A 106,416-nucleotide genomic window follows, 5' to 3' on the forward strand; every position below is an offset into this window, starting at 1 on the left:
GATTATATCGGAAGCAGGATTATCAAGGTACAAACCAGCTATTATTTCCATCGAACAAAATGTCAAGTTGACTACTATTGATTATGATGCTGGCATATCTTCCCCAAATAATGATCCATTATTGGAAGATCCGTCAAGCTATCGGAGACTTGTTACAAAACTGATTTATCTCACCATGACTAGGCTAGGCATTTGTTATGCGATACAGACTCTTAGTTAGTTCATGCACAGTCCAAAACAGTCTCATATGAACGCAGTCTTGAAGATTGTGAAATATGTCTAGGCCTAGAGATACTTCTTTCTCGAAAGTGCAACATGGAAATGACAGCTTATTGTGATGCATGACTTGTCTTATGAGAAGGAGATCTATCTTTGGTTTCCATATCAAATTTGGGGAATCATTACTCTCATGGAAGACAAAGAAGTAGTCTACTGTGTCTTTATCATCAGCTGGGGTCGGATACTGATCTATGGCCAAGACTGTTTGTGAAATAGTGTGGTTACGAGGCTTACTTCTAGATCTTGGGACAGAAGTTAAGGGACCAACATTACTCTTTTGTGACAATGATTCAGCATTCAAACTTGCAGCAAATCCCATAATATATGAGAGGACGAAACATATAGAGATTGATTGCCATTTTACTTGAGAAAAGATCCAAGAAGGAGTCATTGAGACGAGAGGGATTAGAATCATGGAGCAACCTACGGATATGTTTACTAAACCTCTTTGTCAAAGACAACATGCATATCTCTTAAAAAAGCTAGGCGTCTTGGACATATACAAGCCATCAGCTTGAGGGGGAGCGTTGGAAAATATGCTTGAGATTCAGAAGATTTATACTGATTGTAATTGATATATTTAATCAAGATTGTGATCAATCTAGGATTAGATTTTGATACACCAAGATTAGAGAGTATTTTCTTTCTTTTTTATTGATTCTTCTTTGTACAATATATTTTCTCTTATACACAAAATATACAATGAATGAAAAGCGTATAGTTCTTCTTCCCAAAATCCTTCCCTACATTTCTTTCTACCTAGAATCGTGACAAAGGCAATAAACATGGCGGTGGCCGTGGCTACGGTGGCTGCAGCCATAATGAGCACAGTGTTAATTTGTTTGTTTCATTTTTGTAATTGTTAGTTTTTTTATAATAACATTTTTCAAATCTGTCTTGGGAGGGAAAAAAAACAGTTGTTTAGTTCTGGAAAGTGCTTTCACATTTTTAAATTTAGAAATTTACTTTTTAAATTTTATATATGAATATTTTCTTCGGTTGACTAGTCAATATCGGCCAACTAAACACGTGAAAGTCTGAAAAATTAATTTCTGAAAAAAAAATTATTAAAACAAACACACTTTAGGACGCTGTCTCGTTAACAAAAAAAAGTACGCTTTCTTGTCATTTAAAAACATTAAAAAAAAAGTTTGGGGACATAATTGCAAAAAAAGTCATCTTAAGTATCAAAAAAGAAAGACGAGTCCGGGGCCTCGAAATTTACTACGCAAACTCGAATGGAGTCTGCAATACGAGATCGGACGGGCCCAAGAGCAAACCCACGAAGAAATCCATCAAGTTGGGCTCCATCTCCACATTCGGCCCACTAGAATGAGGCCCACAACCAAAGTCCAACTCCAAGCCTGAGGACCACCGCGACCGAACACGTGGCGGGCTCCCGCTCCATCCACGCAAGTAGTTTCGAAGCCACAAGTTCAACTGTAACTAACGGCTTCGTTTTCCCTCCATTTCCTTCTCTCTCTCCTGGCCTGACAAAGGCTCCATTTTTATCTCGCTTCGATTCGGTGCTTCTCTCTCATGGCGGCTAGGGCGTCGAATTCCGTTCAGCCGGGGAGGTTTAGGGTTTTGAAGGAAGGGACGAGGCGCCCCGGCGGCGAGGTCGGAGGAGGGCCCGTGGTTTACTGGATGTTCAGAGACCAGCGGTGGAGGGACAACTGGGCGCTGATCCACGCCGTTGACCAGGCGAACCGCGCGGACGCGCCCCTCGCGGTGGCCTTCAACCTGTTCGACCGGTTCCTGGGCGCGAATGCGAGGCAGCTGGGGTTCATGCTCCGAGGCCTGCAGCAGCTGCACCGGGAGATCGAGGGGAGTCTCGGGATTCCCTTCTTCTTGTTTGAGGTGAGTGCCGGCGTTTTCGGTGGAACTGGCGTCCTTTTGAGTTTGTGGTTTAATGAGGAATTGTGGGATTGGTCGTTCCCACTTGAGGGATGGATTTCGACTGTGTGGTCATTGTGTTGCGTCTTTGTGAAGTAGTTAATGTGATGCTGGCAAGGTGCTTTTTCGACGAATCACATGATACTTTTGCTGGTGGTTCGGCGGAGAGTTTGACGGATTGGTCGCGAATGGAATTGGTTGAATAGCATTGTGATTCAACTAAAGTAATGGTGAGTCGGTGGTCTTAAATATAATGCAGGAGTTCCACTCGCATTGTAGTTTGGCATTTTAGTTTCATGACTGGCTGGATTTCACAGTTGTGTTATGCTGATATTGATAATGCAAGTCGTGATTATTATGATGTGCGAAAATTGTGGTTGTGTTTTTGTCCCTTGGAGCTACTCTATTTAACTTGCATTAGGTGCTCTACAGTTTTGTGCCTAGGTATTTTATGGGTCATTTATGTGCTAGTAAGCCTGTTGCTGATAAATCTGATGCACTCTGATTTATGGTCATATGGATTGATTATCTAGGGGGAAGCTGATGAGACTATACCAAAGTTTCTTAAAGAATGTGGGGCTTCACTTTTGGTTACAGATTTTTCACCCTTAAGGACAATTCGCCAGTGTAAGGAGAAAATCTGCGAGAGAGTTGATGATTCAGTGACTGTACATGAAGTTGATGCTCACAATATTGTACCTGCTTGGGTAGCATCACAGAAGTTGGAATACAGTGCTAAAACTATTAGGGGAAAGATCAATAAAATGCTTCCAGAGTATTTGATTGATTTCCCTACCCTGCAACCGTCAAGTAGAAGATGGGATACCACCCATCAATCGATTGATTGGGACAATCTTATTGCAGATGTCCTGAGGTTAATTTTATGCTTCCTTTCATGGTTAAATATGAACTTCTATTGCTTGTTCTATCCTAATGACAAATCTTCCTTTAAATAATAGGAAAGGAGCAGAAGTTCCGGAACTCAGTTGGTGTAAGCCCGGGGAAACTGCTGCACTGGAAGTACTGATGGGAAATGAAAATGGGTTTCTGACTAAAAGATTGAGAAATTATTCTGCAGACCGGAACAATCCATTGAAACCCAAGGGGCTTTCTGGACTTTCTCCTTATTTGCATTTTGGCCAGATATCTGCCCAGCGATGTGCTTTAGAAGCGCATAAAGTACGGAAAAGTTATCCTCAGGTACTTCGAACCAGATAGCTGAGTCAGCAGATCGAGTTCTAACTTCTGTAAAATGTAGATGTATGACTTCTGCTGATAGGAATTGCACAATCTTCCACCTTTTCGTTAAAAGTTCCTGCAGTTCTGCAACTGGTGCCATTATGTGTTTATCTTTGTCTGGCTCATCCTCTAATGACACACGGTTTGATATTTCTTCTTTAAATTGCAACCGTGAAGGCAGTAGATGCATTCTTGGAGGAGTTGATTGTGAGGAGGGAACTTGCTGACAACTTCTGCTTCTATCAGCCTCATTATGATTCATTAAAGGGGGCATGGGAGTGGGCAAGGAAGACATTGATGGATCATGCCTCTGACAAGCGAGAACATATCTACACGTGAGTGGCAAGCACTTGTTTCTGTTGTTATCTGCATGTTTTCTGACCTCAGATTCCTGACTGAGTTTAGGTAAAATTATTGTTTGTTTTGTAGAAGGGAACAGTTGGATAAAGCTCTAACAGCTGATCCAGTAAGTTGATATTTTGAGTTTTGAGTAGCACATTGTATTTTGCGTGTTTTTCACTTCTCCGTTGGCAACCTTAGTCTCAGGCTCTCATGACATCTTGAATATGGTCTTCTGCAGCTTTGGAATGCCTCTCAGCTTGAGATGGTATACCATGGGAAAATGCATGGCTTCATGAGGCAAGTATTCACCTCCTCCCCTCCCCTGACGCTCTAATCACATGCATGATAAACTGAACATAGTCTAATTGTGGGGAAACAGAAAAATGCATCATGGATCTTGAATGAAGTACTTCTTGTTTAGTTGCGTTGTATTCAATACCTTGACTAATCTTGTCAGATAGGTTACTTATTTGCTTGTGTGGTTCTCTATGGTGAACTTTCACTATTATCAGAATGTACTGGGCCAAAAAGATTCTTGAGTGGACAAAAGGACCTGAAGAAGCGCTTGAAACAGCTCTATATTTGAATGACAAGGTAAACTAGTGAACTAACAAAACATGATTCAAAGGCATTTCATTTTCTAAATGGCGATTGTATGCTTGTTCTGTCTGTTATACCCACATTTCCTAACTGAATAAACTCTGAGTTGCAGTATGAAATAGATGGACGGGATCCCAATGGCTATGTGGGATGTATGTGGTCAATATGTGGTGTTCATGACCAGGTAAGCAATTATCATGGATTTATTTCGTGTTTAATTTGGTTATTGTTCCTGTTGGAGGAGATGATTTGACCTCTGATGCTGGAGCCAGCCTTTGATTAGTATTTAGCGTGTGGAGTGCTTTTGCTTGGCTAATATATAAGGTTGAGAATGTGGCTTATGCTGAATACACGATCATGGAGATGGCTCATGCCTCAGACGAGATTTTTTCCCACATAATTCCCAGTTCATTTTTGGGGTTTGGTTGGATGGCAGGGTTGGCGAGAGAGACCAATATTTGGGAAAATACGATACATGAACTATGCGGGGTGCAAGAGGAAATTCGATGTTGATGGATACATTGCTTATGTCAAGAAGCTGGTTGGCGAGGTGAAGAAAAGAAAAGCAGAAACCGATTTAGATAAGGAAGCCAAGCGACTCTGCTGCTAACATCAGTTATCTGTGGTTCTCATTCGATTTAGTAGTTCAGTAGTTCATCACAGGTTGTTTCTTAGGATGCTCTGATTGGAGAAAAAGAGACCAGAAGAACGTTTCGTTTTATGTTTGAGAACTTAGAGAGTAAATAGTGCAGAAGATGTAGCGGTCTGGATCTAATACAGGGAATAGAAATTAAGGCAGGACAATTCTAGATCATTCTTCAGCATTTTTGTACTACTAGCACTGGTTAGTAACCACCTTTATCTGGGTAGAATGTTGACCATATCATTTTTAGATTGAGAGGGAGTTGTGCGGCTGGTCTTATGATCAGATCTTCTCTTACCTGATCTGACATTTTCGAGCAAAACATAATGGTTCCATAAAGTTTAATCAAACACTACAGCTTACACTCGAATTCTCGACAACCATCAATGCCACGAGCGAATGAAAGAATCATGACCAAAATGAATAAAGTATTTGTGAGGTCGCAACCAGCATCCTTCCCGATGAATGTCCACCCAAGCTTTGAGGTCCTCTGTGCAAGAGTGCATGTTGAGTTTCAGAAATTTCTTCCTAGATGGATCACCAGACATTCAGATTAAGAAAACGAAAATATGTGCAAATTGTACCCAAGACAACCGTTTGATGTTTGTTTTTTCCTCCTCAACCATCCGTCAGCGTCATACCCACTACCATTTCAGGAGACATATTTCAGCATAAACGAACTCGACATGTCCGACATGAAGAGAGCCCATCTTGCAATCAAATTACAAACTGCATTGATCCGTCTGTCAAGTTCTCATCCTCTTGGTTGCTATATTATACACATGAATCAGCTGGTTGGCTCCAGGTATAGGAAGGACAAAAAAACAAAACAAAAAAAGAGAACATGACACACAACCCTAAATCAAGAATCATTGTCGCGAGATCCTCATCAGGAATATTAGGTTTGAACAGGCGCTCCACTGTACCATGAGGCATTCTTGCAACAAAACATGTTAAAAAAATATGCTTGGGAGTCAACTGCATGTGTAAGCAGATGCTTATCCAGCTTGTAGACCCTCCATTTATATCTGGAGATCATCCAATGAAAGCTCATGTGCTGTCAACAGCTTCAGCTTCTGCAGATCGAATGAAACATGTAAGAGCATAAGCATTTTAAGGACTCTCTAGCGGCCATAACTGACAAAGAAATTGATCCCAATCCGTGCAAGTATATATGTTACCGTGATAAACTGCGGAGGATCATCAAGACTGGATGAGCCTAAGACCACTTCCCTCCTTAGCTTAGTTGTAAGCTTATGGCACACCCTAAGCTGAGAGAGGAAAAATTTCAAGAGCGGTGAACAAAGCAAGGGGAAGAGCACAAGTGGAGAAATTAGTAAATTCTTTTACCTCTGATCTGGTAGCTCCACCTACAATGAACACAAAAATACGGTTGCCTAGTTTCTTGAAGTCACTAGATGCATGTTTTAGAACTGAATCACTGCAGGAAGGGATAAAATCATCACTGGTTGATTGAACTCAATGTTTGCACGTATATAAATAACTCTCTAGCAGTAAGCCCATGAAATCACAGGTCTTCAGGGAATGAGGAGGACAATGATTGCATATGCTTCAAAAGAAATCTCCAACAAACAACTACACTAATCAAGGTGAAGAGAAACATGGAAAATCTCGTAATATGAATTATGTGACCTGACAGGAGTCAGAAAACTAGACAAAGAAGCATATCTGACTGAGAAAAGGAACCAAAAGACAGGACATGAGACTTCTACCAGTCAATTATGGAGAAAAGCGAAAGTCAAAATCACCTTGAATACCCATCATCAGAATTGCGAGGTCGGGCCCATGTCGGTGTCCTTCTTGATCTCATCGAATGAGCAGCTGAAGCTGGATTAGATGATACGACCTGCGATGTCCCGTGAAAGCTAGGACTAGGATCGTTCATACATGGATAATCCTCCTTTGGTAGTTCCCCTTTGCAAAGCTTTTCAATAAGCTCCTGAAGTAAAAAAGACCAAACATTTCAAGGTAATTAACTACTGCGCCTGATTACCTTGACTACAACTACCAGTAGAGGCAGTTTCAAGCTTGCCCAAGTTTTCAACCCAGAAAAATAATAGAATAGAAAAGACAAGCTCGCCAGAAAGAGAAAAACCCCGTTTACAATCTGGAAAGCTTATGCATAATCCTTAGTACTTGGTCTTATAATGAATTCCCATCTCTGCAAATTAACTTTTCATAGAAAACTGATAGTTTAGTCATAAATGTCCCATTAGTAGACCCAATCATCACAGTTAAAGCAGTAAACCAAGCTCCATGGCCTAAGCACCAGGTAACAAAGACTCCTCTCCTTCTTACCATAGAGCAAACGATGTATCAGCCTCATGTTGCGTTAATGAGATGGTTCTCATGGAACAAATCTCCTCCCCCCCACCCTCCCCCTCCCTCTCCCTCATGTTGTGTTAATGACATATTTGTCATAGATCACATCTCTCCCTCCCTCCCTCCCCTCTCCCTTTCCCTCTTCCTCTCTCCACAGATGTGTGAGCATCCAAATAAGATCATGAGAAAGCTTGTGTCCATATTCAAAAAGAAGCACGTGAGCACAACTGCCACATATTTAAGATACATTTCAAACTTATGATTCACATGACTAACAAGAAAGTGGTAATTTTGTTCGGAAATCTGTACTTATTCTTCCTGGAAAATAATTAAAATATCCCCCCACTTCCAGTTTAAGAAATTACAATCAAGTCTTTTGTGATTCCTCTCCTCATGCAACTGAATGAAAACAGTTAGTTGAAGGAAACCGTGGACTCAATTTGCGGCTTTCATGCAACAATTTCCCTTAAGTCTTTTTCATGTCCAGCAGTGACACTCAATCCAATCTTTCGTGCTCTATATTCTGAGATATACAAGCATCCTCCTGAATACACACAACATCTTTCCTTCAAATTGCTGGGAAGTAAACAAGAGGCAAATCTGACAACAAAGAATCTTTAACTGCTAAGATTTGCTTCTTATTCCCTTTTCTTTGGTGTCAATATCTGTTCGATAGAATGGTAGCACCCACATGTACTATCGAAGGTGATAAATCAAATCGTGACTTATCCTAATCCCTTTGGAGTTGCACTAAAAAATAAGGTGAGTACATCCTTTTGGCAATGGCAATTTTAAGTCAGATTTTAGAGGTGACATGAAATGGATTTGTCTCATTCAAACTTAACCAAAGTTCACCACTAAGTGTGGTTAATGCCTTTCCCAAAAACTCCATCTAATGTATTTCATTCATGGTCAAAGAGAATTATTACCTCCATCATGGGATAAAAGCGCGACAACTGCCATGTTTCTTCTTCACTGGTTCGTTCTTTTCTGGCTCCACGTTTTTTCTATTTAAATAGAGGTAGTCAGGAAGAGGCATTTGCAGAAAAAATCGCTATTAATAAGGAGATCATATCATACGACACATACCTTATGCATATCAAACTTAAGAGTAAAGGAACTCATACTGCTTTTCTTGGTTTCTGTTGCTCCCCCCAGCAATCTCATGTTATTTACCGCATTCATATCATCCATGGGTAATTTTGCAAGCTGATGGAGGGAAGAAAAAATGAGTTATATAATTTCTGTATTAACTGATTTAAGATGGCTAATCAACTGGGATAGTAGGGGTGTGAATGTATATAGGTATATAACACTCATATCTTCTATCAGTTGATGGACCTACAGAGAGAAATGATAAAATTGCAAAAAAAGTTTATAAAATTGGGAAAAGAATTTAAGAACTACCTTCATCAAATTATGACCCTTCTCACCCTCAAATTTCTCTGGATAGATAGCTGCAAGAATCATTAATAACCGTAACTTATTTTCACGAGTTGCATCCTGCAGGAAAGTATGTTTTGGTTACATATCATCCTGATTACAATTATGTGGCATGCTTCAGGAGGGCATCAAGCAGATTATGCAACATATGCATTACCTCCTTTGTAGTTAAAAACTTAATTACTTCTTTCATTCCAGCATCTCCAAAAACAAGGTCCTGCTCCAGCTGCCCCAGTTCTCGAAGTCCTGTCTCTCTAATAATCCTGTTGATTTTCCCTGCAATCTGTATAGGCATAATTTACTTGTATATATCATCAGATTAAAAAGTTTCATATAAATGATAAATCTATATAAATCACACATCAAACAAAGGGGGATGAGAATCTTTCAGGAAAAATTAAATGTATGGATCTAAAAGTACTGTAATATCTGCATTAGCGATCTGCAAGATAATATGAGAATAGACGGAAGTTCAATCAGTTCAATATTCTTCCGAACAATTAAAAAATGCAGAGCATGAATTAGGAATTTTTTAGCAACACCAACATATCAAACTTAGACATCATCACCAATTTGTATCAGCCATGACAAGCAGACAAGCAAGAGATACAAAAGGTGCCAGGACCTGAGAATGAGGCAAAGCAGACACAGGAGATAAATAGCATATCCCATTACCAACAAAGCTCCAAATTCAAATTGGAAGTGGCAACTAAAAGCTGTACATTTTAGTCTAAGGTCCAGACTGCAGATACGACGAACATCAACAAAATCCATACAGATCGAATGAAGTCCCTTGAGTGATACCTAAGGACCAAATATTTCTTTCCCTCTTACTCAAGATAATCACTATACCAAAAACACAGGAGAATATCAGACCTCTTCGCCAAGCTGTGCAGCTAAAAGAATTCCTAGTTCATCAATATCTCACGAGCAGAAAATTTTCTAGAATAACAGTTTTTTTACTTGTACAGAAACTAACCTCTACATGGAGAGAGAGTTTGTCTATTTGCTCACTATATTGTGGCAGCGCTTGAACCATTTTCTGCAAGTCCCGAGTGGAAAGTTCACTGCCGTCTCTATAACAACCAATAGTCAACATGTCAAGAGATGCATTAGTTTAACTCAAGTTAAGTAGAACTCGCTGTTAACTTTGAAAACAGGATATGGCACCAGAAAAAACCAGAAGTCATTATTTACTCCCTATAAGGTGGGGAGACAAAGCCAAAAAACTGAATTTGACCAGTGGAGAATTCTAAAAAATAAGTACCTAGGGAACCTCCCACAGAGGATAGAAAAAGACAGTAGCAAGAAAAGAAAACAAAAAGGATGAGACAGCAATGAGTGGGTCAACAATCAGCATGATGATCAGAGGTTTATTGCAACATCCACATCTCAGCTTGTAAAGGACTGATATGTTTCATGAGAACAGTTTCCTGCTTAAAATCACTTTAACAGTCAAGAAAATATGGGAACCCTAAACAATCTCAGCAAAGTGCAGTGTATTGGAGGAAAATGACTAGGCATCAACAATAACATTAAATGTGTCCCAGGCTCTCAGCAAACACCTCATGCATTCTATGCAGAAAGAATGGTAAAAATAAAGAAGACAAGAAGAATTAAATGGAAAAGATGTATGGTAAAATAGCATAAAAACTCTGCTCTCTCAAACTTAGCTCCAATTGAGTGCACGTTGACTGCTCGACACATGACTAGTGAAAATCTAGGTGCAATTTGATTAATGCAACGGAAGATGACCCAACTTCCCATTAAAAGGAGAATTTACTATTTCACCAAGTTTTTTGACAGACCGTTCAACTAAGGACACGGGAGACACTGGCCCTATATGAACAGATCTAAGCATAACAAACCAACACATCGACCAAAAATTTTTGGCAGTATGTCAACAATTTCTCTGTAGCTTCAGTATCTTATAGAACAAGGTTTTCTAAAAAAAACATATTTATTCATGAAACGTCATAAAAGCCAAAGAAAAAAGTCCAACCAACCTTTGTTGAATTTGTGCAGCCTTGTTTTTGGATACAAAGTTGGTCATCTTCTCATGTAACCGTTCACTAGCCTGACAAAACAGTCAATGACTAAAGAGAATCGATAAAGTTCTGAATGAAGCAAAACATTGGATGGTTGAACTTACATCTGCTATATGTGCATGGCGAAGCTCTAGCCAAACAGGATCATGATCCTCCAATATAACTTCTTTTTTCTCAGGTGCACCACCTGTTTTGCTTGGTACCTCGTGCACATATTTATTTCCCTCCATATTCAACAAATCATGGCACATAGCATCGTATGTCCATTCATGTATAATAGGAGCAATCTAGAGCACAAAAAAGGCAATAATATCCTCATCATGACTAGTACAAATGAGGAAAATAATCAAGAAAGCAAATATAACCACACTTGAAAATATATTATGAGACCTGGTCTATGGATCTGTCAAGAATGAGCAACTCGCATGTTTCTGTCTGAGGAAAATTTGGAATGCTTTGCTTGTATTTTGCTAGGCAATTCCAGATCCCAGCAGCAAGTTTCGTTGGAATGAGATCACGGAAGGTTGTCATGGTGCTTGCATCAAGTGACTTGGCAGCACGGTAGTGTACAAAAGGAAATTCCTGAAAGCTTAAGGGCACATACTTTTAAAATATGAAATACAGCATAACTAAAATTTGGAAAAGTACATGTCTATACCCTCAATGAAGCAAAAACTGTAGCGATGCGATTAGCCATGACATTCAGACACACATCACCTCGGCGAGTATTCTCATCATCCCCAAAAAGGTCCTCCAAAGCCCGTTCATTGTCGGTAACGAAACACTGCAAAGGAAATGGTATTGAGGAATTTTCCGACATTAAGACTCACCTTTATCAACGTGCCACATTATGCAAGTCAAAGGCCGTTCAAAGCAAATTCTGCAGTACATAATGTCCAACACACTGCCCAGATATAACATGTGAAACAGAGCTTCTACACCATGAAAGCCATAAAAGATAACTCATCTGGATTATAATTGTACTGACACATTATACAGCTATAGCTCAATATAATGCATTGCGTGGATTGTACTGACTAAGAAATCAATTTGTAGAGTACGAAGATCATCGCGTGGAAACTTAATTGCTGTTTTGTGCTAAACCCAGTGCGTGCGCAAATGACAAGGCTAGTCAGATTGATCGGATACCTGGCTGTCTATTGCAAAATACTCCAAATTCATCTGCAGATCCCATAAGAATGAATTAGCAATTGAAACTCGTTTTCATTTTCCAGAAAATTAACATGTCTATAGCAGATAATCTTTTAACCAATGGAATATGACCTCTCTCAGGGCGCCTATGCGTGGTAGGACAGTTGAATCCCGCTTGACTTGAGCGACTAATTCTCTTGATATCGCAGAGCTGAAGAAAACAAACGCCCTTGACACAAAGTGGGGGAAAAAAATCAGTAACAAGAAGAAAAAACGCAGAATTTTCATGGAACAACAGCAAACAGAAAGAAATAAAGAGATGTATACTAACGTACTTCTTGTATAAAGGTGATCTTCCAGACATATCGGAAAGAAACATTATAACACTGTAAAATAAGAGATAGAGGGTAAGAAAGATTAAGGAAAACCCATCCCCACATCCATAAATTAATCAAACAGAGTGATTGGAGAACTGTAATGATGACAAGATATCTAAACAGATGTCAAGCATGCCATGAATAAAGAAACATGCATCAAACCAGAAATGCAATACTTTTCTTTAGTTGGCTGGATAAAGTATATAGCATCCATGGAAGGTAATGGCTGCCTTCGCCTGTATATGTCTTCAACCACTGGCCACAGAAAAAGGAAGTTCATCATTTCCCCAAAAACAAAGAAAAAGAACTAATTCCCACACCGATGCAGCAATAGAGTGAAAACCATAATTGCTTGAGAATATACTTCTGGACAGCTATACGGTCAGTTATTCTGATTAGCTTGCACTCAAAAGTGGCTGAGCAAACAGCAGCACCAAGCATAAACAGCAAGCAGCAGATTAAGCATTTGGTCAGGACGCCGTACATCAAAGGTGAAAATAAATTCGTAATCACTTCCGAGGGAGAAATGAAAGAAAATCAAATATATGCGGGTGCTAAATCCTACAGGAGGAAGTTATGGTCTCCAAATTTAATTACTAAAGTTAGGGAAGTGAACCAGCTATACACAAAGCCATTGCATGTGGAAAAAAAAAGTGTTGAGCTTACAATACGTGGCATGCTTATCTAGAATCAGCATACCGTACAAGGGTTTCCGTTGATTGCACGTGACTGACAATAAATGCACGTGTCTAGAAAACGTGAACATTTAATTATTTGGTTATACCACATTAACTGAAATAATGTATCCACATAATATATTTCTCATTTGTCAGCACCATCACATTCTCTTATTAGTTCAGCTGAAGACTTGCTGGTTCATATAATAGCATGACTGGAAAAAAAAAATACAATAATCCATTCATATGTCAATATATGTGATTGTGATATAATAAATTTTATAGCTGAATTGATCGATTCAAGTTAAAGGACATCTATTTCAGTTAAAGAATGTTTTCATGATTGCTCTAGAAGAGATGCAAGGGGACTGCTTCAGGTGAGGACATGCTATGGAGGTAATTCACAAGGGGTTATATTAATTCTCTCTCTCTCTCTCTCTCTCTCTTTCTGCTTCAATTTCTTTTGATTTCTCTACTCCTGTCTAGATTCATCTAATAGGCAAGTAGGGTTACTTTTCAAATTTTACTGGGGCAGCTAGATATCACATTACATGGAAGTGGAACCCATCTGATATGATACAAGGTGTTATAACCGCATTTCTCCACCATGGCCATGCAATTCAAGGTGCTACAACAGGAAAAACATTTTTTTGAAAGATTATATTATAAAGCTGAAAAGAGATGGAGTGCGAGTACAGGTAATCTATAATATAAAGAATTAGAGAAAAAAAAAAAAACATGCATCGGGTAGGATGCAAAAAAAAAAAACATGTATTATCAAACACAAAATACTGGACTCTTGCATTAAGCTAAGACCATGCATTGAATAAAATTAACAACAATAAAAGTCAAGCTAAATTAAACTTTCAAAACCAAATAGATTATCCAATTAATTCTTACATGAGACTCCTTCCTCAGTGATGTCAGCCATCTTACAAGAGCAAGACATTATCTTAACCGTAAGTTTGTCCATGATGAGTACCTACATGCAGAAAATTTGAACTACTTTAAAAGCTTAGAAACAACACTTTACAAATATACTCGCCCCAAAAAGGTCCATAAAAGTAACAAGACATTCACCTTAACAAAATATCAATATACAATATCTCACAAATTAATTTCAGCAAGGTTCAAGACATAAATGAAATGAAGCTTTGCTTATACCTCAACTATATTTCATACTACTTCACTGTTTTTCAAACGCAAACATCAGAAACTATACAACAGCTTGAAAAAGTATTGGCAAGATAGAATCTGTATAAAAAACCAAGGTGCAAACAAAAGGATACGGTGAAATTACTTGGCAAGAACACATGAAGATGACTGTTTAGGACTATTGTAAACTAAACTGGATAATGCGACTATATATTATCAATGGTTGTACTACGACTTCTTGTTGAGATGGTGGACATGAGAAAGTATGAAGGTATAAACAGCGTCATCCCCATATTACAGTCCACCAACAATAAGGAAGTAGCAAAGGCCTTGAAGAAAGAGGTGCAGCTTGGTAGGGAGCTGCTTGAAAAATTGTCTACCATAGTACACATATTGGATGACAATGACCAGATCACAAACCAAATGGAATGTATTAAGGACTTAAATAGATAAAATCTATGGATAATTCTTTACTTTCATGTGACAGGCAAAAAACAGGGCCAATTAACATAAGTCCAGGACATGTTGACAGACAAAAGAATTCATCATTTGATAGATAAGAGGAGGTCAAAAAATGCATGTACCTTCCACTTCGATTTAGAGTCGCCAGTTTTAGTTGACCGTAGCATTTCATACAACAACCCTGATACATGTCCAGTTAAGATAACAAAAGAAAATTTAGAGGTCAATCATCTGCAAATGAAAGCATGGTATGTCCAGCTCAGGTTTTTTATGACATTAACCATTGTATGGCAAAGAAGAAAGGCTGAACTAAGTTTAAGACTTGTCAAAAATGATAACCATAGAACTAGGCAACATCAAAACTTAATAAATAAATTCAAGTGAAAATCCCTTGACCTGAACCAGAAATAATGAAATTTCACAATGAAATCACAGCAGCCAATTTCTAATCTATAGACCCAATGCAACAGATATAGTCCATTGCATAAATGCATGTTCCTTCTGGCACGCACCAAGGAAAACTGAAAAAAAAAAACGAAAAACTGATGATGATGATTAAATCTTCAACTAAGAGGGATACTGCAGCTTATATCTAAGGAACTGCTACACCTCCGGAACCCACAATCTGAACCTTCCATCTTGGATGGCCAAAATAGGCAATCTGATCAACCAACCATGCACTCATGCAATTTAATAATATCTCCATTGACCTAATGGTACTAACATATACTTAGACAATTAGCATACATTTATGTCTAAACTAGGCTTTCCCAAACATAGAAAACAACTTGGCTGGTAATGGGCTTCTTTTGTTTGATAAACTAGAGTCCACATGTAAATATAAAGAGCTGCTACATTCCCATATCACATAGCGAATGGCATCAAAATAATACTTCCAAGGTAACTGAGACCCAAACTAGGGAATCGACTAATCCTAACCCATTCATCATGCTTTCTAACCAATTGGCCTACCACATTCCGATTCCCATGCCATGACCTGTATCTAAACTTGGTCTAGATAACTCCGTTTACGTGCTGTTCCTATTTATCCCCGGACAGGCAAAAGAAGTTCAGTTCACAATCAATGGGCGCAACAATCTCATCCTCAGGAATACGACAGATAACAGATCAACATGATCAACCGACAGAAGCCACCACTCATGTGATGCTTTGGTTCTATCCAATTGCACGCACAAGCCCCAGTCGAGCAGAAACACGATGCACAAATCAGGCTCTAAAAGACTAGCAGCAACTCGAGCACAACTCAATACTGCAGGAACCGATTAACGATCGAAGTGAAAACTCCGTTCGACGAAATGGCCGCACTTTCAGCCCACAAAAAAGCAAGTAGTAACAAGAGGTCCCGTTCAACAAATACGCCCGCATTTCACTTCGCGAAAAGGAAGTACGCGATTCCGCTCGACATCAACAAGGCCCCTCCGCTCACTACACTCCCAATCCCACGGCTACATCCCTACCAGAAATAGCAAGACGCCAACCGCTCAAATCACCAGCCCCCAACCCAACGCCTCAGCAAACACAAACTCAGCCGCGGCACGAAGCACCGCACGCGCGGAGGGGGACGATTAGCTCCGCCGACTCGCGAGCGAGGCGAGAGGAGAGAGAATCGAGAACACTCACGATCGCGCGTGATTTGCCGGATGGTCTTGTGATCGCCGCCGTAGGAGGAGGAGTCGGAATCGGAGTACGACATGGCCGGCGACGGAGCCGGACGAGCAGGGAGACCTCCCGCGCGCGTGTTCTCTCCTCAGCCGCGCGCTCGCCTCGGCGATTCGATCGATCGAGAGAAGCCCCGGAATCGAGCGCAGATCGTGCAGCAGTGATCGAAGTCGACGAAGGTGCGAACACCGTAGAGAGGGAGAGAGAGAGAGAGAGAGAGAGGGAGGTTGATTTCCTGTTTACTTTTATGAGAAGGAAAGGAAGGGGGGATTGGAATTTTCTGAATAAAGAGTATTCTATTTGCAAACGGAATCATTTTTCTTTTTTTTCTTTTTTTTTTGCTGAAGACGGAATCATTTTCTCTTTTTGGACGGTAAAAACGAAATGGAATCGTTTTATTGATAAATAACTTTCTGTCTAAAGAAAACTGGAAAAATGGACACGCGAGGATAGGAATATTTATGTGGATAACCTTGTAAAAAAAGTTATTATGATAAAAAAAAAAAAAGAAGCTTAACCGTTGACTATTTTGTAGAACGATAGTTCGTTTTGGCAAAAACTAAATGAAACTGGTAATTCGAATTCAAAAATTAAAAAAAGCAAGGATTGTGGGATAACACTCGTTTAAATCTTTAAGAATACTAAGAATCCGTTAGCGAAAAATATAAAAAGTGATCTTCGGGGATGACGTGTTGACCGAGCCCCAGCGTCGAACAGGGGCAAAAGCGGCATTTCACGGGAGTCGTCCTCGGGCCAGTGACGAGGTGACGAAATTGACGGGACCGCACACGATTCGGGGCGTGATGCCTTGTTTACGATTATACCCCTCCCGTTATTTTTCTATTTTCCAGAGATTTCGACACGGGAAAAATAGTACCTTTTTTTTTTAAAAAAAATTGGCGACAGTTTGATGTTGGGTATAACAGTCGACGGCTAAGGAAGTTGGGAAACGCAGTCGAACGGTCCGCTCTTCGATGTTTCCATAAAATATAAACTAGACGAGACAACAATTGACCACGGAATCCACACGCCTTTGAAGTTTAAAAGCGAACCCACCAGAAAGGACCGAGTCCTCGTTGGGACGAAAACCAGGACTCGTTCCAGGAGGCATTTCGAGACTTTCCAAGAAAAAATGGCACTTTCTTCCTAGAATTTTCCGCCACAAGCTCGATTACACGGATTCATGTATGTTCCCCTGAGATGAGCAGATACAATTCCATGCTTGAGTTCGATTTTACTCAATTCGACCCGACTCGACCGTTGAATGCCATGATTAAGCACCGGCCCATGACTGGATTAGCAGCCACTCTAGCGCAATTCGAGTTGATGAATAAAATTAGGAGGAGGATGGAGCTAAGGAGACCTTTTGGATTGGATCAGAGATCCTGATTAGAGAACCCGAGTCCACAAAGCATGGGACAGGAACCCTCGGACAGCCCAACGAAAGCACGTGACCGCAGGCCTAAGAAGAGGGAGAAAATCTTGACAATGCGGGATGGATAGACAGCATTTTGGATTATGTCGTCAGAGCACATCGGATAAAGTAGCTTTGAAGCACTGACCAAAAAAAAAAAAAAAGTAGCTTTGAAGCAACAAGAGCGACGAGAATTTCAAGCTCAGTCACTAGATAATCCTCTTGAGGACATCGCGGTAGCTGAGAAGCGTTTGCGCAAGCAGGTAAGCCTTCTCGAATCTGCTGAGGAGGCTTTTCCTAGGCAGGTGTCCAGAGTTACTTGACTTAAATTGGGGGACAACAATTACCAGCTTCTTCCACCAGATGGTCAAGAATTTTAGGGGATGCATGATAAACCAAAATTTATGTTTAAGAATCGATTTATCTATTCTAAATTTATTTCGGAATAGAAATCCGTTTGATAAAATTATTTTATTTTTTATTTCTAAAATAGATTTTTGTTCAAAAATAGATTTGAAATAGAAATCAGAAGTAATTTTTCTTTTACTTTTTTTATTTCCGGAACAAAAATGAAAAATAAAAATTCTTCTTATCGTTCATCCTTACTATGAACAAGTCATCCATCCATCATTGTTGACCATCGTCCATAGTTTGCCGCTGTCGCCGTCGTTCGCCGAATGTTGGTCGACCGCCACTCGTCATCGTCGGCCCCACCGCCACTGGTTCTTGGCTATAGGTCGCCGACCGCCACCGCTACCACCACCGGTCGCCGCATTCGAAATGGAGAAATCATTATCAAATGTGTATTTTTATTTAAAAACTCATCTAGAAATAGAGATAGAAAAATCTATTTATGTTCCAGAAATCAATTGCTGGCTAGAATGGTTATCATTCACGCCTTTACAAACCCGAGATAATAAGATTTTGAAGGAACATGAAGACGCCGTATTTCTATAAAACCCTGCTTGGTGTTCCTGACGACTGTTGCGTAGGAGTGTCTGTCAATGTGCTGCAAGAACTCATCAACTGTTGGATTTCTAACGACATGAAGTCGTTGCTTGGAGACCCGATTACTAAAGCTGATTTTGAAGATGTGCCCTCCTTGGGTAATTAGTGAGGACGAGAGTCCCGGCGAGATGGGTACACCTCCCAGTTTTGCCCAAAAAGCTCTGTTTGCAGTCGGGAATGGTATAGTTGCTGCCGTACAGAGTTTCTTCAGGGACTGTAGGTTCCAAAGTTTCCTAATTCAGGTCGTGCTGGGAATAGTAGCTCTATGTCTTCAAAGATACACACAGCGGTGCTGTACAGATTGCATGGAGTTGCATATACGAGCTTGAACTCTACTCATCATAGTGTGATGCGTTGGAGATGAAGACTCCCATAGAATAGCTATTCTGTTTTTGACTGACAGAAGACAAAGATCATGGTCAAAATTTTTGTAAAGGGTCTGTACCAGGATTGATCACTCTGGTTTTCTTTTTCCGGGATACCATACTTGCCTACTTAGCCAAAAAAAAAAAAAAAAAAAAAAAAACTTATGCATCATGTCATAATCATGAATTTTCTTCTTCCTTTTTCCGTTGTCTTTTGTCATGCGAAATATTTGTTTCCACATTGATTGCTCATTCGCCTAAACAATTAACTCGTAAAAAAATCCAATACATTCTGATTTTAAGTTGGCAAATAATTGTGCTTATGTCAAGCTATTCAAAATGACCAAACTTATAATCTTGGGACCCAAATCAGTGCTCGATCCAACTTGGCAATTGTTGGGTGTTTTACAAGCAAGTGTAAATACCTTTCGAATGGACAAACTAGTCTGATTGACAAAAGATTGAAGGGTCATTTTTTTTTTTTTTTTTTATATTCTTGGATAGGAATGTAAAAAGCAAGAAATTTAACAGTACATATAGTGAGAAATATCATTCTCAATAATGCAAATTGTTTGAAAAAATGATATACATTGAAAGTAAAGATGAACACGTGTTCTTTGATTGATTGAGCGGTCCTTCACAAATATTACAACTTGGGTATTTATGCCTACAACCAGTTGTTACATATAAGGATGCTAAGAAATTAGACATGACTTACGTGGCTCCTAGTACTTAGTAGAAGTTAACTACGAATTGTTACAACATCCTCGACTCCACTACTCAACAAGTGCGTCTTAGGCTTCTCCCTATCAACCGACTCGGTATATTTCATTCGTAGACTCGTCACTTCGGCACTTCGTCCTTTTTTGGTTGACATCTCCGTAGATCAAAATATGGTCTTTTTGTAGACCAACTATACATCGACTAATCACTTCCAGCACTTTGTGATCCTTTGCTCCTGCTATCTTAGTAGGCTTTTGTCGATCAAGGCGTCAACCTAACATTTGAGCATTTTTTGGTGTTAACGTAGCCTCCTTTTTGAAGAATTGAATGGTTTCATGCCCATGTACAATCAATATCCTCAAGTTAGGTAGAGACATGCATCTAATAATGATATCTATTCATCTTACGTCTCTCGACGGGTACTCTTCATGTGTTCTCCCACAACCTCTTTAAAAGCCATCACATCACACTATAAGAAAACCTAATTCTTCAGACGGTGCTAGTGAACATAAGGTCCCACCTTTTCATCTTCTTTCTTCCTGAACCGGATTATCGACAACCTTTTGCTCGTAAACTCTTCTTCCCATGGCAACAATTACTAGGGCTTTGATCTTTACTATTAGCCATCTTGGGATATACATTGCTCGTTTTGATAATCAAGGGATTCGAATAGAAAGGCAAGTCTAATGTGAGGATGACATCAATCCGGTTATTCTTGGCCCTTACTTTATATAATTTTTCTTCCTCCATCTTTTGATCAATGTTGTCATCGTCATCATGAAGAAATTCTCCCTATGCATCGTGATGTATTGTCAAGCAAGTCCAGTAAAAAATAAATGGTCAGTTTATGACAGTTGAGAATAAAGAATGAAGATAAATTATATTTTTTCATTAACTAATGACTTTTCCAGTATTTTATGTGAAATTCTTCCAATTGTTTTCAAGGTTAAGACTTCACATGTTACTCATTTGGAAAAAAGCCCGAATTGACTTGACTCTAGAATTCTCTTCCTCTAACCTAAATTTAGAATTAGGTTTAATAGGTCCGCTTTGTTCCTTCCGACCTCCCTCACCAATTGCATTTTCCTTCATTTAGGGCCTCTATCTAGTACTCTCCTCGACGTCTTTGCCATTACTGGACGCTCTTCTTATGGCACTGAAGCTCACGTGATTGAGGTCGCTTTAATGATGATCGTATATAGAAAAGAGATAAAAGAAGAGGAGAGGGATACTAAATGATCAACGTGGTTCAAACAACTAAAAGAATGACCCCTCAAAAGTTTACCTCCATGTGGTAAATCCTCAATTCATCTCGTTATCTTTGGGGAGGATGCATCATCCTTTAATAGAGAGTAATATAATGGGTCACAGTCATTGATTTTTTAGCTATAGTTATCATACAAGATACAACCCTCTAGATCTCCTATTATATATGATTAGAACGATTTGACGTTCTTATTGTTCTAACTCTCTCCCTCCAAGCTAGAGCAAAGACATCGTCGGAGGTCAGCAGCTTGGATTCCATATTCTGGGAAACACCTTTAGAGAGAACCTTGGTGAATACTTTTGCTAGTTACACATCACTACAGGCATCGGGATTTTCAATTGTCTTGTATTGAACCTTCGCATGAACAAAGTGAAAATGACTTCTTAATATTTAGTTTGTTCATGGAAAAATGGATTTGAAGCAATATGGATTGTGGCTTGATTAGCACAAGATAACTTCATAAGACACATAAAGGATCAAAACTCCAATTCTTGTACAAGCAATTGAAACCAGGGTTGTTTAGGCCATGGCTCCATATTCGCCTTCTACACTAGACCTTGCTAAAATAGTATGTTTTTTACTTTTCGAAGTGACTAATTTGCCTGCCACAAAGGTGCGGAAGACTGTAGTTGCGTTTTTTGTCTGCAAGGCTCCCAGCCCAATCCGCATCTGTTTACCCTACAATATCATTATGGCCATGTTTCTTCATCAAAATACCCCCATCTGGACTAGACTTTGGGTACTGAAGTATGCGATTCACAACTGCCTTATGTCCTTTTTAGTAGGCGCATGCATGAATCGGCTTACATAACTAATGGCGTAAGCAATATCTGAACAAGTAATGTTTGCCCAAGCAACCTCTAAAATTGACCACTATTGGGCAATGGAATGACGTTGTCAACAAACTTACTATTATAATCCATGGGAGACTCTGCAGGAGCAGCTTCAAGTTTCCTAGTCTCTTGAAACAAGTCAAGAGTATTTTTACTTTGACAAATAAATAATCATTTACTAGAGTAAGCCACCTCTATATCAAGAAAAAAGCGCAGGTGTCCCAAATCCTAATGTCAAACTTTACATTCTAGCGCTACTTGAGATCGTCGATTTCATGAAGATTATTACCAATAATAACTATATCATCTACGTAGATAAGGACAACCACCGTTGCCTTGGCATTCCGCTTCGCAAACAAGGAGGAATCCAAATCAAACTTTTTTAAACCCACTTTTTCAAGAGTAAAGCTTTACTTTTCATACCAAGCACGTGGTGACTGTTTGAGTCTACAAATTTTTTGAAGGACCCCAAGAGAAATGTTCATACATGATTTCTTCTTCTAGTTCACCTTATAAGAACGTGTTAAAAGTGGCCAATTACAATTTACTGCTATGGACATCAGTATTCTTATTGTGCTCATTTTTGCTATGGAAGCAAACGTTTGTTGAGAAATTCAGAAAATTTATCTACTCTTCTAACAGTTAGGCCAAAATTGAGAAATTCTGGGAGGTAGTCTTGGTCTTCGTTGATCTTCTTCTTAAATTTTCAAATCAGGGAAAATTCTCTACCAGCTTTTCACCATCCCTAATGTACTCGACAATTTGGGTTGGCTTAGGAAATTCCTATGCGAGCCATATATTCAATGGAATTTCCTTTTGCTCAACAAACTAGCAGAGAGATGAAATTGATTTACTGTGTCATTCATCAGAAAATGACGAAGAAATAGGAAGCAATTTAAAGTAAGGGCCAAGAATAACATGATCAATGTCATTCTTGGATTCATCCACGAATTGAAGAGAAAGCTTACCCTTCCGTTTGAATCTCCCGATATTATCGAGACGAGCAATGTATAACTCGGAACGACTAAAATTAAAGATCGAAGCTCCAGTGATTTATTCCATGAAAAGAAGAGTTTGAAAGCAAAAGGTCGAAGATGACGTAGTTCACGAAGAAAGAAGATAAAAGAGGTGAGACTTTTGACTAAGTAGCACATTATGAAAATAAAGGTCTTCTAATAATGTGACGTGATGCTTTTAAAGAGGACGTGGGAGTAAACATGCAGAATAACCATTAAGAGAATACGTGAGATTAAAAAATGCAATCACTAAATGCATATCTCTTCCTATCTTGAGGATAACGATTGTGCATACGTTTAATATCAAAAACTGCCCAAGTGTTGGATCAACGGTTTGATCGACATAAGGCCTGCTAAGATAGCAGGAGCAAAGGATCACCAAGTGTTGGGAGCAATTAGCCGACGTACAATTGGTTGACAAAAAGACTTGATTTTGATCGACGGAGATGTTAACCAAAAAGGTCTAACTGCTAGAGCGAAGAGTCAATGAATGAAGTATACCAACTCAATCGATGGGAAGGAGCACAGGATGTAACTATCAAGTAGTAGAGTTGGAGAATCTCAGATGTCGTAACCATTTGTGAATAAGTGCTATGAAATAGTACTTGGGGTCATGTTTAATTTCTTAATAACCATTTAAGTATTTGTTGATTGAGGGTATATTATTAAAGTTGTAATCTTCATAAAGAATTGTTCAATCAATCAAATAACACATGTTGTTCATTTTTATCTTTAGTGTCACGCCCCGATCCTCAAGCCCATGCCCATCCTCTCTGGTTGATAAAAACTATACGACTTCCCAGGCCGAGTCGCCGACCCTTTTATTTTATTGTACATGCGGAAGCAAATAACAAATCCCCTGACAGTAACTATATCGGGATAGAAAAGTAGGACATCACATTCACAAACAAACCACACTTTTATAAACATATTGAGTTTTTTACATAAGTCTATAACCAAAAGACTAGTTCTCAAAAAGAGGTTACTCTATCTAGCCTACTCTTCAGGTCACCTCAGCTCAATTCCAGGTCCTCCCTCTATGGTCCTGAAAATTTTAAGCTCTCTACGGTCCTGAAAATTTTAAGCTCACGATGGGGTGAGATATAAATCTCAGCGAGTTCACGGTCTAAGCCCCGATTAGGAGGGAAATACACCCATAAGTGTCCTAACCACACAACCACTCAATTGGCACAGAGGACTTACCTCGTCTCAGTTTCCTTTCCTGCACGTCAGTATAGCTCATATCGCAATGCATATAATCAATGCACATAACAACTGGAACACCCCCATCAATTCAATTAATCATCAGGGCCCTGATTATAAGGCCAAACCGTTATGACACGTCCCATTCCATGTCACACAGTTTTAGTCTCATAATCGGGTGCATCAAACTCAACAATCATGCGTTTCAATTGTTAATTACACCTCTCAAAGGTACGACCAACTCTAAATTTGGCAGTCTTCTGGCATTGCTAGGCGTCATCTCACCTCCTTTGAGCAAGGCAACATCTCTCAATTAGACGGCTTCCCCAAAGGGGCGTAGGTCCATAATCTACTGCGACCCGAGTCCCAATGAATGGGTAACATCCGGCTTAACAGCCCAAGACGGTTTCTCTTAACCAACACACGACCAATCAATCTCGGCCCAGGACACTGTGCATTGCACTCAAATGTCTCAATTAAAATAGTGAACCTAGTCTATTTTTTTCGTATTAGAAATACACGATAAAATAGTCGTGTGTAGGTACACGGTCAATTCACACTAGAAAAATTGATATCCTCCAATTTAAAATCCCACTGGTTTATATAGTACATAAAACCATTTTTGGTGTTAAAACCTGACACCCGGGATTTTCTATGTGGGCCTTGGTTAGACCACTAAAGAGTGAGTCTCTAGATGATAAAGGGAATTTATCGTCTTGGAGGAAAAGATTGAGGGGTTGATAGTTGATTACCAATCTCATTTTTCCTCTGTTTTGCTCGGCACGCTTATTGACGTAAAAGGCTTCACAAGCCCATTGTATGAATTTCACAATTTTTGGAATTAAATATTTGAAATTCCAATCAACACTCAATTTACATAAATTAACACTCAATTGCAGAAATTGAACACACCATTACAATCAACACAAAATTCCGGTCACCGGCTATCCCGGTCTAATTTCCGGAAAATAATTGATAATTAAATAAATTATCGAAAATTAAATAAATTACAAAATAAATAAATTTAAAGCATTTAATTGAATTAACCTAAATTAACTAAACTAAATAATCTAACTAACATTAAATCTAACCATCCTATTTAATTTAATCTAAGTATACTAACTAAATAAACTAACTAATTCCTAACTAATCACCTATTTAAACTAATTACACTAACTAAATACTAACTATATACTTAATCTAACTAAGCCATCCTAAGCCTAATTAACATAATAAATCCACAAATTAGCTAACTAACACACCTCTAAGTGTCATTAGCCCACTAATAAAGGATTAGAACGCAACTCATCGGTTAAGCCCGAAAATCGGTTCACAGCGATAGCAGTGCAACGGTAGCCGAGACTTGAACTCACGGCGAGACCGAGGGACACTCGGATCGGCTGAAAACAGCCAACGAACTTGCTGTTCGGGCTGAGAAAACCGGCACAAAAGATGGTGGTTTCGATCTTGAACTTCGAAGGCTGAAGCGGGCTTAGAGAGGGTTGGCCAAGCAAAGAAATCGCGGCCAAAATAAGAAGCCGATGGTGGAGATGGACGGCTTGGACACGTGCTGTTGCAGGGGGAGTCAACCGAACGGTGTTTGTTGACTGAAAGTGGGCGAGCGTGAGTGGAGGGAAAGGATTTCAATGGAGGGTGATGGAGAGATGAAGATGGGGATGATGATGGGATGATGGGGATGATGCTGTGACAAACTAAAGGAAATGATGGGAGACAAACGTAGGTGGTGGAGCAGCTACAGGGGCAAGATGGAGCGGTGAGGCGATGCTTCGGCAGAAGTGTGCTCAACAAAATGGATGAAAGAGAGAGTCGATGGAGGCGCACGAAGGAGACCGAGGCAGCGGTCTTGGTGACGTGGAGGGAGCGGCTCCGTGGAAAATGAAAGAGAAGTTGCGTCCGTGGAGAGCAGCTGGCTTGAGTCAGCTAAGGAGATTGGAACAAGGGAATTGGTCAAAGATAAATGTCTAGGCATTAAAGCCTTGTCTCCCCTATTTCTTTCTAGCAAATATAATCCAAGAATTAACTAAATTGATGCAAAAAATCAGTCCTCAAATCATAGCTCCGAATTTCACTGATTTTAGAATTCAATTTCATCCTCAAATTCTCAATTTCGAAGTCCAATTTCGTCAAAGAAAAATCCCACACATTTCCACAAATTCCCATCACCCAATAGCTTTGCTTAGAAGTCGAAATTCCCTTCAAACGAGCCCATCCGAATTTCCGTTCAATTTCCAAATCGATTTTTCCATAAAAATCTCAAAATCTCCGAAAATTTTTCGGAAAGTGAGTTGACGTTCCTAAAATAAATCGTGACACGGCAGAACTTTCAATTTTTGAAATCGAGCTCAATTTCGCGGTTAATTTCAATTCGACGTTATTTTAGCGCGTTCCAATCTACTAGGTAGCTTTTAGGAATTTTTAATGCAATTGACTCGTGATCGATTATTTTCAAGCCACAATGTACATCTTCGACACATTAGTGACTCTCGATTGTCGTGAAAATCTTGAGGTTTCAAATATGAATACAAGGTACAAAAACGATAGAAAAATCGGTCTAGTGCTGTTCGACAGAAATTTTGTAATTAGGTGGAATCACCCATGCACTAATCACATATCTCTATCGAATCGACCTATCTTCGGTCTCTGATCCATCTTGACGGTGCCATAATGACCATTGCAGATTAGCACGGTCGAGTAGTCGATTCCTAGTCGAATTCTCATGTCTATTGTATTTAGATTCCTTAACGGCTTTACCTAATAGGTTAGTTAACTCGTGAGTAGCCAACTCAGAGAAAAAGGCTATAAACATGTTGATGAAAATCCCATTTCATCTCATCGAAATCAGACTCGAAAATCAGGATGTCACATTTAGGCTTCGTTTATTCTACAAAAAATGAATGATTATGAAAATATCTTCTTAAAAACAATCACTTTGAAATAATTGGTTAATGAGAATTTTTTTTTCGATGACAATTTATATATAAACATTTTTGTAGAAGATGGAAATATTCTTCTTCTTTCATTTTTTTTTTAAGCAACACAAGAATCATTTTTAGGAAAATGTGTTCCGAATTATTTATTTTTCATGAACCAAATAGAGCCTTAATGTATCTTACTTTCCCAGTACAATTTATATTGTTGATAACGACTGTTCTCAATATTAGTATTTTTAGGCTCTATTTGGTCGTCCGGATTTCTAATTAGGATGTGATTGAAAAGGATAGGATATAAATCAAAGGATTTCGTTATATTCTATCTATTATTTGGTGATTATAGTAATAAAATTAAATATATTCACATTATATTATATAATTGTTTGGCATAACGGTATATCGGTATAAATGAACAAAATATTTTATAAACGGAGATGATAAAAATTTCTCACAACACTCTTGGCTACTTAATTTTTATTTACTTATTTATTTTATTTTCCTCTCTTTTTTAATTAATTTCCTTTTTATTTATTTCTTTCCCATTTATCCTACTCTAATAAAATATTATTAAATAGTACACCGTACTAATATAACTTAAATACTAAAATACCTAAAATATGGAATTAATATAATTTATACATTGAATTTATATTATAAAATAGAATTAAATTGGAATATATAAATAAAAATAAGATTAAATTAAAATAACTAAATTGTTATTTTTTGTTATTTTGAATTTCTTATATCAAAATTCAAATATTATTTATATTGAAATATAATTTTAATTTTTTTTATTTAAGAAGTTTGTTATTTGAGAAAAATAGAAATCCTATCCACCTTGAACCAATCATGAGATAATTTTATTCGGTGTATATCCCCATATATTTAGTTTTATTTTATCTTAAGCATACACCAAACGCATGATAGAATCCTAACCGCCTTAAAGGTCTTACCATTTATGATACAGTTTAAGAATCAAGAAGAGACCCTTCCACTCTTTTTCGATTGGAATCGGTTGCTAATTCAAAAGGTATTTCATCCTTTCCGGCGAAACAATACCCCATTACGACCGGCTTGCTGACCACAATCCTTTCATCGCATTGATCATATGAAAGGATTATGATTGTTGTGGCCAACGCTTTCACCCGCACCACGGGCTCATCACCTTCACCTTCCGAACTCCGCCTAGCCACGGGGACCACCACCACCTCCGCCTGCACCTTACCTTGCCTTTTAACTGTATGCCACATTCGTCTTGCCGCATCTAGCTTTCGTCATCACCACCATCGTCTCCAGTAAGTACGCAATGCTCCCTAGTTTTTGCCTTCTCTTCAATGCCAGCGCCACCTACCCTAACCATCAAGAATCACTGCCCCTCCGATTTAGGTAATGAGGTGAGCCAGTCTCGTTCATCAGTAACATGACAAATATCAAACGGATCGACCCGTGAAGGGGAGCTTCACGAGCGACACCTACCGATAGGCCCACTGGAAAAACGCCCATGTCGATCGAACCAACACGCACCGCACATATCCAAAGATCGCGTGACCGGGTCCAACCTGGATCCGAACCTAAAAGATGACTACTGTGGTACAGAAGAAGATCCAGAAATCAATCGCAGAGGCGATGCCATCACTGATCCCCAAGTGACGCACCCGCTGATTATTCCTTTCCTATTTTCGCGTTGGCATGCGTTCACTGCAAGCGACCAATCCACGAGAGGACTTTACCTCCTCTTCTGAGCAAAACCCAGATCCCAGAATCCCCCAAGAAAAATAATACATAAACAGCGAGGGGAAAAAACAAGGATTAGAAAGGAAATGAATGATGACGAATAGACCAGACAAGGATCGAGAACAGTGCCTATAAACAAAAGGCCAAAATCTCGCTTTGACCCGAATGACACATCGTATTCATCTACTCTATGCCCCCCGCCCGCCCACCACCCCCACCCCCGCGCCCCCGCGGCCCCTAGTCCAACGGCCAAACCATTTGAACCCTTCGCCTCCAAAAATAAAAAAGAAAAAAATCGACCAATATTTAAGATTACATAACTTCCATGAAATGTCCCCTGCTATTATCATATTAAAAAGAGAGAATAAACTACAAAAAAAAAAAAAAAATTTGAAGGGTGAAAAAGAGGGGAATTGTCCCAAATCCGAAAATTCAGACATGATCTATCATTTAAGGGGAGGTTGCTGATACAGAGTCCTTGTCATCAATGACCATACCGTTTGGGCTACCGCTACTGTAGTACCGGCACAGTACCTTGCACTTGACCACGTGGCGGTAGACGTAGAACCCCGGCGTGACCATGATCCGGACCTCGGTCGGGACTAGCCTGTCCCGGGCCTTGTCCGCGCCCATGTCATCCATGTAAACCGGGTCGAACCTGGTCCCCGTGTCCACCCGGTAGATCGGGAGGCCCGGGTGGACCGAGTTCGCCAGCAGGTGGACCAGCCACACCCCCTTGGACGCCCCGAAGAAGGCCTGCAGCAGCGGTTCCGGCCACGCCCTCGTCCACCCCAACATCGCCACGATCTCGCTCATCTTCCTATCGCAAAATCTGCCCCCCAAAATAAATTTAAAAAGAAACATTATCTAAGAAAAACCGTACACATTGCGTATCAAATAACATGTTAATGAAATTATAATGTATCTATACCTGCTAAACTCTTCGCTGAAATGCCTCGTGCCTTTATTCAACACCTCGTCCCACGTCAACCTGCACAGCACGTTGAACGACGTGAGGTTGGCCTCGCACCGAGCCACCGGGTTCAGTATCGTGCTCGGCGCGCTCTTCTGGAACCCGACCGACTCGAAGTCCTCGAAGAAGGCCCTGTTCAGGAGCGCCTCGAGGTGGACCAGCAGGCTCCGGGGGCTCCTCGACGGCGGCGAGGCGGCCTTGACGTCGTGAGGCTGGAGGAGGAGAGAGACACGCTCGTGCACCTTGCCGCCTCCCGTGCCGCGGAGCTGCATGGCGAGCGACCGGCTCAGTAAACGGACTGAGGACCGAGCCTCCGACACCGCGACGAGGAAGGGTTCGACGACCTTGTCGTTAGAGGTGGGGATCGGATTGACAGGGCGGGTGCTTCGGGAGGCACGATAGGGGGAGTTGCTGCATTCGTCGAGGCCGGACTTCAGGCTGTGGCAATAGAGCTCGAGCTTGTTGAGCTTCTTCTCGAGCTCGGCCATGGAGTACTTGACCCTGGAGGCCTCCAGGATCGCCTCGTCCCGCTTCCTCGTGGTTTGTATCAGCTTGTGGGACAGCTCGGCGAGGGCGATCTTCCACTGCTCCTCCCTCACGGACGAGGCCGCCGACGACGCGGCGTCGATGGACCGCGGGCTCCTCTTGGTCAGCGTGGACAGGATGGACTTGAAGATGCCGTTGGGGCTCGGGATCGAGTGCCGTCCCAGGCCGTGGTGGTGCCCGCGGTGGTCGAGGGGGACGACGGAGATCCGCTCGCGCGCGTGCGGGCGGCAGTTGTTGCACGACACCGACATGTCGTCGCCGCCGGACGGCTCCTGCCGCTTCTTGCTCGGGGGCTTGCCGCTCCTGTGGGCATGGTGCAGCGGCGTCGGCTGGTGGTGGTGCTTCGGAGTGGCCGGCGTCGCCCGCGCGCGGGGGGTCGGTTCCTTGACACCGTTAGCGTCTTCCTCTTCTTCTTCTCGTTGGCATTCTTGGATCTGCAAAAATCAAGAGATTAAAACCATCCGTTCCTTTCGAAAACGAAGTAACGAGAAAAGGGTGGTGATTCCAGCTTACGGGAGTGAAGTGGGGGGATTGGAGAGGGAAACAGAGAGGAGGGGAAGGTGGGGATTTGGATGAGGAAGAAGGAGAGGATGATGGCTTTGAAGGAGGCATTGCTGTTCATCTGAGGATGAAGATCACGCTTTGGCGTTTCTTTCTCTGTTGGCTACGCTAGGGTGAGTTTTGTCCTGAGGAAACCCGCTCGATGTTTCGTCGTCTTGTAATCGTGCTTTTAATGACAGGATCGCAGGAGGGAGATGACTTTCTTTCTCTCTCTCTCTCTCTCTACTGTCCAGCGCTGGTTAAGATGGAAACCTCACGACGACGATAATGAGCATTTATATGATCATTGTAAACGAGATCGCGCGGGTTCTGGTTACGAATGTGAGTGCATATTTTGAGTTTGAGGCAACGACTCCACCATTTATGGCCATATAATGGGTCGAAGAATTTAAGGCCACCGTACATTTATGGCCATCGGCTCGGTCCAATTTTGACGAGAGAATGTAATTCCACCACGCAATTTATGGGATCTAAGTTTCACTCATCGTCGGAATTGTCAGGAACAACGCTATTCGCTTTGATACAGTATTCTCTTGCTCGTGGACCACGACTAAGACAACGACGACATGGCTGCAAAATGCTTGTGTATTTATGGCAGGTAAAAGGACCATCTAACGCTGCGAAAGGAGGCCCTTTGAAGTCCATATTTGCGGTATGAAAATGGGGTTTTCACAAGTGCAAAAAGATAGGAGGAAAGGGACCTTGAACGGGGGACTCGTTCGCATGCCTCACTACTCCAAACTCCAGCAAAAAGAAATGGCCAAGTGCTAAGCTTGCTAGGACTAGCTCCTATTTGGGTTTCATCGTTTCCTGGAAGCGTCTCATTTACTACACTATAAATGCGAGTCAGCATCGTGAATTCTACATCGGGAAATCATCGCGATCGCCAATCTCTCAACTCTCAATCGTGGGTTTTTAGGTTAATAGGTGGTGGGGCCGGAGGGCTCTTTGGCTTAATGGATGTCATCATTGTCTCAGGGGTGGGTGAAGTGGGAAAGCAACCTTTGTCGAGAGTAAGGGAAAGAGGCTTCCGGCAAGGGCTAGTGCAGAAGAGACTCCCGGTCAGCTGTCGTACATTTATGAGGGTGCTGGGAGGGGGGGGTTGTCGCATTAAAAGCCCCATATCGGCTCCACAACCACCCCCGTTTGCCCTCATTTATATGGCGAACGCGAGAGAGAGAGAGAGAGAGAGGGAGGGCATGTGAGATGAGTAAATGAGGGTAGGGGCGTTGCTCGGCCAACGTGGTCCCTGACGTTGTTGGCAGCAAAAGCGTACAAAAAGGGTAGAGGCAGAAGCAGTGTCGTCGTCTTTTGCGCATGTCGATGGCAGGATCGTGATCCCGAGTGCCCCTTTTTCCAGGTCTCGTCTCCCCCCGTCTCATTCCCGGGTACATCTCACGTCCCGCATGAGCATTCCAGACGAAGACAAACGCGGCGGATGTCGCGCGAAACTAGCCGATGCATGTCATTCATGATCGGGAATCATTCATTGGTGTTTTGTGAAGATGATGGCGGAGTTTATGGGAACGGACGAGGCCTGTTTTCCATGCGAAGAAAGTTAGGCCTCGACCAGAAAGTTAGTCTTCATTCAGTTAGATTGCCTGAAATGTAGAGGTGTAGGATGGAACCGTCTAAACCAGGAATCGCCCGAACTAGATTGGACTAGCCAATTTTGGGCGGTTCCCAAAGAGAACGATCCGGTTTTCCTGATTTCCACTTTTGGGATCAATGACCGATCGGCTCTGTTGGGCCCAAGATTTTAACCGAACAGATTAAACCGGTTAATATATATATATATAATGTATATTTTTAAATTTCTTAAAAAACAAATCCTAATTCCTCTCAATTTCTCCCATTTTTCATTATATTTTTTGCCAAAAATAGTAAATTTACCGATTCCATCGGACCGTTGGTCGATCTGACTCCCGATTCCACCTTGGAACCGAACCAGGAATTGGTCAGTCCTACTTACATAGGCGTATCCACACGCATGAGATGTCTGTTCTCATGGACATTGTGAGTATATGAAGTATGGTATATGTGCACTATATGATATACTATTAGACCCGATGATGGCCCTTGCGGCCCATGTGCGTGCCCAAGTATTCAAATGACACTTTTGAGCGGGTTTGGACGAAGTCATTTAGTTAAGGATAATGACACAAATGAAATCTAAATTTTGGAAAAAATTTGCAAATTTGGTCCTTAAATTGTCACCAAATATGCAATATGATTTATGCATTATTTTTTATTTATTTTATATGATCCCTAGATTTTTTTTGTACACATTCATTATTGTTCGTGAACTAAATGAAAATATTCAATATTTAGGTTAAGGACAACATTGAACATTTTAATATAATTATGTGATTAAATTGAATATGTACCCAAAGTTCGTAAATCATGTTGAATAAATTAGAAGTTCAAGGATCATATTACACATTAGGTTACAATTTAGGAACCACATTAAAATTCAGGGATTATATTATATATTGAGCTAAATTTCAGGGATTATTTATGCTATTTTCCCAATTAGTTATAATGCTTGTGCCGGGTCTCAATATTTATGCATGTATTTGTTGTTATAGGTGGGCCTGCACAACGAATTAGGCCCAACCTAAGGGCTCGGCCCTGTCTAGACCCTAGTCTCTCCTAATGTCATAGGTCCTTCAATGGTCTAGGTTGAGTCACCTTTATTTTTATTTTGAATTTTCGCTTTTGCCTCCGACATTCAAGATTTCAGCTTACTCAACATTAAATATATCGAACATTGAAAGATACACAAAACTTAATGCCTTTGCTTCCGGCATTCAAGATTTCACTTTAATCGACATTAAATATATCGAACATTTAAAGATGCACACAATCTTAATGCCTGGAACTTGGTTGGTTGACTCTTGACATCAAGAAAGAGAGAGAGAGAGAGTAGAGTTACCCTTACGAGAGTAGGTCGAATTGAAGCTCGAGGGGCTTTGATTAGCTCCTCTTTTCTTTATATTTTTCCTTTTTTATTTTTGTTTTTAAAGCTAATTTAAATCCATACCCTTATCGTTGTAAATTATTTTTTCAATCAAGTATCCGTACTATCTAATTACATGCAACTTGGCTAGTCAACCAAGTGAAATTGTAGCTTATAGCGAGTTACTTAGAGTACATTTGGCAACTTGTCAAATGTTATTAATTCTATTTTTTTGTTCCTATAAATAGATTTGGAACAAAAATTTATTTGGTAAATTTTTTATTTTTGAGAACAAATTTGTTCTTGAGAATAGATTTGGAATATAAAATTATGGCCATTCTTTTTGTTATGAGGATTATGACTACCGAAGGTGGTTGGTCTTTCCTTCTTCTACCGCTTCGCTTCATCTCTTGCGTCGAAGATGGTTCGGTACTTTTCATCATATAAGCTAAGCCGAATGCCACGTGTCGTCTTTTTGCATATTTTTTTATGGATGAAGACGGAATGGGTTGCTTGGCAAGTCAGCATGAAGCTTTGGCTCTCAATCATATATTTCTTCTCCCCGGGGAGTTGAGTTAGCATAGAGGGAAGGGGATACCATAAATCAACTATGCTACAGGCTATTCAGCTAACCTTTTCAAAAAATGTCTTAAATAAGAGAAGCAAGCCTCCACTAACCACAAGGATATAGGGACTCTATATTTCATCTTCGGTGCCATTGCTGGAGTGATGGGCACATGCTTCTTCCCCATCAATAATATGATATAAGTAGCTTTCCCTGGTGCTGACTTTGACAAGCTTTATGCCCCTGGACTTTTTCACGCGGGTGACAAGAAATGCTATTTCAACTCAATCTCTGTCAAGATCTGTTGTTGGTTAGTAAGTCATGGGTGAGTAAATAAATAGTAGAATATGACATCGAAGGAGTAACAAAAAGTTGTTTTTTTGTTCCCATGAATAATTATAAAATTACATCAAACCAATTTTTTTTTCTCTTTTCTCTTCTTCTTTTCTTCTTATTCTTCTTCTCTCTCTCTTCTTCTTCCATCGCCACCGCTGCCCCCACTACCACTGGTCACCAACGATCAGTTGGGCGAGGTCAAGCGAGCTCGCTAGAGGCTCACCTAGTCACCGATGAGTCTCGGCCTTACCATCTCCCCTAGCCATCGACAAGCCTTGCTTGGATGGGCGAGACTCGACCTCACCTAGCGAGGCCAAGCTTGCCCAACTGCTAGCAGGGCTTGACCTTGTTGAGCCATCATGAGGTCGGCCTCGCCTTGGTCAAACGACACTGAATTCATAGTGGCCCGATGAGGTTGAATCCCGCCAGTAGCTAAGCAAGCTCGACCTTGTTAGATCTAGGCGAGGCTCCTTGCCTAGTAAAGGCTTGGCCGAGTCTCACCCGGTTACTGCGAGGCCTTGTTGAGGGTCGGTGACACTCCGACAAGGTCATCGGCTCTCATTTGGCCAATCGCGTCATCTCAAGGCCAAAGTGACCGGCTAAAGTTTGAAAAAGAAGAGAAAGAAAAGAAAATGAGAAACGAAGAAAAAAGTAATAATATTATTTAAAAAATGATTTGGATTAAAAATTTTGAGGATGGTGCCAAACAATTTTATTTCGAGAATAGAAATTTTTACCAGTCACCAAATATCTTCAAATGCATAGAAATTATTTCCAGAAATAGATAAAAAAGAATAATTTTTTATCATGAATTATTTTCAAAAATAGAATAATTACCAAACACATCCTTAGTTTTTTTTTTTTTTCTCTTTAAGGCTAATTTAAATCCGTGCCCTTATTGTTCTAAAACAATTTTTATTAATTATACACGTGAAATCAATGGCAATGTTATTACCTGTTCTTGGTCAATGCTGTTGCCTTAATATGTTTTAGATAAAACTTGTTTTCCATAAGACAAGGCTTCATATGCAACTTATTTAATCTAGTTTATTTTTTATATATTATTTTCACTATTAATATTTTCTTTGGACACACTAGGGTATCCTAGACCCAGTAATTGAAAAATGAAAATCGAGATTTATACTTAATAGTTGAATAAAGGGGAGTTATGCTTTACTTATAACGGATTAAATTCACATTGTAAATAAAATTTCATAAAAAAAAAAAAAGAGGATGCCGTAGTAGGTGAATAATGAACAGATTTCATTGTTCTTTTCTAAAATTAATTCACGATGTTTTGTTAGTTATGGAAAGATGGGAAAGAAATAGAACCACACAAGCTTAATAGGCTGGAGGAGGGTCGCATGGGTAAAGTCCTCCAACATACTATTTGTCAAGCTTATATTACGTGACTAAAACAGTAAGTATATTGTCTTTTTAGATGAAAAGAGTTAATATAACTTTACTCAGATTAGATAATCGGCAATCGTGCATGGCAGATGCAATCTTCCGGCGTTATTTCATTGCATTATTTTTTAGTCATGTTCATCATTATTTTCTGTGATTTTGAAATGCATTTTCTATCTTAATGGGAAGTCTTTGAGCAGAACTCATCCCATAGCAAGGGAAAAAGTGTTAGACAAGTCCTAAATCTATTGCATTTTGTCAAAAAACATTTTAATAATATTAATATAATCATAAACTTTTTGACCTAATACCAATTTAGTCATTTCGATTAATTTTTGCCAAATATTATTAATGTGGATATTGGTCGGTCATATGGCATGACTGATGCTGATTTAGACAACTCTTAATAATGTTTTAATATTTCTTTTGAATTTTTTTATTCTCTTTTTTCTTTTTTTTCCTTCCTTTTTCTTCTTCCTCGAACCGATCGTTGGACCTTAGCAACTGGACAAAGATGAGGGATCTTGCCAGGCATGGACGACGCTCACCTAGCCTCTTGCAATCTCGCATAACCATTGGCGAGGTTGGAGCTCTTATTGGCCATGGGTGAGGCTTGACCTCATTGGATTCGATGAGATCAAGCCTCACTTAAACATTGGCGAGGCTCGAGCCATTATCGGCCCTCGCCTCTGTCTAGTTGCTAACTAGCAATTGGTTGGAAGAAGTAGGGGTAATCGAGTCCAGGGTGGGTAGGGTCTAGACTTGAGTCATGTACCCGGCCTGTTATAACCGGTTTCCCTTTTCTGGACTCTATACCTGGCCCTGTTTGTATTAGATGTTGTACCCGACCCACCCCATTTTTCCTATTTTGTTCCACAGTCTATCATGTTTTTACTTGAACCTATTTTGTAATCTTCTTATATTCTTTGAATTTTATATTAATACGTGAGAAAATAACGTAATAATCATTATTTGTATTGAAACATTAAGCATTTATAATAAATAAATATATGAACTTTTTGACTAAACGAAAAATTAAGAATTCACAGGGTTAATTATAATAAATAAAATCATAAGATAAATAATTAGCAACAAACATGGGTTTAATATCAGTTTATTCCCACAGCTACTACATAAAGTTACTCATTTATACAAGCATAACTTCTTCTACAAAAGAAAATTTATGTGAGCCAATTCATGTAATACACAAGAATTTGGTGGTGACGAATACCGTCCGTCCATCAAACGGTGCGAGAGGGAGCTGGTGAGGGAGGGAAGCGAGGAAGAGGAACGACAAAGGAGAAGTGCCGTGCGTGTTTGAGAGAGTCAAGAGGAAAAACTTCGTGTGATTGCAAGAGTAAAAATAGAAATTGAGGGAAAAAAAAAAGGGCTTTTGATCTCTACTTACAAAACCAGTTCCAAAATTAGTCCGGGAACCGGTTTCCGAGTGTAATCACTCGGAACCTATTCCCGAATTGGTTTAAATAGGTTCCGAATTTTGGGAACCGGTTCCTGGACCGGTTTCAACAGGAATTGATTCCCGACCCTATTTTTCTGGTGGACCGATCCGGTTCCCAGGTATACTCGGTCCGGTTACACACCCCTAGGAAGAAGAAGAAAGAGAAGAAAAAAGAGAAAATAAAAATAAATAAAAATATATTTTTTGAAAATATTATTCTTTGTTAGCAAATATCCAATCAAATTAGTTGAAATGATTGAATTGACACAAAGTCAAAAAATTTAAGATTAAATTAAAATTAAAAAAAGATTTAAGACTAAATTGATACTTGAAGCATTCATTTTACATGTTTTTCTATTCGCAATATGATAAATTTAAATTTAAGTTAAAAGTTTGTCTAAATTGATCTAGATGATCGAATCAATAGTGATCATGCTATGTTGGTTTATTATCCGACAAAAAATGTTTTGTCCCAAATAGCGAATAAGAATGTTTTTTTGCGGTTCAATTTTCGATGTTCCAAAATGTATGATCCTGTACCATTTTTTCCACATTTGGCTCTTCTTTTCGCTCTGACGAAGAACAAAATCTGATACAAAAGATGCAGCAGCAAAGGGGGAAAGATGAAGAAAAGAAGACTATCTTCGTATAACAATCTCCTCCCCCGAACGTTGATCCCAGTGCTTGATCCACCTTCTCCGACCCTTCCCACCGCCGGTGCTCGCCACGTGCGCGATGTCCAGGCCCTTCCCCACCGGCAGGAAGGCCGACCGCACCAGCCGCCGCGATCCTCCCTCCACCACGCTCCGCCATCGCGACGGGGTGGCGCCCGCTCCGGAGCTCGCCGCGTTCTTGCACACCAGGACCGCCCCGCGACTGCTCAACTTGGCCGTCCTCAGCACCTTGGAGTGATCGCTTCGCCGACAGTCGACGACCATGAAGTCGATCCCTTCGAGCTCCTCCATCACCGATTCCGGCTCCCCGATGATCACCTCCGGCGGTGCCGCGCTGGCAGCTTTGATCGCGTCGAGGTACTCCGACCGCGACGCCTCGTCGGGGACCACGCACACGTGCCGCCCGCCCGTGTGGTGGGAGGCTACTGCTAGGCCGACGCTTGTGGCGATGATGCCGCCCCTCGACCAGGTCTCGACGACGAGCCGCGCGTTCCAACCCGCAGCCATGGCGGCGACGAGCTCTGCAACTCCGGATTCTAGCGGAGCTTCGCACTGCAAATTTCAAAGGGAATCGTCAAGTTTTGGTCTAGAACTTCAGAGACTGACATTTTTCCAGCAAATTCCAGGGAGAAGATATTCCAGGGAAGAAAGGACGAGATCTTGAGCAAGGGTAAAAGCTTACGGATTTGATGGTGTCGATGTAAGCTTTGGACGCAGTTTCTGGAGACCAAACTAGCTTCATCGCCTCTCTCTCTCTCTCTCTAGCTCTGTGCTTGGCTTCTTTCGTTGTTCCTTGGAAAAAAAGTCTAAAGTCTGCCGTCTGAGAAGAAGAAGATGATGATGATGATGAAGCGATGAGGAGGGTTCGTTATTTATATTGAGGAAGAAAGCGAGGGTGGTTGACATGGATCCGCGCAAATCCAACGTGCGGGATTGGGATTGCAAGTGGTTTTTCTGGATCAGCTTTTATTAATATTTGAAGTTTCTGACTTTCTGTTCACCAACCTGGATCTTGATTTGAAGCAGCAGTATTCTTGTGTTTTTAATTTGTCAAGTGTCAAGGCTACAACAGCATATTCGGACACGTACACGTAAGTCGCCACGTGGCGTGCGAACCGACTTATAGATTTGGAGCCTGGCTCCTGTGTCGCTCGTGACATTCACCTGGTTTTTAACTCGATTTTGGCCATGAACCCGAGATCTGGTAAGGCTAAGGTCATATCTTAAGTTCCACACCTGTCAAAATGGTCATACGTCCCTTTTCTAATCAATACTCAATTGTTACATGAGTTAATTTATTTATATTCAGTAAATAAATCATAAATAAATTTAAAATAATATCACCAAAAGTAATATGAGCTGATTCACAACTTACTTAAATTCAATTAATTTTTATGACTTTCTTTTTGCTCTCTCACCCTCACTCGATTGTGTGGAATCCACTTTGCTTTGGGTATGTATCTTCTTAGAATATGATAAATACGGAAATGTTTTAGTAATATGACTCGGGTTGAGTCGACTCGAGTCGGGTTGTGTATGGTACATATTTGATCAAGTATAAGTTACTAATTGCATTTGATCAAAATTGACCAAATGAGTTGATTTGGGTCAATTCTATTGACCCATTTGACAAGTCTAGCTATAACTATGGTGTGTTGTGACTCATGCGTTTCATAACACGTGTTTTAAACCACAACACCCGAAAAATCCTATGGCGGGCAACTTCGAAATAAAAAAGAAAATCGCCCAAAGCAATTGTGGCCGCAAAATGCTTCTCAATCGCTTTATATAAGTTGCAGCTTTTCTCTTCGCGATACGGACCGATCGAATTGTTTCCCACTATACTAAACTCAGTGTAAAGGGAACCCCTAATTCAACTTGAACGCGTCAAAAAAGTGGAGTGATCCCACGCCTCGGCGTCAAAGTCCAAGGTCGGTGCAGTTAAATTCTGTGGGTTCGAGGGGCTTGGTTCTTCTCCTTCGAATAGAGAAAGTCAAATCATTTGCCAGTTCGATGGCGCCCAGCAGATGTCGATTCATCTCGAAGCAAGTGGGGATCAGATCGAACGAGCAGAAGCAGCCGCGTCCGCGTACAGAGAATACGTGATGGTCAACCGGGGCACGAAACCGGAGTTGCTGCCTTCCCTTCGAATCCTTCATCTGTTCTCAGTTCGCTCCAGCTTGGTTGACTTCGACGTCCATCTGACTCCGTCGCCGACGTGGCCGACGTGGCCGTCTTTGCCCGCCACCTCGAAAATCTGACATGTACGGAATAATTTTCTGAACACGCAAACGAAACAAGGCTGCGAAAATGTGTGAAGTAGCTGTCGTTCCCATCGCCTTTTTTCGCTTAGTGTAAGCCGCCCCTCCCGTCGGCCATAAAATATGAGCTGCAATAAGGTCCGAATTCATTGAATGTCCGAATTCCCTTATTTAAGGAGCTGGATTACATAAGCTTTGGCTACCGGGTAGTTTAGTTGCTATATAATAGTGGATAATGTACATTTAGGTCCGAGAGATTGGAGGGTTGAATTTGGAGTCGTGCGTAGAACACGTGAAAAAAAGCGAGAAAAAAAAAAGAAAAGAAAAGAGAAATGTGATGCTAATGCCTGTGATAGTGATCTTCAAATGCTCTAAAAAATATTGAATTATGTGGAGCAAATTTCAGATAAATAAATGACATCACGTGTTTGGATCTTAAGTATAAGAATTTCATGATTCGTACATATTCGAGATATCGGTCCAACTACGATATAAGCAGATGACTTGGGAAATTAGAGCTAATTGCTTTGATATGACATGTAGATAAAATTGAGAAAATTATAAAAAAAAAGTGTTAAATTTATTATATTTTTGTTAATTTAACCCCAAACCTTTTAATTGTGTTAATTGAACCCTCGATATTTTTATGTTATGCCACTTGGAATTGTTGACGTGATACGGTCGGAGTTGATGTTTTTTTTAAATATATGTATTTTTAATTTGCTCTCAATCGTTTTCCATAGGAGTTCAATACACGGGTTGTCGCTGTCTTTGGTGTGAGCCTATACCCTTCTGAAATTCCCGAGGAAATTGTCGTTTCGATGGTAAGTCCAAGAAGAGGTTCATGTTTGCTTGTCAATGCCTCGGCAATTATATGTATACCCGGTGAAAAATATTCTGGGTCCGTAATTTATGGTTAAAGGTGTTAATGTGGTCGATTCTTTTTCTAACCCTTGATTTTCCATTAGCGTTGAGATTTTGATTTGCAGTTTCTTGCCTGCTAGTTGATTAATACATTGAGCGCAATTTGCTGGTATGCTGATCTTCTATAATTTTTTTTTTTATCATATGATTCTATAATTAAATAGATTGTAGATTTTATCTTTGCAATGCAGATCATGTCAATATCACCAGAACTTCTTACCAAAATGAGCCTTTCCTCCATTTTTCCAGAACCAGGCTTTGATCTAGGTTACACCAACACGGATACGCGACACGCGACACGACACGACACGCTGACACACTATTTCTCAAAAGTAAAGAATTTCGATACGTTCCGACACGTTATATATTAAATAAATATTTAATAACTAAATAATAATAATAATAATAAGAGCCTAGAATTAATCTATACTAAAAACATTAATCATACATTTGTTAATATTATTCATTATTTTAATTTGACAAATTCAACTACATTTCATTGTAATAATCCATAAAACTTAGAGGAAAAAACAAGTAATCCACGTTTCATTATTAAATTTAAAATTTAACAATGAGAAAAAAATCAACATTCCATCATCAAATATAACAAAAAGTCATTCATCCACATTATCTACTTCTTCTTAAAAAAAAAAAAAAAAAAAAACTCTCCGGTTCATCAAGTGAAAAATTTGCAATTTCAAGCACCTAACATCTTTAAATGAGTATTAGAAAATTGTTTTAGCTTTTATTATTATTTTATATATATATTTATATTTAAACCCCACAAGTTTTGGAAATTTGTAAAAATAATCCTGTGCGTGTCGGATACGTGTTGGAGTGTCGGGCACGACACGAAAGGTCCCGGAGAGTGTCCGTGCAACCTAGGCTCTGATGATGGATGCGGAGATCTACCAAATGAGCCTTCTCGTGCCGTGACATCGAGCGTCATCAAGTGCAATTAGAGATTTGGATGGACCTGTTCAGTGTTCACGGGCCAGAGAAAAATCATTCCCCATTTTGGATGGACCTATTCACGGGATGGAAAATGATCGAACCGCAGAATCGGTCTGACGTGGGGGGGCTTGTTGCGTTGGGTCCCGGCCCGCCCGCATCCCGAACATCATGGTCGTAAATAACTTCGGCTGCTCACATCCTCCATCGATCACCTGATCCGTCTCCAGCCCGTTGACATTGAAAGAAGCCTGCACAGCCACTTACGCATTTCGTCGAACACCTGATCCACCATCATCGAACGAGCTCGTCTTGTCCTCGGTCCCGCCAGCCACCCCTTGCCCGCGTGACGCAGCGCCAGCCAGCAGCTACTTGTCGCGCTTCTAAGCCCCCCTCGTGCCACTAAGCATCATTCCCTGCCCTACCGCTCCTCCGTCGTCAAGCCAGAACTGCAAATCATCCGGTCGCTGATCTGTGGGAAAACAAGAACAATCAGATGCGCCGGTTGGAGCCTCCTTTCCGGTTCCCCAAGTCCATCGCGTCTAGTTACTTGACCCTCCGCCGGAACCACCATCAGCACGACCTCGAGAATGTCGGGTCGATGGCCTCCCGGCTCAAGACCCGGTCCGTGATCAGGTTCAGCGGACCGGACACGATCAAGTTCCTCCAGGGCCTATTGACCAACGACGTGCGGCGGTTCGGTGAAACCCCCGGCGAGGAGACTTCGCACCTGCCCACGCCCAACATGCCCCTGCACGCGGTCCCTCCGATGTATGCTGCTCTGTTGACTCCTCAGGGGCGGTTCTTGTATGACCTGTTTCTGTACAGACCCCCAAGGCCTGAAGAGAAGTTCGACAAGACCGGGGCCGGACCCGGGGCCGGTGACGGGGAGCTCGAGCTGCTTGCGGACGTCGATGCGCAGGTCTTGGACGAGGTTGTGCAAACATTCAAAAGGTGAGTCCGTTGACAGTTTAAAATTGTTGTTCTTTTCGGTGTAATGTCTGAATTCGTGTATGGTTAGTGAAGTGGGGGACGGAAATGGTCATGCGTGTTGCTACGCCCCTCCCTAGTTTTTCTCCTGGGTATAGTTTCCTGTCATTTCCCTTCGGTTTATCATCCAAACAAGGCATAATTTGGCTCTCTTAGCTGTTTTGTGTGGTTCTGGAATCTTGGGACGCTGATGAATTCCGATTGTTCGAACGTTTAAAGAGTAGTCTTTTGAAATGTCTGTGCAACTGCATTTGAAGTTTGTACTCGAGGAAGAACCTTGGATATGAATGCTATGCGGGTACCGTCTGTTCGAATGTTTAAAGATTAATCTTTTGAAATGTCTGTGCAACTGCATTTGAAGTTTGTACTCCAGGCAGAACCTTGGGTATGAATGCTATCTGGGTAAAAATTTCCAGACCTTCAATTGTCAGATATCCATGTCATGAGGCCTTCCTTTATGTCAATAGCAGTTTTTTATATAGGACATGTACTTAAATGTTGAATCATGCTAGTTCTGTGATTGCAAGAACTACTAAGAACTGCTATTTAATATCATAGAGTGTGCTCTCCAGTCTCACCACTACGTAATAGCTGACCTTCATCCCTCAGGATGAACTGATGGGCCATCCTTCTTTTGTTTTTGAACGTCTGGTGTCTTCACTGATCATTAGAAGGATCTGGTATTTTTGAGATTGCTACATTCTTCTCTATGTTGGTGCTGCAGACGAAGCTCCTATGCAGACAAGAAGTTAGGTGCTTTAACTTGATCTTAACTGTCAGATGTTGTCTATAATTGAGAGTAGGCAATTTATAATGTCTGAGGTGCACATTTCTTATAGAAATTCAGCAAATTGTCCTTTTTGATAAATCTTAATGGGAAGATCTTGGATTGGTATCATTCTTGCCTCATATGCTATCTCCAATTAATATGAAGTAGAGTTTTTGGGCAAAGTGCATGCTGTGAAGTGGCAGGTTTCTGCTGCTGTATATCAAGGTAGAATGATGAATTTTCGTTAACTAATATTTTTTAGCCTAATCTGGAAAGTGGAAACTCAATCACATAAAAAGTGATCTTTAGGATTGCCTTGATCCTCTCTTTGACCTCTATTTATTTCTTTCTATAGGCAGTTTTCCTATTGACTTTGCATTCGCATGTGTGAAAACTGATATGGTTTTTGGTTTGTTGTAGATGTGTTTCAATGGACATATTTACTTCACCAGGAACTTTGCCCCTCCCAATAAAATAAAATGATGACTTTCCCTTGGGACTCATCTGTACTGTTTCTCATGATCCTATTGGTGCAGATACCGATTGAGGGCAAAAGTAGATATTGAAAATGTGGCCCAAGATTTTTCTTCTTGGCAGCGTTATGGTGGTAACTTCTCTCGCAAGTCCTCAACAGAAGAGGAGCCAGATGCTGCTAGTGTTGGCTGGGGTGCTGGTGTTGACAAATCCGCTATGTCTGCTTCACAGGGAAATAAAAGCGGGTGGCAGTGGTTCAAAGATCCTAGATTAGACTCTCTGGGTTATAGAGGCATATTTCCGTCTTCTTCAGAACGTATATATTTCTTGTCCTTTCTCAATTTGGTTGCTTGCATGTCTTTGGTGTCATGGTGTTGAAAACTGAGCTAGCATCTTATATTTTCCTGCAAATACTCTTTTACTTAAGACTGTTAAGCTTCTTTCTTGTGTCTATTGCAGCTCCTTTGGTTGAAGAAGACAAAAAAACAGATGAAAAAAATTATCTTCTTTGGAGACTAGAGAAGGGCGTGGCAGAGGGCTCAACAGAGATTCCCAAAGGTTCATCTTGTTTCCAAATTTCTCATTTGAGATGCAACAGTTGTGTTGATATTTGTTACGTTTCATTAGATACATAGAACATTCTTGTCAGATGTTCTTTGCAAGTCCCTTTTCAGTAACTACTTGGACATTTTTTGAGGCGTTCAAAGTATCTGAAGAGATCTGTGTCTTCCTACATGATGATTCTCGTCATGGCACCTAGTTGTACTTGATGCTTTAGACTTAATTATGCAGCAGAAGCTGTTCTCTATGACTCTTTATGGCCCCCCTTCTCTCTCTCTCTCTCTCTCTCACACAGCTATGTAGTCTCTAATCATTAAACTATTACTAATGTAGGAGAGGCAATTCCACTGGAATACAATCTAGAAGGTCTTAATGCGATAAGTTTCGACAAGGGTTGCTATGTTGGGCAGGAATTGATTGCTCGAACCCATCACCGAGGTGTCATCCGCAAGCGTTTGCTGCCTCTGAAGTTCCTCGACAGTGAAGGAAAAGGTAAACCTTCAGCCTATGTTTTTGTTACTCGTCCTTTTCTTTTATACCAAGTATCCGATGGATCTCTGGTGCTCCATGTTGTTACAGAAGCAGAGCAGAAAGTCGCTCCTGGATCAGAAATCCTGGATGCTGCTTCCGGCAAGAGAATCGGAACAGTCACCACCGTGCTGGGATGTCGAGGTCTCGGTCTTCTAAGGTTGGAAGAAGCTCTCAAAAAGTCCAGCTCGCTCACCATACTCGGGCAAGAGGATCTCAAGGCTCAGGCAGTAAAACCAGATTGGTGGCCTCCAGAATGGTTTCAAGAGCAACGACAGCACAGTGCAGCTGCTTAACACCGTCGTGCTAACCACTCACGCTCTTCACCTCTTCGTTGGCAAAAACCGTCCCTTTCGAAGCTGTTTTTGTTAGATCGGGAAAAGATCTGTCTGACCAATGTGTATCAATAGTTGTCGAAATCGTGATTCAACCCACGGATTCCGAGTTAAGAATAACTGCAAGGGAAGTAGCAATTTTCAATCTTTTCAAGAGAAACATCGAAGCCAAAAGCCTATAAAAACTTCATGAAGCCAGCAAGATGTTTTGCGTCTTTAAGCCTTGCGCTTGATATTCTAATCGCAGAGCGAGCGACGTGGAATGATTGTGAATCTGGTGGGACGCTCGAGAACAGTGCGGCCAAGATGGTGCTCTGGGAATGGTGTCCGATCAATCATTCTGCAGCTGCTGTGTCGGGCCTTAGGAAAACGGACCGGACATTATTGGACTTCCTCTCCAATGATCAGGCAGTACTGGCGCCCCTCTAAACCGATCAAGAGGATTAGACGTCATGCTCCTTCGCGTCCGTTCAGGATTAAAACGATAACCCAAAAGCAAATTCCTTTTTCTCGAAAAACGACCGCATCTGATCATCTTGTCGGGATCACATATACACCTCATCTTGCACCACTTGTGTTTCTTTCTTTCAGGTCATGAGATCAAGAAAAGCTTCCGTAACGGTACTATGGCAGCGCACTGAAGAATCTCAAGCCAACCCAACTTCACAAGCAGGACACTTCTCTAAAAAAGGAAAAAAAAACCAATTGTTAGAATCATTAGAAACGTATATAAATTTAGGCTTATTTCCCTAAAAGAATCTCTAGTCTTTAGATTTAATTCTAATTCTACTGTGAACTTTAAATCATGAACTTTCGATCTTATCCCAAATATGCTCAAGTGTCAAAAAAATTCGACATAATCAAAGCAGATTTTAAATTAAGATGAAGATTGGTGAATTTCTTTCTTGTTTATAAATAAAGAATGTTTGGAATAGAGTTGAGATTCCACCTGAAGTTTCACTTTTCTTAAGGAAATTAGGGCCTAATAAATCATTAATTTTCGATCTTATCTCAAATCTGCTCACGGGTCAAAAAAGTTTGGCATAATCAAAGTAGATTTTAAATTAAGATGAAGGTCGGTGAATCTTTTTTGTTTATAAATAAAGAATGTTTGGGACAGAGTTGAGATTCCACCTGAACTTTCAGAAAAGGAAGTTAGGCCGATGAAAATTACATGTCAATTTGTTATTTGATTTCTCAAAGTTATAATTAACTTTTCGATATTCCTTCCTCCACCAAAAAAAGCAAAGACTATATATTATTATAGTTTCCCCCACAAAAAAAAAAAAAAAAAAAAAAAAACAGGGGCCCACCTCCTCCTCCTCCCCTTCAAAAATTAAAACAGCCTTCTCTCACGCCCCCTTCAAACCGGCGCTTCATTCATCTCATTTCCTCTCTCTCTCTACAACCTCCTTCCTTCCTCCGCCGCCCGACCCGAGAAGAGGGAGGACCCGGACCCGAAGCCGGAGCCCCGAGAGAAGGAAATGGGCAAGGACCTGACCGACGACCAAATCTCCTCCATGAAGGAGGCGTTCACCCTCTTCGACACCGACGGCGACGGCCGGATCGCGCCGTCGGAGCTGGGGATCCTCATGCGCTCCCTCGGCGGGAACCCGACCCAGGCCCAGCTCAAGTCCATCGTCGCCGGCGAGGGCCTCACCGCCCCCTTCGACTTCCCGCGCTTCCTCGACCTCATGTCCCGGCACCTCCGGGCGGAGCCCTTCGACCGCCAGCTCCGCGACGCCTTCAAGGTCCTCGACAAGGAGTCCACCGGCTACGTCTCCGTCGCCGATCTGCGCCACATCCTCACCAGCATCGGCGAGAAGCTCGAGCCCTCCGAGTTCGACGAGTGGATCCGGGAGGTCGAGGTGGGGCCCGACGGCAGGATCCGGTACGAGGATTTCATCGCCCGGATGGTCGCCAAGTGAGAAGCCTCCCGAAGAGAGGGGTAATTTCGAATTCGTCATGTTTGGGTGTCTTTCGTGAACTCTTCTTTTCTTTTCTTTTCTTCTTTTCTTTTTTTTTTTCCGTCTTTTGGGCGGTGGTTGTTCTCTTTGGGATTTGAAGATTCTGTTCGAGTTGCTCTGCAATGTTCAATGTGGTAGAGTTTGTTTGTCCTCTTTGTTGTTTACTCTCTTTTTTCATTCCTAATTTGGCTACTGTGTTGTTAATTTGTTCGATTAATGCATAGTGGCTTGTCGGGCCCGAGGCCTGTTTGTTTTACCGCGATTGAATGGGTGTTTGGATTGGATCGTGTTGCGAAGAGGAGGTGCGGGTAGGGAGATGGGTTTGTGAATGACGAATACAAGTTTCCCAGGAGCTAATTTGATGTTGGTTATGTTTTCGGGATCAATGGCGTTGTATTCTTTCCGGGTCGATGAGGTGTCTCGGCTTTGGTCTTGCCTTGGCAATTTTACTTGTGTTTGGTGTTCTAGTTTGCGCAGTGGCTTGGCTTTGGTTTGTAGAATGTGTATTAGTCTAGAGTTGACCATTTGTCATGGATACAATGCAAGCAGCTATATATATCTGAGAGAGCGGCGAAATGCAGCTTGCAGAGTAAAAGTCGTGTGGTCCTTTCAGCAATTCTTTGTGTTTGATGCAGATTAGGGGAACTGATTTGAGGTTCCGTATTGCAAACGTGCTTCTCGACTCCGTCCCTTCAGATGTTTTGCTTATGGTTTCAGCCTTGCTCTATCCAAAAGATGCTTCCTGTTTGTATATTTGAGCTTGGATTGAAAGATTCAAAAAACCCAAATTGGCAAATACCTCATACTTGGCATACTATTGTTTAACTTTTGTTATTGTACTTTCTCCTATGAGTTTAAGATGGTTTCCCAAACTAAGTAATTGCTCCTTCAAGGTGTGATTCTGAATTCTATTTTGAAGGCAGTAGCTTAGATATGGAGCTATACAGTCTACATTCAGGGGATGTTAGTGCCCTATCTCTGCTACTATTATCATAGAGATATGCTTTTAAATTGTTGCTGCTGTAGTGTGGGCGAGTGGCTGACTTTTTCTCCACACACACTATTACATTTCTAAATTCAGGGGCTACTTAGTCACCTTTCTACGATCCTTTTATTCGAGATCTATGTTTTTGAAGTGTTGTTGCTGTCGTGCGAGCAAGTGGCTGAAATTTTGAATCCATACACACTATTGCGGTACTGCAGTAGACATGTGAATTAGGCAATTTGATTGTAAGATTCAGGTTATATATAATCGAGCTGTGTGCAACGCAAGTTGTGACAACCATGAGCCAATTGGTAACCTTGAAGCCGAGAATAGTCCTGCTTCAACTGGAAAATAAGAAGAAACTGACTTGAGAGAAAAAAATTGCGTTGTCATGGGTTTGGTACTGCATGCCCTCGTTTACAATAAATGGTGCAATAAGCTTCAGTTGAAAGTTGCATCTCCTGGATTTTGATTACCACCTCGCTGTGCATTATCAATATCAGTGAAAGGGACTCAGGATAATGATTTCCTGCACTCACGTGTGGGAGCTAGCACTTGATTGTTGGCCTGTCAATTGTTCTTCCGAGAAATCTTAATAGTAGTCGTGAGCTTATGCCGCTTCACTTGTTTAATGGATTTGTAGGGTCAGGTGAAACTAGTAGCATGATCTTGTTTGTTGGTTAGGCGTTCATAACAAATACAACATCGCGTGAATGGTAATGAGTGGATAAGTTTGCCCACGAGGTGATTGAATGGTCAAAATCAGGACATGGCTATCAGCCATGTAATCGTTATGAAATTGAAATGGTTCAGGGTTCTATCCCTTTTCCTTTAGTCAGCCTAACACGATCTGCCCCTCCTGCTGAGAACACTTGCGGCTTTGTTGATTTTTTTCCCTTTTGGCGGTATCATAAATAACTTTCATTTTCATGCTGAAACCATCTCAAGGCCATATGCAGAGGATGTATTTAGTCATTGTAGATATGTTCTTATGGATGGGATGGGTTCTTCATAGGAGCACAGCATGTGTTGTTGCTTTGGTTAGAGCCTGCTATTTGGCAGCAGACATTCAGCTGGGCCATTTGAATCGTTTCAATAGCATCTTGAAAAGAGAATTGCCCATACAGTAAAATCGATTGGGCCTTTTCTTTTTCATTGAATGATTTTGATTCTTTTATCTACGGAATTTGACGAGTTAACCATTCATGTCTTGAACAGATACTGGGAAAACCGAAAAATGCTTTACTAATCTCATGTGCATATGACGCCGCAAAATGCTTTTGCCAGTGATATTTCGCGTCCGATTGCAGAGTCTACGAACTTTGGGACATGTTTCAACGCTTCCGTGATCTTTCAATTTCTGACAATGCCTCGACGTATTAATATACCGGCTGTTGATTCTGAAGAATTCAAGTTCAGACATCTGGACGGGATTTGGCTAGTACTTGCGCCAGCGCAGCTCTGCAGCCCCCCGGCCCTCTCATAAGCGCATGGATCTTATAGAAGAGAACGAAACATCCGTTTTTTCCCAAATTTTACCAACAAGAACCCCGTCTGTCCATATCATACAAATAAGAATGTTCGAAGCTTTCAAAATTTTACAGTCTTTACTTCCAAGACAAAAAAGACACGAAATGTACAATGACCAGAAAGAAACCCAACAAACAAAAAGAAGGAATTGTGTACTTCAACGGCTCTCAATGGGTGGGGATGCACGACTGACTCCACGAGAACGTATAGTCAAAAGCATCAGTTTGAATATCCATTGCTCAACAGCTCAAATTCAGCTTGACCGCATTCACAAACTTTTGTTGCTTTCCATGACTCCCCTTTTGATGAATCTCTATTCTGTACGCATCTTTGACACTGGTGCGCAGAAACTGCAACCCCGATTCTCCATGAAATCAACAAATGACGGCGCACCGAAAGCTTGTGGCTTGAAACAAAGTAAGAACTGAAAACACTGGGGGAAAAGAAGGTATCCCAAGCTCCTCCATCACACCTCAAGTGGGTCTGATTCAGCTTCCCAAATTTCCTCCGTAGCGTGCTTTTCTTCAAAACTGTGAGTTCCCGTAGTCTCCTGAGCTGGATGTTCGTCTGTATTTTGCTTTTCTTCAAAATCAGAAGTCTCTGTCACTTCTTCAGCTGGAGGTGATTGATTTTCGGAGGGAGGTGGAGTAGACTTTTCCCCATTGTCCTCGGAAACATTAACAGGATCTCCACGTTGATTACTGCTGTCGCCGGCACTGACAGCTGTCCCAGCCTTGACTCCTCGAACCAAGTCTGGCTGAGCTTCAACCCCAACTCGTCTGAGATGTAGCTGCCACGTGACAGTGAACTCAGTTACCAAAATCTTCATTCTTAACTACACAAGGGCCAATACAAAACCGTTACTTTGTTCAGTTTGACTACCTGAAGATGTAAGTTCACTTCATCTGGGCGAGAAAGGAATGGAAAGTCTCCTCCAGTTTTCAGGTGTGCTCTTCTTGCTTCGGGATACCTCTCACTTACTTGATCTTTGAGGTTTTGAGGAGTTGCACAATAGTCATTTGTCTTCATTGAGAAAGGATATGGCCACGAATGAGACAAATGCACAATCCGCAATATGTCTAAATTTCTTTGTAAATACAAGAGTATATTAATTTACGAATCTACAGCAAGAAGCACTACAAATTGTAAAAGGTCAAAAGCACTTCCGCACAGCATTAAGCGCCGCTTATTTGCATGTGGCTAACTTCTAAAATCAAATGGCCTTCCTGACAAAGTCCATTTTCGAGGTCATCAATATATGCCAAAACTTCACTGTGTTGTTTGTTTACCAACGAAAACCATTCAGAATCACTTTCACAGACTGCCTATGGGTTTCTAAAACTTTGTGATTGTTCCTGTATGGTTAAATAAGTTACGCGATACATCAGCTTCTGCACTGTTTATAGCTTAATTTTCTTTCTCATTCTTAAATTGCATTTTGCAGTGAATTCTAGTCATGTGGTCTTATTATGGATGAAAAAGAAACCCAAAACTAAATTACAATGAGATCTCAAGCAGAAGAGAAGAAGACAATTTTCATGCTTCCCCGCTTCCAATATGAGAGAGATTCTACAAGAATCAATAATATAACTTGGTGACTGCCATAACCAGAAAAAAACAAAACAAGGTCACTTACATCCATGATGGTGATAAATGAATCCGCTAGCAGAAGAGATCCAACTGAAGCATTATCAACCATCAAGGTTAACCTGGAGGCTAAGTCTTCCCTGGAGAGAGTCTCAACCTGTCAATTACCACATATTATTTGTGTTCAAATATCAACAAAACTAATCCACAGTGAGATGCCTGTTTTGGTTAACATTCAAGCATCAAGACAGACGGTCAGGTAGTTCATTCAAAGAATGGAACATCCATTAAATCAGGCAGAGCATGCCCATTATTTGCTTCCTCTAAAACTTGCTTGTCAGGGAAGAAGTAATTCGAATGAAAATGAGATAAGGATATACAAGCTGTTTAAATCCGCCATATTTGCAAAATAACATCCAACAAGATAGGGTAATGATGTCATGCAGACAACTAGAGAAAATAGACTTTGTGTACTATTATACCTGAGAGACGACAAAGTCAACGGAATCAGCAATGAATGGTTCATGAGGGCCATCACGGATCCCCGTTAATACATAGCGCTTAAGCAAAAAAGAAGGGGTCCAGCTAACCCTGCACAAGTCAATCCCAGAGTGTCAACCAGCTGAATGTCAGATATAATATTAAGTGCTTCCAGACTTAAAGTTAAGTCATAATCAGATAAGCAACACTGTTCCATGTAGATGAAAAAGCGTTTGTATGAGCTCCCAAGAAACTCCTTAATCAAAAGGTTTAAATGTAAGGAGAAAACCAAACATAGAGCTTCAAATGGGACATTCAATTTATCATCTGAAGGCAGGACATGCAATTGGTGCAGGACTGAACCATCGCAACTGAAATGAGGAAAAGTTCTACCAGGAATGCTATTTCACAGGATAAGCACTCCAGCTCATTGACTTGCGGATAATAGATATAGCCAAACTTATTAACACCCCGACAATAAATAATCTGAAATTTTTAGCAATTTTTCTGGTAAATTTCGGCATTTGCAGGATGAACATCTATAGCATTATCCGATTGAAAATGTGACCCGACAAATTCATATTAAATGGAATGTCCGTGTTTTCTTAAATGCATGTGTGTCCTTAGAAAGATCTCTACAGATAGAAATGACGGAGAGCCATGAGCAGAGAAAGAAATAAATGCTCAGGGCAATATCCACCAATCAAGAGAATCAAGATATCAAACATACATTGGAGCCCACGGCATTGCAGCAGAAAAGCTCTGCGTTTCCAAGAATGTATTGGATAAAATCAACGATCTGACCCGCCTGGGACGATGCTGAGCGAATAGTTGTGCTAGAAAGCCTCCCAGAGAGGTGCCATAAAGATGTATCTGTCAAAACCAAGCCAATGGGTTCACGGAACATCCTAAATATAATAAAGCTGTCAGTCAATAACCGACACAGAATGGATGAAGAAATACACGTTCAGATACACATTCAGCATTGCAGAGTGAATCAAGGGGTGTGGTTACTTTGCACTAGAAACTTCATCCATAAACACAATTAGCCAAGTTATCCCCACAAAGTTTCACAATAAATGTAAATCACATCCAAAAGAAGATATCTGAGAATGATGCCTATGAAGGACAAGACTTTAAGAAATCATCTAACAAAATGCCACAAAGTTAGCAATAAGCAGTCTTGAGTGTCACCAACAATGTAAACAAATGCCAAACAGTCAGATAAAGCAATTCCAATTCCAACAGAGTACTTACATGATGAACGTCGATAGCATCTAAGAACTTTTCAAATGCCTGAATCCATTCGTGATGGTTCCAAACACGTGGAATATCAACAGAAATCACCCGATAACCCTGAAAGTTTTTAAAATAGGTCAATTAAGGAAAACTCATGCTCTGTATCCTTGGAACAACATTAACAACACCAAAAGAGTTTGTTGTGCAGTGACCAGTGAGTTGTCAAAGTGTAAGATGAAAAAAATGAATAGCAGATAATAAAATATCCTCATCATTGCTCATGTTGCAGCCGCTGAAAAATCTCTATGATACTGAAGTAACTACCTTCATCGCCAAAGACATGATCTGCTTGTAATAGACATCTGCTGTTCCTGCTGTGCCAGGAAGACAAATAAGCGGTGGCACAACTTTTGCACCAAAATCGTAATATCTCCATTGCTTTACACCGATCTGGCAAAAGAAAAAGACATCAGTTACATAGCTATGAAACAAGATAATGCATGGAATTATGCTAGAGCAAGCTGAGAAGTTGGGGCTCAAGGGTGGCATCTAAACATGGGAACTTTAGCTTAGAGTACAAGGACAGCTAAGGTTCTTGTGAGGACTAAAATAGACAATGGATAAGCTGTACGAAAATTGATCAAAGAAGCAAATTAGTACTCTTGATGATTTGAATTCATGAATGTTACATGAAGCTACTTGAAGCATCAAGTTTCAACAAGTTGTCAAAAGAAAAAGAATTCCAGAACTTCGTATATAATCGACAAATAAAGGTTCTCCCATAGCATAAAGCTACTATATATGACCCACAACCCTGACATTAAAAGGAATTGACACTATTATATCAAAACTATCAAACATCCATTAATTTGTAAAATTGGAAATGTGTAAGATGTCAAATACTCTATGGAACTTTACTAGGGGCATGACATGCTACTGCATATCAAGGAAGCAAGCAATGCTGAAACCATTGTAAGTTATCAGACATCCAGCATTACCCACTTGATATCTTTCTTGAACTTGAACCCAGATACAATGTTATATAGTAAATATAACATTTACCCTCATTTTTTCATCTGACAACTATGATTTAGTACAAAGTCACAGGGAAAGAATAACTAAACTCTACATCATATCAATATTGCAGAGGTCACTGCCAAACACAAGAACGATTCACGACCATGGCTTTATAGTCCTGTTCCAAAGTTGGCCCCTGCTTTTTTGGAACCTTTGCAACAGAAATAGATTATCTAGATAAAATCACAGCATTAGATCAGAACCTGACATAATCAAACAGAACACAAAAAAGGGGGTTGATTTGAGCAACCAACTAGTCAACATCAAATGGTTGATCTGTGAACTTTCGGGCATAAAAATAACATAATGTAGAGACAGAACAATTCTTGCCAGAATTAACCATCTCACTGAAGTCATTACTACGTGAACACGCCCAGTTCTTGGACCTAATCTTTACCGCAAAGAAGAAACTTTAGAACTACACCGGACTAATCGAGCAAGAAGCAATAACAAGGAGAAGAATTTCACGTCACAAGCAGCAAACCAGACATAGCGAATCAAGAATTGACGAAACCGAAAGGAAAAAAAATGGAACCCAAATGCCAACACAAGCACGCAGGCGCGCGCGCACTAACAACACGAAACTAATCCCACAAAACCAACACAAACCAACATCGACAATTCCAAAATGAGAAATTCAAATTCGAAATCGAGAGAGAGAGAGACTCACGGGGATCTTGTGCAGAGGGACCTGAGACTTGAAGTGGACATAATCGCCGGGCGCCGAAGAGACGCCTTTCATGGCTCAACACCCCCGCGGCCGTCGTCGACGCAGACCCATCTATCGCGACATCGTGTCGAAAGCCGTCTCGTGACCGATTCCGCCGTTCAATCAATCATTGACGATGTCGGGATCGTTCCTGGCGTTCTGTCGGACCGGGCTCTGTTCGCAAAGACCTCTCTCCTTTTCTTCTTTTTCTCTTCTCCCAATTTTTTAATTCTACAACCCGAACGATGAGTGGGAATTGACGAGAGAGAGATCGAGAGAGAGAGAGAGATCGAGAGAGAGAGACAGACAGACAGCACGTGGGACGTGGGTGGAGACGGAGATGGAGGAGAAGGTGGGAACCAATGAACAGTCAATGGACGGAGCCCCTCTTCAACAGCCCGTCAGCGTTTCTCGTGTTTTCGGATATTCCATCTCTGTCCGAGCGACAGACCGTTTTATATTTTACATTAAAACTCGAATCACATCTCGTGTTGCGCTATGCCAGAGGACGAGAACGCCTGAATTTGCAAACCATCGCTGCCACCGTGTCCCGAGGAACCAGGCCCAACCAACTTCGCTTCCAAAGCCCAGAAGTTTCCCGGCAGGCCCTTCCAGTGTCAATTTCCCAAGGAGTTCCCCCGGGCAAAATAATAGAGCACTCATGTCCAAGGCATATGTCATGGATCGATCTCTAATCCGTGTGGCCTCAGCTCACAAAGATTGTATAGAGAGTGAAGCTTGAAATAATATTTCTCTTGTGAATGAGATCATACAACTTACGTGGAGAAGAACCCTATTTATACAAGTACATGGCTAATCTTAGCCGTCGATCTCCTCTTTGATTTAATGATGGAGTTCAAATCTTCGTAATCATTAAATAACTATAGGAACACTCAAGAAGCTTAGGGCTTTGGGGAGCTCAAGGATCACTTGCTCGGGGAAGCTGGAGGGCCACTTGCTCAAGGATGGGTTGATTGCTTGTTTATGGATGGGCCATGGCTCGACGCTTGGGAAACTTTTGGAATGCGTCCATCTATCGGGTTATGTCAATCTCCCCCACCTATTTGGGCAACACCCTTGTCACATCTTCGATATGGAAGGGTATTAATGTGTTTCCTAAATTGCAAGAGAGTGAAGCGAGCTGGAGAGCTCCCAGCTCGCTTCACTCTCTGGCATACCACTCCAGCAGATCAAGTACTCTTGCTTCAGTGCACAATATCGTTTTCATATAACTCGATCCGCCATGATGCACTTGATGTCTCGACCATATGAGGTTTTTGCCTTAGTGGTGCCCGTTGCAATTCCCTTCGATCCAAATCTTTTTCGTCTACATAGAAAGGCTTAAACATACTAATGTGGAAATACCGGATGTACCTTGAGTTTTGGCGGCAATTATAGCTTGTATGCGACATTCCTGACCCATTGCAACACTTGGAAGGGTCTATCGTGGCGACGGATTAGCCCCTTATGCATATCCTTGTATCGTAGTACAAAGCATAGCTTAGCCAACACTATGTCTCCGATTTGGAAATTTACATCTTGATGCTTCTTGTCAGCCCATTTTTTCATGCACTTCGAGACCTTGTGTACACAAGTTCGTGCCAAGTCCGCTCGTTCATGCCATTCCTTAACGAACTTATACGCGGGTGGTCTACTCCCCTAGTAGCCCGTGGCAACCATGTTCGGGCGAGTAATTGTTGCCTGTCACGATCTCGAATGGGCTCCAGTTCGCAAACTCGCCCCCTCGTAAGTTGTATAAGAATTGGGTCATGTCAATCAGTTTTGCCCAATTCAGTTATATTGTGTTCATGTAGTGTTGGTAAGTTGGTGGTGCATCTCTAGGAGTGCATTCACTCTCTTCGTCTGACCATCAGTTTGGAGATGCAAACTCGTGGAAAAATTGAGGTCCAACTCCAGCAATTTGAAGAGCTTGGTCCAAAACCGCCCTATGAAATGAGGATCGTGGTTGCTCATGATCATTCGTGGCACTCCCCAATACTTGATGACATTCTTGATGAATAGTTTGGCTGCCTCATCAGCTGGAAAATCCTTAGTTTTGGCCATGAACATTGCGTATTTGGACAATCGATCTACCACGATCATGCGAGTTTGATACCCTTTGGACTTTGGTAAGTTCACAATAAAGTCCATAGAGACACTCTCTCATGGATGTTCCAAAGCAAGAAGTGGCTCGAGGAGCCTTGGCAAAGGAAAATGTTCTAGTTTGTCTTGTTGGGATATAAGATAGGTCTTTACATACGCCTCAATGTCATTTCGCATGTGAGGCTAGTATCATTGATCTTCTATGAGCGCCATGGTGTGATTGATACCCGGATGACTCGCCCACTTCGAATCGTGGCACTCATGCAATACCTCATTCCTTAACTTCCCATGGAGTGGCACACAGAGTCATCGCCTCTTGATGTAAAAGAGATCATTCTCGCACCAAAATTGTCAGGTCTTTCCCTCTCGTGTGTACTCAAAGAGCACCTTGGTTGTTAGGTCTTGTTTTAGCCTCTCCTTGATATGGTTGATCCATGGGCAGTTGGGCTAGCTTATGGTACTTGCCAGCTTCATCTTTTGAGTGAGTGCATCGGCCGTGGAGTTAGCCTTCCTCGGCTTATACTCTAGGATATAATCAAACTCCACTAGAAAGTCTTGCCATCGATCTTGTTTTGGAATCAGCTTCTTTTGGGTCTAGAAATATCTCATGGCTACATTGTCCATCCTTACGACGAACCGCGAACCCAAGATAGTGCTTCTGTGTACAAAGGCAATGCATCACCGCGGTCATCTCCTTCTCTTGGACCGTGTGGTGTCTCTCAGTATCATTTAGCTTTTGAAACTTGAATGTCACCAGGTGTCCATCCTACATAAGAACACCGCCAATAACCTAATTGGAGGCATCATCTCTACTTCATAGGCTTTGGTGTGATCACGGAGCATAAGTATTGACTCCTCGGTCATAGCTTGTTTCAATTGATCAAACGCCTTTTGGTATCGATTCGTCCACTCCCACGGCTTCTCCTTCTTTAACATGTTCGTGAGTGGCATGGTGATGCTTGAATAGCTCCGAATAAAACGTCAATAGCATTTCATGAGGCCAAGAAACAACTTTAACTCCATCACTCTAGGTGGCGGTTCTCGTTCCATGTTGGCTTGGATCTTGGTCGCCTCTATCCATACTCATCCACCTCCGACGATGTGTCCTAATAATGGGATTTCCCTTTGTGCAAATGTGCACTTCTTCCACTTGACATACAAGTCATTCTCCCACAAGACTTGGAAGACTTGCCTCAAATGTTCAATGTGTTCTTTGAGCATCTAGCTAAATACAACAATGTCAAGGTAAACTACAATGAATCGGTTAAGGAACGGGTGGAGTGCCTTGTTTATAAGTGTACAGAATGTGACCGAAGCATTAGTCAAGCCGAATGGCATGACAAGGAACTCATACGATCCATACCACATCACGCATGTGGTCTTCGACTTGCGCTCTTTAGCAATCCAAACTTGGTAGTAGCTTGATTGCTTGGTGAACCATCATGCTCTACCAAGCTAGTCAAATAGATTTGCAATGAGTGGGATTGGGTATTTGTTATTGATTGTGAGCTTGTTCAACGCCCGTAATCTATGCACATCCTAAGAGATCCATTGTGCTTCTTTTGAAACAAGACTGGGGCATCGAACGGGGCCTTAGACAACCAAATGTACCCCGCATTGAGTAACTCTTTGAGTTGTTTTCTCAGCTCTTCCAATTCAAGAGGCATCATACGATAAGGTGCTATGACGAGTGATCGAGCATTTGGCACGAGCTCCATCCAATGATCCACCTCTCTTCATAGTGGAAGCTTCTTTGTCAACTCAGGAGGCATCATGTTCTTGAACGAGTCAAGGACTTGGACCACCTCCATTGGGATGTCACACCCTTCACCTATGTTGTCCTCAACCTTCAAGGCCGCCAAGGTCTCCTCACCCTTCTTTGTTCCCTTGGTTAGTTGCATAGTTGATAGCATCTTTCGATCACAACCCGCCTCAAGATGAATTGGGATCACACATTGACAATGTGTGTCCAAGAGGCATATGCAATTGGCAAATGGCATAACACCAGCATTTGTCCTATCAAGGAACCCAAGACCTATAATAAGATATAATCGTCAAGAGGAATTACATTGATAGTCTCCTTGCTAGTCCATGGGCTGATGTGAAGTTCTATGTCCCTAGCCATGCCACTAATTTGGACTTCCTTAGAGTTGACGGTCTTGAGCCACCCAACTACTTTCTTGACTCGAAAATTCAGCTTCTTCGTAGCCTCATTTGATTTGAAGAGATCAGATACCCTTGTATCTACGAGTGCACTCATTGTGGTACTATCTATCTTCACATCCATGAACATAAGTCCCTTAGGCTCCTTCGTCCTCTTGGGCTTGATAGAGCCAAGGATCCGCAACGAACCCAGTTGCAACTTCTCTTGTGACTTATCCTCCTTGCATATAGCTGCTAACTTAGCCCTTTTTGGACAATCCCCAGTCATAAGTGGCCATCACAAAAGAAGCACTTATAGGTGCGTATCACCTTCCTTTGTCCTCCGCCACTTAACTTCACTTGAGCTTTAGGAGGTGCCATTGGTGGCTTGCCTCTGTTTGAGCAATTGTACTTGTTTCGCTCTCCCCCATCATTAGCCTTGCCCCTAAGTCGGGAGTCAGGCTTATTTGTAGATGATGACTTGTACTCCATGAGGGCCTTGACCACGATCATAGTTGTTGTGAGGTCCTTTGCATTGCACCATTTGGAGCTCTTGCTTGATGCATGGCTTGAGGCCACTCATGAACTAATAATACGCCTGTGCATTGTTCATTGAAGGGATTTGGAATAACAAATCTAAAAACTGCTTCATGTACTCGCAAACTCCCCTTTTCACTTGAGGTGCTTGAGTTTGTCGCGAGCATCTTCCTCCATGTAAGTGAGACAATATTTCCACTGAAATTCTTCGACACACCCAATCCATGTCGTGATAGGTTCCCCACTTCTATTGTCCAACCTATGACGCCACCACAACATCGCATTATCAACCAAATACATCGCTGCAGTGTTTACCCAAGATGCATTGCTATTGATCCATGTTGCTTAAAAGTACCACTCCATGTACCACAAGAATTATCCACATCCTTGGCCACCTACGAGCCTTTGAACTCTCTGCACTTAGGTGTGTCCATCCATGGATTACTTGCACCATGACCACCCTATTCACGAATGCCATTTTGACTTTCGTGGACTTCCCCTTGAGCTTGGCTATTTTCACGTACATAGTCACCATCATGGCATCTGGGGCTTTGTCCCGTTGTTGGAGTTCTTGTGTCGAGGAGCCCAGCACCTCCCATCAGAGATCTCCTATGTTGATTTTGAGCTCTGGTACCTTGACCACGAGCTCTTCCCTTCCAACCTTAACTCTTTTGACGGTCTAGGTCAAATCCTTTTCCGTTCCTTGGACTTCCAAGACAAAGAGTTCTATGTTTGTCATTTGGTGTTCCCAATCTCTCGTCGGTTCTCTCGAACTCGAAACAATATGGTTCTTTTTGTTCCTAGCATCAATCTTTTAGATAGCCCTTCCACGATCCTTACCTTGAGAAAATGTGATGACGGAGCGTGTATCAACCATTGCACCTTGGAACAACTTACTTTGATACCACTTGTCACGGGTTGATTGATTTTGCGTTGCCTAACTCGTGCGGTATTAGGATTTCTCCCAAGTTAGCCTTACTCACACTAGACTCGTGCGGCATTAGGATTTCTCCCAAGTTAGCCTTACTCACACTAGACTCACAAGGATTGTATAAAAAGTGAAGCTCGAAATTATATTTTTCTTGTGAACGAGATCATACAACTTAGGGGGAGGAGGCCCCTATTTATACAATTACGGGACTAATCTTAGCCGTTGATCTCCTTGTTGATCTAATAGTGGAGTTTAGAATCTCCATAATCATTATATAGCTGTACAGAAACACTCAAGAAGTCTTAGGGCTTTGGGAAGCTCAAGGGTTGCTTGCTTTGGGAAGTTGGATGGTCACTTGCTCAAGGATGGCCGGTTGCTTGTTCATGGATGGGTCACAACCCGGCGCTTGGGAAACTTCTGGAACATGTCCATCCATCGGCCATGTCAATCAGGTCGTTTTCTAGATCCGTTCATAAGATGCTAAATTCTTCTTCATCAACTGACTAGACTTGATGAGCTGGTTCGAGCCCAAAAAGAGATCTTGTTTGCCGAGACATGTCCAATTTTAGATTTTGGGTTATCAGATTCACGATCAAATGTACATAAAGCAAATGACATATTTGATTCTTTTGGCCATGTTTACTTCTTGACTTAAATGCTAATTACATCAAAATGATTTGTTGGCAAAGACTAGGGATGTGAGAAAAGCAAAATGAAAAGACAATATGTTTTGTCTAGGAACATTTTAACATTGGCAACAGCACATAATGGAGACTGTTCTTAATCTCTCTACCTAGCAAGATCACTAGATTAGTGATGTGCAATAGTGGCAATTCCATTTTCATCTTGTAATTTTTCGATATATAGGACATGTTTCTAATCTGGAAATCATCTCTTTCTACAACCATGCGAAGCATCATTTGTTTAAGACAAAATTAAGATCATGGAAAGAGTGGGAAATTGTCACTTCATGTATGAGGTGTAGCTAATGCCTACTTTTAATGGCAAATGCAATGCATTCATGTTACAAGCTTGGAGGTATAAAGACCACCTGGAGAGACAGAATTACCGTAGACATAGTTTACTGCGAATACACAACTCTTTATCTTGTATTATGCATATAAAGAATAAAGATCTTGCAATACCTTTAGTAGAAAACATTACATTGATCAACGTTCAGTCATATAAGTTGAATTCTAATCACAAACTTATAATCATTTGTATCAAGGAAAATTTAATTACTATGGGAATATACGGTTCCAATTTGGCTAATTCCTTGTTGGATTAAGTATGTGATTACCATAAACCCAAGCTTATTTCTTTAAGATGAAGTGGTAATCTTGTGGCCTCTCGAACCATGTCAGTGCTGTCAAAAATGCTGATGGCGGTCTTTCCATCAAACATCAGTTCAGAACTGAAAGGAGTCAGTCTTCAACTTAAAATTTAGGGGTGTCGCGATCTCGCTAATGGTTTTCCTATGATGTAGCCAAGATCTCACCCTCAAGAAAATGTTGTATCTGTTTCTCAACCTTATCCATCTGTCACACTTGACTAAGTTGATAATGACAGTTTGCCAGAGTTCCTCAGCATTTGATGATAATTGAAAGAAAGCATGATAAACAAGGATGAAATTTGAACTCCATGAAAGAAATATTTCAAGCTTCGAAATCCCTGTGCATTATATTCACTTGAGAAAAGTGCAAGAAGGCCAGGTCTCTCACAGCCCCAGTTGAAATCTTAAGGCGTACGTCTCGTGGAGGACGGGCCGTTGAACCCCCTGTACCAATCCGATTTGAAGCGAAAGATAATGCGCAGAATTCGTATGCCATAAGCTTCCTTCAATCGTGATACAAGCACAAGCCTCAGGTTTCTGCAAATATAACTGTGCATGCGCATAAGATATGCTGTATCGATGCGCCTAAGAAGACAAACTCTTGCTACGAACAAAGGCACTTGTGTTGGGACATGTGATCGTCGTGAACTCGCACACAAGCTGAGCTCAGTCATTTTCTTGACGGGAACCCGAGAGTTTTGTGAGGTTAGGGCAAGATAGCCATCCAGGACAATTTACCTCCGAGTGGAGTACATGAGCAACACAGAGTCTTTCCACAAGGTAAATCAATGATCATGATAATATCAACAACAGTAAACATCCTGGGAAACAATAAATCAAACCCAAAAGCTAGACCCTTGAGTCGCTTTTAGTTTTCTAAAGATCTGCTGAAGATCTTGCACTAACTCAGGCACCAAAAATGAGGTCGGTTTTTGCTGCTGACTGCATCCATTATGCACCATGTAGCCAATTAAGCAATCTCTGTGAAATAGAAACCATGCAATCTACCTAAAAGGTGAAGCATGGACATCCCACTCAACGGCCCTTTCAGAAAAAAAGAAAAACCTGCAAGCCGAGGCCACAGTAATACCTCTTACAGGCACAGTACCGAACATCCTAGGATAACCAAGATACCAAAATCATTTAAGCACTGCCACCACATGTATTCTTCTGTCTAGTACTACTGCTGCAACCATTTTCACAGACAATTGGTGTCCCAATATATCTTTACTAGAATAAAAATTATGTAGCTGCAGTTAGATCTTGAAGTCAAAACTGCTGGTAAATGCACTAGCTTTGATGTTGTAAAAAGATATGCACTTATGAAACTTGGCAAGCTCTTTTCCCTGCTGAAAATCTTACCCTGATTTTGCTAAACCTTGCTTGCTTGCCCTCTGATCAATTGAAAGCCAAATGCTTTTGCCATTTTGTGTTCCCAGCTTAAATATATAGAGCGAGACTTCCTACAGTCCCACAATGAACTCTTCCTCGAATGATTGACAGCTGTTAGCTCACAAATAAATAGATCATGACTGCTCATCAAAAACTTTTTCAGTGCTCATTTATTATGATATTTTACCTGAAAATCACAGCAAAATGCATTGTTAACGGGATGCATTGGACAGTGGATTGATGTGCTACCTTAGGCACTTCAGCCTGTGTGCTGTGTCGTTTAATTTCACATGCATTTGCATCGTATATCTAGTAAGAAATGTGCTAGTAGCAACGACAGGAGATGAATGCACGCAGGACGAATCACATTCTCAGCATAGCATCAAAATTATCATTTCAAGAACCCATGGAGTAAATTCTGCAAAACAATGAAGGGCAGAGCATTGAACATCCATCCAAGGTCTAAGCACAATCTTCAAACTCAATGCTAAATCTCCAGAGAGAACCGTGTGACAGTGGAAAAAGATAACAAACTAAAGACAGTAGGTCTGGTTTGATTTTTTATCAGAAGAAAATGTGAACATAAATTCTGCTGTTAACTTGTTGCTCCTAAGCAACGATGACACAGAAGTCACAGGGTTGCAGCACAAGCACATCGAACAATCCCTGTTCTCAGATTCCACAGATTCCCAACACCCATGTTGAGCACGAAACCAACTACTTGTAAAATCAACGATATTGCTTCATAATACCACACAAACAATCCTCATGATGTAAATCCCCTCGACCGTGATTCACAAAGCAAAAAATTTACTCTCTTATTGGAATTTGGAGGGAATTGCTTGAGATTAATAAAAGGGGTCAAATCAAAACCAATCAATACAGATGTCCATGGACTGTAAAATTTCTTATCTGTTATTGTGTCCTGAAAAAAAGGAAGAAGGATGCCAATATCACTTATAACTTTTAACTGAAACAGCTCGAATCCTCCACAAAGAGTCATCACCATCTCAAAATGTCACCAAAGGTCTCATCTTTGGACAACGCTTTATTGATTGCAGTGCAAAACTCAAGGCGAAAGATCAATCAAAATGTCAATCTATTGGCCAACCTCATACAAATGAAAACCGTGCTAAAGTGCAAAACTGGGGAGATTTCACGAGGAATACTTCCTCAGATCCGAATGGTAATCAAGGTACCACTTCACAAACTTCTTCAGTCCAGTTTCCAAATCCGTGGTAGGCTTATAGCCGAGTTCCCTCTGAGCCAAACTAATATTCGCATGCGTAAACTTCACATCCCCATTTCTGGGCATCGGCAACAACTTTTTCTTGGCCTTCACCTTTAAAAGCTTCTCCAATATGCTCACGAGTTTTGTCACCGGCACTGGCGAAGTATTCCCCAAATTATAAACCCGGAACTGTGCGGAACCTTTCTTTGTCCCTCCACTCCCGGTACTCTTCTTTGCTGTGTCCAAAGCCGCCAAACAACCCTCAACAACATCATCAATGTAAGTAAAGTCCCTAGATACAGAACTATGCTGAGGCCCTTCAAAGATCTCAATCTGCTTCCTTTGCAGTATATGCTGAGTAAAAAAGTAATAAGCCATGTCCGGCCGACCCCATGGTCCATAGACCGTGAAGAACCGCAAACCAGTGATTGAGAGACCATAAATGTGATTATAAGTATGAGCAATTTCCTCACCCGCCTTCTTTGTCGCGGCATACAGACTCGCAGGCTGATCAGTCCTGTCTTTCTCGGAGAACGGCACCTTCGAGTTGAGGCCGTAGACCGAACTCGATGATGCCCACACAACCGCCGGCTGTGGATTCGCCGACTTGCACACTTCGAACAAATTCACAAACCCTGCAATATTACTATGCACATAAGATGCAGGATTCTTCATAGCATACCTCACGCCGGCCTGTGCAGCTAAATGCATTACATGAGTAAACGCAACCATATCAAAAAGCTTCTCCATAAGCTCTCTATCGTTGATATCTCCTTCAACTACAAAGACCCCGGCTCGACCAAGCAACGTCTGCCGTGCCCGCTTGAGCTCCACATCATAGTAATCATTGAAATTATCCAGCCCGACCACTCCATCGCCGCGGCGCTTGAGGTGAAGACACACGTGGGTCCCGACGAAGCCGGACGCGCCGGTGACCAGGACGACGTGGCCGGCGCGCGCCCGCGCCCGCGCCGACGACCTGACCCGCCTCTCCCAGTATGACCCGCCCCGAGAGTCGCCGAGGATCCGCCGGGGCGACGGCGGGGGCGGCGCCGACGGGGAGCAGGAGACGACGAGGAAGACAACGAGGCCCAGAAACAGGGCCGACCCGATGGTAAGCTTGAAGAGGGGGGCCTGGAACCGGAGGCGGTGAATGTAGGCCGAGAGCCGGTCGGGCTTCAGCTTCCCCGGCGTGGAGGGCGCGAGGTCGAAGTGGGAGATGGCCTTCGGCTGGGACATCGACGGAGCTCCGAACTCGAAAAAGACTGGATTTTTCCGGTCGGCGGCCGCAATTGAGCAGATGGGTTTTCGCCGGGGATCGTCAAACGTGCGATCCGATGTGGTCGTGCGAGGTCATTGTTGTGAACTCGACCAAGGAGTGATTTTGCAGGGGAAGGTGATCGTGGAGGGGGCAATGGAAGGTTGACGACGGGTAGGCCCACGAATTCTTCGGGAAATTTGAATTCTGGAAATGAAAGAGAAGGAAGGTTCCATTTGGAATTTTCTTTTTTTTTTTGGGGTACAGATTGGGGATTTTTTATAGTAAAAAAATTAATTAAAAAAAAAATATAAATTGTCTGTTTGAATTTTTTTTTTTTTTTTTATTTTTTATTATCAAAAAAATAATTTAAAGTAATTTTATCAGATATATACCTATTTGAAGTTATCCGTGATATTAATCCTAAATCTTATCATATTTTAGTGACTTTGTTAAGTTGAAAAACATCATGTTAATGGGAAAGTCACTTTTATAACATATGACAGTAAAATAAAAATGAAAAAATGAAAAAAAAATCCAAATCAAATCAAACATGAGTTTTGATTTTGATTTTGATTTTTTTATTCGATTTGATTTGATTTGGTTTGATGTCGCCGTTTACTTTAACGGTTTGATTTTCTAGAAAATTCGAATTGAGCCAAGCCTTTAACATCCATATTGGCACCTCTTCCAAGAGGGAGTTTTCGTTTGGCCTCTAATTATTTGGGTCGGGAATACTGAAAATTTCGAATTTGGCAGCATATGATTTTCTTATGGATATGGATGTTAATTCATCTTTCCGATTTTTTCTATTTCTCTTTCTCTAAATCGGAGTTGGGCGTTCGGCCAACCCTCGTGCCTCTCGACTCCATCTAGACGATCTTAAAAGGAACATTCGCCTCTGTTGATCCGGTGCATTTAGAATTTTCTCCTAGAGTAATGCCACAGGAAAGAGAAGCAAGCTCATTTGCTATTTAAGCTGGCATTTTATGCGCCAAGTAATTTCGATTTCATATTTTCTTTATGAAGTCAAATACGTCGTCAAAAGAAGTTTTGAAGACCGCATTGTTGGATAAGAAACATGCGTATTGACAAATAATTTATGTTGAATCTTTACATATCTCATTTATTCCATAATTGTGCATCGAAGCATGGTACACTGCAAATGCACATTGGGTTTCAAGTTCACTTCCTCGACAAAGAGATTGCATTTGCCATCGACTGTCAATTCATCCATACATCGTCTACACCAATTAGCTTTCAGAATATTAAAGTCATCTGACCCACAATGACGAATTTTCCTCGACAAAGAGATTGCACCTGCCATCGGCTGTCAATTCATCCATACATCGTTCACACCAATTAGCTTTCAGAATATTAAAGTCATCCAGCCCACAATGACGAATCTTCCTCTTGGATTATTCAAACTTAGGGTGTGATGGTGTTCCCATTTGAAAGGGACCAAAGGCGGTGTGATTTAAGTCGTTGATTACGATGGAATAGAGTGGAGACAACCGGTAGAATGCGAGAGGGTTTTCGGAGACTTTGTGACGGTTGAATGAAGCAACGTGGAGAGCGGTCCTGGAAGAGATTTAGGGAGGCGGCGATGACGATGCAATATAGGAATATGTGATCACGACTTGTACTGGTCAAGAATCTCATTTTGTGATGTAATCGTCGTTGTGGAAACACCATTCGCCGGACAACATGATGCTGGTAAGTTAAATGAAAAGGGAAAATAGGGAGTTATGATGATTGATGAATGAGGACATCGGGCCTAAGGTGAGCATGTTGGACTAACCGAACTAGATCGAACCGGCTGATTTTGGACAGTCCCCAAGTAGGGTTAATCGGTTCTTGATCCGGTCCGGTTTCAAGGTAGAATCGAAAATTGGACCGGAAGGATCAATTCCTAGTTTCTAGGACCAGGAACTGAACTGGTTAGTTTTGGAACTGGGAACTGGGAACCGGACTGACCGATTAGTCTAATCCAGTTTAGTAAAATTGGTAAGTTTGTTGTTGCAAACCCAACGTTCTCAACCCAAGAGAACAATCTCAAAAGGGTACCCGAAAATCGCTTCCTTGTCTCTGGAGCGAATCGGTGAAGAGTCACTCCCGAATCAAGAATTCAAGACAGACAAAGAAGCCTCCTTTTTGATTGCAGAACAAGGTAGGGCACATAGAGAGAGAGAGAGAGAGAGAGAGAGAGAGAGAGAGAGAGAGAGGATGGCCCCTTGCTCGGGCATAAGAAGACCCAGGAATATCCGAGGGGTTTCCTCTGTCTCTCTCTCTCTCCGTGCCTTACATCTTTTTCTTCAGCTTCGAAACGGGAGCTCCAAACCACATCAACAGTGCCTTCCATGCTTTGAACTTCAGAGCATCTTCGTTGTTGTCAAGGCGAGAGGTTCTGTCGAGCAAGAGTAGGGATTCAACGAGAGATGGAGGAAATTAAAAAGAATTAGGATTTATTTCTTAAGAAATTTAAAGATATTATATATAATCAATCAATCCGTTTCTGTTGATCCGATTTCCATCTCAAAACTGGAATTGGACCGTCTTCTTTAGGAACTGCCTAGAATCGGCTGGTCCAGGTGGTTCTGGTTTAGGCAGTTTTCATTGCACATTCCTATTCCTAGGGGTGCTAATGCAGTTCCATTTTCATGGAGTCAGATCGGCTATATTTTTAATTTTTTTTATTTTTTTAAAAAACAACAACAAATCCTAATCAATACCTCCTTTGATTCTCCTCTAGCAATCTCACGCTGCTCAGAGCTCCAGCCCTCAATCTCCATCTTTCCCTCTCGCCTCAGCTTGAAGTCGATTCAATCTCAGCTCGAAAGGAAGGACATCATGCGGATCCATGGATTCTTTCGACACCAAAAGCTCACCGAAGGCCTCTACTAAACACGGTACAAATGCTCGTGTTTTTAAGAGAAAAAAATCCGAGTTTCAGGGTCTTCATTTACCGTGATATCAGTCAAAACCTCACTCGCTCTCACTGGGATGAGCTCGTGTTATCTGGATCGCATGGTGGTTTGATGTGAATGCTCTGCGGTTTTTGGTGTGGGACTGAACAAGTTCCATTTTTGGTTTGTGCTTCTGCTCGCTCGACGCTCTTTCGCGTCCCTCCCGGCTCTCGCTCGACTCTCACACTGCCCTTTCCTGTAATTATCTAATCTTTCTTTAGATGTTATCCTTTTTACTGGTCATTCCTTCATTCGTCATCCCAGTCATCCATCACGAGATCTCTCTCCCTTCTCTAAGCTTGTCTCTATTTTTTGTTTCGTTCGGGCAGTCTGTTTTCTTTGTCCTTCTCTTGAGCTTTTCTTTTCAGCGCGATGAGGAGTGACCAATTCTACACCATGTCTAGGCTGCTAAAGTTTGGATGTGAAGATGTGTTAGGGAAATCCCTTATGATGTTTTGAAGATGACAAAATAAATCAAAGGCTACTAACATGTTTGATGGTTGAGTAATAGACCATGCAGATGTTAGAACATGTAGAGGATATTATCAAAGTCAGAAGACGACCAGAAGACTGAACGTAACATATGTCCAAAATATATTTTGAAGATTTTTAGACTCAAGACTCAAAGTCTGAAGACTACCAGACTCAAGACAGACTCAAGACTCAAAGTCTGAAGACTGCTAGACTTTAGTGTCAAAGTCTGTTCTACATCGTAAGTCTGCTCTCTCGACAAATTCCCATTGAACGTGAATACCGAATCGGAAGACGGATTCTATGCTGAAGCGAACTGGTCATGACCTTAAAGTCTACAGACCCAGATTGTAAAGTCTACGAGACCCAGTTGTAAAGTCTAGAGACTCGATTGTAAAGTCTAGAGACTCATATTGTAAAGTCTGAGACTCGAACTTTACATCCAAATTCAATGAATCGTAACTCAAGCCCAATCATACAACGGCTAGTGATCTGGTTTGGATTCCACATCAAGATTGATTTGATTGATTCAATCTATTTGATTGACGATTGGATCTTGAAGACAAGAACTTTCTATACGAAGAAGCTTTACTTATGGAAACCAAGATTTCGTTTGTATGGGCGATCGGAATCAATTTGGGATTTTACCTTTGTCACTCAACGGCTATCAAATCTTCTAGATACAAAGCTGTCCAATGGGTATATTGGAAGACGATTCTCCGGATACTGTCCAACGGTAGTTTGGAAGTGGAGGAGTATTTAAGGAGATCATGGACCGATGAGCAAGTAAGAGACGGAGCGTAGAATTTATAATTCCAAAGTCCGAGCGACTTTAGATCATATACTTGTCTCTTGAGAGCTTAAACGTTTGTAATCATGAGAGAAATACCAAAAGAGTGACTTAGTGAGATAGTGTGATCTACTACTAAGTGTTTGCACTCGAAGTTGTAATCTCTTGTTGATTGCATAGTGGAATCCAGCCAAGAAGGCTGTTATCGTGGGAGAGTGGACGTAAGCTTGGATTAAGCCGAACCACTATAAATCTCGTGTTCTTATTCTCTTCCCTAACTCCTTTATTTTGTTCATATTAGCACTCTCAAGATGCCAACTGACCAGCTCCCGATCCCAAAACTGCCCAGTTCGATCCCCAGTTCCAAAAATTAGGAACTGGTCCTCTTTGTCTGGTTCTCGACTTTGGGAAGGGGGGATCGGATTGAATTGGACCAGGAACCAATAATCCCTAATTGCTTAGAGTGAATAAATGCATGCCATATTAGTTGATGACATGACACATGAATCACCAAATATTTTTCTTCCTAATTCACGAGTGTCCGTTATTTCTAAACAGGCAGGCTTATTCAACTTAGGAATAAATGGCTTAAAGAAAATGTTAACGGGACCTTGGTGAATTGAATTTCCCATGGTGTTTGATGAAGTTGCGTGGCCCTTTCCGTTTGGATTATTCAACTAAGGATGTGATGGCATTCCCAGTCGAAACAGGCCGCAAGCGTTGTGATTGAATTCGTTGATTACGATGAAATACAGTAGAAACATCTGGCAGAATAAGAAAAAGTTTTCGGAGACTTGCGACGGTTGATGGAAGCAACGTGGAGAGTTCTGATCCTGGAAGAGACTTAGGGAGATGGTGGATAATTACCGAATCTAGGAAAATCTGTGATCACGACGGGTCCTGCTCCCGAATCTCATTTGTGATGTAATCGTCATTGAAACACCATTTGCATGACCACCACAATGCCGATGAGTTATATGAAAGGGGAGAACAGGGACTTACGATAATTGATGAGCGGGGACAATCGGCCAATGCCGTTTTTTCGTCGATGTTGTCTTTTTTCTCTTTGATATCACTCGAAATGCTAAAGATCGATACGGGAATACGACCCAATCGAGTTGACTCAATATAATGCTAAACCGAAGCTCAACTAGAATACATGCATGGGGCTCAAAACATGGCAGGAGTTTGATCGAGTATTAAAACTTATGATGAACTTGACTCGAATGGAAATTTAAAAAACTCGAGCTTGCCTCAATTATAATCAACTTATGAAAGAGCTCGAGCTCGTCTTAAAATCTCATATGAAATCCCATTATTTAAGTACATGTGGAAACATTATGTATTTTTTCAGAAATTTGTGTATATCTTTATAGTTTTTTTTTTTTAAATATAATAAAAATTTAATTAGGTTCACGAATCCATCAACAAGTATTGGCGATCTCAAACTAGACTTGAAGTCAAATCGGTTGACCTCAAGCAATCATTAAGTTTAGTCCGAGTTACTCGTGAATAGCTTGATTCACTTTCATCCCTTCTTCATGAGAAAATTTCAGGTGGTCTATGAGTGCGGCATCGCCAGCTGACATAGTGTGCATTAATATGAGTCGGTGCAATTAAAGATCGACCCATGTCTCGGTTAGGAATAAAAATAAAAATATGGATTTTCTCTCTTCATCACCATCACAGAAACCATCTCTTCGACCACATGAGAATCCATCGCCCAACTTGGCCATGTCCACTGTCTCTCCACCGCTCAAGACGAGGCAACTTTCGTCTTCGACACCCATCTCCCCACGATAATTGCTGCAGCGAATAGTTCCTCCACCTCGAATGGTCATGAATTCTCTCTACCTGGTGTTCCCTTCCATCGTCCTCTCGAGTTCCCTTCGGTGCGGCGGCGATACCCCCGCAGAGCCATGGCCACGACAAACCTTTAAGCCATGGCCTGGTCCAAATCTGGAGCCATGGCTGCGACAAATTTGGAGCATGACCACGTTTGAGTCAGATCTGTAGTCATTGGCCATGGATGAGCAAGGGCAACGGAGAACTTCCAGATTTGGAGTTCGTTCAGGTCGCCGACCTTGAAGGCGAGGTCCATGGCAACTCTGCCAATAGCGACGGTGGAGGGAAGTGTTGGTTACTCGGTCAGTGTGGGCTCATAATGCCTGCAGTCGCCGAGGGAGGAGAAAGAGAGAGGTGGATTGAGATATTTAATTTTTTTTTATCTAATTACACCTCAATATATACATATCGAGTTCTAATTAGTTCAAAGTGAATAAATACATGTCATGTAAGTTGGCGATATGATACTCATAAACCACTCAATATTTTCTCTTCCTACTTCACGAGTGTGAAGTTTTCTAAACTGGTAGTGTTAATTAAGGGCTCATTTGATAACGCTTTTGTTCTAGGAAATAATTTTTTATCAAAAATAATTGTTTTTTTAATTCTGTTTTTGGAAACAATTTTTGAGCAAAAAGCAAAAAAAAACGCGTTTGGTAACTCTATAAAATTTTTATTTCTAAAATAGAAATGCGTTTGATAAATTACTTTTTTTAAATACTTTTATTATATGTTTTTTTTTTGTTTTTTTTTTTCTCTTTGGTAACTCCATAAAAAACCATGGTTGGTGATTAGTTAGGTCGGGTGAGGTTCGGCGAGCTCGCCAAAGCTTGGCCAAGCCACCGACGAAACTCGACCTCGCCTAGGTGGTGTGAGGTTGGCCTCACCCTAGCCTGGCGAGGTCAAGCCTCGCGTTGACTGGGGAGGCCGAGCCTTGACATCGTTGGGGGTTGGCGACACTCTAGTAAAGTTGCAGCCCTTGTTTGGCCAATCATTGGCGCCGACACCAGCCAAGGCTGGCAACCGGCTAAAAGAAAGAAGAAGAAAAGAAAAGAAAAATTCTTTATTTTTGTTCTTTTAATTCTTAGGAATTATTCCCAAGAATAAGCTCCCTCCCTCTCACAAAAGGGCGGAGTTCCAATTCCAGCGTGGTCGCTAGTGATCTTAAGTGTGGTGTCGTGGTGGTGGGTCTTGCGCTAGCACCGCTCTGGGTTTACGTCGCTGGCTACCGGTTGTACAACAGTTTCCGGGTCACAAAAAAAAATCCCGAAAATAAGAAGTTACTTTTTTCTACTTTTTGTTTCTATTCCAAATCTATTCTTGAGAATAGAACAACAATTTTACCAAACAGGGCCTAAGTGTCCTTTTTCTCCAATTGCTCATGAGATGAACTCTGCATTTGGTTGGACTTTTAAGAACAATTTTTTTTTTTTTTTGGAAAATATAAAGAACTTTGGATTCAAAAGTGTTTTTTTTCGAAATGTAAATAATGTTCGGTAAAAATTGCCTTGGGAATCGACTTTGATCTAAATGAACAAGACTTATAAAACAAGATGTACTTGTGATAGCCAATGAGATAGATTTGGCATTGTCGGACATCTCCTAATGTTGTTGTTCCTCACTTGAGGTTGCGCGATCTTAGGCCGTCCTCGTCATTAATCATGATCAGTTTTCTAGCAATATCATGCGAGGTGAAAAATTGTGAGAGTATTTTTGAGCTTTTTAAAATTTAGCAAGGATAAAGTTAGGGAAAAAAAACATGCATCAGTATTTTGGAATGCTAAAGCCTAAAGCTAGGTAAGGGCCAATATTTTAGAGGGCTTGAGAAATATGATGTATATTTCGAAGTTCTTAGGAAAATTGTCAAACGACTTGCTTTTGTCGAAGGCATTTACCAAACCAGCTCAAGTCACTCGGTGCTTTTAAATCAATCAGCTGGTGGCTACATCAATTAGTAAATTCCGAGTACCGACGACACGTTGACCTTCGATGGACTAATCCTTCAATTATACGTCGTTTTATGAGGCAGGCAGTTTTTTTGCTGGCATCTAACTTCATGAAGAAGGTGCTGGATATTTGCTAATTAACTTACTTGTCGATTTCAATTACTGAAAAGAAAAAAACAAATAAATTTCGACAAGTAAAACAACACGTGCCTGAAGATTTTTTTAAAAAAAAGAAGATTTTTAAGATCTCCACATCAATGAAAACAATGCGAAACTGTTTGACAACACTCATGCGAATTCCCAAATGAAAACAAGAAAACAAATGAATCTCCCAAACCCAAGTCATGGGCTAAATATATAACCTTTTCCATACTACCATTTTTTTCATTTTCCACAGACGTTCTCAGAAAATTGAAACGGAATTGCGATTTAAAAAATCAAGAAAAAACTCTATTATTATTGGTGGAGTAATTGAATACTTTTTTCCAGAAAAAAACGAATACTTTTTACTGTTTTTATTCCTAAAAAGTCCAAATGCTATTTTATTTTTTCTATTTTCGGTGATGAAAAAGACTTTTTTCTTCACCAAAGAAAAGAAATGCATCTGGCAATGGTGCAATCTTTGATTTAAATTCATTTTTCATGAATAAAACAAGTAGGAGCAGGTGTCGCATAATAAATAGATTTCCCTTTGTTGAAGTGGCCTCTCTTGTGTACCTGACATTTCCTATTTGATGAGTTTGTCTTCCTTGTGTTTTTTAAGGGAAAATTCCAAATAAAAACCCAAAATAAATCTATTTTTTCAAATAAAGACCCAAAGTAAATTTTGTGTCTAATAAGAACCCAAAGTAGACTCATTGTTTCAAATAAAGACTCGAAGTGAATTTGTGTCAAATAAGGACCCAAAGTGATCAAGTTAATTTCTATTGAGGACCTTAGTTCGCCGGCAGACATTTTTCGGCGATTAAAATAAGGGCAATTTTGTCAAAATTTGTGATTGGAAAATAAAAGGGAAAATTCTAAATTAATTAAGTTTAGGCTATTCATTTAGATATTTACATTTTCTTCTTTCTTCTCCCCCACTACTCCTCAACCAAATCGCTGCACGGTCATCGTCACGACTCGATTCTCGTCGCTCCTCACCTTGCTCGATCGTTGGAGAATTTGGGTCTCCGCAAACAAAGAAAGAAGCATCTATTTTTGTTTTTTTTTCTCAATTCGTGCCTCAACCAGCGGAGAATTTGGGTCTTCGACTTTTCGGAGGATGGGTACAAGAAATGGGGAGAACTTCGGTCTTTGACTTTGCAGAGGATGGGTATAAGGAACGGGAAACCTAGAAAACATAGGGTTTTTTTGTTTTTGTTTTAGGATTTATTAATTTTCCTATATCTTTTTGGACAAAATTGCCCAAACTTCGATCGTCGAAAATGTCACATGCTTGATAGTCGGTGAATATTTGGCTGATTAGCAAGTTCAGGTTCTTATTTGGAATTGTTCAAGTACTTTGAGTCTTTATTTGAGACAATGGATCTATTTTAGGTCCTAAACTGACAAAAAATTCATTTCAGGCCATTCTTTAAAAAAATTGATCAACTTTGAGTCCTTATTTGGAATTTTCCCTATTTTTTTTGGTTGATTTTGAAAATGCATTTAATAATAATATTGTCATGAATACTTGTTAATAGAACTGCAAGAATAATTTGACTTTTTTTTTTTTTATGAATTGAGGAACTAGATTGAACATTTAAAAATAATTTAAAAAATCACTTCAAGCAATTCAAAAGTTTAAATATGATACTACATATTGGGTCAAAATTGTCAGTTTTCTAGTTGTTTATTTTATAGTCCAAGAATATAGACGTGTATATCCAACTACCTAAGAGGCATGCGCAAGTCTGATGAACTGATGAAATTTAAATCTTTATTGTGTGCAAAGCTCTAATCTAAAGTAATTTGACCTAATGGGTTGGATCCAAACTGGGGAACTTTTGGTAAATTACTCAAATGTATAATGTAATTAGTGATCATTATTTGTACTAGTCAAGGATGACTTATGCTCTAGCCCCCGCTTTTGAAAAACAATTGCAATGATGATCCTCAACTTTGCCTCAGTTTTGTTGAATCTCATGAAGTTTGAAATTCTTAGAAAGTATTTTCGATAACTATTCAATAGAAATTTTTTAATTTAAAAGTTAAATTCTACAACGATAATACTTCTAATTTATAAAATACAGGACAATTAAGTGATCGATTGCTTCCAACTTGAGGACTAGCAAATTTTTGGCCGATGGAAATATTGTATTGACTTAAAATTTTGCACCTGTTAACTCTTATAGGAGAATTAAGAAAAGAAATCCATTTTAAAGTCATATGGCTAGTCTTGTTATTAAGGAAAATTCCAAAAAAATCTTCAAGGTACTGATTTCTACACCGGAGCGCTAACTCTTTTTTACAGGTTAGCTTGTTTCTTTCGGTAGGCAATTAGAGAACCAGAAAAGAAGACAAAGCGGAAGTGATGAAAAATAGGCGCACAACTTAATACCATGAAAGAAGACAAAGTGAAAGGAAAACGGGTGAGAAGAAGGTGGAAATTTTCTCTGTATTTCTGTATATGTGTTAACTCAATGTACATGATTAATAATATAGTCAGAGAAAGACAATAATATAATCTATAAATCAGATCCGATATTAATTGATCTTGCTTGATCTGAATAACATCCAATAATATCCAGAGGATTCTTGCGCACCTTCCAATAGGTATCTTAACAAAACGAGTAGGAGCATATGTCGCCTAATAAAAGGATTTCCCATTTGCTGAAGTGGCCTCTCTTGTGTACCTGACATTTTCTATTTGCTGAGTTTGCCTTCCTTGTGTTTTTGATTTTCTGAGATAGCTTTCCTTGTGTACCTAGTACTTTCTCGGTAGGGAAATTAATGCAAGGTGAGGCCCAGGTGACGGGGTTCACCCAATAAATGGATTTCCTATCTGCAACATTTTCTTGTTGGAAATTGGAATCCACTTTCGACCACCATAACACCATCGATAGAGCACCCGGGATCCGTGCAGTCCCGAAGCTCCATTCCAGTAGTCCCCAAAACAGCCAAAGAGAAGAAGAAGAGGAGGAGCTTGGGATTGTTCCTTTAGAGCTCTCTCTCGAGCCACCATGGAAGGACGTTCCCCAGGCCTCCGCTTCTCTCTCTCCATCGTCTTCTTCTCCTTCGTGCTCATCTTCGTATTCCTCCCTTCATGGTATCGTCCTCTCGACGACCCGAAGCAGAGGCCGAAGCAGTTCTTCCCTCCTAGGAAGAGCCCAATCCTCGAGGAGCTTCCCCGAACCGGCAAAACCAAGAACTGCCCGTCGTCCGAGACCGTCCACCACCCGCTCGACCCGCTCACGACCGACGAAATCATTCGGGTCGGGTCGATCGTCCGGTCGTACCCGCCTTTCGAGTCCTCTCCCCCGTCCATCCACTCCCTCACGCTGCACGAGCCCGAGAAGGCCGAAGTCGTCGCCTGGAGAAAGGGCGACCCTCTCCCGCCGAGGCGGGCCTTCGTCCTCGCCCTCTCGAACCGCCGGACCCACGAGCTCGTCGTCGACCTGGGCTCGGGCCGGGTGGCGGCCCACTCGGTCGCGTCCGGGTCGGGCTACCCGCCCCTCACGATGGACGAGCTCGCCGCCGCTTGCGAAGCCCCGTACACGAGCGCCGAGTTCAACGAGTCGATCCGGGCGCGGGGCGTGGCGATGTCGGACGTGAGGTGCGTCCCGCTGTCGGCGGGATGGTACGGACGGGCGGTGGAAGAGACGAGAAGGGTCATAAAAGTTCAGTGCTTCGATCTGGAGGGCACGTCCAATTTCTACATGAGGCCGCTCGAGGGCATCACCATCACGGTGGACCTCGACAAGAGGGAGATCCTGGAGTTCGTGGACTCAGGCCGGGGCATTCCGGTCCCGAAGAGCGCCGGCACCGAGTACCGCTACGGGTCGATCGAGAAGGGGGAGGAGGGCCGCGGCACGGCGGCGCCGCCACTGAAGCCCATCTCGATGGAGCAGCCCGACGGGCCGAGCTTCGTGGTGGAGAACGGGCACGTTGTGAAGTGGGCGAACTGGGAATTTCACCTCCGGGCGGACCATCGGGCCGGGATGGTGATCTCGAGAGCCCGGGTCCGAGACCCGGACACCGGGGAGCTGAGAAGCGTGATGTATAAGGGGTTCGCGTCCGAGTTGTTCGTGCCCTACATGGACCCGGACGAGGGGTGGTACTTCAAGACGTACATGGATGCAGGTAGGTTTATTAGTTTAGGCGTCATGTATACGAGTGATTTTCACATTTATTATTCATTTATTTTAAAACATGAATTTACGTTTGATTATGAATATTTAAACTCTTTCAACATAAAAAGTATGGATGCGTAAATTCGCAATTTGCGTTTTCGATTCAACGGTGGATCCTGCTTTTGCCATTTGATAGCTGGAAATTCAATCTCTCCAGCTTTGATGGTCCAAATTCTGCACGACAACTTGATTGTAACATCACGAGGCAAAATAATCTGGACCCCATTTTGTAGATTTTTTTTTAAGGCCCATAAATGTCTTGATGATAACTAAAGATTTTTAGTGAATCTTCAATAGGAAAATCTCGTGAAGCAATCATAAGTCGATCTAGTTGCCATCAAAGCCATATAAATTGATTTCTTCTGTCGATAAGCTCCAATAGCATAGTAGGAATTACAAAAGAAAATTTTATCTTTTTTTCTTTACTTACATGGTTATATCATGAATTCTTTTATTTCGATGGTTTCCATAATTCCATTCATTATAGTCTTTACCCTTTCTCAATTAGTCATTATTTGGCCTAAATCTAATCATATTCACGTCCACAATTTCGTCGCAACTAGAAAATCTTAGCTTTTTTTTTTCTCACTACCCGTTTCTAATTTAGCTGATCTAACAGTGGTCACTTATTCGTGGCCGTCGGCCTGCGTCGACTCCTCTGACCATCGACGTTTCCGAAAAATATAACTAAATAAATATAGCCAATAGTATATATTTTATTCAAGGAAAACTTAAATCAACATAGGTCTTTTGGTTCGTTGGATTTGGGTTTGGTTTATATCGTGTTCAGTACTTGTTCAATTATCGGATCCTCTCTTGCTCAATGATAAATTCGTATTGCCTTTCGGGGGCGTAGGGGAATATGGAATGGGCGTGACGGCGATGTCACTTGTGCCGCTGAACGACTGCCCTAGGAATGCTTACTACATGGACGGGATTTTCGCGGCGTCCGACGGGACGCCCTACGTCGAATCCAACATGATCTGCCTGTTCGAGCGCTACGCCGGGGATGTCAGCTGGCGTCACTCCGAGATCCCCATCAGCGGGCTCGAGGTATAGTCTTCCATCGACTCTCGATTGTACTGTTCTTATCGATCATCAATACGATTCTCAATCGAAAATCCAGCGCAGATCAGGGAGTCGAGGCCTAAGGTGACGCTAGTGGCTCGAATGGCATCGTCGGTCGGGAATTACGACTACATTTTCGATTGGGAGTTTCAAACGGACGGATTGATTCGGGTCAAGGTTAGCCTGAAAGCCATCTTCGTCCTCATGATTTGGTCCCCTTTGTAATGGAAAAATAGCTAACGAATGGAACGACCTGTATTTAGGTGAGTCTATCGGGTATGCTTATGGTGAAGGGAGCTCCGTTTGAGAACACGAAGGACGTGCCCGAAGAGTACGAAATGACCGGGCCCCTCGTGTCCGAGAACGTCATCGGCGTCGTCCACGACCACTACATGACGTTCCACCTCGACATGGACATCGACGGCTCGAACAACTCTTTCGTGGACGTCCACATTGAGAAGGAGAAGACCCCGCCCGGAAGCTCGCCTCGGAAGAGCTACCTAAAGGCAAAACGGCGCGTGGCTCGGACGGAGGGAGACGCCAGGATCAAGCTCAAGCTGTACGACCCGTCGGAGTTTCACGTGATCAATCCGTCGAGGCTGTCTAGAGTGGGAAACCCGTCGGGGTACAAGGTGGTCCCCGGAGGCAACGGGGCGAGCTTGCTTGATCACGACGATCCTCCGCAGCTCCGAAATGCCTACACCAATAACCAGGTACTGCCGGTTCTCTTCCGGTAATTCACAGAATTTATGCAACTGATTATTGAAAAGAAGTGATTTTTTTTTTTGGCTTTATATATATATATATATATATATATATATATATATATATATATATATATATATATTTGTCCAGATTTGGGTGACTCCATATAACCGGAGCGAGCAGTGGGCCGGTGGACTCTTGGCGTATCAAAGCAAAGGAGACGACACTTTGGCTACTTGGTCTGAGAGGTACAAAATTTCGTGACCTGCGTAGTGCATGGTCCATCGAGAAACATCTTAAATTTATAACCTCTATTTACTATGTAGTGATAACTTTCGAATCGGATTATATATGGGACACATCCCAGATTCACATAGATTGACATCGCATGATCTCTGCTTATTACTTGGATACTGAAAGCGATCCTGTACTCACATGGCATGGAATGTTCTCTCTGTGATCGATTAGGAACCGCCCTATTGAGGACCGCGACATCGTGCTGTGGTACACCCTCGGGACTCACCATGTCCCTTGCCAAGAGGACTTCCCGGTGATGCCGACCGTCATATTGAGCTTCGATCTGAAACCGGTCAACTTCTTCGACAGCAATCCGATACTCCGTGCCGCGCCCAACTTCGAAAAGGACCTCCCTGTGTGCAAGATGACCGCTTCGTCCTGATGCTCTTTCGTTCTTATCGGTGCGACGGATTACATGAGTGATGGATATCAGGTCCATGCAAATAATTGCAATGACAACTTCACAGAGTTGGAAGTTGTAGCAGGTTTCAAAATTGCTAATGTTGTTTGTTGTCATGAAAATATGTGATTCTTAATAATGTAAAGTCAGTGATTGTTGACATGAAAAGTAGTGATGATTGTAAACTTGTCTTTTCATACACAAATTTAGAACACATTTAGGGTAAACTTATCGACGTTTGATCACATATGGGTTAAGAAATTGATTAATAACCTATATTGACAAGTCTAATTCAATGTGAAATTTCAAAAGAGAAATTGATTGATTGCTGAACTCGTTTCTTTATAACTTTGGTGTATATATTGGAGTTATATTTGTTTTAAACCGATAACAATAATAGTGAGGGAAAGTAATACTTTAAAGAAAGTGGTTGTTAGTATGAGTCAAAGTATAAAAAATCTATTATACCATTTTATTTTACTCAACAATCAAATTTCTCCAAAAATCTCAAGATATTATCTTCATGAAGATAGAGGCAATGGCTATATCAAGTGCTTGCAATATGTAATCGATCCTTATGATGGAGCTAATTTCATCCGTTGAAGGACAATATGATCCTTCTTTTGTTTGAGTAATGTATCTTTGCAATTTGGATCCCAATTTGCCCACTATCCCTAATCTAAAGGACGATGGTTTTGATGAAAACAAAGCTACAAGAAAATACATGAGGATGACGAAAGGAGGTGTTGAGGAAAGATTTTCAATGCTCTACCAAATCAACTATATGAAGCTATTCAATCTTACACAAATCCTAAGGACATTTGAAATGCCTTGGAGACTAAATACAATACCAACAAATAAGGTAATGATAGATTTATTATTCTGAAAATATTTTTAATTTACTATGATTGATGAAAAATCTATCTCTAAGCAAGTAGATAAACTTGAAAATATGCTGTCAAATTCAAAGACCATTATAATTGAAATTTCTGAATCTCTTTTAAGTTTTTGCAATTATTTTAAAATTGCCTTCAACTTGGAATGATTATAAAAAGAAGCTTCCCCATGCGATCAAGAACTTGACAGTGGATAATTTGATTAAATACATTTTAATTGAGGAAGATTCTTGGGAACTTGAGGCTAACAAACACAAAAGAAGTTGCAAACTAGGTGCATTGTGTTGAGAATGGTAACGTAAGCAAAGACACAGAAAATAAGCAGGGAAAAAAGAGGAAATTCATTGACGTCAACAACACCTACTAACCTGACAACAACACCGCACTCAAAAAGGACAGCTTTTGCTTTTACTGTGATTATTAAAAAACAAAAAACAAAAAACGCTACAAGAAGGAGTGCCGCTTTCATATCAGTCGCTCCAACCTTAGGGTTCAGCAATCTTTTTCCAGGCTTCAAAAACATCAGGCCCGAAATCCAAAAGCCCCGATCTCCATTCCAGGACTTCGAGAGTAGATCTCCTTCTCTATCCCATCTTCTTTCTTTGGCATCTTCATCTTCAAAACTCAAATATCGCCAAAGGATGGTGATGGAGATGCCTTCCATCACCGAACAAATAATAGCCTAATGCATCTTTACCCAACGGATGAAGTCCACCCACCAGAGATGTGAATCACCTCTATCAATTTCGATCGCCTCTGCAAATCTCGCTTTCTTGAATGGAATGATGGTTTATGCTACACTCAAGACTTAAAGCTTAAGCATTCAAAAAAATTCCCAATGAAGATAAGGATTTAAGACTGAGAATTCTTCTATAAAGTATCATCTCTCAAGTTATAGTGCCCTCAAGAGACATCGCTCTTTATGGCTAAAAGTGAAAGCATTTATACTTTGAAAATTGAAAAAAGAAGTAGAGAGAAAAGGACATGAGTTGAATTTTTATACGTTTACACCATCTCATGGAGTTGGACAAACCTCTCTATAATTAAGCGGGCCCTAATCCATCCCCAGATCCATTAGTTGGTTCAAGGGTCCAAGACCTCAATCGATCAAGTCTATTCTCGATCCGTTCTAGCCAATTGCCAAGAACTAGAAAAGTCCCTCTTTCAATTCGCTTTTTCTAAGTTCTTCCCCCATAAAGGCACCCATATATGCAAATCGAAAACCGAAGGAAACAAACTCAAAAGCTGACATAATTGTTTTCCTTGTGGGGCAGCATAAAAAAGTAAGCTCCATCCCCCAGGAATATTCTAAGATATTGGGTGAGGACACAGTCGCGAAGATTCAAGGAACCCCAGTTCAGTGTTTTCTGTCACTTCTCTTAGCCTTTTCCCCACCACAAAGTTCACAGGTCCACGTTGGAGTTGCACCAGATTCTTGTCATTTTGTTCATCGATTGAGGAATCGATAGCATTGTCATCTTCCTCGTAGCAGGGAGATCAGTGGGCGTAGTGCTAAAGAATACCGTCCTGAATCGCGTGGACCCGGTTAGGGTTTTGATTCCTTTGATACTCCAAAAGCCAATCCACCACCCAGCTCAAGATGTTATTAGAATATGCGCCCCGGACTTTGCCTTCCTCCAGGTATATATTAATCAATTCTATTTTTTTGTAGATTGACAAATCAATCATTTAACCCTATGCTGATAGTGACTGCCTAGGCCGGTGCTGCTGTGCAAGTCGATGCTTGCGTAAGAAATTGGTAGATACACACCCTTTATCTGGTTTTTGCGTGTCGTACATTTCCTTTTCATTTAGTGTTTCCTGGTCATCAGAACAAACATCGTTCAATTGGATTCTGACACTTGGTAAATAAACACTAGGGAATCTTGATAAGTAGTGGGCGGCTGGAAAGTGCTGTGTTAAGGGCATATCTACATCAACGACCGCGCGCTAAGGCTGCGTTTCGCCAAAATTTCTAGCCATAAAGCCTTTGGCTTGCCTTGGATAAGGAAAATGCCATCTGTGGGCACGAGAAAGTCCGCATCCAAAGCTAAAAAAAAATAATTGGACGAGAATTGGATGTTGCTTGCTAAATGGCGCTTTTACATTAATAGTTTTGATGTACATGTATTTACTCAATCACATGGTATAATTTTTGTCATAAACCGATCCCATTACTTATTTTAGATAGGAATGCTTGGGTATCTTTGTTATGTGCTGTGCGTAAATTGTGAAATTTTATTTCCTCACTTATGTATCCTCACGGCATTTGTTGAAAAGGTAGGCAATTAAACTCTCTACCTCCTTATTTTCAAGTGAAAGAATAACTAATTGGATAACTCCCGGTGATTGAAACCAATGTATTCAATTAAAAGTTATTGTAGCATAAATTTGATTTTTCTATTCTATTCTCTGCATCTAATTCCACGTGTAAACTGTGGTCTTTGGACATTTTTCTTCGTAGATATCCCATATCTTTGATTGATGTGACATATATCGTACTAATTTTTCACCAAAATGAGACATGTTGACCACACATTATGCACAAAAATTACCTATATCAATGTCTAGCTCGCAAAATCCGCCGGAAAACACAATTCGGTGAAAGGATGGGCACATAACCTACGCATTACGCAAAATCTCCATCGATCGAGACGAACAGTCTCCATTTTATCCGTTTCGTTCGAGGTCATGCTTTGATTTCTCTTTCGATTTTACTCGTTTCATACAGCTTTTTCTTTCCCTTTTCTTTCTAATGTTTTTATACAATTTCTCACTGTATTCAAGAGCCAACCGCGTTGCCGAGACCATGCGATGGCGTGACATCAGCCATGTATATTTATCTGCCGAGTCGACAAGTTTCAGCACACTTGCCCCTGCCCCCTGAGAGAGAGAGAGAGAGGATGGAGGGGAGGCATTCCCTCCGGCTGTTGCTGCTCTTCGTCAGCGTAGCCCTGATCCTTCTCTTCACGTGGGTCAACCTCCCGTCCCGGCTGCCGGACACGGCGGAGCTCGTCGACTGCGACGCCAGCTCCCCCTGGTGCGCCTCCTCCAAGAATCGCTTCCAGCCCAAGCAACGGCAGCCCCCACCACCAACATCGAGAACCCCGCCCCCGCCCCGCCGCCACTCCCACGTCTTCGACACCCCGCGACACCCCCTCGACCCCCTCACCATCCAGGAGCTCAACCGCGTCCGCACCTTCCTCCTCTCCCACCCGCTCTTCGCCAACGGCGCCCCCTACGCCCTCCACTCCGTCGTCCTCGAGGAGCCCGACAAGCTCTCCGTCCTCGCCTGGCGGAAGGGCGACCCGTTCCCCCGGAAGGCCTCCGTCGTCGCCCGCGTCGCCGGCTTGTCGCACCTCCTGACCGTCGACCTCGACAGCGGCCGCGTGACCGAGCAGGGGGCCACGCCCCTCTCCGGCTACCCGACGATGACCATGGAGGACATGACGACGGCCACGTTGGCCCCGCTCGCGGACCCGGAGTTCAACCGCACGGTTCTGGCGCGCGGGGTCGACCTGGCCGACCTCGCGTGCCTGCCGATCTCGAGCGGCTGGTACGGCCCGGCCGAGGAGAGCCGGAGGCTGATCAAGGTCCAGTGCTACTCCATGAAGGACACGGCCAATTTCTACATGCGACCCATCGAGGGGCTGACCGTTCTGCTCGACCTGGACACGAAGCGCGTGGTCGAGATCACCGACAAAGGCGGCGACATACCGATCCCGAAGGCCGCCAACACCGACTACCGGTACTCGCAGTTCGATCAGAACCGGCAGGCTTATCGCATGATCAATCCGATCTCCATCGAGCAGCCGAAAGGCCCGAGCTTCACCGTCGAGGACGAGCATCTCGTCAAGTGGGCGAACTGGGAATTCCACGCGAAGCCGGACCCGAGAGCCGGGGTGATCATCTCCCGGGCCAGGGTGCGCGACCCGGAGAGCGGCGAGCTGAGGGACGTCATGTACAAGGGCTTCACGTCGGAGCTGTTCGTCCCTTACATGGACCCGACCGACGCGTGGTACTTCAAGACGTACATGGACGCCGGCGAGTACGGGTTCGGGCTCCAGGCCATGCCGCTCGACCCGCTCAACGACTGCCCGAGGAACGCCTACTTCATGGACGGCGTGTTCCCGGCCGGCGACGGGACGCCGTACGTGAGGTCCGGCATGGTGTGCATCTACGAGAGCTACGCCGGCGACATTGGGTGGCGGCACTCCGAGAGCCCGATCACTGGCATGGAGGTAAAGGGGGTTTTGGGCCATTGACTTTGACCCGTTATTAAAAGACATAATGAAGTAATTATAGATACATGAGCATATGCTGAAGTTCTACAATTAGTAATTTAGTAGCCATTGCTTGTGATCCGGTGATATTTGGTGCTCTAGAGATATTAACTTTTTCTTTTCTTTTTTTAAATTCGGCCACGGAGATATTTTCCTGTTCTTGAAATATGTTTGATTTTGATTTTTTTTTTTTAAATTTTTTTGGGTGGTTTATGTGCAGATAAGGGAAGTGAGGCCAAAAGTGACGTTAGTGGTTAGAATGGCAGCGTCAGTGGCGAACTACGATTACATCGTGGACTGGGAGTTCCAAACGGATGGGCTAATCAGGGTCAAGGTTAGTGATTCTTCCAAATTGCATTCCTGCCAAGGGCGCACTTTGAATATTCCAAATTTTCCACTACTCCTTTTCCTTTTTCCTTTCTTAAATATTTTTGTTTAATTTTTTTTTTTTTTTGTTGGATGAACCACTTGTTTTGAGCCGTGTTAGAAAGTTAGAAAAGGCTTTGCTAAGGGCCTAAAGTAAGTAAAGTAACAACATTTTAAGGGATCGCAACCTGACTTAGTAGGTCCAAGATAATTCTCCTAATCGATGATGTATTCGATGGGTAGGCTCATCAGGCTTATTAAGTTGCCAAACTTATGATTTAGTCTAATTATAGGTTTAGAAAAGATCTTAATGTGGGTCCGATTCACCATGGAAAATAAGATTCCTCCGCTGAAAAGTACCAAGGAGCGAGAGATGCCCCGGCTATTCAAACGCCATATATATTTCAACTAAAGTTGGCGTATTGAAAATGACGCGAAACCACGTGTGACAATGACAACCGAAGTGACGCTTTGGTATCTTAGCACGCTCAAATCTCAGATATCCTTTGACAATTATAACCTTCGACATTGGACTTTGAAGAGATGAACTTGTATGTCTTTTTTTTTCTTTACCAAAAAAAAAAAAACTTGTATGTCTTTTTCTCAAATGACCTAAATGCAGGTCGGTCTCAGCGGAATTCTGATGGTGAAGGGCAGCCCCTATGCCAATGTCAACGACGTGCCGGGGCGAGAAGACCTCTACGGCACGCTCCTCTCCGAGAACGTCATCGGCGTCATCCACGACCACTACGTCACATTCCATCTCGACATGGACGTCGACGGTGCCGACAACTCCTTCGTGAACGTCAACATCCGGAAGCAGGAGACCTCCCCTGGGGAGTCGCCCCGGCGGAGCTACCTGAAGGCAGTCCGGAACGTGGCCAAGACTGAGAAGGATGCGCGGGTGAAGCTCAAGCTCTATGATCCGTCTGAGTTCCACGTCGTCAACACGAACAAGAAGACGCGGGTCGGGAACCCCGTGGGGTACAAGGTTGTCCCCGCGGGGACCGCGGCCAGTCTGCTCTCTCACGACGACCCACCCCAGAAGCGGGCGGCGTTCACGAACAACCAAATATGGGTCACCCCCTATAACCGGACCGAGCAATGGGCAGGAGGGCTGTTCACTTACCAGAGCCAGGGCGAGGACACACTCGCCGTGTGGTCGGAGAGGTGCGCGCTAGCATTTGCTATGCACACATTCAAGTGAAATCCTCATTTTGCCTCTAGATAGTGTGGGATTCGACCTGGTGGCCTCGGGATGAGCCCGGGCGAACTGGCTTTAGATTCTGGGACTGGTACTTTAACTGGAAATGTTTGTTCAATGGCAGGGATCGGCCGATCGAGAACAAGGACATTGTGGTGTGGTACACGCTGGGCTTCCATCACATTCCGTGCCAGGAGGACTTCCCGATCATGCCCACGGTGTCGGCCAGCTTCGATCTGAAACCGGTCAACTTCTTCGAAAGCAACCCCATTCTCCGGATCCCGCCCAACACCGAGAACGACCTCCCGGTGTGCAAGCCCGCTGCTTCCGCTTGACTCGTGAGCCTATTTTGTATTAAAGCTAGTCATTGCTCGCCTGAGGACCTTCTTCTTCAGTACTCAGCTGTACATATCTATGGAGCTAATAATCCACCCTCTATGTAAACATTGTTGCTGAAGCTATGAGAATTGCGCGCTGTGGAAGCTCGGCTCAGGAACCTCCTCCTTCAGTCGAGCAGCCATGGTTGATTCCTTAATTCTGGATAACTGATGAAATGGTCGTATGCACGCGGCAGTCGATTGAATCTATATCCTTCCAGCGCAAGAAAGGAAAGACTTCATCTTCTGGTCGAACTGATCGAAAGAATATTCCAACCAAAGCAGCACAAAACCGTGCAAAGTAACGTTGTGTCTAGCTGAGAACATGCTCTGAACATGATCGATAGAGGCCGATACTTTCGGGCCTGGAGTTGAGGCCCGGCCAGCCGATTGAGCAAGCGAAATGCTATGGCGTATATATTGCCGGAGGTAATATGTGCTGCCATTTGACGAGGGTGAAAGGTCGACTTCAATGGTATATAACAACCCGTAATTTTAATAAATATGTTTAGTTAAATTGTTAATATCATGAGATCCTAAACGCATCATGCACTTGAATTAGGAAAATTTGCATTTTCTTTTGTGCGCAAGCTTTCCAAGCTATAAAAGTAATCTAGGATAAGAACTAGATTTGAAAAATTCTAATTAGAACATTGGACCACACGGAAAAGTTATACCTGGTTCTAAATTCATAAAACAAAAGGAGCCCCGCGTTTCATGCAAAAGCCCTAAGCCCACCGTGAGCACATGGGCCTTTGAGCGGGGAGCTTTTTTTTTGGTCGAAAGGAGCGGGAGTGTTGGGTTGCTCCCTTTTTAACCCCTTTTGAAAATGAAAATATTTGTTTAGTTTTGAATGACCACTCACATAATTTTATTTTTACAAATATCATTTAAGACTTCTAAGCAAACTCCAACCTTGAAAAGACCAAATGACCCCTCTCATTTTAGCATGTTGTTGGTCTTTGTTGTGGAAAATTGTTTAAAAAGTCCTAAACATATTACATCTTTATTAATTTAGTCATAATATTTCAATTTTGTCAATGAAAGCCTAGGCATTTTTCATATTTTGCCAGATGAGTCTATCTAGCTAAAATTTATCGAAAATTGCTGATGTAGATATCGATTATCTTATAATGTATAATTAGTGTGAACACAAATAGTTTGTAATAATATTTTAATATATTTCAATTTTTATTTTTATATTTAGTTTTTTTATTCTAACTATTGGTAAGCAAGGGTTGGTGTACTTCTCTCACTAACCATGGGTGAGGGCCTTTGCACCCTTGTTGGCCCCCACCTAGATCTAGACAAGGGCCGTCGACCCTTGCCCAAATCCAGGTGAGAGTCGTGATGCCCCATTTAGATTTAGACAAGAGTGTCCTGACCCTTTCCTTGCTTAGGCCAGGTGAGGGCTGTTGGATTTGGGTGCACGTGAACACCTTTGCTTTTGCCCGACAAGGGTAATCACACCCTTGCCCAAACCAAGTGAGGGTTGCTGGCCCTCATTGGTTTAGGGTTAGGAAAAGTAAGAAAAAAATAAAAAATAAAAATAAAAAAATATTAAAAATACTATTAGAAAGTGCCAAAGTTAGTGCTGATCATGTCACGTGGAACGGTCAGCGTTTATGTTAATGATTTTTAGTCAAAATTGGCCAAATGGACTCAATTAGCAAAATATAAAAAAGTTTAGGACTCAATTAACAAAATTGAAATGTTTAGGATTAAATTGGAAAAAAAATGTAGTAGGTTTAGAACTTTTTAGAGAATTTTCCCGTCTTTTTTTATAAGTACATAGAGGAGTTTTCGGTCACAACAATTTATTATACAGTGTGCTCGTGAATTACATCAAGTGCTTGGGGGCCAATAATTTTTCTAATAATATTTGTGAATTTCTTTTTGAGGTTGGGAGATTATTTTGTGAGAAATTGTAAGAGTTAAAAATGTTGTATGAGTTTGTGCATGTAATTGTGCATTGGGATAACAACAAAATTATATTAATGACTCGACTGTGATTGTAATCTCTATTGCATCATTTTATTGATAGTGCAATCTCGTGTTGTACTCCTAATCAAATAGGTCACACCAACCTAAGCATATAAATTCAGTGTTTCCTTATTATATTTTATTCTTCGCACTACGCTACAAGCGAACTGCCTTTTGATAACCCGTAATCAAATATATATGCAAGACCCCAAACGTTATGCGCTTAATCACATGACTTCATCTTCTAGTTGAACTAATCTGAAGAACCAATAGACAACAGGAATCCTTTCTCCTACATCTAACATACTGGCAGGATGCTTTTATTCCGTAGAATTGAAATGAAGAGTTCTGAGACTCTAATGAAAGAACTATCTCGACATGTAGAGCTCTGGAGTGGACAATCTCGGCCTGGGAATGGCCACCAGGGGATTCAATTTCTTGACCACAATCCCGAACTTGTCCGATAGTTCCAGCTCCACCCCTTGCGGTAATTCCCACTCGAATGAATGCAAAAGAGAGGCCAAAGAAAACGTTAGCATCCTCTCTGCCAGTGCAAGCCCTGCGCATATTCTTCGACCAGAACCGAAAGGCATGTATGTGAAGTCGTTGCCCGAGAGGTCATACTTGCTGGGATCTTCCAAGAACCTCTCGGGTCTAAACTCTGACGGTTTGTCCCAAATCGTGGGGTCCCTGTGGATGTAACCCACATTCAGGAATACGTTACTGCCCTTTGGGATCGTGTAACCCCCGACGACACAAGAAGCATGAGGTGTCCGAGGCACCAATAAGGGCAGCGCTGGGTGCAAACGAAATGCCTCCTTGATGACAGCATTGAGGTACTTCAATTTGGGCAAGTGGTGCTCTTCGACCATCTTATCGTCCCCCACAACTTCCGTCAGCTCGTGGACTACTTTGTTCATCATATTTCGATTCTGCAGCAACTCTGCCATCACCCACTCGATCGTTGTTGAAGTCGTATCAGTTCCGCCAACCACGATGTCCTACTCCACAGTCGAAATTTCATTAGGAAGAGTAAACTGCTATTATGTTTGATAAAGCTTAACACTTGATGAAGCACTGTAATAGAGAAGAATCGACATTCGAGTCAAGAACATAGAGCTTTTTGTGATGGAGAGGGTGCGGTTGGATACAACCTAAGTAAGACAGCAGGATGCCAAACAAGATATATGGAAAAAGAATTTATTCTTGACATGATACGGCCAACTTGATTCGAAAATTGGCACACAATAATTGAAGAACCTTTGAATTAAATCAACTTTGCTACATTTGTTTCGCTATTGTACAAGACGCTGGTGGAAAATTATGGTACTCTAGGGCTGACATAGATCTGAAAATGAGAACTATACTCTTTTAATAATCGCTAGACATTAACTCTATGATTATGGAGGCCAAAAATATGAAATGAAATCTACCAAGAGCAGAATTGCCGGAGAGGATTAACCATATTTTCTGGTGCATCAGGGCGAAAAATAGTCAAGTATATTGATAGAAGAACTAGTCACCTAGCTGTATAGACTTACTTTAAGAATCGCTTTGAGAACTCTATTCTTGTCCGTTGGTGAATGGTTATCTTCAAGATCCATCTCCACGTCCAGGAAAATCTGCAAAAAATCCCTTTTTTGTTCATTTCTTTCAGATTCTCCTTCCTTCTGCTTGAACAGTTCATTTGTTTTTCCTTCGGTTGCACAATCGATAACAGACTGAAGAAAATCATCTAGCCACTGATGCACCCTTTTCATGTCCCTTTCCACTCCTTGCAGGTCAAGCCAAGCGAGTGCCGGGAAAAAGTCCGAAACATTTGGACTACCTAAGAGCACCATATATTCAGCCACCACCTTTCGAAACTCGGCGCCCATGGCTTCGCACTTCTCTCCCTCAAGCGTCCCTCCCCACAGCATTGCCATCATCCCGTTAATCAAGATCAGAAGGGTCAATTCCCCGATATCAACCGGCATGCCAGATTTTCTATACAGATCACTCAGAGCTTTCCTGACCTCCTGCCTTCTCAAATCGTAACAGGCATCGAGGCTCGCATTGCTCATTATCTGCCGTACGAACAGTTTGCGGAGATTCCTCCAATAAGGCCCCTGGCTTGCGAAGGCAATACTCCTTCCACCGTATGACGACATGGTGGCAGCGATGTTCGGGTCCCGATTGGCAAACATTATGTCCTGGTCCCGAACAATTTCTCTGGCCACCGACGGGGAGTTAATCACGACATATAACTTGCTTCCAAGCTGGAGTTTGTAGATGGGGCCGTATGTCTTGGCCAATTCGGAGAACTTCCGGTGGAGATCGTTCCCTAGGAATGGGAGGTACCCGAGGAATGGCATGCCTCGGGGCCCTGGGGGCAATGGATTCTTCGAGTTTTTTCGCCTCCTGAAAATGGAAAAAACCAAAAAAGTAAGTGTTGCAATTGCTATGACAAGAAATGTTGTGATAGCTGTAGGAATTGCATCATCCTCTTCTTTAGCATGCCACAAACACAGCCAGGCACGTCCAGCGTATCCGTTTGACATTTTGGCTCGCGACCACGGGAAGAGAAGTAGCCAAGCAAGAATAAGAAATTCTTTTATTACACTAAGTATATATGGTCTTCCTATGGATGAGTGGGTCTCTTATAGATGATAAACGAGAAGCTGATAAGAAAATCCAGTGGTTCTGGTTTGCCCCCATCGACACAAGAACAAAAATGACAACTGGAGAAAACTGCAAATGAGTACGATGATTGAACAAGCGTAATGCTACGGTGTATATAATGCCGGAAGTAATATATGTTATCGGGAAGCTGTGCGATAAGGGTTAAAGGTCGACTTTAATGGTATATAACTAATCGTAATTTTGACAAATTAATTTAGCTAAAATTGTTAAGATCATGAGATAATAAACGCGTACTTGGATTAGGAAAATTTGCATTTTCTTTTGTGCCTGAGCTTTCAGAGCTATAAAAGGAATCTAGGGAAAAAAAACTAGATTTAAAAATTCTAATTAGAACATTAAACCGTATGGAAAAGTCATATCTGATTCTAATTCCACAAAACAGAAAGAGTCCCGCGCTTCATACAAAAGCCCCAAGCCCTAGTCCTATGAGAGAGAGAGGTTTTTTTTTTTGGTCGGAAGAGAGAGGGGTTGGGTTGCCCCCATTTTAACTCCTAATTTTTGTTTCAAAAGAATTGTTTAGTTTTCAATGACCATTTACAACTTTAACTTTAAAAATATCATTTATGACTTCTGATAAAACTCTGACCTTGAAAAGACCAAATGGCCCCTCTCATTTTAGCATATCGTCAGTCTTTGCATGGAAAAATTGTTCAAAAAATCTTAAATTTATCATATTTTTGCTAATTTAGTTCTAGTCTTTCAATTTTATCAATCGAAACCTAAACATTTTCATGTTTTACTAATTGAGTCCATCCGACTTAAATTGGCAAGAAATTGCTGACGTAGACATGGATATCTTATAAGGCACAATTAACGCGAATGTGAATAATTTTTTATAATATTTTAAATTTAAAATTAATTTTTTTTTTTATTCTAACCATGTGTAGGCTAGGGCGTTGCTACCTTCACTAGCCACAGGTGAGGGCCTTTGCACCTTTATCTGCCCCCACCCAAATCCAGGCGAGGCCCATTAGGCTCTTGCCTAAAGCTGGTGAGGGTGTCAACTATGTGAGGGTCGTGACATCCTCACTAGATTTAGGAAGAGGGTCTTGACCCTTGCCTTGCCTAGGCGAGGTGAGGGCATTGCAACCCTCACCTGGATCTAAACGAGGGCGAATGCCTTTGCTTGTAATTGATGAGGGCAGTGACATCCTTCCCCAGACCAGGCGAGGGTCGTTGGCCCTCGCCAGTTTTGGGTTAGGAAAAAAAATTAAATACTGAAAATTAAAATAAAAGAAGATTAAAATATTATTAAAAATTATTCACGTTGGTGTTAATCATGCCACATAGGACAATTGGCTCTACATTAGTGATTTTTAGTCAAAATTGATTGGATGAACTTGATTAGCAAAATGCGAAAATCTTTAGGATTTAATTGGCGAAATTGAGAGGTTTATAACTAAATTAGCAGTAGGTTTAGGACTTTTGGATACTTTTCCTTTTTTTTTTCATAAATATATAGAGGAGTTTACAGTCACAACAATCTATTATGCGGTGCACTCGTGAATTAGATCAAGTGCTTGGAAGCCAATAATTTTTGTAATAATATTTGTGAATTTGTTTATGAGATTGAGAAATTATTTTGCAAGAAATTATAGGAGTTAAAATGTTGTATGATTTAGTGGATGTAATTGTGGATTGGGATAATGGCAAAAGCCTCAACTATGATTGTAATCTCTATTGCATCGATCGATCTATAGTGTAATCTCATGTTGTTTACCTCATCAAGTAGGTCACACCAATTGAATCATATAAATTCGGTGTTTGTTCATTATGTTTTATTCTTTGCACTATGCTGTAAGCGAATCGCCTCCTTGATAACACCGTAATCAAATATACGTGCAAGACCTAAAATGTTTTGCGCTTAAATCACATGACTTCATCTTCTGGTTGAACTAATCCGAAGAACCAATAGACAACTTCTCCTACATCTGACACACCGGCAGGATACTTTCATTTCCTAGAATTAAAATGAAGAGTTTTGAGACTCTAATGAAAGATCTATCTTGACATGTAGAGCTTTGGAATGGATAATCTCGGCCTGGGAATGGCCACCGGGGGATTCAATTTCTTGACCACAATCCCGAACTTGTCCGATAGTTCCAGCTCCACCTCTTGCGGTAATTCCCACTCGAATGAATGCAAAAGAGAGGCCAAAGAAAACGTCAGCATCCTCTCTGTCAGTGCGAGCCATGCGCATATCCTTCGACCGGAACCGAAAGGCAAGTGCGTGAAGTCGTTGCCCAAGAGGTCATACTTACTGGGATCTTCCAAGAACCTCTTGGGCCTAAACTCCGTCGGTTTGTCCCAAATCATGGGGTCCCTGTGGATATAACCCTCGTTTAGGAATATGTTACTGCCCTTTAGTGCCGAGGCACCAAATTCGGAGAACTGGAACCCATGATTATATCCACAGGGACCCCATGATTTGGGACGTTTGTAGGTGGAGAACTCAGTAGGTCTCGGCCAATTTGGAGAACTTCCGGTGTAGGTCGCTCCCTAGGAACGGGAGGTACCCGAGGAATGGCACGCCTCGGGGCCTTAGGGGCAATGGATTCTTCGAGTTTTTTCGCCTCCTGAGCATGGAAAAAACCAAAAATCTAAGAGTTGCAATTGCTATGACAACAAGTTTTCTGATAGCTCTAGGAAGTGCATCGTTCTCTTCTTTAGCAGGCCACAACCACAACCAGGAACGTCCAGAGTATCCGTCTGACATTTTAGCTCTCCACCACAGGAAGAGAAGCAGCGAAGCAAGAATAAGAAATTATTTTATTACACTAGGCATACATGGTCTTCCCCTAGATGTGTGGGTCTCTCATGGATGATAAAGGAAAAGCTGATGAGGGAATGGTGCGGTTCTGGTCTGCCCTCATCGACACAAGGACAAAAATTGACAACTGAAGAGCACCGATTACAATCAGCAGCCCCACGCTTGACTTGGGAGAAGGCGTTGGGGAATCCGAGGTGACCTCCCTCTCTACCCTCGTAAGAGGGGGAGTTCGACTGACTTCTTTATTTTCCTGTACCACGCCCCAAGTTTCCCTGGGGAAGGCGTTGCGGGAATCCGAGGTGATCTCCCTCTCTACCCTCATAAGAGGGGGAGTGGCCGGGTAGGCCAACGGGGCCAATATCTTTTTTCAAGCCCGGGTCCCAGCCTATATTCTTGTCTTTTCTAGGATGTCAAAGTCTTTTAAGGATTTGTTTAGATCCCATGGACAAAAATTGACAGCTGAAGAGCCCCAATTACAATCAGCAGCCCCACGTGGTCCAGTTTTTGACTTGCACGGAGGAGTTGTCATTGTCATGAGGAGTCATTAGTCTTACATAATTGTATGATATTTTTTGTCGGTGGTATGGACCGGGTCGAGCACTTTGCATCGTTGATAGAAGCAGTACCTTTGATGATTTAGGCCGGAAAATATCAAATCATCTCGACTGATGGGACGCAAGTACTAATTACTAATATTTTACCGAATGTTACTATTCAATGCAATTAGTTTTCTTTCCTAAATTTAACCTTTCGAATTGAAAATGTATTTTGGATTTTAGCTCGATAAGCAAACTTTTCTGATCCTAGTAAGTAGTCTAATTTGAGTAGATTTGCTATTTGATTAGTTATTTAGTTTGGATAAATTTCCTATTTTGGATTTAATTATTATCTATATATAAAAAGTATCTTTGTTGTGAAAGGTATTCATCATTTTGTGCAATTGCACACGAAAGCAATATGAGACTATTTAAAGTTGTGAAAAAGATTTTATGTAAGTATTTTTTTGAGATTGAAAGATTATTTCATCAAGAATTGTGATGGCTAAATATCATGTCAGTTATTAAGTAGATTTGAGAGTTAGGAAATACTTAAGAGTGTCTGAGTGCGGTTATAATCTTTATTTGATTGCTTGATCTATTGCAAATTCTTATGTTGCTATCTCTATAGATGTAAGTCATATTGATCAAACAATATAAATATGATATTTAATTTATTTTTTTATGCTTATTTTATAATTCGATTTGTTATTTTTCACAACAATTGTTATCAGAATTAGGTTTGTATGAGTTAAATCAAATTGATGGTGACAAGATAAGGAAAAGTAAACAAAGTTAATAGGAAAGATTTTTGGTTTTTAGAAGATACAAATTGAATATTATCTTTACTAGAGAAATTTGCATTTACCCTTATTTGGAAAGAAACCAAAGTTGGTGAAACAAGCTGATTGGAAGTTGCTGGATAGACAATTGCCGGGTATAATTTAGCTGACATTGGCTCGTAATATTGCATTAGCATCGTAAAAGAGAAGATCATTGCAGGATTGACGAAAGTCCAATCAAATTTATGAGAAACTCTTTGCGAACAATAAGGTCTACTTTATGTATTGTTTGTTTCACTTAAAGATGAGTGAAGGAGCATTGGTTGCTCGAAAATCAATGAATTCAACGCAATTGTCAGTCAATTGAGTTTAACCTTTGATTTTATCAATGTTCATTGCTTGATAGTTGGATTACTATATTATTGTTATTAGTAATTCCATTGGGTTAGTAAGTTTGGCGTTTGATGAAATTCATTACTTCATTCTAAGTGAAGGCATCCATAGAAGAGATTCTAGTGAATTTATGCAAGCTGTTTTAGAAGGTGAAGGAAGAGGAGGAGATAATAATAGTGTTAGTAGGAGTAGTGCAAATTTGAACAGGTGTAGTTAGTTTAGGATTTGTGGTGTTGTCTATTGGAGTTAGGGCAAGAGGGATTATCTTAAAATGGATTGCCTTAAGCTAAACAACAAGAAGGATAAGAGAAATGGAGTTGAGTCTAATGATGATATTGTTGTAGTTGCTAACCATGCCTTAGATGGTGCTCATTATGTATTTTTTGTCACTAAGAATTCATCGTTTGACGAATAAATTATGATTTTGTTGCTTATTTCCCGCTACACCAAACATGGAACTAGTTTGCTATTTATCAATGCATGGAGAATGGTTAAATGTACTTAGGGAGCAATGCCGAGTGCAATGTTGGCATTGTTAGAATTAGAATGCATGATGGTGATGTGAGAATATTGACTGAAGTGAGACATATTTCAAAATTGAAAAAAATGTAATTTTACTAAGTGTCATAGATTTAGCTGAGTGTTGGTAAACCCAAAAAAGTATATATATTCAAGTTGACCTATAAATCATTGGTTTAAATTTTTGAATTAATATGGATCCAATTAGATATATTTATTGGTTTAGATTTGGACTCCCTCTTAGTAATTTTTCCAAGCGAAGGTATGAGTTTCTGCTGCACTCTTGTTACGGCTAAATTCTCCTCTACCCTTCATCTGTGTCTCCAATTTCCTCCGAACAAAGAAGGAGGAGAACATGGTCTTAATCAAAGCGGAGGACTACCATCAGTTCGGCATTAACCTTTGCTTATTGCAAACGTACATGTAATACGTGACTAACTCCAGGCCATTCCTTAGTTTAGACAAAAATGCAAGAATATCAACGGATTCTCTCAATTCATGTTGCCATGAATAGGACTCGTACCATAACATAGTCGATAGATATGCATATATCTTTACTGAAAACCGAGGCTAGAAACATACAAAGAAAAGGAGTTTGGAAGCTTCAATCCGAAATACCTATATCTGCATGTAGAGCTCTGTCTGGACAATTTTGGTTTGGGAATGGCGACTAGTGGATTCATTTTCTTGACCACAATCCCGAACTTGTCTGACAAATATAACTCCGTCCCTTGTGGTAATTCCCACTCGAACGAATGCAAAAGGGAAGTCGAAACACACGTGAGCATTCTCTCTGCCAGCGGAAGCCCTTCACACATCCTTCGACCAGAACCAAATGGCATGTATCCGAAGTTGTTGCCCGATAGATTATACAAGCTAAGATCTTCCAAGAATCTTTCCGGTCTAAACCCTAATGGTTTGTCCCAAATCTTAGGGTCCCTGTGGATATATGATCCATTCAGGAATATGTTACCGCCCTTTGGTATCATGTAACCCTTGACGACACAGGAAGAATGCGCGGTCCGAGGCACCAATAAGGGCAGTGCCAGGTGCAAGCGCAACACCTCTTTGATGACAGCATCGAGGTACTTTAATTTGGGCAAGCGCTGCTCTTCGACCATCTCATCTACTCCCAAAACTTCTGTCAATTCCTCCACTACTTTGTCCATCACATTCCGGTTCCGCAGCAACTCTGCCATCACCCATTCGGTCATTGTTGACGATGTATCGGTCCCGCCAATCACGATGTCCTATCCGATCATTCAAAGTTTCATCAGTAAGAGCAGAATTCTGTGACGGTCCATTAAGTTGCATAGTTAATGACGCACTGTATCAGAGAAGAACTAACCTGAAAGTCAAGATATGGGACTGATCAACGGAGTTGGACACGGCCCAGTAAGATGATAAGATGTGAAACAAGAAGGGCATGAAAAGAGATCAATTCGGACGAGATATGACAAACGTCCCCGGAGATTTGGCACAAGATGATTGACATATTTTTGGGTATTATCAACTTTTCCTATTGTGTATATGATGTGGGTTGAAATTATGATAACGTAATGCTAATAGAGATTCTTAAGGAAGCACAGTACCCTATAAATAATCGTTAAACAACTAACTTAGGATTATATGTGGCACTTGGCAGCCATTATATGGAATGAGATCTAAAAATTAGGAACGGAGTTGTAGATCGAGGATTCACTATGTTTTATGGTGCATCAGGCTGTCAAATGCAAGTATATGTTAGAAATTAAATCAAATTCATTGGTATCGATAACTGTTTGGTATTCGCATTGAAGAAGAGTTATAATTGTTGTGTTATCTATAATTAGTCTGTTCGTATTTCTAGGTATAGTGATTGTTTATAGAGATATCTTGACATATGATGAGATAAGGTGATATATGGTGATTGTTTTGTTATAATCTGGGTCTTATCCGGAACATTAGCTTTATATATTGGGAAGAGCGAATGTCATGTAATAAGTCTATAAATAGGGAAGTCTTGCAATTGTTTTTTGTTAAGGTGAAATAAATTTACAAGCCTATCTATCTTTTTCTCTTCCTTGTGTGAGTTGTAAGTGTTTCATCTTCAAATTACTTTCATTAAAGTGGTATCGGAGCTTACGGTTTGTGATCATGGCCTAAACAAATAATCAGCTTCTTCTTCAATACTCTCGTCTTACCAAAGAAAATTCTAGTAACTGGGCCATTAAAATGAAAGCTATACTTGATGTTTACGATGTATAGGAACTCGTTAACACTGGCTATGATGAGCCAGAGGATGAAGCTACCTTGAACCAAAACTTGAGGAATGCCTTGGAGAAGATTCGTTCGAAAGATCAATATGCCTTGTCAATCATCTATTAAGCTTTAGATGATTTTATGTTCAAAAAAGCGTTGAACACTACTACTGCTAAGGAGGCATAGGAGATTCTTCATGATACACATCTAAGAGTATAGAAAGTTCAGGAGATTCGCTTTCAAACCTTGAAAGGCGAATTTGAGGCAATTCATGTGAAAGTATCTGAATTAATTGTTGATTATTTCATAAGATTTTTGGCGATTGTCAATAAGATGAAAAGAAATGGAGAAGACATTTCAAATATTTGTGTTATTGAGAAAATACTTTGGTCCTTAGACAAGAAGTATGTAGACAAGAAGTATGACTACATTGCTGTTGCAATTGAAGAATCTCTTAACTTGGATGCCATGACATTCGATCAGCTTATGGGCTTCATTACAAGCCTATGAAGGAAGGTTCGGAAGAAAAAAGATTGAACCAGTGGAGGATCTTGTAATTTTTTTTTGTTAAGATAAATAAATTTAAAAACCTATCGGCAATATTCGCGTCCCGATTGGCAAACATCATGTCCTGGTCTCGCACGATTTCTTTGGCTAGCGATGGGGAGCTAACCACGGCATACAGCTTGCTTCCAAGCCAGAGTTTGTAGACGGGGCCATAGGTCTCGGCCAATTCGGTGAACTTCCAGTGAAGATCGGTCCCAAGGAATGGGAGGTACCCGAGGAAAGCTAAGAGTTGCGATTGCTACGACAAACAGTGTCGTAGTAGCTCTTGGAATTGCATCGCTCGCTTCTTTAGCATGCCACGACCCTGGCCAGGGACGTTCGGAGTCTCCTATCGGCATTTCAGCTCGGGAGAACGGTCTGAGGAGTCGTCGAGCAAGAATGAGTATGTCTGTAGGGACGCTACATGAGGAAGTTCTTCCGATGGGCGGTTTTCATCGGAAAAGTAAGTTGTTCACGTGACACTCAGACAGTGACTGCCACTGATACATGAACAATTATCGATCAAACGAAAATGACCCCAGGGGTCCAGTTTTTGACATGCTATAAGTGGGGGTTTGTCGTCTATTTAGTTTTGTTGATTTGCATGGTGTCCATGGTTAATATCATGTCGGATGCCACCGACGTCCAGACCTCTCAAAGTCTAAGATGATCACGATCTTTGATGGTTTTATATGAGATGGGCTTAAGGCCCGTCCGCCCATGTTGGGCCTAAAAGCCCGGCCCATAGGAATAGGGCCCATGGATGAAGAGACGTTCCTTTGTTGGAGGAACGTATAAAAGGAGAAAGAGAGAGGAGGAACACACCCTTTGGCATAATAACGCACGTACGTTCCTCTCCCTCTCTCCTCCAAAAAAAAAGAAAACGCTTAAGGTGACGCTGTCTTCCCTTCAGCCAATCGACGTCATCGGATCGAACGGGATCGAGAATTTCTTCCTCGATTTTCAGCATTGGTGTTTAATTTGTGGCTAACAAGGTACGCTCGAATCCGTGGTGTGCTTTAGGATCGGTGATACGTGTTTTTCCCGGGCTTCGTCTTCCGCATTGCTTTAGGGGTTCGATTTAGTGTCGAATCCGATTTCGGGGATCCGTTATTCCCAACATTGGTATCAAAGCCCTAGTTCACGTTTTCTCGACCTGTTTGATGTTTTTTGATTGATTTTTCGCGAAAATTTTCGGCCGTATGGATCGAGGCGAGAAATCTCGACACCCGAGCGTTGTTCGTCCATTTTTTTGAGTTTCGTGATTCGAAATCGATTTCGAAGGCATAGGGTGAAAGGGTACGTCGGGCGAGTCCGGCGACATGTCGTGCGCCGCCGGGCGACGCCGCACGCGCCCCACACGCGCGGCCAAAAGCCGCTGCGCTTGGGTGCGACACGCCCGAAGCGCTGGCATCGGCCAGCGCGTGCGCCACACGCGCCGGTCGGCGAATCGGCACGTGCGTGATGCCGGCGGTGAACCGGCACGCGCCGGTCGGTGGACCGACGCGTGCTGACGTCACCCAACGGTCGGTAACTGTTGGGATGACGTCATCGATGACGTCAGCGCCGACGACGGTTGGCCGGGCGGTCATCGGCCGGCGACCCGACCCGACTCGACTCGCGGACGCCTGGCACGCGTGCGGCACGTGCCGGCTGACGTCTGCGTGACGTCAGCCCGCGCACGCACGCGGCACGTGCGGTCGGTTCGTCCGACCCGGCCCGACCGGTCCGACGACCGACGACCGACGACTTGACCGTTGACCGTTGACCGACGACCGTTGACCGTTGACCCGAAAAAAAAGAAAAAGGAATTTGTTTATTTTTCAATTATGTCTGTGTGGGTTAGAGGTAATCCATTTTTTATTCTGCATTTGTTGCATGAATCATGGAAAATTATGTATTTTCCATTTTGTTTATTAATGGATTATAAGTTATCCATTTATTGGTTCTCGCATTTGTTGCGGGAACTATGATGCGTTATGCACGAATACACGCAATCCCGAGAACGGACGAAGGAAGAGCTAGGCGAAAAGGCTGATGAAAGAGTTAGGCGCTTATCGGTGGCATGACGGTGATTTAGTATCACACGTGGTCGGGTCAATCGGATGATACGGAAATCATTTGGAATGGTTATCTTATGCCGGATTTTGAGAAGATGCCGGCTTTGATGAACACTCTTCCACCTGAATGGCAAGTAGTGTTAGATCGGCTATGGGAGGTCAACGTGGTCCCGGGTTATAGGAGGCTAGTGGAAGCTTTTGTAAGAGAGTACTATAGGATTGAGTTGGCTAGAACTTCAACCCTTAAATTGAGCGCCACATGGCGCAGAGTGAATGCGCCTTGGAGGCGACATGAGAGCTCTCCAAAAGTTTTTCCATGGTTGGCAAATGTGCCTTCAAATTTCTCAGATATTTTGATTGATAGATTAGAAGGGACTTTCCCTATTTATTTCTCGATTAGTTTGAGATGTTTTTGAGTGTTGAATATCTCTTTCTATGTTGATATTTCTTTTTGGATATATTACTTAGTGTAATTGATTGTTGTATTAGTTGAAAACATTATTTTTTATTGGATGTCAATTATCTTTGCTTTGTTATTGCTGATTCTTGTGGGTAGTTAGCGTGGGTAGTTCATAGAAGTTTTTGTAACTTCATAGAATTTATTTTGCATAAGACAATTATATTAATAATAGTTTTAAGTTAGAATTTTGGAGGATGATTGGAAATGTAGTGACCTTTTGATTCTGAAACCTTACTTAAAATTATTTATTGATATGATGGGTCTGTGCAAAGTGGATGCATAAATGATAGGCATTAATTATTCGTGCATATATGTCGATGTGTTGATTGATGGATTCAAAGAATCGAGAACGTAATTGCTGATGTGAACGGCAACAATTGTGACATATTGAATATGAAGATTCAATATGTGTTGGAAAAGCAAGAAGCACTAGAAGCTCTTGATCATGTTATGGAAGATCTTGAGGATCTTGTGCGCCACCTTGAGCTGGTAGTAGACTCGCGCACGGCATGTGAGCCGAAAATATATATTTGCAATGCTGGTTCTAGCTCAAAAGGGCTTTGAGCTCTAAGCGCAAACGTATTGATTCGTTCAATATGTGGGAATGCAAAGGATCAAGTTGTTGGAGAAATCCTCGTGAAGTGTTTTGAAGTTGACAAAACGTTTCCATCGATCTAGTACGAAGGTGCAGACTCTGTTAGTTAAAGTCGAAGACTTCCGGACAGCCAGACTCAAGACTCAAAGTCTATCCTCATTGACAGTCTCTAATCCGTTGAAGAAAGGTTATCCAGAACTGGATGGTTTGTTCAGGATTTAACCTTATCATCTGGAGAAGATCTTGTGGCTGGAGAAGACGCATCAGAATCCTTTGATTGATCAAGTTTGATTCAATGACTGAAGATTCGATGATTGTCTAAATATTATTGGAAGGTTCTACTTATGGAAACCGAGATCCCGATTGTATGGGCGAACGGGATTGATGGGCTATCAACACGTTCCTTTAATAGCTCGAACAATCTTCCTAATTGATTCCGTCCAACGGGTAGATTGGAGGAATTCCTTTGGTAAGTGCCAACGGGTATGATGGCATAAAGGAGTATATAAGGAAGACGTTCTTAGTTGTTCGAGGTGTGCGCGATAGAAGAATTCCAAAGTCTGAAGCTCCTATTTGTTTAGATAATTCATTTGAGCGAATACTTGTATACAAAGAGTCTATATTTGTGAGAGACCTTGAGAAGGTGTGGTAGAATATCTACACTTTGTGGAATCAAGGCAAAGCTGTGTAACTTCTCTTTTGATCATAGTGAAATCCAGCCGGTGGGTTGTCGGTGCGGAAGAGTGGACGTAGGCTTGGAATAAGCGAACCACTATAAATCCTGTGTTCAAATTTCTCTCTACCTCGATCGTATTTCATTTTGTTAAGAATTGCTTCCGTATTAGGGATAAATAATTTGTGCGCCTATTCACCCCCTCTAGGTGTTTATACTAGCAATATCAATTGGTATCGAGCACTTGTACTTACTTTATTTGAAGTGTTTTACTTCATAGTAAAAGATCCATGGCTAGTATGCTAGCACCGGGGCTGATGGAAGGGCAAAGCAATACCAGACCACCCTACTTTGATGGAAAGGATTACAACATCCGGAAGAACAAGATGAAAGCTTTCCTACGATCAAAGGATCCTCGGAATGGGACGTTGTAGAAAAAAGAATTACTCCTACCACTGCATTAGTCTCTGAAAGAGGAAAAGAAACTGAAGAAACCAGCGGAATGTCTCAGGAAGAAATAATCAAGAGACAAACACTCGATGCAAAAGCAATTTACTCCTTATATTGTGCTTTATCACCAACTGAATATAATAGAATATCTTCTTGTGGTACAGCAAAAGAAGTTTGGGACAGATTGCATATCACCTATGAAGGAATAGATCGAGTGAATGAAACAAGAATCAACATTCTTCTCGGTCAATACGAAGCCTTCTCTTAATGAAACCGGGAGAATTAATATCGACATGTTTAGTCGTTTTACAGATATTGTGAATGGTCTTGAAAATCAAGGTCAACCAACTTCTGATCCCATGAAGGTAAACAAGCTACTGCGTGGACTCTCCAAGGATTGGAATCACATAAAGACTTCGATAAGAGAGACGCAGAGAATTATGCCGCTATCGTGACGAGCTGATTGGAACTCTTCAAGTCCTATGAAGTGGAAAGGATCAATGAAGATGAAGATCCAAAAGGTAAGAAATCCATTGCATTAAAATCAAATGATGATTACGATGATACAGATTCCGAAGATGATATGGACGATGAGGAGCTTGCTCTCATGATAAGAAGATTCGAAAACTAAATAGAAAAGGAAGAAGGTTCAACTCAAAGAAACAAAGCTTTCAAAGACAGCAAGACCAAGTCCATTGATGATGAGGAACCAAATAAAGATGTAGTCTGCTTTGAATGCAAGAAAAAGGGACACATCGGACCCAACTGTCCTCTTCGAAGAAGAAGAGGAAAAGCTGAAAAATTTCGAAAAGCTCTCAAAGCTGAAACACAGGAGTGATACGAGTGTGAAGAAAGTGATAATGAATATGCCAATCTATGTCGATGGCACACCGGACTCGGACTGGATCGGACTCGGGATCGGACTCGGGAATTTGAGGCAAGTAATTTTAAAATTCCTGTCAAAGTTTCTAAATATATTGATGAACTATGCTTTAGTCTTAAGACTTCTCTAAAAGAATTTCCAAACTGAAAAAAAAAACTCAGCTCTAAAACAAAAGGAAAATGTTTTAGCGAAGAGTTAAAAGTCTAGACTTGTATGTTTCCAATCTTAAAGAAAATGAAGAAAATCTTTTAAAGAAAATGCTTTTTAAAAC

The 106,416-nt window shown here is 41.5% G+C and overlaps 13 protein-coding genes across 13 annotated transcripts; 5 read left to right on the forward strand and 8 right to left on the reverse strand.

The window, feature by feature from the left end:
• Positions 1-1,756: 1,756 nt before the first annotated feature.
• LOC104441854 (deoxyribodipyrimidine photo-lyase) lies at positions 1,757-5,270 on the forward strand. Its single transcript, XM_010055100.3, has 9 exons — positions 1,757-2,139; positions 2,709-3,049; positions 3,135-3,375; positions 3,592-3,749; positions 3,844-3,880; positions 3,995-4,053; positions 4,269-4,350; positions 4,469-4,540; positions 4,793-5,270. The coding sequence occupies exons 1-9, from the start codon at positions 1,819-1,821 to the stop codon at positions 4,964-4,966; spliced, it is 1,485 nt and encodes a 494-aa protein (XP_010053402.2). The 5' UTR covers positions 1,757-1,818; the 3' UTR covers positions 4,967-5,270.
• A 393-nt stretch (positions 5,271-5,663) lies between these two features.
• On the reverse strand, positions 5,664-16,584 carry LOC104441853 (SNARE-interacting protein KEULE). Its single transcript, XM_010055098.3, has 20 exons — positions 16,298-16,584; positions 14,779-14,837; positions 13,940-14,021; positions 12,539-12,617; positions 12,321-12,371; positions 12,118-12,214; positions 11,983-12,015; positions 11,492-11,617; positions 11,224-11,415; positions 10,938-11,120; positions 10,792-10,862; positions 9,765-9,861; positions 8,943-9,068; positions 8,750-8,845; positions 8,432-8,551; positions 8,272-8,349; positions 6,769-6,959; positions 6,350-6,440; positions 6,181-6,270; positions 5,664-6,075 (listed from the first exon to the last, which is right to left on the reverse strand). The coding sequence occupies exons 1-20, from the start codon at positions 16,368-16,370 to the stop codon at positions 6,022-6,024; spliced, it is 1,989 nt and encodes a 662-aa protein (XP_010053400.1). The 5' UTR covers positions 16,371-16,584; the 3' UTR covers positions 5,664-6,021.
• Positions 16,585-29,171: 12,587 nt separating this feature from the next.
• LOC104441855 (IRK-interacting protein) lies at positions 29,172-31,443 on the reverse strand. The gene is made up of 3 exons (XM_010055101.3): positions 30,883-31,443; positions 29,782-30,803; positions 29,172-29,682 (listed from the first exon to the last, which is right to left on the reverse strand). The coding sequence occupies exons 1-3, from the start codon at positions 30,979-30,981 to the stop codon at positions 29,301-29,303; spliced, it is 1,503 nt and encodes a 500-aa protein (XP_010053403.1). The 5' UTR covers positions 30,982-31,443; the 3' UTR covers positions 29,172-29,300.
• A 6,634-nt stretch (positions 31,444-38,077) lies between these two features.
• LOC104441856 (hypothetical protein) lies at positions 38,078-39,153 on the reverse strand. The gene is made up of 2 exons (XM_010055102.3): positions 39,013-39,153; positions 38,078-38,882 (listed from the first exon to the last, which is right to left on the reverse strand). The coding sequence occupies exons 1-2, from the start codon at positions 39,070-39,072 to the stop codon at positions 38,295-38,297; spliced, it is 648 nt and encodes a 215-aa protein (XP_010053404.2). The 5' UTR covers positions 39,073-39,153; the 3' UTR covers positions 38,078-38,294.
• Positions 39,154-42,596: 3,443 nt separating this feature from the next.
• Positions 42,597-46,343, forward strand: LOC104441857 (putative transferase At4g12130, mitochondrial). The gene is made up of 5 exons (XM_010055103.3): positions 42,597-43,420; positions 44,762-45,015; positions 45,159-45,257; positions 45,594-45,752; positions 45,840-46,343. The coding sequence occupies exons 1-5, from the start codon at positions 42,963-42,965 to the stop codon at positions 46,082-46,084; spliced, it is 1,215 nt and encodes a 404-aa protein (XP_010053405.2). The 5' UTR covers positions 42,597-42,962; the 3' UTR covers positions 46,085-46,343.
• A 1,130-nt stretch (positions 46,344-47,473) lies between these two features.
• On the forward strand, positions 47,474-48,346 carry LOC104441858 (probable calcium-binding protein CML13). Its single transcript, XM_010055104.3, has one exon. It carries the CDS (start codon positions 47,608-47,610, stop codon positions 48,049-48,051), a length of 444 nt encoding a protein of 147 aa, XP_010053406.1. The 5' UTR covers positions 47,474-47,607; the 3' UTR covers positions 48,052-48,346.
• Positions 48,347-50,582: 2,236 nt separating this feature from the next.
• Positions 50,583-56,112, reverse strand: LOC104441859 (maspardin). Its single transcript, XM_010055105.3, has 8 exons — positions 55,659-56,112; positions 54,236-54,361; positions 53,930-54,028; positions 53,403-53,545; positions 52,675-52,783; positions 52,242-52,349; positions 51,488-51,628; positions 50,583-51,395 (listed from the first exon to the last, which is right to left on the reverse strand). The coding sequence occupies exons 1-8, from the start codon at positions 55,728-55,730 to the stop codon at positions 51,072-51,074; spliced, it is 1,122 nt and encodes a 373-aa protein (XP_010053407.1). The 5' UTR covers positions 55,731-56,112; the 3' UTR covers positions 50,583-51,071.
• An 8,486-nt stretch (positions 56,113-64,598) lies between these two features.
• On the reverse strand, positions 64,599-66,827 carry LOC104441860 (UDP-glucuronate 4-epimerase 3). Its single transcript, XM_010055106.3, has one exon. It carries the CDS (start codon positions 66,603-66,605, stop codon positions 65,292-65,294), a length of 1,314 nt encoding a protein of 437 aa, XP_010053408.2. The 5' UTR covers positions 66,606-66,827; the 3' UTR covers positions 64,599-65,291.
• A 10,799-nt stretch (positions 66,828-77,626) lies between these two features.
• LOC104441862 (primary amine oxidase) lies at positions 77,627-81,645 on the forward strand. The gene is made up of 6 exons (XM_010055107.3): positions 77,627-78,926; positions 79,833-80,029; positions 80,108-80,221; positions 80,308-80,757; positions 80,900-80,997; positions 81,218-81,645. Exons 1-6 carry the CDS (start codon positions 77,807-77,809, stop codon positions 81,426-81,428), a joined length of 2,190 nt encoding a protein of 729 aa, XP_010053409.1. The 5' UTR covers positions 77,627-77,806; the 3' UTR covers positions 81,429-81,645.
• A 3,327-nt stretch (positions 81,646-84,972) lies between these two features.
• On the forward strand, positions 84,973-88,730 carry LOC104443155 (primary amine oxidase). The gene is made up of 4 exons (XM_039311532.1): positions 84,973-86,583; positions 86,846-86,959; positions 87,614-88,161; positions 88,320-88,730. Exons 1-4 carry the CDS (start codon positions 85,174-85,176, stop codon positions 88,528-88,530), a joined length of 2,283 nt encoding a protein of 760 aa, XP_039167466.1. The 5' UTR covers positions 84,973-85,173; the 3' UTR covers positions 88,531-88,730.
• Positions 88,731-90,712: 1,982 nt separating this feature from the next.
• LOC104443156 (flavonoid 3'-monooxygenase CYP75B137) lies at positions 90,713-93,294 on the reverse strand. Its single transcript, XM_018872282.2, has 2 exons — positions 92,097-93,294; positions 90,713-91,556 (listed from the first exon to the last, which is right to left on the reverse strand). Exons 1-2 carry the CDS (start codon positions 93,093-93,095, stop codon positions 90,924-90,926), a joined length of 1,632 nt encoding a protein of 543 aa, XP_018727827.1. The 5' UTR covers positions 93,096-93,294; the 3' UTR covers positions 90,713-90,923.
• Positions 93,295-95,238: 1,944 nt separating this feature from the next.
• LOC120292616 (cytochrome P450 76A1-like) lies at positions 95,239-96,329 on the reverse strand. The gene is made up of 3 exons (XM_039310887.1): positions 96,153-96,329; positions 95,754-95,813; positions 95,239-95,628 (listed from the first exon to the last, which is right to left on the reverse strand). Exons 1-3 carry the CDS (start codon positions 96,327-96,329, stop codon positions 95,239-95,241), a joined length of 627 nt encoding a protein of 208 aa, XP_039166821.1.
• A 2,462-nt stretch (positions 96,330-98,791) lies between these two features.
• On the reverse strand, positions 98,792-99,481 carry LOC120292617 (iridoid oxidase-like). Its single transcript, XM_039310888.1, has one exon. The coding sequence runs from the start codon at positions 99,449-99,451 to the stop codon at positions 98,792-98,794; it is 660 nt and encodes a 219-aa protein (XP_039166822.1). The 5' UTR covers positions 99,452-99,481.
• Positions 99,482-106,416: the final 6,935 nt, after the last annotated feature.

This window comes from Eucalyptus grandis, chromosome 4 (genome assembly GCF_016545825.1).
Source record: "Eucalyptus grandis isolate ANBG69807.140 chromosome 4, ASM1654582v1, whole genome shotgun sequence".
Taxonomy (NCBI): domain Eukaryota; kingdom Viridiplantae; phylum Streptophyta; class Magnoliopsida; order Myrtales; family Myrtaceae; genus Eucalyptus; species Eucalyptus grandis.

Excerpts from the sequence above, each read along its gene's own strand:
- LOC104441854 (XM_010055100.3), top strand. The coding sequence starts at position 1,819 with ATGGCGGCTAGGGCGTCGAATTCCGTTCAGCCGGGGAGGTTTAGGGTT. Across the intron at positions 2,140-2,708 it reads TTCCCTTCTTCTTGTTTGAG|GGGGAAGCTGATGAGACTAT; the intron begins GTGAGTGCCGGC and ends TTGATTATCTAG. Across the intron at positions 3,376-3,591 it reads TACGGAAAAGTTATCCTCAG|GCAGTAGATGCATTCTTGGA; the intron begins GTACTTCGAACC and ends GCAACCGTGAAG.
- LOC104441860 (XM_010055106.3), bottom strand. The coding sequence starts at position 66,605 with ATGTCCCAGCCGAAGGCCATCTCCCACTTCGACCTCGCGCCCTCCACG.
- LOC120292617 (XM_039310888.1), bottom strand. The coding sequence starts at position 99,451 with ATGACCGAATGGGTGATGGCAGAGTTGCTGCGGAACCGGAATGTGATG.
- LOC104443156 (XM_018872282.2), bottom strand. The coding sequence starts at position 93,095 with ATGTCAAACGGATACGCTGGACGTGCCTGGCTGTGTTTGTGGCATGCT. Across the intron at positions 91,557-92,096 it reads TTCTCAAAGCGATTCTTAAA|GACATCGTGGTTGGCGGAAC; the intron begins GTAAGTCTATAC and ends ACTGTGGAGTAG.
- LOC104441862 (XM_010055107.3), top strand. The coding sequence starts at position 77,807 with ATGGAAGGACGTTCCCCAGGCCTCCGCTTCTCTCTCTCCATCGTCTTC. Across the intron at positions 80,030-80,107 it reads TCCCCATCAGCGGGCTCGAG|ATCAGGGAGTCGAGGCCTAA; the intron begins GTATAGTCTTCC and ends AATCCAGCGCAG. Across the intron at positions 80,222-80,307 it reads ACGGATTGATTCGGGTCAAG|GTGAGTCTATCGGGTATGCT; the intron begins GTTAGCCTGAAA and ends ACCTGTATTTAG.
- LOC104441856 (XM_010055102.3), bottom strand. The coding sequence starts at position 39,072 with ATGAAGCTAGTTTGGTCTCCAGAAACTGCGTCCAAAGCTTACATCGAC. Across the intron at positions 38,883-39,012 it reads ACATCGACACCATCAAATCC|TGCGAAGCTCCGCTAGAATC; the intron begins GTAAGCTTTTAC and ends TGAAATTTGCAG.
- LOC104443155 (XM_039311532.1), top strand. The coding sequence starts at position 85,174 with ATGTATATTTATCTGCCGAGTCGACAAGTTTCAGCACACTTGCCCCTG. Across the intron at positions 86,584-86,845 it reads GCCCGATCACTGGCATGGAG|ATAAGGGAAGTGAGGCCAAA; the intron begins GTAAAGGGGGTT and ends GTTTATGTGCAG. Across the intron at positions 86,960-87,613 it reads ATGGGCTAATCAGGGTCAAG|GTCGGTCTCAGCGGAATTCT; the intron begins GTTAGTGATTCT and ends ACCTAAATGCAG.
- LOC104441859 (XM_010055105.3), bottom strand. The coding sequence starts at position 55,730 with ATGAAAGGCGTCTCTTCGGCGCCCGGCGATTATGTCCACTTCAAGTCT. Across the intron at positions 54,362-55,658 it reads TCCCTCTGCACAAGATCCCC|ATCGGTGTAAAGCAATGGAG; the intron begins GTGAGTCTCTCT and ends TTCTTTTGCCAG. Across the intron at positions 51,629-52,241 it reads CATTTATCACCATCATGGAT|ACAAATGACTATTGTGCAAC; the intron begins GTAAGTGACCTT and ends TTCTCAATGAAG.
- LOC104441853 (XM_010055098.3), bottom strand. The coding sequence starts at position 16,370 with ATGTCGTACTCCGATTCCGACTCCTCCTCCTACGGCGGCGATCACAAG. Across the intron at positions 14,838-16,297 it reads CCGGCAAATCACGCGCGATC|GGTTGTTGTATGAAATGCTA; the intron begins GTGAGTGTTCTC and ends GACATGTATCAG. Across the intron at positions 6,960-8,271 it reads GCTTTTATCCCATGATGGAG|GAGCTTATTGAAAAGCTTTG; the intron begins GTAATAATTCTC and ends TTTTTACTTCAG.
- LOC120292616 (XM_039310887.1), bottom strand. The coding sequence starts at position 96,329 with ATGAGGGTAGAGAGGGAGATCACCTCGGATTCCCGCAACGCCTTCCCC. Across the intron at positions 95,814-96,152 it reads CAAGCGTGGGGCTGCTGATT|GAGGCGAAAAAACTCGAAGA; the intron begins GTAATCGGTGCT and ends TTCCATGCTCAG. Across the intron at positions 95,629-95,753 it reads CGAGGCGTGCCATTCCTCGG|TTCTCCGAATTTGGTGCCTC; the intron begins GTACCTCCCGTT and ends CATGGGTTCCAG.
- LOC104441857 (XM_010055103.3), top strand. The coding sequence starts at position 42,963 with ATGCGCCGGTTGGAGCCTCCTTTCCGGTTCCCCAAGTCCATCGCGTCT. Across the intron at positions 43,421-44,761 it reads GTTGTGCAAACATTCAAAAG|ATACCGATTGAGGGCAAAAG; the intron begins GTGAGTCCGTTG and ends CTATTGGTGCAG. Across the intron at positions 45,016-45,158 it reads ATTTCCGTCTTCTTCAGAAC|CTCCTTTGGTTGAAGAAGAC; the intron begins GTATATATTTCT and ends TGTCTATTGCAG.
- LOC104441855 (XM_010055101.3), bottom strand. The coding sequence starts at position 30,981 with ATGCCTCCTTCAAAGCCATCATCCTCTCCTTCTTCCTCATCCAAATCC. Across the intron at positions 30,804-30,882 it reads AATCCCCCCACTTCACTCCC|ATCCAAGAATGCCAACGAGA; the intron begins GTAAGCTGGAAT and ends TGATTTTTGCAG. Across the intron at positions 29,683-29,781 it reads TTCAGCGAAGAGTTTAGCAG|ATTTTGCGATAGGAAGATGA; the intron begins GTATAGATACAT and ends TTTGGGGGGCAG.
- LOC104441858 (XM_010055104.3), top strand. The coding sequence starts at position 47,608 with ATGGGCAAGGACCTGACCGACGACCAAATCTCCTCCATGAAGGAGGCG.